The sequence below is a fragment of the Callospermophilus lateralis genome, chromosome 11, assembly GCF_048772815.1.
Source record: "Callospermophilus lateralis isolate mCalLat2 chromosome 11, mCalLat2.hap1, whole genome shotgun sequence".
Taxonomy (NCBI): Eukaryota; Metazoa; Chordata; class Mammalia; order Rodentia; family Sciuridae; genus Callospermophilus; species Callospermophilus lateralis.
In genome coordinates this window covers 96290240-96434418 of record NC_135315.1, presented here as the reverse complement: position 1 = coordinate 96434418, position 144179 = coordinate 96290240, and the positions used below count along the sequence as shown (strand labels likewise).

At 37.9% G+C, this 144179-nt stretch overlaps 1 protein-coding gene across 1 annotated transcript; it reads left to right on the top strand.

Annotated features, from left to right (window-relative positions):
- The first annotated feature begins 62927 nt into the window (after positions 1–62927).
- On the top strand, positions 62928–117933 carry LOC143410709 (contactin-3-like). The gene is made up of 12 exons (XM_076871481.1): positions 62928–63072; positions 65700–65875; positions 90297–90414; positions 91240–91398; positions 91496–91645; positions 93355–93461; positions 94581–94815; positions 96325–96327; positions 96680–96792; positions 107813–107999; positions 117122–117234; positions 117709–117933. Exons 1-12 carry the CDS (start codon positions 62928–62930, stop codon positions 117931–117933), a joined length of 1731 nt encoding a protein of 576 aa, XP_076727596.1.
- The last annotated feature ends 26246 nt before the right edge of the window (positions 117934–144179 follow it).

Sequence of the window (144179 nt, the reverse complement as noted above, 5' to 3'; positions counted from 1 at the left end):
CCCCTTTGCTCCTGTTCATGGAGTCATGTGTACAGAAATTATACCTGGTTCTATTGAACTCTACTTAAATCTTTCTCACCTCTGTGCTCCTTTTGCCAAGTCACTCCTCAACACTTACTGTAACCCTTTCAATTTTTTGTCCATTTTAATTTAAAACACTCTTTCAAAAATTGAACCATTTCACATGCAGATACAGTCTTCTTGATCTGCTATTAATCCCCCACTACGGATATTGTAAGTTATTGAAATGTACACTTCCAGACTGTTTTCATATTTTTGATTTCTGCATATCTATCTGTCTATCTATTTACAAACATAACATGGTATTCTGAGAGTATCGATCTGCTTTTGGAGCTCTACATTGTGTTTTTCAGAAGCAGGCCTATTACACAGAGATGAATCCATGTTACCTAGATTGAGTTCAAACCGAAATGTGCACTCAGATTCCCATTATATTGTTCTACCTACTAATGAACAGTTCAGTTATATCCAGACCTCACCACTTCCCCCATTAAGTAAAACCCTTGTGAAGAGACATGTAGATGCCATTATGAACATATTCATAATTTTTCATGGCAGTGTTTTCCAAAAACCAGTTAGCAAAATCAATTTATTCCTTTGCAGCCTGAAATTACCTTCATTCCAGTTTACTAGTATAAGAACCGCAGTATATCAGCAACAATTCTCCAATAGTAGTTCAAGCAGAAGTCATTCTAGATACCAATCAGTGCCGGATCCTCCATGTATTTTACACAGCCCATGACAGGGGACATCCGACCACTCGTTTAGAACAACTGATGTTTTACGCTGGCCATTTAGGTTTATTTAAAGGAGTGGTTAGAAAACAGGTGAGACAGACTGATTAGATTCAGTATGTATGTTGGCTTTGTTTTTCTAGGCCTGAATTTTTCACATTTCAATAAATTGTAGGTTAAGTAGCAGGCAGATTCTTCACTGGGCTTCAAATGTGATAAAGTTGCTTCTTATTTTTAAGAAGGCCGTTGCAATCCTGCATTTATTTTACACCTCAGTGCTTGTTTTACACACAAGCACACACGCCCACACACCACACACACCAACAAACACACAAACACATTATTAGAGCACATTTAACACTCAAATAAAGCTTTACCTACTAATTCACAACTAGGGTACTTTTTTATGAAGTATTGTGTCTTGGTCTCTACTGGGGAAACATTGTTCAATGTGAGTTCTCTGGTTTGTTGTAGGGCAGTGAATGTTCACTTGTTGGCAATGATATAGAAATGGGGAGTAAGAGTTTAAAAGTTTTTACAGTACGTAGGCAGAGTCAGAGTATGGAAAATAAGGATAAGAAATTGGGGAATTTCCTCTTTGTTTCTTCATTTCAATCTCCTAATAATTCATGTATATTTTCCAAAAGTCTCCCAGAAAACAAGGACTAGGTCAATCCACATATCAGTGAACCATAGCAGAATGCGATTCTGAATTTCATATAAACAGTCATAAAATCAAAAAGACAGGTGCTGGGGTTTTGGCTCAGCACTAGAGTGCTGGCTTCACACTTTCAAAGGTCCTGAGTTGGATCCCCAACACCATGTGTGAAAGGAATGAATGAACCAATGCCTGAGTGAATGATGAATGAATTAAAGGTATAAGGAGGAGGAGGAAGAGGAGGAGGAGGAGGAGAAATAGAAGAAGATGATGAGTAATTTGACAGAAGGGGAAAAGGGGAGGAGAGTGAGTTTAAAGTGTGGTTTCCAATTCCCAAACGTTCAATTACAGCAGATGGGATAGAGAGAGAAGATGGGAGGGCAGGAGAGGGGGGATAGTAGTGGCCAGAAAATGTAGCAGAATACAACAGTTACTAATATGGCATTTTGTAAAAACGTGGATGTGTAAAAAATGTGATTGTGCGATCTGAATATGGGGTCAAAATGGGAGTTCAAAACTCACTTGAGTCTAATGTAGGAAATATGGTATCTCAAGAGCTATGTAAGGTTTTAAGCAACCAACATAAAAAAGAGGTCTTCATTTTTCTTTGTAGTTGAGATCTCCTGTTTCCGTGACATGTTTAGTTGTGTTCTCTCCTTTAGTCCTCCCATGCTCTAGTTATTCTGATATGGAAAAACTAGCTGAAATGCCCAACCAGTCTCTAAATCAGTGACACTTTTTCATTAAGCCTAAAGTCACTTTACATTTGCTACAGTCATACTAAATACACTTCTTTGTTGGGAGTTTAAAAGATATTTCCATCAGCTAGATTACAAGTACCTAGAACTCCCATTCTTGTTTATGTAAGAGTGGCTTCATCAGATTAAATGCTGTTCTCGGGAATGACATAAAATAGGAATAATTTACTCGTAAGATTCCTACGTAAACCATCTTTATTTACAAAATAGTATCTTAAGGATTATTGTTTCATTCAGCTTCAATTGGAGCCAAAGTATAGTCAATTACTGAAGTAAAAGCAGTTACGTAGAAACTAAAAATGAGAGATAAGTCAAATTACATTTGAAGAGAGAGCAACAGCATGAGGTTTCTTGTTTGGTTCTGGATGTTGAGTAACAGGCTCATTTGCAGGTGGAAGGAACCCTTCAGGGAACTCACTTGTACTTTCAGAATGGGGGTGTAGAGGGCTGAATTCCAGCTCTTGGGGAAAGATTGTGAGGAAAACCCCCTCCCTGCATAGACACTTCGCTTTGGAAATGGAGTGGGTGGCGGGTCAGGTGGAACATAATCTCCAGGTTCCCAGACAAGTTTCCTGGGAGAGGTGGAGGAAAAAAAGGTCCTCTTCTCATGAACTGACACCATGGGTCCACTGTAAACAAGGCACCTCTGACTGGAGGGAAAGGTGCCAACACAGAGCCAGAGCCAGTTGCTTGGTTTTCAGCATGGAGAGGTGAATCAGGCACATCAGAGTCCACAGGAGGCATATTAGGAATTCTGTGTTCTGCTGGTCCCGATGCTCTACCACTATTTGAGTAAAACCTATCTTGCCTTTGTAGAGGAAGACGTGCATCAGAAGAATATGGTTGGCCTGGCGGAGGGATCATCAGCCTGCTGGCCTGTTCCCCTGGAGGAGAGAGGGGCCCAGTCTGAGAAGGTGCTCTCTGAAAATCAGTGAACTTATGACAGCTGGATTCTCTTCCTTTACTGCTAGTCGCATGGTCCAGAGGATTCTCCAGGGCCCCTAGACCCTCTTCCTCCTCCCACTGGAGTGAAAGGTGAGAGTGTGAGTGGACCACTCTTTTCCAAATGAGGAGGTCTCCTTTCAGATGAAGGGTGACCTATTGGTGAGGGCCCATTTGGAGAAGGCTTTCTGCCCATTGCTGAGTTGGAAACATCCAGTGCATCATAGGGATATTTTTCTACAAGTTCAAATCTAAGCTCCTTCTCAGTTAATTTTTGTCTGTTGCGTGCATTTTGTTTCCTGAAATAACTGAGGTTTCTTTCAGCAATCCGAGCTGCCAACTCAGTAGCATGTGCTTCTTTCTCAGAGGAAATAATCTTCCCCAGACAGGAATGAATGGTACTCTGCAATTGTTCTTTAAGATATCGGGCTGTCTTTCTGTAGGTCTCCAGCTCTTTTATTTTATGGCTCATCCTTTCTTCGACTTTGGAAAGTTTCTCCTCTTGTTCCACAAGGTAGTTTTCCTACACTCTTAATTTCCTGTGCAGTTTCATCATATTTTCTTGATAGCGTTCCATGATGACTTTAAAGTTCTTCTGTAGCGTCTCATTCTCACTTTGCAGCTGTGCATTTTCTGTCTGCAAGAATGCCTGTTCAGTCTGCAGACTTAAGGTGTTCTGTAAGGTCTTCCGTGGTTTTCTCCACTGCAGATGAGAAAGTACATTTTTGAATTCTTCCTCCTTCCAAGATTTCTAAGGAGGCCTTTAGCTTCTCACCATAAACCAGGTTCCTCAAAGCTCCTTTGGACTCATCCTTCAACTGAGCACCAATTTCGGGTTCACTCGTCTTTCCCAGTTCCATGGGACCACCATCCCTTTGGGCTCCCAGGCTTGGAGAAGACCTATCCATCATCTTCAGCAAGCATTCACTCAGAGACTCCATGTGATTTTCTGTGTCCCCTAGAACTTGTTCTCCAGCTACTTTAGAGTCCTCTAATATGATTTTTGCTTTATATTGGACACCTCCTTGTTCCCTCTGTGCTTCAGCTTCTCCTTGTATTGTTGGTCTCTGCGTTTGCGGAAGCAGGGATCCTTCATTCAAAACCTCTTTGATTGCCAGCTTCAGTTCTTTCTCATTCACTTGAAGGAGTCTCCAGTTTTTTAGATTCAGCTATTTGTGATCTAAGGGATTCAGATTCACCTTGGAGGGACTGTATCCTTTTTGATAGATGCGCCATCGTTTCATCCTGTTGACCATGTTGAGCCTTCTGTGCTTTGAGCTCTTCTTCTAGAAAGAGTATTTCAACGCCATGGCTGGATTCGGACCTATGCAGCTATTCGTCGGTTGCCTCCAGGTGTTGTGCTGCTCTTGAACCCTTCTCAAACCTGCAATCCTTTAAAGATTATTCTAAGCCTTCATGTTCTTTTTAAACAAGGCTCACTTTTTCAAGAAGTCCACATTTTGCCTCAATAAGTCCAGGAAGATTTAGAGCCAGCCTTTTTTCTCTTCCCAGGTAAAGCCTGCTACGAACCGACTGAAAACCTCTCCAGAAAAGTGAGAGAACAGCAAAAAATCCAAGAGCTGTACACATCATCAACTCCCAAAGAAAGCCATAAGAAAGATTGCCTGGCTTCATGTCTTCGGACAATGCTGCCACAACCCTGGGTGCTTCTTCCAGGACCACCCACTAATATGGCTGAGAGGCAGCCCTCGGCTCCTCCATCACGCCAAGACAGCTTTGGCTCTTGCCACCACAACCACAGCCTGCCCAGGCAGGCCAACACAGGCTCTGGACACTCAGGTGTTTGGTCAGGAACTCCAACCTGCACCAGGCAACGGAGCAGACCAATGTGATCCCCTTCAGGGTCTGAGCGTATGGTGGGTGGTGGGCGTATGGCGGTGGGAGCCATGATCAAAGTCTAGCAGGAGCCTTGTTGTGCTCAACTGCATATCAGGGAAGTCTTGTCCCCTTCCCTACCCAGTGCATCCTCAAGTGCCACAGGTTTAGGTCCCTCCCACTCCAGCCAGAGAGAATTCCTCTCCATGCCACCCACCCCTTGATTTGGTTTAGGCCAGGCCAAGGCAGGGTTAGTAGGAAGATTCCATCCAGTCATAATAACATTCAGTTTGATGTCACTCAAATTCTAATGCTGTCTAAACTGTTCAAACAGCTTTTATGGCCTATATTGTTCTTTGTGTCCCTTGCCTTTTGTTTGAGTGACTCAGTCCTTTCCCTGCCCTTGTGCACTCCCTATTTCCTACCTTCCTTGCTTCCTTCCTCCCTTCCTGGTTTTTCTCCTTTTCTTCTTCCTTCTTTTCTATCTCCCTCCATCCCTCCAACTTTGCCTTCCTCCTTTCAAACTTTCTCTCTCCCTTCCCTCCCTTTTCTTTTCTTGCAAGTGTTTTAGGTGAAAGTCCATGGCAGGCCAGCCCAAAGATAGGCAATGTCACTGCCACTGAGCTACAACATCCCCAGAAATGCTGCCACTTCCTATGCAAGTAATTTGAATTATCTCTAAAGAGAAACTCTCACATTAGTCTACTTTCAAAGTAATTTCAGAAGAGTTGCTAACATGGGCATAAATCGGTTATTATGACAAGTCAGTTTTGAAAACCACGGAACTGCTAATGTTCCTCAAAAGAAGGAGTTGAAAACTTTAGTTGGTTTTCAGTTCAGCATTTCTAGACTAGTACAAACCCTTCTAATCCTGATCTCTCCTTAGTTCTATGATTTCTTTAAGTGTCCCCTTTGCTCCTGTTCATGGAGTCATGTGTACAGAAATTATACCTGGTTCTATTGAACTCTTCTTAATTCTTTCTCACCTCTGTGCTCCTTTTGCCAAGTCACTCCTCAACACTTACTGTAACCCTTTCAATTTTTTGTCCATTTTCACTTAAAAAACTCTTCCAAAAATTGAACCATCTTGCATGCTGATACAGTCTTCTTGATCTGCTATTAATCCCCCATTACTGACATTGTAAGTTATTGAAATGTACGCTTCCAGACCATTTTCAGATTTTTGATTTCTTTATATCTATCTGTCTATCCATTTACAAACATAACATGATATTCTGAAAGTATCGTTCTGTTTTGGAGCTCTACATTGTGTTTTTCAGAAGCAGGCCTATTACACAGAGATGAGTCCATGTTACCTAGATTGAGTTCAATCGGGAATGAGCAATCTGATTCCCATTGTATTGTTCTACCAACTAATTGACAGTTCAGTTGTATCCAGACCTCACCACCTCCCCCATTAAGTAAAACCCTTGTGAAGAGATATGTAGATGCCTTTATGAACATATTGATCATTTTTCATGGCAGTGTTTTCCAAAAACCAGTTAGAAAAATCAATTTATTCTTTTGCAGCCTGAAATTACCTTCATTCCAGTTTACTGGTATAAGAACCGCAGTATATCAGCAACAATTCTCCAATAGTAGTTCAGGCAGAAGACATTCTAGATAACAATCAGTGCCGGATCCTCCGTGTATATTACACAGCCCATGACAGGGGACATCCGTCCACTCGTTTAGAACAACTGATGTTTTATGCTGGCAATTGAGGTTTATTTCAAGGAGTGATAAGAAAACTGGTGAGACAGACTGATTAGATTCAGTATGTATGTTGGCTTTGTTTTTCTAGGCCTGAAGTTTTCACATTTCAATTAATTGTAGGTTAAGTATCAGGCATATTCTTCAGTGGGCTTCAAATGTGATAAAGTTGCTTCATAATTTTAAGAAGGCCCGTTGCAATCCTGCATTTATTTTACACCTCCGTGCTTGTTTTACACACAAGCACAAACCCACACACCACACACATCAACAAACACACAAACACATAATTAGAGCACATTTAACACTCAAATAAAGCTTTACCTACTAATTCATAACTAGGGTATTTTTTTAATAAGTATTGTGTCTTGGTCTCTACTGGGGAAACATTGTTCAATGTCAGTTCTCTGGTTTGTTGTAGGGCAGTGAATGTTCACTTGTTGGCAATGATATAGAAATGGGGAGTAAGAGTTTAAAAGTTTTTACAGTAGGTAGGCAGAGTCAGAGTATGGAATCTTAGAATAAGAAATTGGTGAATTTCCTCTTTGTTTCTTCATTTCAATGTCCTAATAATTAATGTATATTTTCCAAAAGTCTCCCAGAAAACAAGGACTAGATCAATCCACATATCAGTGAACCATAGCAGAATGCGATTCTGAATTTCATATAAAGAGTCATAAAATCAAAAAGACAGGTGCTGGGGTTTTGGCTCAGCACTAGAGTGCTGGCTTCACACTTTCAAAGGTCCTGAGTTGGATCCTTAACACCATGTGTGAAAGGAATGAATGAACCAATGCATGAGTGTATGATGAATGAATTAAAGGTATAAGGAGGAGGAGGAAGAGGAGGAGGAGGAGGAGAAATAGAAGAAGATGATGAGTAATTTGACAGAAGGGAAAAAGGGGAGGAGAGTGAGTTTAAAGTGTGGTTTTCAATTCCCAAACGTTCAATTAAAGCAGACGGGATAGAGAGAGAAGATGGGAAGCCAGGAGAGGGGGGATAGTAGAGGCTAGAAAAGGTAGTAGAATACAACAATTACTAATATGGCATTTTCTAAAAACGTGGATGTGCAAACAATGTGATTGTGCAATCTGAATATGGGGTCAAAATGGGAGTTCATAACTCACTTGATTCTAATGTAGGAAACATGGTATCTCAAGAGCTATGTAAGGTTTTAAGCAACCAATATAAAAAAGAGGTCTTCATTTTTCTTTGTAGTAGAGATGTCCTGTTTCCATGACATGTTTAGTTGTGTTATCTCCTTTAGTCCTCCCATGCTCTAGTTATTCTGATATGGAAAAACTACCTGAAATGCCCAAAGAGTCTCTAAATCAGTGACACTTTTTCATTAAGCCTAAAGTCACTTTACATTTGCTATAGTCATAATAAATACACTTCTTTGTTGGGATGTTAAAAGATATTTCCATCAGCTAGATTACAATTACCTAGAACTCCCATTCTTGTTTATGTAATAGTGGCTTCATCAGATTAAATGCTGTTCTCCGGAATAAAATAAAAGAGGAATAATTTACTCATTAGATTCCTACGTAAACCATCTTCATTTACAAAATATTATCTTAAGAATTTTTGTTTCGTTGAGCTTCAATTGGAGAAAAAGTATAGTCAATTACTGAAGTAAAAGCAGTTACTTAAAAACTAAAAATGAGAGATAAGTCAAATTACATTTGAAGAGAGAGCAACAGCATGAGGTTTCTTGTTTGGTTCTGGATGTTGAGTAACAGGCTCATTTGCAGGTGGAAGGAACCCTTCAGGGAACTCTCTTTTACTTTCAGAATGGGGTTGTAGGGGGCCGAATTCCAGCTCTTGGGGGAAGATTGTGAGGAAAACCCCCTCCCTGCATAGACACTTCGCATTTGAAATGGAGTGGGTGGCGGGTCAGGTGGAAAATAATCTCCAGGATCCCAGAGAATTTTCCTGAGAGAGGTGGCGGAAAAAAAAGGTACTCTTCTCATGAACTGACTCCTTGGGTCAACTGGAAACAAGGCACATCTGACTGGAGGGAAAGATGCCAACACAGAGCCAGAGCCAGTTGCTTGGTTTTCAGCATGGAGAGGTGAATCAGGCACATCAGAGTCCAAAGGAGGCATATTAGGAATTCTGTGTTCTGCTGGTCCCCATGCTCTACCACAATTTGAGTAATCCCTATCTTGCCTTTGTAGAGGAAGACGTTCATCAGAAGAATATGGTTGGCCTGGTGCAGGGATCATCAGCCTGCTGGCCTGTTCCCCAGGAAGAGAGAGGCATCCAGTGAGAAGGTGCTCTCTGAAAATCAGTGAACTTATGACAGCTGGATTCTCTTCCTTTACTGCTAGTCGCATGGTCCAGAGGATTCTCCAGGGCCCCTTGACCCTAATCCTCCTCCCACTGGAGTGAAAGGTGAGAGTGTGAGTGGACCACTCTTTTCCAAATGAGGAGGTCTCCTTTCAGATGAAGGGTGACCTATTGGTGAGGGCCCATTTGGAGAAGGCTTTCTGCCCATTTCTGAGTTGGAAACATCCAGTGCATCATAGGGATCTTTTCCTACATGTTCAAATCTAAGCTCATTCTCAGTTAATTTTTGTCTGTTGCGTGCATTTTGTTTCCTGAAATAACTGAGGTTTCTTTCAGCAATCCGATCTGCGAACTCACTAGCATGTGCTTCTTTCTCAGAGGAAATAATCTTCCCAGACAGGAATGAATGGTACTCTGCAATTGTTCTTTAAGATATTGGGCTCTCTTTCTATACGTCTCCAGCTCTTTTATTGTATGGCTCATCCATTCTTCGACTTTGGAAAGTTTCTCCTCTTGATCCACACGGTAGTTTTCCTCCACTCTTAATTTCCTGTGCAGTTTCGTCATATTTTCTTGATAGCATTCCATCATGACTTTAATGTTCTTCTGTAGGGTCTCATTCTCACTTTGCAGCTGTGCATTTTCTGACTGCAAGGATGCCTGTTCTGTCTGTAGACTTTTAAGGTGTTCTGTAAGGTCTTCCGTGGTTTTCTCCACTTCAGATGAGAAAGTACATTTTTGAATTCTTCCTCCTTCCAAGATTTCTAAGGAGGCCTTTAGCTTATCACCATAAACCAGGTTCCTCAAAGCTCCTTTGGACTCATCCTCCAAGCGAGCACCAATTTCGGGTTCACTCGTCTTTCTCAGTTCCAGGGGACTACCATCCCTTTGGGCTCCCAGGCTTGGAGAAGACCTATGCCTCATCTTCAACAAGCATTCACTCAGAGACTGCATGTGATTTTCTGTGTCCCTTAGAACTTGTTCTCCAGCTACTTTAGAGTCCTCTAATATGATTTTTGCTTTATATTGGACACCTCCTTGTTGCCTCTGTGCTTCAGCTTCTTTTTGTATTGTTGGTCTCTGCGTATGTGGAAATAGGGATCCTTCATTCAAAACCTCTTTCATTGCCAGCGTCAGTTCTTCCTCATTCACTTGAAAGAGTCTCCAGTTTGTTTTAGCTTCAGCTATTTGTGTTGTGCGGGATTCAGATTCACCTTGGAGGGACTGTATTCTTCTTGATAGATGCGCCATCGTTTCATACTGTTGACCATGTTGAGCCTTCTGTGCTTTGAGCTCTTCTTCTAGAAAGAGCACTTCAACCCCATGGCTGGATTCGGACCTATGCGGCTTTTCGTCGGTTGCCTCCAGCTGTTGTGCTTCTCTTGATCCCTTCTCAGACCTGCAATTTTTTAAAATGATTCTAAGCCTTCATGTTCTTTTTCAACAAGGCTCACTTTTTCAAGAAGTCCACATTTTGCCTCAATAAGTCCAGCAAGATTTAGAGGCAGCCTTTTTCCTCTTCCCACGTAAACCTGCTATGAACCGACTGAAAACCTCTCCAGAAAAGTGAGAGAACAGCAAAAAATCCCAGAGCTGTACACATCACCAACTCCCAAGGAAAGCCATAAGGAAGATGGCCTGGCTTCATGTCTTCCGACAATGCTGCCACAACCCTGGGTGCTTCTTCCAGAACCACCCACTAATATGGCTGAGAGGCAGCCCTCAGCTCCTCCATCACGCCAAGACAGCTTTGGCTCTTGTCACCACAACCACCGCCTGCCCAGGCAGGCCAACACAGGCTCTGGACACTCAGGTGTTTGGTCTGGAACTCCAACCTACACCAGGCAACGGAGCAGACCACTGTGACCCCCTTCACTGTCTGAGCGTATGGTGGGTGGTGGGCATATGGCGGTGGGAGCCATGATCAAAGGCTCCCAGGAGCCTTGTTGTGCTCAACTGCCCATCAGGAAAGTCTTGTCCCCTTCCCTACCCAGTGCATCCTCAAGTGCCACAGGTTTAGGTCCCTCCCACTCCAGCCAGAGAGAATTCCTCTCCATGCCACCCACCCCTTGATTTGGTTTAGGCCAGGCCAAGGCGTGGTTAGTAGGAAGATTCCATCCAGTCATAATAACATTCAGTTTGATGTCACTCAAATTCTAAAGCTGACTAAACTGTTCAAACATCTTTTATGGCCTATATTGGTCTTTGTGTCCCTTGCCTTTTGTTTGAGTGACTCAGTCCTTTCCCAGCCCTTGTGCTCTCCCTATTTCCTACCTTCCTTGCTTCCTTCCTCCCTTCCAGGTTTATCTCTTTTTCTTCTTCCTTCTTTTCTACCTCCCTCCATCCCTCCAACTTTGCCTTCCCCCCTTCCAACTTTCTCTCTCCCTTCCCTCTCTTTTCTTTTCTTGCAAGTGTTTGGGGTGAAAGTCCATGGCAGGCCAGCCCCAAGCTAGGCAATGTCACTGCCACTGAGCTACAACATCCCCAGACCTGCTGCCACGTCCTATGCAAGTAATTTGAATTATCTATAAAGAGAAACTCTCACATTAGTCTACTTTCAAAATAATTTCAGAAGAGTTGCTAACATGGGCATAAATCGGTTATTATGACAAGTTATTTTTGAAAAGCACGGCACTGCTAATGTTCCTCAAAAGAAGGAGTTGAAAACTTTAGTTGGTTTTCAGGTCAGCATTTCTAGACTAGTACAAACCCTCCTAATCCTGATCTCTTCTTAGTCCTATGATTTCTTTAAGTGTCCCGTTTGCTCCTGTTCATGGAATCATGTGTACAGAAATTATACCTGGTTCTATTGAACTCTAATTAATTCTTTCTCACATCTGTGCTCCTTTTGCCAAGTCACTCCTCAACACTTACTGCAACCATTTAAATTTTTTTGTCCACTTTCATTTAAAAAAACTCTTTCAAAAATTAAACCATTTCGCATTCAGATACAGTCTTCTTGATCTGCTATTAATCCCCCACTACTGACATTGTAAGTTATTGAAATGTACACTTCCAGACCGTTTTCAGATTTTTGATTTCTGTATGTCTATCTGTCTATCTATTTACAAACATAACATGGTATTCTGAAAGTATCGTTCTGCTTTTGGAGCACTACATTGTGTTTTTCAGAAGCAGGCCTATTACACAGAGATGAATCCATGGTACCTAGATTGAGTTCAATCCGGAATGTGCACTCTGATTCCCATTATATTGCTCTACCTACTAATGGACAGTTCAGTTATATCCAGACCTCACCACCTCCCCCATTAAGTAAAACCCTTGTGAAGAAATATGTAGATGCTTTTATGAACATATTGATAATTTTTCATGGCAGTGTTTTCCAAAAACCAGTTAGTAAAATCAATTTATTCCTTTGCAGCCTGAAATTACCTTCATTCCAGTTTACTGGTATAAGAACCACAGTATATCAGCAACAATTCTCTAATAGTAGTTCAGGCAGAAGTCATTCTAGATAACAATCAGTGCCGGATCCTCCATGTATTTTACACAGCCCATGACAGGGGACATCCGTCCACTCGTTTAGAAGAACTGATGTTTTATGCTGGCAATTTAGGTTTATTTTAAGGAGTGATAAGAAAACAGGTGAGACAGACTGATTAGATTCAGTATGTATGTTGGCTTTGTTTTACTAGGCCTGACTTTTTCACATTTCTATTAATTGTAGGTTAAGTATCAGGCAGATTCTTCACTGGGCTTCAAATGTGATAAAGTTGCTTCTTATTTTTAAGAAGGCCGTTGCAATCCTGCATTTATTTTACACCTCAGTGCTTGTTTTACACACAAGCACACACACCCACACACCACACACATCAACAAACACACAAACACATAATTAGAGCACATTTAACACTCAAATAAAGCTTTACCTACTAATTCAAAACTACGGTATTTTTTTAATAAGTATTGTGTCTTGGTCTATACTGGGGAAACATTGTTCAATGTGAGTTCTCTGGTTTGTTGTAGGGCAGTGAATGTTCACTTGTTGGCAATGATATAGAAATGGGGAGTAAGAGTTTAAAAGTTTTTAGAGTAGGTAGGCAGAGTCAGAGTATGGAATCTAGGAATAAGAAATTGGGGAATTTCCTCTTTGTTTCTTCATTTCAATCTCCTAATAATTCATGTATATTTTCCAAAAGTCTCCCAGAAAACAAGGACTAGGTCAATCCACATATCAGTGAACCATAGCAGAATGCGATTCTGAATTTCACATAAACAGTCATAAAATCAAAAAGACAAGTGCTGGGGTTTTGGCTCAGCACTAGAGTGCTGGCTTCACACTTTCAAAGGTCCTGAGTTGGATCCCCAACACCATATGTGAAAGGAATGAATGAACCAATGCATTAGCGTATGATGAATGAATTAAAGGTATAAGGAGGAGGAGGAAGAGGAGGAGGAGGAGGAGAAATAGAAGAAGATGATGAGTAATTTGACAAAAGGGAAAAAGGGGAGGAGAGTGAGTTTAAAGTGTGGTTTCCAATTCCCAAACGTTAAATTACAGCAGACGGCATAGAGAGAGAAGATGGGAGGGCAGGAGAGGGGGGATAGTAGAGGCTACAAAAGGTAGCAGAATACAACAGTCACTAATATGGCATTTTGAAAAACTGTAGATGTGTAAACAATGTGATTGTGCAATCTGTGTATGGGGTCAAAATGGGAGTTCATAACTCACTTGAATCTAATGTAGGAAATATGGTATCTCAAGAGCTATGTAAGGTTTAAGCAACCAATATAAAAAAGAGGTCTTCATTTTTCTTTGTAGTTGAGATCTCCTGTTTCCGTGACATGTTTAGTTGTGTTCTCTCCTTTAGTCCTCCCATGTTCTAGTTATTCTGATATGGAAAAACTAGTTGAAATGCCCAACCAGTCTCTAAATCAGTGACACTTTTTCATTAAGCCTAAAGTCACTTTACATTTGCTACAGTCATACTAAATACACTTCTTTTTGGGAGTTTAAAAGATATTTCCATCGGCTAGATTACTATTACCTAGAACTCCCATTCTTTTTTATGTAAGAGTGGCTTCATCAGATTAAATGCTGTTCTCTGGAATAAAATAAAATAGGAAGAATTTACTCATAAGATTCCTACGTAAACCATCTTTATTTACAAAATACTATCTTAAGAATTATTGTTTCATTGAGCTTCAATTGGAGCCAAAGTATAGTCAATTACTGAAATAAAAGCAGTTACTAAAAAACTAAAAATGAGAGATAAGTCAAATTACATTTGAAGAGAGAGCAACAGCATGAGGATTCTTGTTTGGTTCTGGATGTTGAGTAACATGCTCATTTGCAGGTGGAAGGAACCCTTCAGGGAACTCACTTGTACTTTCAGAATGGGGGTGTAGAGGGCTGAATTCCAGCTCTTGGGGGAAGATTGTGAGGAAAACCCCCTCCCTGCATAGACACTTCGCATTGGAAATGGAGTGGGTGGCGGGTCAGGTGGAAAATAATCTCCAGGTTCCCAGACAAGTTTCCTGGAGAGGTGGAGGGAAAAAAGGTCCTCTTCTCATGAACTGACACCTTGGGTCAACTGGAAACAAGGCACCTCTGACCGGAGGGAAAGGTGCCAACACAGAGCCAGAGCCAGTTGCTTGGTTTTCAGCAATGAGAGGTGAATCAGGCACATCAGAGTCCAAAGGAGGCATATTAGGAATTCTGTGTTCTGCTGGTCCCGATGCTCTACCACAATTTGAGTAAAACCTATCTTGCCTTTGTAGAGGAAGACGTGCATCAGAAGAATATGGTTGGCCTGGCGGAGGGATCATCAGCCTGCTGGCCTGTTCCCCTGGAGGAGAGAGGGGCCCAGTCTGAGAAGGTGCTCTCTGAAAATCAGTGAACTTATGACAGCTGGATTCTCTTCCTTTACTGCTAGTCGCATGGCCCAGAGGATTCTCCAGTGCCCCTTGACACTCTTCCTCCTCCCACTGGAGTGAAAGGTGAGAGTGTGAGTGGACCACTCTTTTCAAAATGAGGAGGTCTCCTTTCCGATGAAGGGTGACCTATTGGTGAGGGCCCATTTGGAGAAGGCTTTCTGCCCATTGCTGAGTTGGAAACATCCAGTGCATCATAGGGATCTTTTTCTACAAGTTCAAATCTAAGCTCCTTCTCAGTTAATTTTTGTCTGTTGCATGCATTTTGTTTCCTGAAATAACTGAGGTTTCTTTCAGCAATCGGAGCTGCCAACTCACTAGCATGTGCTTCTTTCTCAGAGGAAACAATCTTCCCCAGACAGGAATGAATGGTACTCTGCAATTGTTCTTCAAGATATTGGGCTCTCTTTCTGTAGGTCTCCAGCTCTTTTATTGTATGGCTCATCTTTTCTTCGACTTTGGAAAGTTTCTCCTCTTGCTCCACAAGGTAGTTTTCCTCCACTCTTAATTTCCTGTGCAGTTTCATCATATTTTCTTGATAGCGTTCCATCATGACTTTAAAGTTCTCCTGTAGGGTCTCATTCTCATTTTGCAGCTGTGCATTTTCTGACTGCAAGGATGCCTGTTCAGTCTGCAGACTTTTAAGGTGTTCTGTAAGGTCTTCCGTGGTTTTCTCCACTTCAGATGATAAAGTACATTTTTGATTTCTTCCTCCTTCCAAGAATTCTAAGGAGGCCTTTACCTTATCACCATAAACCAGGTTCCTCAAAGCTACTTTGGACTCATCCTCCAAGTGAGCACCAATTTCGGGTTCACTGGTCTTTCCCAGTTCCAGGTGACCACCATCCCTTTGGGCTCCCAGGCTTGGAGAAGATCTATCCTTCATCTTCAGCAAGCATTCACTCAGATACTCCATGTGATTTTCTGTGTCCCTTAGAACTTGTTCTCCAGCTACTTTAGAGTCCTCTAATATGATTTTTGCTTTATATTGGACACCTCCTTGTTCCCTCTGTGCTTCAGCTTCTTCTTGTATTGTTGGTCTCTGCGTTTGCGGAAGTAGGGATCCTTCATTCAAAACCTCTTTGATTGCCAGCTTCAGTTCTTTCTCATTCACTTGAAAGAGTCTGAAGTTTTTTAGATTCAGCTATTTGTGATCTGAGGGATTCAGATTCACCTTGGAGGGAGTGTATCCTTCTTGATAGATGCACCATCGTTTCATCCTGTTGACCATGTTGAGCCTTCTGTGCTTTGAGCTCTTCTTCTAGAAAGAGCATTTCAACGCCATGGCTGGATTCGGACCTATGCAGCTTTTCGTAGGTTGCCTTCAGCTGTTGTGCTTTCCTTGAACCCTTCTCAAACCTGCAATCCTTTGGAGATGAGTCTAAGCCTTCATGTTCTTTTTCATCAAGGCTTACTTTTTCAAGAAGTCCACATTTTGCTCAATAAGTCCAGCAAGATTTAGAGCCAGCCTTTTTTCTCTTTCCACCTAAAGCCTGCTACTAACCGACTGAAAACCTCTCCAGAAAAGTGAGAGAACCGCAAAAAATCCCAGAGCTGTCCACATCACCATCTCCCAAGGAAAGCCATAAGGAAGATGGCCTGGCCTCATGTCTTCGGACAATGCTGCCACAACCCTGGGTACTTCTTCCAGAACCACCCACTAGTATGGCTGAGAGGCATCCCTTGGCTCCTCCATCACGCCAAGACAGCTTTGGCTCTTGCCACCACAACCACAGCCTGTCAAGGCAGGCCAACACAGGCTGTGGACACTCAGGTGTTTCGTCAGGGACTCCAACCTGCACCAGGCAACGGAGCAGACCACTGTGATCCCCTTCAGGGTCTGAGCGTATGGTGGGTGGTGGGCGTATGGCGGTGGGAGCCATGATCAAGGGCTCCCAGGAGCCTTGTTGTGCTCAACTGCCCATCAGGGGAGTCTTGTCTCCTTCCCTACCCAGTGCATCCTCAAGTGCCCCAGGTTTAGGTCCCTCCCACTCCAGCCAGAGAGAATTCCTCTCCATGCCACCCACCCCTTGATTTGGTTTAGGCCAGGCCAAGGCGGGGTTTGTAGGAAGATTCCATCCAGTCATAATAACATTCAGTTTGATGTCACTCAAATTCCAAAGCTGACTAAACTGTTCAAACAGCTTTTATGGCCTATATTGGTCTTTGTGTCCTTTGCCTTTTGTTTGAGTGACTCAGTCCTTTCCCTGCCCTTGTGCTCTCCCTATTTCCTACTTTCTTTGCTTCCTTCCTCCCTTCCTGGTTTTTCTCCTTTTCTTCTTCCTGTTTTCTACCTCCCTCCATCCCTCCAACTTTGCCTTCCTCTCTTCCAACTTTCTCTCTCCCTTCCCTCCCTTTTCTTTTCTTGCAAGTGTTTGGGGTTAAAGTCCATGGCAGGCCAGCCCCAAGCTAGGGAAGGTCACTGCCACTGAGCTACAACATCCCCAGACCTGCTGCCACTTCCTATGCAAGTAATTTGAATTATCTCTAAACAGAAACTCTCACATTAGTATACTTTCAAAGTAATTTCAGAAGAGTTGCTAACATGGGCATAAATCAGTTATGACAAGTCATTTTTGAAAAGCCCGGCACAGCTAATGTTCCTCAAAAGAAGGATTTAAAAACTTTAGTTGGTTTTCCGGTCAGCATTTCTAGACTAGTATTGTTGAAAATTCTTCAAACTCTTCTTTCAGATTTTTTTTTGGACTTTTCTTGGGCTTGAAAACATCTAAGGAAGCTGGCTGGTACTTATAAATATATAGCCAAGAGAAGGATGGATATGACTCTCTGAAATGGATGTAAATCCTGAACGTGAATTATATTGTTGATGTTAAGAGAAAGAGTTCATGGCTTGATGTACAAAAAGGACATCCCAACTTATTGTTTTCCTCCCAAGTTAACACTTGACTTGTTGATGAGTCACATATGAGGTTCGAAGGAGAATATGCACAAGTAATCACTGGTTTTGTAAACATGCAAGTTTCAAGCCCATAGGCCACCATGCATGATTAGACCTGTTGTTATTTACACTTACATGGCCAGAGCTGCATCACTGTCTAAAAGTTGCCAAATGAGAGTAGCCTTTTTTCCTCTCCAGCACATGTATCGAATGACCAGCTTTCAAGTGGACTTCCCTGAGTCTTTTCAGTATCCGAACATGCGAGTCCAAAACACTTTAGTCCTACTACTAAGAAGGATACTCACTGTAACACTGTTTTTCTGACCATTACATGAACAATAAGATGACCCTGGTGTGCAAAGAACAGGACTCAGTAAAGATGTACTGCCTGTTGGTGCATGACACTTTTCTAGGTTTCACGGGCCATGTGGAGGAATCAGCCCAAACACCTTGAGATAGCACTCAATTCATAGTTTACTTAGGGACACATGTGGCTTAGGGAGAACTTCTTACCTCGGAACGTGTTTCTTCAAATGAGATGAGAGTCAAAAACAAGGTATTGAGTACACTAATTAAAATGGCTGTGCTTTTTGGAAGCAGCAGGATTCATCAATACATGTAACAGTGCTTTGTCACTGCCTTTGGACCTAACACGTATCAGTGTAGATGAACAGAGGCACAGTAAGAAAGATAGCTGGCATAAAACACCAAGGAGAAGGGGCTAAGCTGCCTTACTGGGTTGACTTTTTTCACTCTGGTGGCACTTTCTGTTGTCTGTATGAACAGAGTTTCCAAGTACTTACCCACTTAGCCGGCCTCTCTTTTATTCAAAAGTTGAACTACAGGGAGAGATGGATCAGTTTACCACCTGGGAGGCCTTTTCTTCCACATTTTCTGCCCATTGCATGCTTTTGTTTTTTTCAGCTCTTCCTACAAGCCCCCCTAATCCTGATCTCTCCTTAGTCCTTATGATATCTTTAGGTGTCCCCTTTGCTCCTGTTCATGGAGTCATGTGTACAGAAATTATACCTGGTTCCATTGAACTCTACTTAATTCTTTGTCACCTCTGTGCTCCTTTTGACAAGTCACCCCTCAACACTTACTGTAACCCTTTAAATTTTTTGTCCATTTTCATTTAAAAAACTCTTTCAAAAATTGAACCATTTCGCATGCAGATACAGTCTTCTTGATCTGCTATTAATCCCCCACTACTAACATTGTACGTTATTGAAATGTACATTTCCAGACCGTTTTCAGAATTTTGATTTTGGTATATCTATCTGTCTATCTATTTACAAACATAACATGGTATTCTGAAAGTATCATTCTGCTTTTGGAGCTCTACATTGTGTTTTTCAGGAGCAGGCTTATTAAACAGAGATGAATCCGTGTTACCTAGATTGAGTTCAAACCGGAATGTGCACTCTGATTCCCATTATATTGTTCTACCTACTAATGGACAGTTCAGTTATATCCAAACCTCACCCCCTCCCCCATTAAGTAAAACCCCTGTGGAGAGACATGTAGATGCCTTTATGAACATATTGATAATTTTTCATGGCACTGTTTTCCAAAAACCAGTTAGTAAAATCAATTTATTCCTTTGCAGCCTGAAATTACCTTCATTCCAGTTTACTGGTATAAGAACCGCAGTATATCAGCAACTATTCTCCAATAGTAGTTCAGGCAGAAGTTATTCTAGATAACAATCAGTGCGGGATCCTCCATGTATTTTACACAGCCCATGGCAGGGGACATCCGTCCACCCGTTTAGAACAACTGATGTTTTATGCTGGCAATTTAGATATATTGAAAGGACTTATTTGAAAACAGTTGAGACATTATGTATGATGGCTTTGTTTTTCTAGGCCTGAATTTTTCACATTTCAATTAATTGTAGGTTAAGTATCAGGCAGATTCTTCACTGGGCTTCAAATGTGATAAAGTTGCTTCTTATTTTTAAGAAGGCCGTTGCAATCCTGCATTTATTTTGCACCTCAGTGCTTGTTTTACACACAAGCACACACACCCACACACCACACACATCAACAAACACACAAACACATAATTAGAGCACATTTAACACTCAAATAATGCTTTACCTACTAAATCATAACTACGGTATTTTTTTAATAAGTATTGTGTCTTGGTCTCTACTGGGGAAACATTGTTCAATGTGAGTTCTCTGGTTTGTTGTAGGACAGTGAATGTTCACTTGTTGGCAATGATATAGAAATGGGGAGTAAGAGTTTAAAAGTTTTTACAGTAGGTAGGCAGAGTCAGAGTATGGAATCTAAGAATAAGAAATTGGGAAATTTCCTCTATGTTTCTTCATTTCAATCTCCTAATAATTCATGTATATTTTCTAAAAGTCTCCCAGAAAACAAGGACTAGGTCAATCCACATATCAGTGAACCATAACAAAATGCGAATCTTAGTTTCAAATAAACAGTCATAAAATCAAAAAGACAGGTGCTGGGGTTTTGGCTCAGCACTAGAGTGCTGGCTTCACACTTTCAAAGGTCCTGAGTTGGATCCCCAACACCATATGTGAAAGGAATGAATGAACCAATGCATGAGTGTATGATGAATTAATGAAAGGTATAAGGAGGAGGAGGAAGAGGAGGAGGAGGAGGAGAAATAGAAGATGATGAGTAATTTGACAGAAGGGAAAAAGCGGAGGAGAGTGAGTTTAAAGTGTGGTTTCCAATTCCCAAACGTTAAATTACAGCAGACGTGATAGAGAGAGAAGATGGGAGGGCAGGAGAGGGGGGATAGTAGAGGCTAGAAAAGGTAGCAGAATACAATTGTTACTAATATGGCATTTTGTAAAAATGTGGATGTGTAAACCTTTTATTTGTGCAATCTGTATATGGGGTCAAAATGGGAGTTCATAACTCACTTGAATCTAATGTAGGCAATATGATATCTCAAGAGCTATGTAATGTTTTCAGCAACCAATATAAGAAAGAGGTCTTCATTTTTATTTGTAGTTGAGATCTCCTGTTTTCGTTACATGTTTAGTTGTGTTCTCTCCTTTAGTCCTCGCATGCTCTAGTTATTCTGATATGGAAAAACTAGCTGAAAAGCCCAACCAGTCTCTAAATCAGTGACAATTTTTCATGAAGCCTTAAGTCACATTACATTTGCTACAGTCATACTAAATTCACTTCTTTGTTGGGAGTTTAAAAGATATTTCCATCAGCTAGATTACAAGTACCTAGAACTCCCATTCTTGTTTATGTAAGAGTGGCTTCATCAGATTAAATGCTGTTCTCTGGAATGACATAAAATAGGAATAATTTACTCGTAAGATTCCTATGTAAACCATCTTTATTTACAAAATAGTATCTTAAGGATTATTGTTTCATTGAGCTTCAATTGGAGCCAAAGTGTAGTCAATTACTGAAGTAAAAGCAGTTACTGAAAAACTAAAAATGAGAGATAAGTCAAATTACATTTGAAGAGAGAGCAACAGCATGAGGTTTCTTGTTTGGTTCTGGATGTTGAGTAACAGGCTCATTTGCAGGTGGAAGGAACCCTTCAGGGAACTCACTTGTACTTTCAGAATCGGGGTGTAGAGGGCTGAATTCCTGCTCTTGGGGGAAGATTGTGAGGAAAACGCCCTCCCTGCATAGACACTTCACATTGGAAATGGAGTGGGTTGGGGGCCAGGTGGAGAATAATCTCCAGGTTCCCAGACAAGTTTCCTGGGAGAGGTGGAGGAAAAAAAAGTTCTCTTCTCATGAACTGACTCTTTGGGTCAACTGGAAACAAGGCACCTCTGACTGGAGCGAAAGGTGCCAACACAGAGCCAGAGCCAGTTGCTTGGTTTTCAGCATGGAGAGGTGAATCAGGCACATCAGAGTCCAAAGGAGGCATATTAGGAATTCTGTGTTCTGCTGGTCCCGATGCTCTACCACAATTTGAGTAAAACCTATCTTGCCTTTGTAGAGGAAGACGTGCATCAGAAGAATATGGTTGGCCTGGCGGAGTTATCATCAGCCTGCTGGCCTGTTCCCTTGGAGGAGAGAGGGGCCCAGTCTGAGAAGGTGCTCTCTGAATATCAGTGAACTTATGACAGCTGGATTCTCTTCCTTTACTGCTAGTCGCATGGTCCAGAGGATTCTCCAGGGCCCCTTGACCCTCTTCCTCCTCCCTCTGGAGTAAAAGATGAGAGTGTGAGTGGACCACTCTTTTCAAAATGAGGAGGTCTCCTTTCAGATGAAGGGTGACCTATTGGTGAGGGCCCATTTGGAGAAGGCTTTCTGCCCATTGCTGAGTTGGAAACATCCAGTGCATCATAGGGATCTTTTTCTACAAGTTCAAATCTAAGCTCCTTCTCAGTTAATTTTTGTCTGTTGCGTGCATTTTGTTTCCTGAAATAACTGAGGTTTCTTTCAGCAATCTGAGCTGCCAACTCACTAGCATGTGCTTCTTTCTCAGAGGAAATAATCTTCCCCAGACAGGAATGAATGGTTCTCTGCAATTCTTCTTCAAGATATTGGGCTCTCTTTCTGTAGGTCTCCAGGTGTTTTATTGTATGGCTCATCTTTTCTTCGACTTTGGAATGTTTCTCCTCTTGCTCCACCCGGTAGTTTTCCTCCACTGTTAATTTCCTGTGCAGTTTCATCATGTTTTCTTGATAGCGTTGAATCATGACTTTAAAGTTCTTCTGTAGGGTCTCATTCTCACTTTGCAGCTGTGCATTTTCACATTAATGTTTATAGCGGTTCCATTCATAATAGGAACCAACTTAGATGCCCTTCAATAGAAGAATGCATAAAGAAACTGTAGTATTTTACACAATGGAATATTACTCAGCAATAAGAGAAGTGAAATGATGAAATTTGCAGGTAAATGGATGACGTTGGAAAATATCCTGCTAAGCAATGTAAGCAAATCAAAAAAAAAAAAAAAGGCTGAAGTGTTGTCTCTGATAATTGGATGCTGATCCTTAATGTGGCGAGTGTCACGGGGAGAATGGAGAAACTTTAATTGGGCAATGGGCAGGGAGGAATTTGTAGGGGGTATGGGGGCAAGAAAGATGGTGGAATGAGATGAACATCATTACCTTAGGTACATGTGTGACTGCATATATGGTGAGGTTCTACATCCTGTACAACCAGAGAAAAGAAAAGTTGTGCTCCATTATATATTTGGAACCAGGCACTATGGCATACTCTTGCAATCCCAGTGGCTCAGAATACTAAGCCATAAAGTTGTTGACATCCTTAAAGCCAGCCTCAGCAACTTAGACCCTAAGCAACTTAGTGAGATCTTCTCTCAAAATAAAAAAGGCTTGGGGATGTGGCTCTGTAGTTGAGAGTATCCCCAGATTCATTTCTAGGTACAAAAATAAATAAATAAAGTATATATCATATACATACTTAATGTTATAATGAAAAGAGTTAACTAGAATTAAAAAATGGAGGTGAAAGAGGAAATTTAAAATAATAGAAGTATTTACATATACATATATCTAGTATGCATATATATATAAATATAAAACTTCATCAGTGGGAGGAAAAGTTATAATTATTTCTAATACTTCAGCATTGCTTGACATATTACAATAAACATGCATTGCTTAAAAATATGAAAACAACTTATGACATAAAATATACATGGTATTATGAAATTGAAAACGTTTTCAGTATAACAAGTATTGGCACGTATGAGAAACAGAAAGCTATTTCATTCTGATCTTTTAGTTTATGCATTTGGTACTGAGTGATTTTTTTTGCTTGTTTCAGAAGAAAAGGGAGAGAGAATAGAGCAGAAGAAACTAGATAACCTTCAAACACTTTGGAGCTGCAATGAGAACATACTCTAAAATATTCACTCATTGTGGAATTGAATAACATCCATTTCACAATCCACAGACTTTTCCTAGCTCACAAATCAATTTCATTCTATTATATTGGTGAATTAGTTTCTTTTAGTGAATTGGTTGTTCCATTTTAACTGTTGGCCTTCTAATAAAAGGGAAAGACATGTATTAGAAGTATAGAAAATAGTCAAGATAATAGCCCAGCAATACTTCTTACTTGTCATCTAACCTCTTCTTTACAGATTTCCCCATGCTTCAGTGACCACGAGCTGTTACCATGACAAGCCTCTCCAGGGCCCCTATTCTTTTAAAGAGTGGTTTGTTGGGGGTACAGTTATGAACAATGGTAATGAAACTTTCACCATTTGTTTGAAATCTCATGTAGAGATTTTGAAATTCAAATCAGATATCACTATTCTTCTTATATTTAAGTCATATGAAAATTAAATTTGATGCATCCTTTAAATTTGTTTTTGCTCTTATGAATCTATGATCGTTATACAGCTTTGAAGTGAAAATAAATCATGAAGTTGAAAAAAGTTGCCCTCTATCAATATTGTTATTGTTCCTATAAATAAGATGGAATACAATTGTATACTTTCTTGTTGGAGAACACACCCATACACTCACATACATATGGTATACACATGTATGTAGTCATGAATATATGAAAATATACATCCAGAGAGAGAGAGAGAGAGAGAGAGAGAGAGAGAGAGAGAAGCCTTGTAAGCATGAAATTAATTCTCTTTTTTTCAAAGATCTAATGTTATCATTTCATACGTAATTTGTGAATTATAACTTATATAAATTTTGGCATCAAGGAGGTCTTAGATTTGATTTCATTTTTTTAAAATTTTTTTTTAATATTTATTTTTTAGTTACTGGCGGACACAACATGTTTGTTTTGTATGTGGTGCTGAGGATCAAACCCGGGTCGCACGCATGCCAGGCAAGCGCGCTACCACTTGAGCCACATCCCCAGCCCCTTGGATTTGATTTCTGATACTAGTATATTATATATACATTATATCCCCTGCACAATAAGAAATGAAGCAATGTTAGACTAATATTCCAAACTAGATGGAATTTATTTATAAACAAAAGGTTAAAAATGGAAAATACACTTGTCAATTTAACTTATGTCTGTGAAGGAATTTTTTTTAAGTTTATGTGAAATAAATGTCAACATGAAATAAGTATGAGTTTAATTTAGATCATAGATCCAATCTATAATGAAATGACAGATTCACAATGAATGAAAATTGTGAAACAAAGAATGTTCTTAGAGCAATAATATTTTCTGTCAAACTATTAATAATCTAGAATACAATATCATATACACACATTTATTCTTATCCACATATAATCTTATGGTTGGGATTTGGAAAGTCTCCCAAAGTTTCTTTTGTCTGTTAAGAGCTTGTTCCCCAAATAAAGGTAAGTTGGGAGGTTTGGCCCTTGGGAAGTGATTGTATAATGAGGGCTCTGACCTCATTACTGGATTAATCCATTGAAGGAAACATAATTTGATTGGACTATTGGGAGCTAGTAGAAACTCTATGCAGTGGGTATGGTTGAAAGTAGATTATTGGAAGCATGCCCTAGGAGAGGATTTCTTTCCTTGTCTGCTTATTCTATCTCTCTCATTATCTCTCCCTCCCTTTCTCCTTCCTTCTTGGCTGCCTTGTGCTGAAGTGTTTTCCTCCACCTGGACTTTCCACCATGATGCTCTGCCCAAAGCAATGCAGCCAACTGAATATGGCCTGAAACCTTGAATAAATAAAATAAATTGCACCAAAATAAATCTTTCCTCCTCCACCTTGTTTGTGCCACGTATTTTGGTCACAGTGATGAAAATCTGACTAACACATATAGGTATTAAAGAACGCATGTATCTCTGTGTCAGAACAATAACATCCTTTGAAACTAGTTGACAGTTGGTGAAATGCTTTTACTTCATCTCACTTTACTATGAAGATGTGAGAAGACGTGGTTGACTTGTTTATTTTATATGACTTTGCTTATGAAATAGGTCATAGGTACATTATACAATATACCTCTTTCACAAAAATTCAATAAAACTATCAAAAAGACAGATGCAGATTTTTTTCTTTTCTCTGCCTTTGTCCCAATCATTTCACTTATCTCTAGTTTGTTATCTCAGCCTTAGTTTAACAACAAGTACTGTCAGTGCCTTAAGCAAATCTTCCTCCTGAAAATTACCCTGTGGAAAGGTTCAAATTAAAGCAAATATTAAACTTTGCTCTTACCAGTATCTTAAATACTTTCTTAGCCTCAAGGATCAGTCCAAGACTTTGTACTTTCAATGGCTCCTCTCCTCTCTCTATTAAAGTTCTCTATCAACTCTCTCTTTATTGTGCAGTGTTCTGGTCACAGACATACACACATATTTATTTCAAATTATCTGTTTTTTGTTGTGTGTGTGTGTGTGTGTGTGTGTGTGTGTGTGTGTGTGTTTGCGTCTGTGTGTGTGTGAACCCTTCTTTATTTCAAACTTCCATAGCAGTCATTGTTAATGTCAGTCATTTGGACATTTAATCACATACAACATGATAGAGTAGAAATAATGCTGGAATTTAGTTTCAAAGTACAAGTCCAAAAATTTACAGTGATAATAACAACATGTAGGAGGAGACGGAAATGAGATATAATAAAAATATAGTCTTGAGATGGATGCTGAGAGGAGAAAAGAATGAGTTTGGGTTCTAGTCATTGGTAACTGGCAAATAATGGTGGTGTCATCTAAGACTGAGCTGAATGAACAAAAGCAATGTTTTATATGACCCTATTGCTATAAAATCTTAGTTTACAGAGTTTTAGTGTTTACTTATCATTATTTCTAGATTCTTTAATGGCTCTGTACACATTTCCAATCTCCCTAACTCCTCAATGTATTAATGCATGAATACCAAGAATGAACAGGAGCTTGGTCATTAATACTGTGCTCATCTAACAACTGAAATTATATAGATTCACATTTTATAACGTATAGATTTAAAATAGCAATGTGAATTTCCACTTATCCTTCAGATACTTGACATTGGCATTGTTTTTTTCTAACAAAAAATTATTTCTAATGTTAATATATTAGATGTATAAATTGAGTACATCTGTGAAAACTCACCTATTCTGACAGAATCCCAGGAGCATTCCTTCACTCTACCTTTAAGAACCCAACTAAAGACTGAAATTTCAACAGGTGTGTAACTATACAAAATACTATTTCAAGATGTTGATTTTGATAATATATTAGTTCCTTTTGAAACTGCACACTCAGTTCCAAATTTCATATGTCTTTATAATTTCTCATCCTTGTAACGTGGTATTTCTTAACATATTGCAATGAAAGAAGCTGCATTTTAATGGCATGCTTTATGCATGTGAATACTTTGAGTAATTCTCACTTGCCTTGATTCCTTTTTAAAAAAGTGAGATTCTACACTTAAAAGAAAATTTTTTATTTAAATAATCAATTTTCTGGTAGAACTTAAAGTTACTTATGTATAATATGGTCTATGAAATGGAATTTTTAAGCAACTGAGGATTGTGATATTTTTAAAGTTATATTTAAGTAAAAGTTTCATATATGCTTGTAGATAAAAAGTGGACATATGTGTACTGTATTAATTATATGAATGATATATATATATATATATATATATATATATATATATAAAGTTTATATGTGTTTTTGAATAAAATATGGATGTATGCATGTGTTGAGTAATCTCAAAATAAAAAAATGCTATCTCTAGAGAATGTTCTGTGCACCAGTATAAGGAATTACTTTGATTCTTTCTTTATATTTCACATATCACCAATGTTTTATTGTTATCAATAAGTTTACCCCAGTATGGAGAATCACCAATATATCTAAGAATCTTAGAATAGGCTTCAAATTTTTAAAAGCATCCCTTTTCTAAAAGCCACTCATCAAGTGTAAATAAAATGATTAAAATTGCTTTAATTTACTGGTGAACATAAATATTTCTTACTTTTGAAAGATCACGTAATTCCACAGAAGTAAATATCCCATCCAAAACTATTGGTTTATTAAGAATCACTCCAGTTCAATAACCTAAATCTAGTTATTATAGAAAAACGAAGAAATTTGGAACTCAAGAGTTTAGAATAGTGAAATATACACATTAATTTTTGAGGGGATACCAAGGATTGAACTCAGGAGCCCTCAACCACTAAGCCACATCTACAGCCCTATTTTGCATTTTATTTAAAGACAGGGAATCACTGAGTTGCTTAGCACCTCACTTTTGCTGAGGTTGGCTTTAAACTTGAGATCCTCCTGACTCAGTCTCCCGAGCCTCTGGGATTACAGGCATGTGCCACCAGCTCATATTATTTTTATACTTTATTCATTTCTGGATTTATGAGGCCTTAAAACCATAACACTTTCTAAAGAAACTGGCATCCATTCTTTCCCTGTTGTTTTTGAAACTAGATGGTACTTAAACATTGGTCCAAATGGAATAAAATTCCCATTTGTGGAATTCCAGCTCCTTAAATCAAGAGGTGTAGAGGCAGGGAAATGTACTCTGAAGTCACATATATTTAGTGTGAAGCCCAGCACTTTTATCTGTGCCTCAGTTTCCTTAGCTGTAAAATAGGAATAACACACATAGTACCTTCACCGTGTCTTGAGAACTAAAGGAAATAATGTACATTAAGCATTTTTTGGTTCCTCCCAGAGACAGTGATCACTTGACTACTTCCCGCCAATGGGCATTAGTGCTCTTTGATTATTAACTAGAATTTTACTTCTATAGTTTATCTGTTTCTGTCTTCTACATATTTTAGAGGTTTTGAAACAGAAAATAAGCCAGAACAAAATAAGGTCAGAAGGAGAATATTATAACAGCTTTATAAAAAAATCCAAAAGGTGCAATGACTTGCCATCTCTACAGTAGGCCTAATGTAATATGCCATAAAAATAGTTTTAAAATAACAAGATGAGAGAGTTATTTATAGAAAAATAGATAAAGCTTATAATGGTAAGTTGGTACTCTGAATTTCTAAGAAAATGATTGTTATCTCTTTGTCATTATATGTAATATATGCAGTGCATCTATGTATTTTTCAGGCTTTTCCTATGAAAGAAATGTAGTTTCCCATCGTTGTGATTTAACCCTGAACTTACAGAGATTTAAGAGCATGCACTATCATAAGTTATACAATATCTGTAATGGTTCATACTCAGAGGTCAAGATCATACTTGATGATAATGGTGAATAACATTTTTCAAAAAATCGTGAACGACCACATGGTTGGTATTTTTTCAAGCTAAGTAAAAAATATCAATTAGGCATTTTGTTGTTTAAACTGTCAGTTTTTTCCTTTGACCTACTTTTTAGCACTGGCAATAACACCAATTTAGGAAAAGGAGTGTTTCATCAGCAAAGGGTCAAGTTAAAGGAGTAAATTATGGCATCCCTCCCAAATATGTTTCAGTTTGCCAGAGTGGATGATTGCCTATTCATGGGGAAAGAACGCTATGTGAGAATTCCAGGGCTCTTTGTGTTTTGGCAGCTTTTTTTCACTGTAAGACAAGGAATCACAGGCTTTAATGTACAGACCTGTGGAGATGGGTGGAAGGAGAGAGGGAACTGGATAAATGGCTTTGAAATGAGATTTATTTACTCTTTTCTTCTTCAAAGAACAAGAAGTATAGTTATATTAATTGTTTGGTGTCTATTTTATAGCTTTTAAAAACAGAGAATAATTCATCTTGATTCTGTGATAACCAGCTATACAAACAGCATATGACAAGTCTTGACAAGTAGGCTTTTTTAACATGGAATAGCTATTACAATGGCCAAAGTGTTAGATTAAAATATCAAGGTTGTGCCATTTGATAAATTCTTTCCTTTCTTAATAGGAGGTGTTATGTACGTTTGTATGCTAATTCTAAAATGTCTGTACTGTGTATGAAACTAAATATCAAACAGATCACTAAATTCAATGAACCAATAAACAGTAGTTTTCCAAAACATTCTGAAGGAACTGGTCACATATTTTCTTCTGGATAAGAAGTTGGTTTTGTTCTTGGAATACAATCGATTTTTTATTGATTATTTTTTTTATTGGTTGTTCAAAATATTACAAAGCTCTTGACATCTCGTATTACATATATTTGATTCAAGTGAATTTTGAACTCCCATTTTTACCCCAAATACAGATTGCAGAATCACATCGGTTACACCTCCACATTTTTACATAATGCCATATTAGTAAGTGTTGTATTCTGCTACCTTTCCTATCCTCTGCTATCCCCCTCCCCTCCCATCTTCTCTCTCTTCCCCATCTACTGTAATTCATTTCCCTCCTTGTTTATTTTCCCCTTCCCCTCACAACTTCTTATATGTAATTTTGTATAACATTGAGGGTCTCCCTCCATTTCCATGCAATTTCCCTTTTCTCTCCCTTTCCCTCCCACCTCATGTCTCTGATTGATGTTGATCTTTTCTTCTTGCTCTTCCTCCCTGCTCTGTTCTTAGTTGCTCTCATTATATCAAAGAAGACATTATTGATTATAAGTCTATAAAATTATAAATCAAGAGTTTTATCGATCGCAAGAAGGTCATGCCTCCATGACAACATTGTTGTAGACTGAAGTCTGGGTTAAAAAGCATCTGCTTAACTCCCATGAGGCACTGACAAAGATAAAGTAAAGGAATTCATAAACCTATTTATGCCACATACATGGATCAAAGAAATTATTACAACCTTATATCTGAGTTTCACTCTCTGGGTGAGACAATGTCTTGGAAATGACCCCAGTTGAAACTGGCAGGAGATGTTCCTCCCTTGGTGTTATGATTTGAAGACAGAGGTGGGGCTTTTAGTAAGTGAATGTGTCTTGAGGTTCTGACCTCATCAGTGGTTAAATCTTTGACTGCTGAATGGACTATAGGGAGGCTGGGAAACTGTAGATGACGGGGCATCATTGGAAGAAGTGTATACCTGAGGAGGTCTCTCATCTACCTGGCTGCCATGAACTGAGCAGCTTTCCTCCATCCTGCATTTCCATGACGATATTCCGCCTTATGTCAGGTCCAAAGCAATGGAACCAGTCAAGAAAGAAATACCTGAAACCAGGAGCTAAAATATATCTTTTCACCTCCAACATATAAAAGCTGACAAACTGTCTTATCAAAATTATCAAATATATAAGTTAATATATTTTATGTGAAAAATGTATATCAAAGAAAATTTTCACAAAAACTATAGCATTTTTAACATTTCCTAATGAATATGACCATTAGTTATTCATTGATAACATAGTTTTTTTTGTTGTTTTGATCCTATTGTGTGGCATGCAAACTTCATCTTTTATGTCCTGATTATTTATGTAACTATGAATTCACCATTATGTTTCCATTCCTTCATTGAAAGTAGACTTCAAAAATTACACTGAAAAAAAGAGCATTCTAGCACAAAATTCAGTATTTTAACAGTATATCTTTTCATATCAATGTAAAATATGGGCTACTTCCAACATTTTACCTAAAATAGTTTCAAATGGGAATTCCAGATAATTATTTCATTGTCTTCCTGACTAGGTAGAATATTACATTTGAGTATTTGAAAAATGAAAAGAACATTGAAACCGTTAGTTATGACATTGGAGCTCATTTATTTGGAAAAACATAACCCTTTTTTTTTCTAATTTGGTATAATACAAATAGAACTACAGCTTTGAAAAACATCACCCAACTTTTTTTTTTTAATCACAGGTGGTAAGAAACCAAGAAATACTGTGAGGTCAAAGATTAAGTAAATGCAAGAAACGGAGAATTAAAGAGAACACTATATCATGCTTACATCTGGTGGATATTTGCTGACACAAGGTGAGATTGGCTTCTGTTTCAAAGGCCTTCTGGGAGTAGACCTCAAGAGAGAAAATCATAGGCCTGCATAAGGAGACTACTTAACCCCCATATAGTGACAGTACCAAAGGACCACATTGTGAGCATCAAGTATGAACAAAACATAAATCCCAATTGCACAGAGATCGAGAGGGATAATGGCTCTTGAAAAAACTGACAACCAATACCTAACCTGATATGATGTTTTGTCCTGTATATTTAATAGTGTGGACAAAATGTAAGTTTTAAAAAGGGCAACAAGGGTTGAGGTTGTAGCTCAGTGGTAGAGTGCTTGCCTAGCATGTGTGAGGCACTAGGTTTAATTCTCAGCACCACATATAAATAAATAAATAAAATAAAGGTTCATCAACATCTTAAAACAAAACAAAACAAAAACAAAATACTCAAGCTAACAATGTAATTTAACATATCTCTAAGTTGTAATTGCCATGTTACAAGGTCTGCAAATCTGCCCTGGTTTTACCCTAGATTCCAAGTCTTAAAGAATTCCACAGATAAATTTATAAATAACATGATCTTATACATAAAAAAATCAATCAGTAATTGCATAATAAATCAAGTTGTCATGAGTAAGAGCCGACAGAAATAAGAACTATGAGAATAAGAGCTATAAATATAAAAACTTCAGATAGTGAAATTATCTGGCATAAAATAAAAACTGATATTTTGTATATTGAGATAAATAGAAGGGAATTGGAATGTCAAAAAAGGCAATTAATTACAAAATAGCCCATAATGCTTGAAAAAAAATGTTATTTTCTAGAAGTAAAAAAAATGTTCCTGTTAATATAATAAACCTAATGTCAGGTTAGCATTGAATAGAAGTAGTAGCTGGAGAATAAATCTAAGTGAATAATACAGAATATAGGGAGAAAAGAGAAAAATATAGAAAATATGAAAGAAACCTAAGAGCAATAAAGGCTAGACTGATGACAAAAAAATTAATTAAATTAAGGATAAATAGTAGATATACCAGAAGCAATGTTTATACATAATGATTGAATACTCCATACCTGCCAAAATATACCAAACTATAGAATTAATATGATAAAGCAAATCTGAGGAGGACAAAAATATTTTAAAAATCATACTTATGCACATATAATGTAACTGTACAACCAATTAAAATATTGTTTCAAAATTTTTGAAACATTTGAGCAGAAAAATATCCAGAATACCACTTATGGAAAGAAAGCCTAATTTATTATAAAAAAGCATGAACTTGAGGAGAGAAAATGAGAATATTCTGCCTTCAAGACAACTGACATAAAATGGGACTGTCCTAGGAAAAGAGGGTTCTGTGATGATTCCATATATAAAATAAATGAAAATAAGACAAATTCTGTACTATGAAAATGGAAGCAAAAGAGAATGGAATCCCATCCTTAGGGTATAGTGAAAATAAAACTATTATTCTAAAAGATTGAATTATTGTAATCCCTGGGACTAAGGAAACTGAGGGATAAGGACCACAAGGTGAAGGCCAACCTGGACAATTCAGTGAGAGCAGAGTCCCAAAATTAAAAAAGTGGGCCAGGGGTCAGATGGTAGCTCAGAGGTAAAGAGCCCTTTTATTCAACCTCCAGTAACTCTCTCTCTCTCTCTCTCTCTCTCTCTCTCTCTCTCTCTCTCTCACACACACACACACACACACACACACACACACACACACACAAATATATATATATATATATATATATATATATATATATATATATATATATATAAACAAACATAAAGTGTTAAAAATACTTAAAAGTTCATATGGAGAAAGGAAAAATAAAGACATTTTAGGACAAAGAAAACTAAACATCAGTGTATCCTTACTAAAAAAAGTGATAACTGATGATTTCACAAATAATAATAAGTTATAAGGTTATTAAAAATGAAAACTAAAATGTGTGATCAAACAATATAAAAGATAAAGTAGAGCTGCTGTAGTTACTGTTCTAAATACTTCATTATTTAGAAGGAAATTAAGAATATATTTAAATTTTGACATTTAAAAATTTCTAAGAGAAGCATTAAAGTTACAAAATTGTATAATTTTCAATACATGAGAAATAAAAAAAATATTAAATCAAGGCATATAAAAGGTGAAATTCATAAAGTACAAAATAAGATGGAACAACAAAACAGGATTTATAAGTATTTAAAATCAAAGTACAAATAAAAAATAATGATACACTTACATAACAAAGAAAATCAGAATAGACTTTATAAAAGCTAGATACCTCCTCTTATTCAAAAAGAAATATCCAAAACTGTAGGATGAAAAATGTTGAAAGTGGGCTGGGGTTGTGACTCAGCAGTAGAGTGCTCACCTAGCACACTTGAGGCCCTGGGTTCTATCCTCAGTATCACATAAAAATAAATAAAAAAGTAAAGTTTTTGTGTCTAACTACAAATAAAAAACATAAATCTTAAAAAAATGCTGAAAGATAAATTATGAAAAATGATCTACCAGTCAGAAAATATAAAAATGTTAGAGTTTTTGAATTATTTGCTGGTAAAATAAGCTTTACATCCAAAAGGCATTTTTATGAAAGATAAATACATTAACTACAAAATGCTGATAGTTTCATCAGAAACATGTATGTCAAAATTTACTTGTATCAATCAACATGACAGTCTTTTTATACAAGGTAAAATAAGTGGAAAAAATAAAAAGAAGAAATCTACTCTTATAGTATTATTATTTAAATAAAAGATCTTTCAAAAATTAATAGGCTATATGGATTTAAAAAAAATCAGTAAAGATAAAGAAGATTTGAATAACAGCATTACCCTTATGTAATGTATACCTAATCAACAGTGGACCCAATAACTAAAAAATTATACTTTATATTTTGACACAATTATAATTATTGTGTGGATCTGAAAATATTATCTGATCAAATTAATAAATGTCTAAAACTATCATATGATGCCCAAAGTGGTATATCCAAGGAATAAACGACATTTGAGGATTAAAAAAACAACTGATAGCCAGGTGCAGTGTGACATGCCTGTAATCCCAGTGGCTTGGGAGCCTGAGGCAGGAGGATCTCAAGTTTAAAGACAGCCTCAGCAACTTCAAGGCTCCAAGTAACTCAATGAGACCCTGTCTCTAAATAAAATAAAAAATAGGGCTGCTGATGTGACTCAGTGGTCAAGTACCCCTGAGTTCAATCCTAGGTACCCCTCCCCAAAAAAGAAAAAAATTCAAGTAATGTATTTTAGTATAGTAATTAACCAAATTAGAAAAATCACTATCTTTTAAAATTATGCCCAAAATTACTAGATACAATTCCACATTCATCTTGGATTTAATAAAATTTTATAAAGAAAGAAATCTCTCTAAAAGGATAAAAATAGCTGCAAGAAATTATAATAGTCATCATCTTCAATGAGGAACTTTTAAAAAGTCTTTCCTATGAGATTACAAATAAGACGTGGCTATTCCTTCTACCAAATCCATTTAAGTTCTGTTCTGAATATCTTACCCATAACAATAAGGCAAGAAAATTATTTAAGAATATTTGAATGGAATGAGAGAAACAAGCCAGTCATTACTTTCAAACATATGATTATGTAGAGAATATGAAAGAAATTACACTTCGATGATCACAATAAACACAATAGTTCAACAAGATTACTGGGTTTAAAAATTTGCATACAGAAATTATACATAATATAATTCTATAGACAAGTAGCAAAGTTTATAAAATATAATAATGCTAAAACTTCAAAATTTTCAAGACTATAAGATCCCACCCCCAAGATGTGCACAGATGATTACGTGAAGACATCATGAAAAGTTATTAAATCCCAAATCAAGAAAAGAGACCTTAGGAGAAATCAGATCTGTTCATGGATTTTTCAACCTCCTGAATAGTGAGATAAGAAATTTCAAAATTCCCTTTGCAGTGACTTTTTGTTGTAGAAGCACTAATCAAGCTAATACTTATGGAATTTCTATGTTTAATGCTCTTTGGGGAACTGCCAAACACTCTTGCACAAAGGTTGCTTCATTTTAAACTGCCAAAGAACCTCACTGAAGAGCATTTGCCTAATTGTCACTATCCCTACCCAGGTGGATATTTATTTTCAGGTCTTAACATCATTATTTAAGATTACCTAAACACATACGTTGTGTTATGATATATATGTGATATATATTATGATATACATATTATTGTTGCTTAATATATATATAGTGACAGAGTCAATAGTGCACATTATATACTTCGTTAGTTTTTTAATGAAATATATTTCAGCATTTACTTAGGCTTTAAAAAATATATGTAATAATTCATCTATATCCTGCACAATGTTCTAAGTGTTTTCCATGTATAAACCAACTCAGTTAGTTTAAAAAGTTCATAAGAGGTGCTCAAAACATTAAAAGGGCCTTGTAATAAATTTGTAAAAGATATAAAAGACCTTTATTCAAAAAATATACAATGTAATGAAGAAAATTAAGGTTTTCCAAAAATAATACCCTGAATATCAAGGTCAAAAGACTCTGCATAAAAATGCAAAAAAAAATATTATTTTCAATAGTAATAGAAACCTCAAAAGATGTTTGCATGTTTATGCATGTGTTTGTGTCTGAGTTTAATTTGTAAAATTGATCTCAATATTAATGTATAATTGCCATGGTCAAAAATTACCACAGCACATGGAAATTTGGAGAAGAGACTTTCAGTTCAATATGGTCCGCATTGAGCATTGTTGTCTTGTTGCATGAGCTTCTGGTGTGACACTGGAAAAGTCGGTGTCAAGGCTCAAGTCAAGGAGCTTTACTCCTCCATTTTCTCCTGGATTTTACTAGTTTGGGTTCTACATTTATGTTTTGAAACAATTTCAAATAGATGTTTTACAGGTTTTATAAAGTAAGGGTCTAGTTCCTTTCTCTTGCATGGAGATATTCAGTTCTGCTAACACAATTTATTAGTTACCATTCTCTTCCACTGTGTATTTTTGGTGTTCTTGTCAAAAATTTATTGACAGTGTGTTTAGGTTTATTTCTGTTCCACTGCTCTATGTATCTACTTATATCAGTAACATAGTACAGCTATAGCTTTATAATACAATTTGAATTAAGGAAAACCTTCTGCACAGAAAAGAAAATAACCAAAGGAAATATAATGAATTAAAGGATATATAGTTTTAAAATATTTTTCCAATTTATAGGTTGTCTTTATTTCATAGATTATTTTCTTGGCTGTGCAGAAGATTTTCCTACAAATAAAAACTACGATATTATCTCACACCTATTAGGATGACTTTTTCCAAAAGAAAAGAAATAACAAGTGTTAGCTAGGATATGGAAAAGGAATTCTTGTGTACTCTTGGTTGGAATGTGAATTGATATGGCCATATGGAAGGCACTATTGAGATTTCTCAAAAAGCTACAATAGAACTACTGTACAATCATCAACCCATTTTGTGTACAAAGTCAAAGGAAGTTAAATCAATATCTTGGAAGGTATCTGTACTCTCATGCTTGTGACAGCAGTATTCACAAAAACCAAGATAGGGAAACAAGATAAATCTTGTTAATTAATAGATGAATCTCTCCATCCCCTCTTTCACACAAACACACACACACACACACGGAAAGAGAGAGAGAGAGACAGAGACAGAGATAGAGGCAGAGGAATAAAGAGAACTATTACTTAGCATCAAAAAAGAACATTCTGCAATTTGTGACAACAAATTTGTAGAGATATTATGCTAAGTGAAATCACGGAAATAAGCTAGACACAGCAGGGAAATACTGTATGATCTTATTTACATGTGGAAGCTAAAAGAGTTAAATACATATAAATGGAATATAAAACTAGGGTCCACTAGGGAATTCAATGAAAAAGGGCAGTGTACAGGTTGAAATGTTGATCAGAGTATGAAGTTGGTGGGTGTGGTGGTGCACACCTCTAACACCAGTGACTTGGGAGAATACTGGAGGAAAATAGCAAGTTTGAGGTCAGTCTCAACTTAATGAGGTCACAACTTAATGAAATCCTGTCTCAAAGTATGTTTAAGAAGGGTTGGATATGTAGTTCGGTTGTAGAATACTCCTGGGTTCAATTCCTAGTTTAAAAAAAAAAGGAAGAAAGATAAAATGCTAAGAAGTTGCAGTTGTGTGTGTGTTAAGTCAAGAGATCTAATGTACATTGTGATGATGGTATTTAAACCTGTATTGTATATTGGAAATATGATAAGAGCTGATTTCAGGTGCTCCTACCACAAATTTAAAAAGTAAGTGAGCACATTAATATGTTAATATGCTCAACAGTAATATACCTTAATATAATACAAATATACACCATGATATACACTTTAAGTATGTACTTTAATATGTAGATATGTACTTTAAATATGTATTATAAAAATAATAAGATTTGGATTCAGTCTAGGTGCCTGTCAACAGAGGAATGGATAAAGAATATATGTGATATATAAGTAATAGAGCCATAAAGAAGAAGGAATTCTTGTCATTTACAACAAAATGAATGGAACTCTTGGACATCAAGTTAAGTGAAATAAGTCAGACACAGAAAGACAAGTTTCTCACATTTCCTCTCATATATGAAAACTAGAAAAAGAAGTAGAAAGTAGAAGAGGGACCATAACAGAAGGTGATCAAGAGGATGGGAGAGAAAGGGGAAGGTATGAGAGGGTAGAAAAGGGTAGATGGATATGACCAATGCACAATAGATGCAAGTGTGAAAATAGAATAATGCATTCCATTAATTTGTGTGATTGAAAATGTGTTAATAATAAAAAAGAAAGGAAAAGATGACTTACAATACAAAAACATCACACATCTATAGCAATTAACAGTCTGTAATAAAGGCAATGAGACACATGGGAAAATACAAAATAATAGAGAACTCAAACAATTCTATGCATAGAATATACAGATACTTGATAAAAATACAGGTGTCATTTCAGAAGTATTGAAAAAAGACACATTCAATGGTGCACACAGATTTATGTCCTCTGACTTGTGATTATTAAATTTCATAAGTTAGTTATTAAATATGCTCACTCTTGAAATTAAACTATAAACTAGCAATTAAATTATACTAAAAATAAATGTAATAAATAATTAAAACCTAAACCATTTAATTATTTGACTGTATTTTATTATTTCTTTGCTCTTGTTGACATTTTTATTTCCCGTGTGTCTGGATGATAGCTTGTAGATCAACTATCATTGCCCAAATTTGTATTCACTAATGTCATATTAATATCTGGAAATCATCAAAGTTGGGAATATTTAGACGATTGAAATAGGCAAATACTAGTCCTAAGCATTTGTTGCCTGGTGTTTATCAGCACACAACTGGACAGACATTTTAGTAAATGGCACCAAGACAATTAGATAAAAATATGGAGAAACTTTAAATTTACTCACTGTCTCATTATATGTATTATTACATATAATGTAGGTGGCATAAAAACTTAAATGTGAACGATAAAACATCAAGTTTTTTTAAAAATCTCATGTCATCAATTTAAGAATGGATGACTTAAAATAGACAGCACTGACCATAATGAGTTGTAAAGTAAGAAAAGATATTTTTAAAAATTTACATGAGCTAATAAAATGACAGAAGATGAAATAGGAGAGGGTGACAAAGGTAACTTATTTTCCATAATAGTTTGAATAGAATTCAAGTGTTTTCTGTGTAATCTGTCACTTCACAAAGATATATGATCACTTAAAGTTTAGAATTATTGTTATGAATCTATTCTGCAGGTACATGCTAATGAACGAATAAGAAAGCCTAAACTCAAAAGTCTTCATACACATCCTATAAAGAAGGAAAGAACCCTAAAATGCTAAAATACTGATATGGATTATGTAACTTACAATGTACTTTTTACAAATTAGAGAAGAATTTCTGTGGCTTCTGTGGAAATGTTAACTGTTTTAAGAATTGAACACAGAGAGTTGGGGAGAAGGAGCTATGGGTATAGGTTGAATACATGTATTCTAATTTCTATTCATATTTCAACTAAATCCCATTTCCTTAGGAGGAGAATTTGAATGTGTGTGTGTATGTATATGTGTGTGTGTATGTATATGTGTGTGTGTGTGTGTGTGTACATATATATACATATATGTGTGTATGTGTGTGTGTGTGTGTGTGTGTATATATATATATGTTAGAGTAAAAGGATTTAGGGGAAAATAAATACAAGTATGTATGCAGATTCAGTTCATCACTGGGAATTGAAAATATTTCTTTTGCAAAGTGTAGGATGTGAAATGGCAGCAGTTTTCAGAGTTAAAATTCCTTAGAGAGGAACTAAAAGATAAAGAATGTAAAAACTGAAAAAGACCTTAGGGATGATCTCTTCCAATCCCTCATATTACCAATGCAGGAAACTTGTCTATAAAGATGAAGTTACTTATCCAAAGTCACCCACCTAGCCAATGACAAAGAAATAGGCTTTGATATGAATCAGTGTATTTCAGTGTTCGAATTACAAAGAAATTACTTGAATTCATGTCAAAATCTGATTTCCTAATGTACTTTTTACATGGCTGATTTCTGTAAATATGTTTTAGAATGATAATATTGTGGGTACAGTTTAGAAACAGATAACAGCAATAGCCTGAAAGAAGTGAGACTGTATTCCAGCTAAGCCAGATAAAAGGATTCAGCATTTTAGGACTACCAAAAATAAACAGAATTCAGTTTACTCTGCTTTGAAATACTATTCCATCATGAAATATAAGCTTAAAATCAGACAGCAAAATTCATTTAAAAAGTATTTACAAACCCTAGTAGTAAGTATTGTTTATCATGTTTGTCTATGAACACTTTGGCTTGATGGTGCATTTGCTAATTCAAATGCAGACCTCATTACTTCCCTCAGGGAGCTCAGTCTACTGTGGGACAGCAGTCAATCAACTGTAATATATGCTTACAGCAGAAGTTCCTTCTGCTGGGAAAGCTTAAACCAGAGGTCTTTCACCTGTTCCTCATTGAGGCCTTCCCTGGGGAAAAGGGGAGGAGTTGAGCTCTGAAAGTAAATTGGTATTAGCAGCAGGATTAGGATGGGGTCTGAGGATTCAGCCCCAGGTAAAAGGAGGTTGAGTATGGTTTCAGTTCAGAGAACTTTGGAAAGTTTGTAACAATATGAATCTGGCACAAAAGGTACAGGATAAACATTAAAGGACTTTGGAGAGCATTTGAGAGAATTTTACTTTTTATTTTTAGCCCAAGACAAAACATCGGGTGTTTTAAATAATGGGATTCTATTACAGATATGCTTAGATACTTGTGGATTTGGAAATACTAGGATCTATTGCCTTACTAATAAAATGAAGAGTATAAGTAAACGCAGAGTATAGAATATTACATAATGCTGAGTTAACAAATGTTAGTGCCTTCTGGAATATTCTTAAATTGGAATTTCTGCAAAGTATTTTAAAGATGATTAAAACAGAGCACTTAGCCCCCTCCCTATCCCTATCTATCTCTTGGCCTGAGTGCCTAGCATAAAAATGTGTTCCTGGTGAACACTCCAAAGATGCACTAATAGTGAGTCAAACAATTAGTTCCCCTGAGTTAAACTTCTTTAATTAAGATATACAGACAAGTGTGTTTTTTTATGTGCATCATGCTATGCCCCCATATGCATATACTTTTTGTATTTTTAAACAGGATTGACAAGCTCATTAGGCAGTGCTCTGTTCAGTGAAAAGACATAGAGCTTGGAGGTAACCTTTTCTGTTGGAAAATTGTGCATTTACTAGATGTCTTTAAAATTGGGTTGTTCCTGGATGCCAATAAATTCACTTCCTTTCTAGGAATTTTGTATATACTCTTTCCCTGAAAACTCACTGCTAATCTGACAAGATGTGTTTTTAAAAGAACATATCCTGTGCATGCGTTTTGTTGTTGTTGTTGTTGTTTTGTTTTGTCTTTAACCCTGCCACCTTGTGAAAGAAACCTGAAACTACAATTTGATCAATTCCAATTCCAACTGATTCTGAACAACATGTCAGATTCTCCACACTATTTGAAAGTACTTTGTACAGCAGGTTACAACACAAGTGCTCCTGGTTACTGTATTTATGAAGAAGCAGTTTTTAGGGGACTTTATATATACTTTGTGTTTTTCTATGTGTGTGTGTGTGTGTGTGTGTGTGTGTGTGTGTATCTATGTGTATGTACATACACATATGTGTATTTTTTCATTCATTTATTCAGTGGTACTAGGGATTGAACCCAGGGGTGTTCTACCAGAGCTACTTCGCTAGAAGTTTTCATTTTTTTTTTTAAATTTGACACAGGGTCTAGGCTGGATTCAAACTTCTGATCCTCCTCCCTCAGTCTTGAGTAGGTTGGATTACAGGTGTGTGTCACTGCACCCAGTCTTTATATTTTACAATGAACAGACATCTCTTTTATTGGACTAGGAACTGTAAGCAAAAAGGGGGACCATGAATTTAGTATGAGGAATGCCACATCTATGGATCCAGGACATAGGCAGAATGCCTTTCAAACATAGACAATGAGGTTTAAAAATTTAGGGGTTTTAGTGCAGTTCTACTGAGGGATATCTTAGAATTGCTTTCTTAATCAAGAATACATTATATTTTATCTGAATTTAACAATTTTTCCCCTGAAGGTATTCAGAATTAGATGCAGAAACTAATGTCACGTAATAAACACAGATTCAGGGTAATTTTGCATAGGCATTAGATTTTAAAAGTGAGAAGTCTCATAGATTTGTAATGAAAATAGGTAGCTAAGAAAGTTCAGAAGCATAAATATCACATTAAATTTGAATCCCATTCATTACCTTTACTTGTTTTGGAGGCAATCATTTCAAAAGTAGACTTTTAAACTTTGAGGCTGTGGAGTTTCCATTATCCACCCACAATGTGACCAGATAAAAAGGCAGAACAATCTGGACTGCAAAGAGAGAAAATAATAAAGTAGATATTTGAAAAGAAGTTGAGAAGTAGGCAGAGGATTAGTGGAATATTTTTCTTTTTAAATTCTAGAGAGATCTACCATGTGCTTCACTTGTCTGTAACACACACACACAAACATGTACTTGCACACACAGATGTACAAGTGTAAACTATGTCGTGTCTTTAGAGTCCACTTGCTTTAACTTTTTTCTGTAACTTGTCAACAATAAGTTTAAATCTTTGAAAGATGCTTGTATCATTTCTCAAAGATATTCAAAATAACATACTCAATTTTAAGTTCTTTACATCTAGGTATGGCTTTTCAGGTACTCCATGTGACAATCATATTTGTGTTTTCCTCAATTCCACATTTAGCTAGTTAGATAAAAACATCAGATTTCCAAGTGGGTAATAATCCCTTTACATTTTACCTTCATATGTATATTTTTCTTTTTTGGTTATCAAAATTTTATGATTTTATGTCTTAAAATTTATCATTGCTATATTATTAATTTTTTATCATCCTCGGCCTCTACTGTATTTCAATGAGCAAGAATATAAAGTCCTTGTAGATAATGCACTGAAGTAGCAGTTTGTTACACAGAATCCTAGGGGTCCCAGGAGATACCCTTGCAAACATTTTGTACATGCTGAATGATCTATTAAGCACTAAAATGGAAAAGTTACCTGTAAACAGTCCCACTCAAATTTTACCTCTCATAAGTAACAGTACCATTAATGTACATCTGAATGTAATGTTATTTACAGATAATTAAAACTCTGTAAATCTTATTAAAACTGATTTTTAGTTCCATTCATAATCTATATGAAAAATTTATCTACATAACAGAAATTCATTGGAAGAAAAACAAAAGGCAGAGTTTAAAATATTAACTATCTTTAATAATGACATCTAGCTAACTTTACTCATTACTTAATTCAATTATTAGGCTTTTACTCCCCATTCTCTGCTTCATTTATCCCTAAGTTGAACAGAAATTAATGAACTTCATCAAACTCAAAAATATTTTTTATGAGAAATTGAACCCCTGAGGGCTTAACCACTGAACCATATCCCAGTTTATTTATTTATTTTGCTACAGGATCTCACCAATTTGCTTAGATGCTGGCTAAACTGCTGAGACTGGCTTAAACTATAGATCTTTTTGCCTCAGCCTCTGTAGTCACTGGGAAAATGGGTGTATGCTACTGCACCCAACTCTGACACATAAATCTTATTAATAGCAAATCAAAGGGCTTGGCCCAGAGTGGAACTATAAACTATATTTTAGAAGTGAATAAAACCCCCAAATATTGTCTTAATCAGTTTCCCCCACTCCCAGGCAACTGAATCATTGTTGAGGGATAATGCACTGACTTTTCACGTAATTATTGTTATCACTTGTAGCAGGCAGGACTTATCACAGCACTCAAGATCATGGGAAAGACCCTTTCCTTAGAACTCCTACTCAAAGATTGAGTAAAAAATGGGTGTTTATGCTTAACAATGGTCTGGCCAACTTTCTTACAATAACATTGCATCCCTTTCCTATGAGATCACCCTTACTCCCTCTGCTTTCACTGGAGTCTAACCTGCACTGGGATCAGAAGCCTTTCTGCATACTCCTGACTCAATTTGCTTTATCCTTCTGTGTATTTCCTCACTATTTTGGCATAATCAATCACCTGCAATAATTTAATGAAAACCTAAGTGACTAAAGATGGAGTGCATTCAAAAGAAAATATGCCCCTGATGTTATTCTGAAGGTGCTGAGTCTTGGAATGGAACATTAGATATGAATAAGATTAGATGAGAAATTGTACCCTGAAGAAAATCTATGGAATAGCAGCAACAGAGGAAAAATACTGAAGAGATCTCTGTTGCCAAAAATATTGACTATGAGGATGTGATGTACTGTAAAGTTTGACAGACAAGGTGTGTACCAGATTAAGAGGATCCTTAAATAGTAGACAATTTAGAATTCAAGGAGTAGATGCAGATTCAATAGTTTTGCTGATTGTACTACATAATTTGTCAAAAGTAACAATTAAGCAGAGATGATTTGGATAGAAAATGAAAAATGATATTTTATTCATATCATGTATTTATTTACATTTGTATGACATAATATTATTTCTTAATATAAATTTAGATTTTTTAAAGCAAATTAACAAAAGATACCACCTCAGTGGTATCTTTGTTTTAAGAACAGAACATTATTTATGATAGGAAGACATTTAAAACTGAGAAACACAATGTTTCTTGTGCTGATAAGTCACCTATAAAACTAAAATTAAAAGGTAAGAATTTTGTTCTGGATTTGTAGAGGATTGCAGTGTCAATGACATTGGAAGGATATTTAGAGGCTGGACAAAGATCCAAGGATTAGTGGGAAATGGATGAGACAGTCATTGTGGAATCAGTGTGTGTGTGTGTGTGTGTGTGTGTGTGTGTGTGTGTGTGTGTGTGTGTGTTTAAAGATAAAGGATAATGATCTATTTTCAGGGTACATATAGCATTATTGCCTAAGGGAAAAGAAATCACATTGACAGGCCAAAGTGAAATCACTAGCAAATGATTGTGTTCATGACACTGTGGACTCAAATATATATATGACATACACACACACACACACACACTTAGTTCTTTATGATGATTAGAGTCCCTTCCCATTCAAAGAAAAAAAAGTGAATGAAATTATAGTAATACATAGAGGCAGTCTGGGAAAATTTTTCTCATAAACATTTGAATTAATTGTATTTATAAAATTCGAAATCATCTAGGCAGGGAAATAAAAGGTCAACTAGAAAATAAATATTAAGAAGATTACCTCAGAGGTACATGCACAGTTAAAATTCACATCTACTGAGCTGCAATTTTGAAGGGTACAAAGTACTGGTGATTGGGAGACTCAACTCTTTCGTTTACTTATGTGTGATTCCCTGTCAAGAGACTTGGCTGCACCAAGATTCAATGTTCTCACCTATAAAAATAGGAAGAGTAAATGTCTTCCACCTGGTAGAATGGTTGTTATGGTATGCAGAAAACAAGTAGAAATGATGAGAATAATTCATGCTACATATATGTTAGCTATCATTATACTATAAAGAGTTTTGACCACAAAACTTTATTTCCTTATCTGTAAAATAACCTTCTGTTTTCAAGAGCTTGTAAAGCATGCAGATCCTTCACACTTCTTATGAAACAGTATGAAGAAATATGCATCCAGTTAATATACTCATTAAAGAGCAAAAAAATGGTAAAAATATAAAAGATGATCTGGTGATGAAAATTGAAGCCAATTCATCATAATAGTAAGTATAAAGTACTAGTTATAAGTGTGGTTAAGATTTGAAATTTACTAAGCAAACCATTTCTAAAAATTATATGTATAATATAAAAATAATTTAAACAGTCGGGTCAAAAACTTTACTAATATTGGAACATCATAAGAAAGATAAGAATTAACACAGAGATTTTATATTAACAGAAAAATAGAAGATCTCTTTCAATCTTTGATATTAATAATTGGAGAAATTAAAGTATAAACTACACACACATTAAAACACATACATTTCATCATGTCCAATATAATAAAAAAATAAAAAAAAACCCTCTGCTAAATGATTTATTGTATATTGCAGGCAAAACCTACAAAGACACTTTCATAAATCAGAAGCCTAGTACCCACAGTAATACTGGTGAAAATCACAGATTGTTTGATAATATGAAAGTAAAAGCCTTTCTTGTTCTCCTTGTCTATCCTCCTACCTCTGAATCCTGCTGGTTTTAAATCGACATCCATTTTGATATTCAGAAATTTACCAGGATTCATTGTGAAATGATTTGTACAAACATTAGTTTTAAATTGATTCATAGTGTCAGCTGCAAATAGCAACAACAAAAATCTGCTCCACCACCTGATCCAAAAAACAAAAACAAAAAAACTTACTTAGCAATTCCTGAATTGCTTTGGAGAAACAAGGGTTATTGCTCTCAAGTATGGACAGGATGTGAGTTCTGTTGCAACAAGTGTTCCTGCCCATCAGGTCCTGGAAATGCTGTTCTGAGTAGACACCAGGGCATATAGTGCAAACAGTGAGTCCTGAGCTCTTGGAATTATGTTTCTGTGCATTCATTTGGAAATTCTTTGAGTACCTACTTCATGGACCAGGCACTAGGTATTTACTTTCTGTCAGAGAAAGCCACACCATCGTTTGCAGCTTTTCAATGTACAGCCAGGTAGCACAGGACGGTTACAGTAAAATTCAGTTTGCAAGGTTCTGGATATGCAAGGCGGAGATCTGCACAAGCACTCTGGAGAAGACTGGAAAGATCCTGGGGTTCTTGGAAGAAGAATTATCCAGGCCAAAGAAATAGCATGTGCAAAGCACAAAGGCCAGGCACAGGATAAAGTCAACAAAATAAAATAAAGGTAGCAGCAGGATTATCAAATCAAATTTATGTTGGAGAACGGGGACCAGGGCAGCAGTGGGTATATTGGAGTAGGTGGAACCCCAGTTAGCAGCCCTCCACCAGCCTGCACACGAGAGCAGAACAGACAGAGCTAACCAATGGAGGTGGGATTGGAAAGAAGTTTTTAGAAGTCTGAGAAGAGCTTAATGCTATAGGACCTACTCACTGATTAGACTTGAGAGACAGTTAGGCATGGGGGTGAATCCTGAATTTCTGACTTGGGCATCATACATTGTGGTGGACCCATTCATTGTGACAGGGAACCTCCCCAGAGATGAGGGAGTAGGGCTAAATATGCTGAGCTCCATTTGGGATTGGTTGATTTTTAAATTGCATGTTGAAAAGTGAACTGTGTGCGTCTCCATCCATCCATACACACACCTACCATATTATCACCTTTGTGCAGGGTGGGGTCTTAGTGAATGTGGAACTTGGGAGTTAGGGCTGCAGGCATCACAAACATGGAGATGGCAGTCAGTGCATGGTTGTGTTGGAAGGTAGATGTCACTAAGTGGCTTAAAGTATGCATTGTACCCCTGAAGCACTGCACACTCAGGTTTTAACTAGAGAGACCTGTTTTTTTGCAAGCTCAGTTAGTAATTGATTATTAAATAATCTGAAATTTCTAGCATTCAGGATTGAGCAAAGATCATTTTTGGATTTTTTTCCTTTGTGTTTGCATCTTCCATTATTGAGTTACATTGCTGCATTTTTTTCTTCCCTGCAGGAAGCATCTTTCTGAATAAACAAAAACGTCTGGCCTCCTGAACATCTGATAATATTTCACCAGGTGTTGCTGTTTTAATGCAACTCCATTCACTTATTCACTTGAATTCATGTGTTTCAAATAAAAAAAAGAGTCAAATTAAAATTGGATATTTTGTCTCCTTTAAGGAAACGAAAATTGAAAATGACTCTTGGGAATATGAATAGGCCTGGCTTGGGAGAAGAAATAGCCAGTTGGCATATTTTAGAGAATGATTAGCTTGTCTCTGTCATTCACTGGTACTTAAAACACATTAGCCAATTATTTTTAAAAATGAGGGCTTTCATTTCAATGTTATTGCTTATAATAGTAAATATTTTATTGCAATAGCCTCAGTTCAAATGAAAGTCAAAGAATGGCCCATTACATCTAATTAAACACATTAAAATTGTTTTAGATATTCTATGCAGCATTTAATACTATAGAAATTTATGTGCTTTTTAAAGAAGTAGGAAAGATTTTTTCCCAAAAATTTGAGTAGCCATAATCTAGGTAGCATTTTCAAAATGCATTAATCAATTCTTGATGCATGTGTCTAGTTGGGAACTGGCTTTAAAATGCAGTTAGTATTTTATGCTGTTGATTCCATTTATATGAAGGTCCCAGAGAAAGCTCAGATTTCGTGACAGAGAAGAGTAATTACTTCTTGGTGGAGGCTGGGTGTGGGTGAGGAGGGAGAGTCGGGGGCAGGGGAAGCTTCCAGGGAGAGAAAGCTGTTCTAACCCTTGATTGTGATGGTATTTATGTTCGTGACTGCTTGTATTTGTAAGAACTCACAGAACTGTACCTAAAGAGTGACTTGAACATTGTATATAAATTATGCTTAACATGCATGAAATTTTACATTCATTTCATTCGGCTTCCATGAGTAAGTCCATCTAGCAGTTTAGAAGATCAAGAGATGCTCTCCCAGATGGCCACTTGTTCATCCGAGATACCTTGAATGATTCACCAATGGAGAATCTAAACATTTTCCAGGAACCAGGATAATTGTGACAGAGCTGGGACCACTTGGCATCTCTGTCATGACCTTAAAGCTTTGGTGACGATGTGCCTGGGAGATCTGTGACTCTCCAGCAGGTAGTCAGCTGGTACCACCCCTCGACCACCATCTTGGCCAGATAGTTTCTGTATCCATCTTTCCTCTTCTTTCTGGCTCCCTGGCTCCTCTAATCACAATGGAGTCCCTTTTCCTTCCTGCTCTTCAATTTGCTGGTGCCTTCCGAGGAGACTTCCAGGGCCTCTTCATCCAAGAGCCTGACTCTGTCCCCTTCCCCTTCACCCATGTGTACCCATCTAGAGGGCATTTCTCCAGCCCACGTGGGTGCTCAGTGAGCTTCAGTTTTTTCACTTGGCTACACCTGAGGTCCCTGTTAAGCCTGTACTCCTGAATGCTTGCCTCCAAGTTCATTTCTAACTCTTGAACTTTGAAGCACAGGGGAGGATTTTCTTTCATATGAACCATGCTGTTGCTTTAAGATACTGTACATTAGCTGATTAGTCATTGACGTTCCTGTCCTCTACTTGGAGGGAGAGTCCTCCATCTGTCCACTAGTTTGTGATATCATTATGCAGTGCTGGGGACTGTGGACCGACCCCACTGGTAATGTATAGATGAATGAGAAATACCAGGATCCCTCAAGGAGTCTACAGTGGGTGTGGAATGTGGAAAACTAAGCCAATGACCAGGATGGATAGATTTTATGATTAAGGTGACCATATAATTTGTTCTACAAATTGGGACATTTTCAAAGGGAAGATGGTACTGTTAGTACTGCCTTCAGGACAGCATGAATGAACTAGGACAGGTAGAGGACACTGGACACTGCTGTCTTGTCCATGAAGCAGCTGCTTATCCACCAGTAAGAAGCACAGAGAAGAGATTCTGTCTCAGCCCTGGGTCCTGGGAAAGCATTTCTCCAGGAGGGACCCCTCACAGGAAGTGACATGAAAGGGAGCACAGCAAAAGAGAAGGGGAAGTAGCATCTACACAGAAAGCATTGCTTAGTTAAGAAGCGAGGCCTCTTATCTATGCCCGTATTCCAGTTGTGTCAGTGGCCAAGATCATCTCTCCTGATCACAAAATCTGGAGAGCCTGACTTGAGATCTTTCCCCATAGACACCCATCCCTCTCCTTCCAAGGAGGTGAATGCTGGAGGAAGTTTAAAGGGACAATGGAGATTCCAGGGTAAATGTGTTCAAGAGTCTCAGAGTGGGGAGAAGAACCTCCTTCCCGATCTGGTTTCCCAACCTGCACCTCCACGTCACCAATGCTTTTTGTGGGGCTGCACATTAGCCTCATAACTCCCATTCCCCATGAGAAGACTAGGAGCATGTGCAAGTGAAGTCATTGCTATCCAAGGGTTTGGAAGTGGGCTGGGACTCACAGAAGGCATTCTGTGAAATCACGTTCTCTCCACTGTGCCCATCCACCACCCCAGCATGTTCCTACACAGCTTCTGCATTAACTGCAGGGTAGCTAAAGTTTCAGTGCATTTGAATCATTATTTACATGAATCAGTCATACCTAACTGGTATGCATTATACTTTGTGTTAATCATCTGTGTGACATGAAGTTAAATATTAAGTTTCAATGGTTTCTTTATTTAACTTTAACAGGTACAAGGAGCAATATATCAAATGGGTCATATCTTGGGTCTGTTGCCTATCAACCTGTGTGTTTTAGACAAGTTACATAGGCCCTGAGTTTTGGTTTCCTTATGTAAAAATCCTTGACTTACAGGGTTAGTAAGCCTGTTGGTACCAGTTGCTTAGTATATGCTCTTGGCAATAGGTGGGCAAATGAAATTGGTTGTATCTGACAAGCGGAGAAACACATGGGTTCCTTTGGACAAATTAGGTAGTACTACCCCTGCCCCATTTCTTCCACTCAGTGGAAAGATAATAATAGTGGTTTTAAAGTCCCTAGCTTCTACATAGGTACTCAAAAATAAGTACCTGATGCCTTTGATACTATTTTTAACCTGACTTGATTTTTTTTTCGTAGTGTCAGACACCTTCAGAGTACCTGAATGGAAAGGAAAGCTTGTACCTTTCTTTATGGTGCAATAATCTCTTTTATATTATTCAAACTTTCTTCAGTAAATGAATTCCACATAAATATCATGGTAAAGACATCAGCGACAAATGGTCTCTGAAAGTGTATCAACTAAACTTTGCAGATGACCAAGTGTTTCTTAAATTGAGCTTCCAGATTTGTTTTTGATGGATTATGAAAGTTGGGAACTTTGTCAATGTTATAATTTCGGTGAGGGAAAGCTGATTAATGAATCTGAATGAGCCTGTCAGAATACACTTCAATCCAGTTTGTTGCAAGAACTGGGTAAATTAATTGATATCCATGCCCAACTCAAATGTTTTATTTGCCTGTCAGAATACACTTGAATCCAGTTTGTTGCAAGAACTGGGTAAATTAACTGGTATCCATGCCCAACTCAAATGTTTTATTTATTTGGAGGATCTTCCCATGCACATTCCTTTAGTCATACTGCATGTCTCACCCAAACCCTAAAGCCAGTGTACACTTGTCCACAGCCCAATCCATTTTCCTTATTTCTGCTCTCACTCAAAATTACATATATAATTATATGTGTGTGTATACAATTAATTAAAACAAACAAATATATTATGTTTTAATTAATTGTATAAAACCAAAATATCATTGCATACCACTTTTGCATATTTTTTCTGCTAAAAAGTTTGCAATAGGAAGAAACAGGAGCTTTCCCTTAAACTAAGCATACTGACTCTTTGGTACCATCAGTATAGAAGTGGTAGAGCATACACCATTGCCTTTTCAATAACTCTTAAAGAACAAAGGAGGAGACTTCCCTTTACATTCTTCACGTATGCTCTTACAATTTCCTCTGGCTTGAGTTTATTTTCTTCTCAACCTAGGAAACTCCAACTCATGTCTCAAGGTCTGGCTTGGTCTTACCTGCCAATAGCACTCTTCCTGAAGCACAGTGGGCAGCCATAACTGCTCTTTCTGTTTTGCTATTGTGACTCCCTCATGTCTGTCATATCAGTTATCCCACCAGGGAATTGGCAGTTCCTGCAGAATGCAGTGCACTTGAATTCTGGCACAACCCTTGCCTTATCCATCCTGTGTTCCCAGCTTCTCCGACATACATCTTTGTTCATGTCAACCTTCATTCACTCCTCAAATATTCATTTAGCATCTACTGTTCCCACTAATGATTGCTGCATAACAAATAACCCCGAGGCTTAATGGTGTAATAGAACAGCCATTTTATCATCTCTCAGGGTTTCCATGGGTCACAAGTCCAGGAACACTGCAATTGGCTGGATGGTGCATGCTCAGGCTATCTCAGTCGGGGCTAGAGCAAGAGAAACCAGAATACGCTTCTCAGAGAGACCTTTCTCCTCCTGCTGTCCCAAGACCTCTCATTGTGGTCTCTATACACAGCTATTAGGGGTTTCCTCCCAAAGGGATGCCCTTTCAGGAGTCAGAATAATTCCTTGAGCATCCACAGGCATGAAAAGTGAGGATTCACAGTAGCAAGATGGAAGCCCAATCATCTAGGCCCCTGAGTTGATTTCCTGTTCTATAGCAAATGCCTGAGAGATCAACTTATAAAGGGAAAAGATTCATTGTGTCCCACAATTTTAGAAGTTTCTGTCAATCATCACCCATTGTTTAGGGCCTTTGGTGAGGCAGCACTTTATAATGGCAGCATGTTTGAAGCAAAACCACTCTCCTTAGAGTTAGGAAGGCAAAGAGGGGAGGAAAGCTGGGTCCTCCTATCCCCTTTGAAGACCATCCTCATCTACCAAAAGACCTCCCCCAAGGCTCCCCATCCTACTGCTTCTACCAGCTCCCAATACGTGGGGACCAAGCTGATTCCACATGCCCTTTTGATAAACAATTACAATCCAAACTCCCAAGACCCAGTGCCATTTCTCTGCATTCCATTGGTTCCAAAGATCAAAGGAAGGGGAGCTGGACTCCCTTTTTTTATTCCTTCCCTGGACTTTCTTGAGTTATGCTTGACAAGTAAAGGTTGTGTATATTTAAAGAATACAAGGTAATGTTTTGACACACAGTGGGAAATGACTGCTGCCATCAAGCTAATTAATATATCCATCACCCCACATAAGTAACATTTTAATGCATATGAAAGCAGTTAAGATCAACTCTCTTTCAAGATTTCAAGTGTACAGCAGAAAGTTATTAGCTATAATCACCATGTTGCACATTAGACTTTCAGAATTTATTCATACTACATAACTGAGCCTTTATATTCTTCAACCAACATCTCCCCAGTTTTCTTACTCTCCAACCCCTGGCAAACACTGTGCTGCTCTCTGCTATTATGAGTCTGACTTTTTAAAATTCTACATGTAAGCAATGTCATGCGATATTTGTCTTTCTGTGTCAGGACTATTTCTTTCAGCAGGTCCTGCAGATTCATCCATGTTGTTGCAAATGAATGGATTTTCTTCTTTTCTAAGGCTAATGTGTTTATCTGCTGATGGACTTTCTTATGTACTGGAGATTTAACCCAGGGTCTCATGCATGCTAGGCAAGCATACCTCACTGAGTTATATCACCAGTAACCCATTTTTTAAAAATTCTGTTTTGAGACTGGGTCCCATTAATTTGCCGAGGCTGATCTAGAAATTGTGATTCTCCAGGTTTAGCCTCCCAAGTATCTGTGATTATAAGTGTGGGCTGCTGCACACAGCTACTAGTGGACTTCTTAGAGGAGCAAAAGCAAGATGGCTTGGATATGAGGTAACCCCCAAGGAATCATGGTGAAGGCTTTATCCCCAGTGCAGTGATGTTCATAGTTGAGTGATTAGACCACAAGGATTCTGATTTCATCCATGTTTTAATCCATTAATAGCTACATGCACTATTGGAAAATGGTGGAAAGTGTAGTTAGGTGGGGCACGGTTGGAAGAAGTAGGTCACTGGGAATATGCCCATGGGAACTGTATCTTGTCCCGGGTCCCTTTTCTCTCACCTCTTTCTCTGTGCTTCCTGGCTTAAGTGTGCTAAGCAACTTTCCTCCAACGTGACCAACTGCCATGATGATCTGTCCTATGAGGCCTGCCTACCATAGGCAAAAATCTCTGGAAAATCATGAGCCAAAATAAACGTTTCCCCCCTTTTCCCCCCCTTTTAAGTTGTTCTCAGGTATTTGTCAAATGATGAAAAGCTGACTAACACACCAGAAAATTCCATGGGTTGGAGATCATGGTATCCATGTTTGGGAAGTGCAGTTGGAAACACGGACCATGTGCTTTGCATTGTTCTGAGCTCTGAGGATAGAGGATGAATTAGAAAGACATGCCCTCTTCTTCATGGGTTTTGCATAAGGAAGAGACCAAATATAAGTAAGCTAAAAGAGATCATTTCTTTAGACATAAAAGAAATGAAAAGAATGATTATATAGTGCATTTGAAAAAGGCCTTATTAATGAAGTAATTTTTTAATAGAAAACTAATCAGGAGGAAGGGCAGTGACACTGAAGTGTCATGGGATTGGGGGGAGTAAAAAACATTAAATCCCACAGATGAACGTCGTTGAAGACTTGGCAAAAATGTTAGATTTTATTTTAAATGGAATGTGAAATCATTTAAGCTGTGAAAGCAAGAGTAACATAATCTGATTAAAAATAACTCTGTCTGCAGTGTGGAGAGTGGTTTGAATCGAAAAAGGAGAAAAGCAATGAATCTGATTAGGAGACAACTCAGGGTAACTGGAGAATATTTAGAGTTAGATAGTAGAAATGAAGAAGAGGATATATTAGGGAGGTAGAACTGGATGAATATGTTCCTCAGATGTAAATTTTTATATGTAATAATTACACTTAATTATGCATGAATTACATGGATCCCCTTGGCCATTAGAATAGAAGTCTCTAAAGAATAGGATCTATTTCTTACTCATAGTTTTCAAAAATTTGTAGTGCTTTATAAGTACTCAACAATACTTGTTGAAGGTTTTCATCCTCTCTTGAGCAATGTGCCATGTATTAAACATATCTATAATTTTTTTTTAATTTAATTTGTTCAACTGTTCCTGCAAAATATGTAAAATTGATTTTAAAATAGATTTCTATCCTTGAGATCTCCTATTTAAAATATGGACAGTTCAGTTATAGTATTTTCTCCCCTTCTGGAAGCCTTTCACAGAAGAAGTGAATGGATATGTAGATGGATGATAGATGGATGGATGATGGGTGAATAAATGGTGAATGAATAGATGAGTGGATAGATGGGTGGGTGGATGAAAGTTTGGGTGTGTGGATGGATGGGTGGATAGATGGTGGACAGATGGATGGTAGATGAATGGATGAGTGTATGGGTGGGTATGTGGATGGATGGATAGATGGATGCTCAGATGGTTGTATAAGATACAATTGCCATAGCATTTTTATACAAGGAAGTTATCAGGTAGAGTGGACATGATGATTGCTGCCTTCCATATTCTGATGCTTCCATATTCTGATTTTTCATCTGTTATGAAATTTCTATCAAGTTAGTATACTTAGGTCAACTTTTCACTGCCTACAAAACTTTAAAAAAAATCATTTTGCTCTGTGACCTGTTTTTTACTTTGTGATCTTATTTGTGAATTTTCTAATTCTGTCCTAATGCAGATTTCATTGCTAGGGCAGTTTCTGTGGGAAGATGAGAGTATATGACTCTTTTAAAATCTAAAATCCTGGGGAAAAGTCTATATATTAAGGTAGAATATATAAAAAAATCTGTTTCTAAAAAATGAAGAGCTGATTTTCTGACCTTTTACATTTAAGTGCCAGACAAATAAATACCTTTAATTTTAGTGTGAAGATATGGTTAGGCACTGAATTTTTCACAGTATTTATTAATTGACTTAGTTGGAAAAATCATAGTACTTTCAAGTTTTACTTAAATTTATGTTTTTCTAATTTAGATAATTTGAAATTCTTATACCTCAGTATATTTATTATTTCTTTATTACTTCCCCCTGGTTTTAATCACTCTGTGTCTTCTTATTTATGTTATTACTTGTATCATGTCTCTTTCCAAAGCATTTGAGACCGTTTGTGAAAGTACACACAGACCAAACATTGAGAGGAAAATTTGGAGAGAAATATATTCCAGATTTCTAATTGACTTAAATGTGAGTTACATTAGGGTAGCAAAAATCCTTACCAGGGAATATTTATTGCTTATAGCAGAGCATGTTTCATACCACAGGTTTAGAAATGTGCTACAGAATGAATGTGTGAGGTTCATTTATAGAATATGTGCCACCAGTTGTACTCCTTAGTGGAGGTCCACAATTTGGACCCAGAACTTTGTGCCAACAAATGAATGGAGAAAAATACTGCTTATTAATAAACAGTATCCATAGAATGCAATAAAACCATTTGATGAGGAGATATACAACTCTCAATAGACCAAGAAATGCATACATGTGAACCCAAATCTAATGGATACTCATGAGAACCAAGAAAGGCAAAACATCCTTAAAACAAAATTGAACCAATTAATTTTCTTCTCCCAGTCCAGAGAGAACTATCAGTTTAAAAAAAAACATTCTAGGGACTGGGGACATATCTTTGTGGCAGAGCATTTGCCTAGCTTATGCAAGCTACTGGGTTCAATCACTAATGCTGCAAGAGAAAAGGCAGCTGGGGGGGGGGAGACTCAAGCCTCTGGAAGAGTATATGAGTCATGTTTCTTTTAGCTACTTTTGTGTGATTTTTTTTAATGTGCATATTTTTAATAAGTTCAAGTGTATGTTCAGCATCAAGAATTTGGAGATCATAGGAAGTTCTGCTGTGAAGATATAAAGTCAAATGCCTAAAAGTCAATTAGGTTAGTATTGAAGTTTCTATCCTCTTACTAAGATTGTGGTGACTCCCCAGGACCTGTGACTGAATAGGCTGTTAGTGCTTCTCTGCATGGAAGAGGATCCAGAAAGTTCAGATTGTAATTTTTGAGATTTCTCTGGGAAAACAGATTGGAACCAACTCCATAGGGTGGACAGATGTATGAGTCTAGACCTGTGTATTTGAGTTATGCAACATTAGCACTCTATTTTGGGCAAGATGATTTATAAGGAACAAATTCTCAAATGTGCAACAGTCATCATAGGAAAAAAGTCTCTCTGTAAGGCACTTCTAGAAAGGCTAACACTGGAGGATCTAAGACAAAAATTCCAAACATACTTCTGAATCATTGGGTGAGTTGAATTGCCAGCAAAAGGTCCCAACCTGATGCCTGGAGAATTGTAGAAGATCTTCTCCATCCTCACTTGTATCAGAACTCTTGTCATGTGTGCATTTGTTCTACAGAGAGTGACCTCAAGAATCTTCAAGTGCTAAAACAAGTTTTATACCCTAGAATGGTTAGTAATGCTGAATGAATTTTCAAATGATGACTTGAATATTGATGAATATCTATAAAGGAGGATAACCTTGGAATTGGAGCATTGGGGCACAACTGTTCTGTCTTGCAAGAACTGAACAATAAGATAGGTGCTTGTTGGTTGCCCTTAATTTATAATTAAGCCTTGTCCTTCCTACATAGAAGATTGTTTCAGTACCATTTATTTTTGTTGAGAAAATAAATGTTTATGGAAAAAACAGTGTGTGCAAAATACCAATTCTTGGTAGCATGCTTCCTTTAGAAATTTATGAACTCTTTCAAAGAATTGACTGAAGGATTTTAAACAGAATGATTAGACAAGTTACAGAGCCTGACTTTGACACATAGTTTGAAGATGGATAGTCCAATGACCATAGTGCAGAATACTGCTTCTCAGAGTGTGGTCCCCACTTCAACTCCACCAGATACACTGGGGAATTATTAGAAAAGCAAATCCTTGGGTCATCTCCAGCCTAATCTGACAGTAGACCCAACAACTGCTAATTTAACAAATTCTCCAGGTAACTGGTGCCTAGTAAAGTAACTCACCAGACTTCCCTCAGCTAGGATAAGACAGGCTTCCATGATTTATAGCCCTACTAAGACTTCCCAAAGGAAGATCAGTGTTGCTTCCCCCCAAAAAAATCAATTTGGGTCCACAAAAATAATTCAGCATCCTCTATAACCTTTGAGTTGATGAAATTCCTCCTATGCACATACCATAAGTCTTTTGCACTTCAGTGTTATTGTTGGAATTGACTTCCTTTCTAGGGTTTCTACTTTCTAAAGAGGAGGACACTCATTAGAGTATCATCTGGGTCTTTCTCCAACTTCTTCATAGGGAATTGTCTGGCTCCTGAATTTCTGTGGAAGATCCTAGCATAATGGGTCTCCTCCCTATTCTCTATTTGGTATCTGCCAGTTGGGTGGGGGTGCATGTCCTGCTGTTCTGTTTATTACACAGTTGGGCCTACCTGTAAGGGTAGCACCACTGGTTTTTCACAAGTGCCAATGAAGTCCAGTCTACCACATTCTGAGATGAGGTGTCAGGAGCCCATGGTTGCTCACTGAAGCAGTTTGCATCACTTTATCTGTAATATAAGCAATAAAGTGGATGGTTTTGGTTTTCATTGATTTGAATCAGGGATCAGAGAAGAAGAGAGCCCAGGGTGGGGACCTCTGAGTCTTAATTATTATACTCTTTGAAGTTTTCTTTCAATATATAATCCATCAAACCATCATTTATCTTATTTGTCTGGGATTTTTATTTGTTTGTATTATCATTTAATATTTGAGTATTTGTGATATTTGTGGATATTCTTTTGTTTACAGATGCAAATATTTCAAATGAATTATTGCCTGGGCCTCATGAATGAATTAAGTGCACAGTTGAATATAATCATTTAGACTGGAAATCCTCTTTAAAGGTCCTTTTTTTCCCTACAGATTTGAGTCCTCTAGAGAGAAAATTTTTGTCACTTTCATATAAATTCATTTAGCTCCAGATATATTTGACCTGATAATATACATTTAGAAAGACTGAATTAAAGTGAAGCAAATGACCTTTTATTGTTAGTTCCATCCTTATGAATATGAAGGCATGTCTGTTGGTCTCAATTCAGTGTTTCCCCAGCTGCAGAGTGAAGCCAATCTCCATCTACTCTAGGACTTCAGGTGCCTGCTCCATGGAACATGTGTGTCCGGCAAAACCACAGAGCCACTTCTGATTTCACTGCTACCTTCCTCAAAGATATGATCATTAATAGTTGACTCTTTCCCCTTCCGCTTCTCTTTTCCTAGTAGATTGTCTGACTAATGATCACTAAACAAACACTGTTGGGTTTATAAGATGAAAGACCAGAAAGAATGAAAGTCTAGTATTATTTTTCTAAACACTGTCTGCAGGTGATCTTTGAACTGTAGGAGGGACAGTGCTTCTGCCAAACTTGTAGGTGTGAGAGTAGCTGTAGGTGAGAAGATACCCTGTCTTTTTCTCTGGTGTTTATTTTGTCTCCGTTTCATCAATACATAGTTCCTTTCCTTGACTGTCATTATCTAGCATATGCATGGTGAGTGCTTTTCTCTTGGAACTAATTGTATGCAAACAGCCCTTAGAATACATGCTCAGAAGGCACTACCCAAAATAGCATTGTCAATTTTCTGTACAGCAGTAATCAGTTCGACTTTATGTGGTCTCATCTCTGCTGAGGTGCACTTCCTGAGTAAAGGAGGAGTGGCAGTGTGTTTGTTAAATCCAAGTTGAATAAGTTGCCATCATATTCAGAACACAGGCAAAGGGAAAGCAGTATCTTCAACACCCTGCTTTATATATGGAGCACCCCACACTTTCCATGTTCTGGAACACACTGTTATTACGGATGCTTAAATGCCATCCTAAAGCACAGGTCAGCGTTGCCTAGACAACATTATACTTTCTGAGCAAACAGTGTTTTTTAAAAGTCATAAATTCAATGCCATCACTGAATTATATCATGGATCATTAGAGCAGCTCAGAGTAATTACGTTGACTTATCCCAAACCATCCGCAGACTGCATAAAGTTAAGGGAAACAATTAACCTCTTGCTACAACAGAAAAGGCCAATAAAAATTACACATAAAGGTATATTATGAAACTGATCAAGAAGTTAAAATGCCACAGTGATTTAAATTGCCCATTACTCAAAGCAAACTGGAATACCATGTTTCTGAATGTTAATCTCAGAAATCTTTATTTAACCTTCTGTGCCAAGACTAGAGTCTCTCATTGTTATCTATATTTTCAGCTCTGTTTGCAGAAAAACCTGTTCCCAGAAAGCTTAGAAAGCAATTTCATTTATAGTGAAGTGGTATAAAATTTTCACTTCAAATCTCTGTAGGGAAGCTTGGCTTATTGAAGGTTTTCTGTTGAGAAACAATTACTTCATCCATTTACTGAATATTGTTTATTTTTATGTTGTGCAAAATGCCCTGTGGGCCTTTTAGAACTTACTGGAAGAACCAATTTAGGAAGAAAATAACCAATTAGCTCAATTTTTATGATACACACAGAGTTTACATTCTTTGAGAGTCATTATGTTTGTTTTCAAGTCCTCCAGTGATTCCTAAGATGTTAGTCCTGGCCTGTGAAGTTGTGCCTCATGTCAACATGGCCATGAAGACAGATTTACCCAATTTTAACTTGAGTTAATACGATGAAGGACTTCTTGTTCTCCCAATATTCCAAATAATTTCTTATTTTTAGTGGAAATTTACTAATTCATAACATGAAGAGATAACTGGAATTACCTATCTTACTTTTGTGATATCAAGATCAGAAGCTATAAATGAAAGCTCAACATCTGATCAGTCAACAGGAGGCATTTTTTTTGTCTTTGTTTGAAAGCTTACTAATTCATCGAGTTTCCAGTTCTGTCCCCTTCCTGTCATTCAAACCAGATGAGTTTGCCTCTGCCATTTAAATGTCTTCCTAACCTTCTGATATCATTGGCCAGCTTCCTTTCTTTACATAGTTAAAGTCTCCAGAAAATCTTCATTTTCTTTTCATGGGTGACATTTGGAGAGCAGTGTTTTGGATCAAGTGATATTCTCTTTGTGTGTCATGGCCCCCAGATTTTACTGATGGGATCAGCAACTAGAATGTGCTGGGAGCAGTGTCCTTGATTACAGTTTCTCTTTCTTCCAAGGAGTTTCTCGATCGGATATCCCATCACTCTCTTTTCCTCAATTAGATTCTCAATTTATCCTTTACCTCTCCCTCTATGTTGGCCTTTTCTTTAATAGTAATAGTAATTAGGAATTTTATCTTTGCTTTAGGTAAGTGATTTCTAGGTTTTCATATTGAGGATATAGTCTTCTTCCTACAGTCAATGAGGTACTTGAGAGGAAAGTCTCAGCAAGGATTGGGCAGGTGGAGCGAGAGAGGCATGATTTATACTTAAGTTTACTCCCCACGGTTCTCAAAATTCCTGATCTATACTTTCATATCTTAAATTTTCATACATCTTTCTACTCTTCAGGGAATTCAGTTATTATTGCATACTAATTAAAAAAAAGTCTTTGCTCTCTGGGAGACTAAGATATAAAGATATTTTTTGTAAAGTTCTTTGATTACCTTTTTGAGACAAAAATGGGCTTTTATTTTATACTAAACAAATAGTCACAGTTCATGAAGGAAATCAAATACAGTGTGCTTTTCTATTGATTCCTAGAAAAATTCTTGGAATTTTTAAATATTTTTAATGAAATTTCCCCAATTTGAAATACAATATTCTTGTTTTTTGATTTTCTTAGTAGGCCAAATATCCCAAACTCTTGTTTTTAACCTACCTTGATATAGTTAAGAAAAATAACACATGACTAGCAAACATTCATGGATAGCTCTCCTCAGGATCCAGGATCATGAACAGCTCCTTTGTACTGGTGCTAATTTTCTCTGGACCTCTTTACTTGAGAAAAGGTAGGAGGATGCAAATGAAAGTAAATCACCAGGCTATTAAAAAACCATACAAAATCAATGCTGCCCATATTATTTGATACATAAACTCTACTCACAGTGACTTTTTTGTGACTCTGTAGTTATAAAGATGTTACACATCTAAAAATCTTGCAACAAATAAGATAATATTTAAATCCTGAGTTGATATCCTCCATTCTATTCTAATATCCTTGTCATCTTACCTAGCTCTTCTATGGGTGGCCCAAAAAGTGGAAACATGTATTAACCATTCTGACACTGGGGCTCCAAAGCTTTTAAGAAGTTTGCCATACATTTGCATAAATGCAACACTCATGCATTAAGAATAGGAATCACAAAAGATAAAAGCCCTTCTCAGTTGTCAGTAGATAGTATAGATATAATGATTTTAGGAATTCAAAGAGAGAGAATATGATCATGAGTAGACAACTTGGGCAACAAAGGTACAAGGATCAGACGGATGAGAGATGATAATCCTATCTTGTTCTTTCTTGGTGCAAGTGACTCCCCTTCTAAGAGGACTTCTGAAACCCCCTACCTTGGAAGTGCACATCAAGTAATTCTTTTTCACCCTCTCTCTCTCCTTCAGAATACTTCTCAAATCTCTGAAATTTTCACATTTACTTAGTGGCTTAATGTCTGCGATTCTAGTAGACTGTTATTTCCACAAAGATGGAGACTTTTTATCTATAGGTAAAAAACCCCAGGGACTTTCCGAGTGCCTGTTGCATATAAGACACTTATAATATTTCCTTGATCAATTAGTAAGATGCTAAAGCTTTAAGTATTTCAAATGGATGCTCAAAAACTTAAAAGTAATATTAATCAAAGTTTTCAGAATCTTTACAATAGCTCATAGGTGACCACACAATTTTTATTTTTTACAAAACTTGAATTTTTATTAAGTCAACTGTGACTTTCCTAATTCATAATGAAAGACAAGCAGGTTTCTTGGTTTCCATATATTTTTTTTCAAATTTAAGGGAAATGATGACATGTCTGCTTTTTATTTTCTGAAAACTTACAAGGTTACCCCATGAGTAATCTACAACAATATATATTTTTGGAAAACATTTCACACTTATTTGATAAAGGCATTTACAAATTAGGTGCAATGTTAAGTAATGCTGTTTAGTAGTGCTGCATAAAAACATCATGCAAAGTTCAATTTGGTAGAGCATCTTTTCTTATTCAACTCTGTGTATCTATGCATGTTTTCTTTTCATTTTCTTTATTCCTAAAAGGCCATGGCTTAGTTTATCAGACCTTAACAGTATTAGCATAAGATAATAAATTCTGAAAAAAAATTGTTATTTATTTTTTGAAAAAAAAAGTTATTATTACACATTTATTGATCAAATGTACTTTTCCTTTAGATTTTCTTTTTTAAAAGATGGAGGACTCAAAATAGACAATGTGACAAAGGCTGACTCAGGAACCTATACCTGCACAGCAGAAAACCAGTTTGGGAAAGCCAATGGGACAACACACTTGGTAGTCACAGGTGCGTGTGTTTCGTCAAGATGGGTTTATCAGAGATGCGTTTCATGACATATATTATTATTATGGTTAAAGAAACTGGGCATGTGTTTTCCACAAAATGTGGTACATTGTGAAGGTAAAAAATGTGTTTGCGCTTGTGTTTCTAACAAGTGATGGTCAAGAACATGACACTGTATACTTCTATAGCACAGCACAGTGGACATGGTGAGGTACTTGGCTACTACTGTGCTGGGATGATGGGAAAATGGCATATGCTGATAATCTTTTATTTTATGTTCTCCTATTGGGTCAGATCTTCTAAGTGTGTTCTCTTTTTCATTTAAATTGGTCTTTTCTGGAGATGTTCAAGCTCATCAAATAACTGTTGATATCGATAAGATTTAAGTTTTGGGTTAATTTTGTTCATTTATCCATTCAGGGGAAAAAAAACGAGCACCTATTATGTACCCATTGTTTGAGCTGGATCAGTGAAAACATTGAAACAGAATCTTTAGTCATTCTTTTTACATTCTGCCCAAGATAGAGAAATGAAAATTAGGAAGAAGAAATAAGGAGATCATTAGAAGGAAGTATATTGCAAACACTTGAGAAAGTAAAGAGACTATATGAAGAAATATGAGTTAGAGTATGAATCAAGATAAGTGAGATGGAAATTTTGGTACAAAGACTCCAGGGAGATAAAGGAGATTACCAGGAGATTTCTAGGGTGCAGTTATGTGGACCAATTGTAGATCTTGCTAAGACTTCAGTTTTCACTTGAATTGAAAAGTGGAACTACTGCAAGGTTTTCAGCAGAGAAATAAGATGATGTGAAAGGGTGACTCTAGCTGTTTTTCAAAGTCTCAGGAGCCCATGACTGTTAACCAACAGGAAGTGATGATGATCCAAGTGAGATTGGCAGCTGAGGAGCTAATGGGATGGGATAAGATTCTGCATATATTCTGAAGGATAAGGTGTTTACAAATTGGATTTCAGGTCTCAGAAAGGAGTCAGGAGGGACTGCAGGGTGTGTGGTGAGCAAATGAAAAAAATGGCAGAACAGCTGAGATTGCTCAGGCTGTGGGTTTCAAAGCTTTGGGGTGAAAGAAGAGCATGAGCATAGTTTGGATGTTTAGAATATCGTTAGGATCTTTCCCTGTAAAGCAGATCAGAGATTTGCCAAAATCTTAGTGGATTAAAATAGCCTGGCTTCACTTTTCATGCATACTGCAAGTCCTCAGTGAGTCAGCTTTGCTTCCTCATTCAGGAACAAAGACCCCCAGTGTCTCCACCATCTGGGACAGTGCACGTCACCACAGAACAGGAAGGAGACACATCACATTACCTATTAGTTCCTGCAGAATTTTGCCTGTCGCTGCTACATGTAACTCTTACATACATTTCATCAGCCAAAGCATTGTACTCTGCTCTGCCTTAATTCAAAAGAGTTAAGAATTTAATCCTACAATGTACTTTATGGGAACTAATGGTGACTAACACCTAAGTGGAGACAGTGAGTAGGTGGTTGGATAGATGACCTTGGACTTGTGTAAATCAAAGATGAAGAGATAATTTCACAGTTGTTGGCATATAGATGAGGACTTGAAGCCAAGACACCATCTTAGATCACTTTAAAAAGAATTTTAAAAAGGACTGAGCTTGACACATTCATTGTACATTAAGAAATATAGTAGCAGAAGTGAGACCTTAAAGAGAGATAGAGAAAAGGAATGACCAGGACAGTAAATAATACTGCAGGAGCATGATGTCCCAAAAACCAGTTGAGGAAAGAGTACGAGGGAGAACCAGTGATCAAGTGTGACAGAGCTTAGAGGCTCAAAGAATGAGACCAAGACTTTATCATTGGGTCTCATAGCAGGGGACCTTGATGAGAACAGGTTAGTCAGGGAGACCTATGCCCAACTACTGGGTTAAAGAGGCTATTTAATCAAGAAAGTACAGACCACATATGCAAGTGACTTTTGAAGACATTTTCTGCCACATGGTGTAACATCAAGGGGAATGGCACTGGGAAAATTGGAGCAAGGAAATTTAATTCAGAAAAGATAGAAGGTTCATGGTAAGGGCAGGCAGAATGTGCCACAGACATTTCCACTAGGGAAAAAAACGACATCAGTTAACATTTTAGCAGAGTGCCCTCCCATTGCGCTTATTCTAAGCATCTCTAAGCTTATTCTGAGCTTTTCAAATCCACGTACACATCAAAGGTTTGAGTCTATTTGAATTTTGATGTTAATGTGTTTTTTAGTCATTGAAAGTTGGTGAAAACACAGTAGTTTCTGTTTCTCCCACTATATTTCACAAAACCATAAAACTAAGTTGAAATGGATTTTTCAGTCTTATTATAACTCTTGCTTACTGGTGACTTTCATCTTAAACTTTTGTAATCTGTTGACTCAGATATGCTAATTATTTTCAAAAAATTTGGTGGATCCCATGAAATGTATTATAGGACTGCATTAAAACATCTATTTTAACCATGGAGGCTTTTCATTGCATAGATGTGTGTGTATACCTAAGCATATAAAAGCTCACACACTATAGGGTGGATGAAGAATTTGCCTGTACAAATTGCTTTCATCACAACAGAAATGCTAAAGTTTTACTTATGAATTATCTCCCTAATAGAACCAACTAGGATAACGCTGGCGCCATCTAACATGGACGTTTCTGTGGGTGAAAGCGTCATTTTGCCCTGCCAGGCACAACACGATCCGCTGTTAGACATTATGTTCACTTGGTATTTCAAAGAGGCCCTCACGGATTTTAAGAAAGATGGATCTCACTTTGAGAAAGTCGGTGGGGTAAGTCATGATATTTTTGTCATCCTTTTTCCTATTGCTCAAGTCTGTAACACCTGGCCTTTAAAAAAAAAAAAAAACATCAGGCCCATAGGTGATGCTCTAGAAATGCATATTAAATGAGTGAATCTGGTGTCTCAATTCTGTTTTGATCTAATTTTGTTTGTGTAATTACCAGAAATTGAGCACATTTACTTTAACCTGCAATTTTAATTAAAACTGATGCATGTCGCACTTATACTAAATGCTATTCTTCATGAGAGGTTGTGGTTAGTATCCCAGGACATGGAAATTACTCTCACACAGGTGTTTACTTTGAACAGGTCATATTATGATGAACTGGGGGTAAGTTACATTTGATAAGTATTTTATCTGAATGCCTCACCCCAGTGTTTCTGGTAGCTGTTCTGGACAACAGCATAAGACTCTTCATTGTACAGGTGTACAAATTGAGGACTTGAAAAGTACAAAAACTTTGTTAGAGTCCCTTATCTGGTTACTGGTGGAACTTCAAGCCCAAATCTGTGGGTCTTCTTCAGGGTTCCATTCCATTTTGCCTCCTCACTGGTGAGGGTTCCATGTTAAAAATAAATAAATGAATAAAAGTCACAGATCTCAAGGAAAAATTGACACTTGGATAATGGCTCAGTGTTGGTGAGCCTCCAAGGCTGACCATCGACTGGTTGCATGTGTGTAACTTTAGGATAGCAGGGCCAGCCAACCTGCCATCTTAGTGCCTTGACTCGGAAACTTCCTACTGTATGGAGATGTCAAGCCTGGGTTTGTCCTTATGCATTTACCATGTAGGCATCCCCTGAAGCAGAAAGCCATATCAGGGTCAATTGAAATACATTCATGTGGCAACACCTTATTAAATATATGTATATACCTATACAGGTATATTAACGTATCAGGATCTTACACAGTTTTAACGATGATGCTAGGAATTTGAGGGTGTCCTCTCTCATATGTTTTAAACTCCTAATGCCCAATGCCTCATAATATGACCCTTATTTGGAAATAAGAGATTATTGCAAAAATAATTTAGTAAAATCAATCTGAGGTCTTCCTGAGTAACTGGTGTCCTTATAAAAAGAAGGCTCTGTAGACAGAGGCACAGAGAGATGCAGACACACAGGGGAAAGAAGGTCATAAGAACATGGAGGAGTCAGAAGTGTAGTTATTCTGCACCGACCCAGAAGTACCTGGGGCACCAGAAGCCAGAACAGGCAAGGAAGAAATCAGAATTACAGGTTCTGGAGGGAGCAGGGCCATACCAGCACCCACATTTCAGACCTCTGGCTGCCACGACCATGAGACGACATAATATGTTGCTTTAAGCCATCCACTTTGGGGATTTGCTAAGGCAATTCCTGGATATCAGTATTAAAAAGAGAAAATTTTTAAAAGAAAATGGAAAACTGAGATATTAGACATCTACCTAGAATTATGTACAATTGCAGTACCATTTTTGTTTTCTTTTTCTTTTTTTTTCTTTATTTGGTTTTATAAGTATTAGTTCTCTAATTGTTCTCACTGAATCAAAGCTTTGGAGAACATTCTTAATTGGTATAGTCCCTTAGCCTTTCTTTTACTATAAGTTTAAGTGCCTCCCACTTTTAAAAATTGTGACTGGTTTTTTTTTTATCACAACAGGAAAAGGCTTGTGCCAATATTTTCAGCTGACTTGCTGCTACATAGAGTCTTTTGCAATTTCTCCTTCTTGGATGGAAGGTGTGGGAGGGGTAAAAAGTTCACATGTCACTCCCCTGAGGGTCCTTTACTCAGGGTGGGAAAGGCTTCTTCTCTAGCCCAGCTGTTCTCCTAACTTAATTCTTAAATCAAGAATTCAGTTTGAGGGGCCAAGGGTGTGGCTCAGTGGTGGAGCCCTTGCCTGGCATATGTGAGGCCCTGGGTTTGATCCTCAGCACTGCATAAAAATAAATAAATAAAATAAAGGTATTGTGTCCATCAATAGCTAATTCTTTTTAAAAAATTCAGTTTGAAATATTAATTAATTTTGCCATATAATGTAGATGATTATGCTTTAGATTTATCAGCTGGATTCTAAGCTGTTGGTAATATTCCAACCAATATGGCACTCTCTGTCTTATTTAATGCTGAATAAATGTGTATTGCAAGACTGAATATCCCAAGCAGTTTGTCTGTAACATGCACCCCACAGCCACAAAGAGAGGCTCAAAGGCTGAACTTGATAGTTGCTCTCTAGAAGAGAACTTGTATTTAAGAACATTGGGGTTGATAATGTAATTTAACTCTCCTGATTTACATGGCACTGATGGGCTTTGCAGAAAGCATAAAATCATCTCTGTGAAGAGTCAAGCATCCGAAACGTGGAATTTCATAAATTAGTGCCATTGCTTGCCAATTCTGTTCCTTCTATAACATGCTAGTTCATGGCCTATGAATTTTTTTTATAGACTTGTGCCATTAGTAACTTAATATTCTCCCATCAGTATAAAACAGTAAGCCATGCAAGATGACATTGCCCTTAAGCACAAGCAATTAAGTAAATCTGTTTTCTATTGCATGAGAAGGGAATTATATAACAGCTCTCACCCTCTGATTCTGTATTCATTGCAGCGTGCACATTAATCCCTAGATAGTCTGCTTGCCTTTATTTCCCAGTATGTTCATAGATATATTTCTTGTTTTCCAAAATAGTAAAATGTGATCAAAGAAGCTGTTGAGTGAAGAAGTTACCCAGACAGGTGGATAGTAAGAGCCAAGTTTTTTAAATGGAGGAGTGGTTTAGGTTATAGAAAATCCCCCACTTTGAACCAATTCAGTCAGTTGTCTTTGGGACTATACTAGGTATTCATTACTTATTCATTTTTGGAAGCACATATCTTTTAGGGAAAATAATTCATAAATTCATAAAGCTCCAATAATTTAGACCAGATATATTAGTTAGGCTTGTGCTTTGTGCCAAAGGAGTTTGACAATACTGGTCACAGGTTTCTGCAAGGTCAGAATTATATATTCAGAAAAGCTTATTAAACCAAGTATCTGTAGAAAATTGGCACAAAGGAGAAGTCTATGTCCAAAGAAGTGCTTCAGACTGTGCCCATGGGACATGCTGAAGTCCTTTAATTAAATCAGCAGCCAAAGGCTTCCACTTAAGGGGGACTGTGTGCTAAGCGTGTCTTTAAAGGTGTGGTGTGGCTGATTCAAGAAGTGGGATTCGTGTTCAGAGGCACCAGAGTTCTAGAGCACTGTTGACTACTCAAAGATGCCTGTGGGTGAGCGGATCTCCTGAGTCTATGTTTCTTATTATCTGATCTCTCTTCACATTAGTGTTTGCATTTGCCTTGCTCTCTCCTTTCTGAGATCCGGTACACACTGGTCTCTGGAATGTAACTTTCTCTCCTGTTTATCAATATCTACATATGTCCCTATAGCATTCTCTATGCAGAGAATGTATATATTAGCACATGTGCAGTTGGTCTGCCATTTGCAAAGTGGAATAAGAGACTCAGGTCAAGCAATACGGATTTGGTGATATCCTATATTTAACCAGCCATTGTATGCACTCAGTCTGCAGGGGGTGGGGGGAGAAAAAGAGATTCTGTTATTTACACCTATGTAACATCTTTCTTTTCCTACTTTAAATACAGCTTATTTTCCACAAGTAGGAAAAGGGAAATAATTGTCCAAAGTTTAAGAGAAATAGAAGAGCATCATTGGCTGGTATCTAAACACCTGGGACCTGGCAATTGAAGTCTGAATTCAGGGATATTCAAAGATATTTTTGATGTGCTTAATCAGCTAAATTCAAGGTATAAGAGTCTTTTTGTGATAGGAGCTCACTGTGGGATAAAAGCATTCAAACGCAAACACACGAGGAGTTCACTGTGTATGCTCTGAGAATCCTTGGATTGTGTAGGTGCTTTAGCAATGAAGAATGTCAGAATCCATGCTGTGTGCTTTCCCCAACACTTGTGGGATTGGTTCTGTGATGAATTAAAATGTGTGTGGAAAGTAGTCACTTGAAGTAGTAAGAATTTTAGCAGTGACAATCCGCCGTTCACTTAACTGGCTCACTTCAATTTGATTGATTTCCACAGGCAACACAGTCTCACTCCAGTTATAGCAGCTACCCGCAAGCTTGATGCTTGAAGTATTTCCTAGCTCTCAGTTGTAGAGAGGAATATCTTTGAAGATGATAAATGGTGTGTGATAATACAATGTGGTCACTTTGGCTTGAACTGTTTGTGTGCAAGAGCTTAAATTTTAAAACCAGCCATTCTTTACTATACAAAACCAGGTAAAAGATCAATTATAGATTTTTAAATATGCATCTGTGGCACTTTTGTGTCACTTTGAGTTTTTCAATATATCCCTTAGTCATACTGTAAGTTTTATATCTTGTCCAAGTTAAAGGTGTTAGCTTATCTAGAAAGATCGTTAAGAAAATGTTCGCAGTAATCAGCCCACAAAATTGGATTTACCAGAGATGCTGTTATTATTCATGTTACAGACACTTCCACAAAGCACATTACCTCCCATACTGCTTCTCAGGGTGAAGATCAGGGTTCCCCAATTCCAGGCAGAAACAGCAAATGTAAAAACACTTCCCTATCTCAGCATTTTCTCAACCACATATGCAGAGACTCAGTCCCTGCTTTGAGTTGTTTTCCCAGGACTGTTTCTCATGTATGGTATTTATTAACATGAATGGTCCATATCCACCCCCAGTGGAAACCCTGTAAAACAAATTTGAATTTACAACAAGATAAGCAAGAGACAAACCAAGCACTGTGTAATGTATTATACTAAGACCCATAAAAACAGCAGAGTTACAATAAAAATCAGACTATCAAGAAAAAACTGTAAATGAAGAGATGTGCAAATATTTATCAGGCAAATGCAACAAAAGAGAGAAACGAATGCTAATTTCAAACAAAGAATAATGCATGGCAAACCTAAAGGGCAGAAAGAGAATAAATGTATTTTGAAAATATTTTTCCATACCATGAAGTTATAATAATCAGAAACCACAATGCCATAAATAATATACCATTAAAGTAGATAAGATCAAAGGGAAGAAATAATGAGAGACAATACTCTTGTGTACATTTTGAGAGCTTTTCTTTCAAACACCAGAAGATCAATTGGCCCAATGTTAAAAAAGGACAATTTGATGCTACCATTAATTGAAGCAACAGATACACATGAACAATTTTTCCTTCCAAAGGACAATGTACATTCATTTTCATTTTTTTACACCTTTGTAAAATTTAAGTAACAGAAATTAAGAAACAAATGCATGGAAAGGAGATGGAATTGATATGATCTCAAAAAGCACAAGATAACATCTTGGAAAATCAAGGAAAAATAGTAAAGTTAGGTGTGAGAAAGAGAATATAACAGACAAGAAAGAAACATTAGATCAGAGGATTTTCTGTTTTAAGTTTCATATGTGACAATCCAATTAGTTGGAGAATTTCTGGGAAAATATAAATTATCAAAATATAAATGTTTATTAAAAATTAAAATTATAATCTCCAAATTGTGTTCCAGAGTAGCTGCACCAGTTTGCAATCCCACCAGCAGTGTATAAGTGTACATTTCCCCCCACATCCTCACTAACACTTACTGTTCTTTGTGTTCTTAACAGCTGCCATTTTGACTGGAGTGAGATGAAACCTTAGAGTAGTTTTGATTTGTATTTCTCTAATTGTTAGAGATGATGAGCATTTTTTTTCATATATTTGTTGATTGATTGTATATCATCTTCTGAGAGTTGTATGTTTGGGTCCTTGGCCCATTCATTGATTGAATGATTTCGGGGTGTTTAGCTTTTTGAGTTCTTTATATACCCTAGAGATTAGTGCTCTGTCTGATGTGCAAGGGGTAAAGATTTGCTCCCAAGATGTAGGCTCTCTATTCACTTCACAAATTGTTTGTTTTGCTGAGAAGAAACTTTTTAGTTTGAATCCATCCCATTTATAAAAACTGGTAATGGAACCACCATTTGACCCAGTTATCCCTCTCCTCAGTCTATACCCAAAGGATTTAGAAACAGCATACTACAGGGACACAGCCACATCAATGTTTATAGCAACATGATTCACAATAGCTAAACTGTGGAACCAACTTATATGCCCTTCAGTAGACGAATGGATTTAAAAAAATGTGGCATATATACACTATGGAATATTACTCAGCAATAAAAGAGAATAAAATCATGGCATTTGCAGGTAAATGGATGGACTTAGAGAAGATAATGCTAAGTTAGCTAATCCCCCAAAAATAAATGCTTAATGTTCTCTCTGATATAAAGAGACTGATTCATGGTGGGATAGGGAGGGGTAGCAGAGGAGGAATAGATGAACTCTAGATAGGGCAGAGGGATGAGAGGGGAAGGGAGGAGGCATGGGGTCAAAAATGATGGTGGAATGAGATGGACATCATTATCCAAAGTGCATTTATGAAGATGTGAATTGGTGTGAATATACTTTGTATACAGCCAGAGATATGAACAATTGTGCTCTATATGTGTAATATGAATTGTAATGCATTCCGCTGTCATATGTAAATAAAAAAAATTAAAAAATTAAAAATTAAAATTACATATTCACTAGAGCTAGATAATTTTACTGATTCTTTTTTAACTTTTAAAGAAACAGACAAATGTTTATATTGTGTACTTTTTGACAACATAAAAAAGTTAAAGTTAATTTTTTTTCCATGGACTTTGTAAGGCTAGCATATTCTTGAGAACATATCCTGGGAAGATAGTAAATAAATCAGTAAATGTAAAAAATTCCATGAATATATTATGAAAACCTAAGTGAAATTTTACCGGTTCAGAAAAACATTATATTAAAGGAACAGGGCCTTCATAAGCTACTAGTTGTCCCAGGAAATATACATATGTCTATATTGATATATCTCATAAAATAGTTCATGATTTTCTGATCAGATATTCAGTAAAATTAATAACAATTACTGAGCTTTAAGTTCATGTTAAAATAGGTATAAGAAGATTCTTTTCTCTCTATTTCAAAATTATCTTTAAAGGAAAATACTAGAAATACTTTTACTTAACTCAGCAATAAAACAGGGATTTTTACAATGTCATGAATAAAGTCATTTAGAGATGTCTACATGAATTTAATAAGGTGTAAATATAAATAAAAGGTAGCCTTTGAAATAAGGAAACAAAATTACAATTATTTGAGGACATAATGATATTAGTATCATACCCAATAGTATCAACTATAACATTTAAAAAACTAATCAAAATTCAGTTATCTACCATGTTCAGTACAAAGTAACTATGCAAAATGTAATAGTTTATTTATTTATGTATCAACAGCAACCCATTAGAAAGCATAATAGGGAGGATAAAAACTTCCCTCAAAAGAGAAATAATATGACTGTTAATCATTTACACAAGAAGTTGATGAGGCCTAAATAAACTACAATACTTTCTTAATACAAGTAAATGACTAACGAGAAACAGGAAAGGAAGCATTAAAATTTCAAGATTCTTAAACAAAACAGGTATGTATTGTCAGATTTCAATTTTTCTCTGATTTCTCTGTGGTTTTAAATCTGATCTCAGGTTAAGTAAATGAACCAATCTTATTTCAATTTAAATTATTCTGAGGATTTTTAGAATAAGAAATGAGGATAAAATAGTTAATAGTATTTGAAAGAAGGCTATTGACCCTTGTAGATAGTTCTGGGGTTCTGGAGGTGTCTACTCAGGGAGAGAATTGCTGGGCCAGATTAGAGTTACATGCGAATAGACTCCTTGTTAAAGACCAAAGTGGAGAGCCAGCTTTTGGAAGCTATTTCATTCTCATATATGCTATTGATCATCAATTCTGTTGGCTCAGATTTCTCATCTGTGAAACTGAGGAGATAATACTGTTTTATTCAGAGGTATATAAAAGGTTCTAAGAACAGTGCAGGTTAGCTCCTATTGTTAGGATGGTAGGACTGCTTTGAATTGTTCTCCAGAAAAGCTTCTGCAATTCCTGCTCCCATGAGTGGTGGCTCCCCAGTGTTCTTTTCTGCACAGGGGTTTTTCCTTGATTTTTCTTTTTAAAGTTTTACTAGACAGATGATTGAAAAACAATACCTTATCGCCAACTTCTCATTTCTCAGAGATCAAAAATCTCCCTAGTTGCTTTTTAGTGATTTGGATACTAGGGGAGTATTTAGCATTATAACTGAGTCCTCCAAATGCTACAGTTAATACTACCTCTAAAGAAATGCAAGATTGCTCTTTCAGACAGAAGAAAGAAAAAAATAGCTTTTTCTCCCCAAAGAGAGAGATTCACATATGTACTCTCATGTACACGCACGCACACACACACACATACACACACACAAAATTGCCTGATTGTATAGGTAGCTGATTTTTAAAAATCTAGAAATAGAGAATTACTTTCAAAAGTTACAAAAGCAAAATACCTATTGCATTAAAACAACCTTAGCTACACAGAAATTTATTTTGTTGGGTTTTTTTGGGGGGAGGATAAATTTTTTTGGTATGTTTTTGTTTTTCCTAAAGACCAAGTAATGAATTTTACATTTGCGTAGATCAGATTTCCATCTCATCTGTTTCAGATATCCATTGGACAGCTTTCTTTTCAGAGCACAGCAGGAAATCTTTTATTTACACACCAATTCCAATATGTACTGATCATTTCCTGGCTCACAAAATTGCCTGTTCATCCCTCTAACCCCTGGCAACTACATCATGCAGTTGGAATCATGTACTATCTAGTCTTTTCAGATTGGCATCCTTCACTTAATTACAGGCATTTAAGATTCCTCCATGCCTTGTCCTTCATGGCTTGCCAGCTCATTTCTTCTTAGTGCAAAATAATTTCCCATTCTCCAGGTGTACCCCAGTTATTTATCCACTCATCTGCTGAAGAATATCTTCATTGCTTCTGAGTTTTGGCAAATCTGAATAAAGCAGCTATAAACATCTATGTGTGGGGTTTTTTAAAGATTTATTTTTGTTCTTTAATGTTTGGTAGTGATGCAAAACAGTTGGGTTCATTTGCCATATTCATAAATGTATATAACATAGTTTTCTCCATCTCCATCCCCTGTACTCTTCCTTTACCTTGCAAGGACATAAGTTTTCAATTTATTTGGGTAAATACCAAGAAGTGCAAATGCTGGATCCTATGATAAGAATAGGTTTATAAGGAATAGGTAAAATGCCTTCCGAATGGCTGTTCCATTTTGCATTCCCATTATCAGTGATTGGGGATTCCTGCTACTGCATGCCTTCTCCTGTATTTGGTGTTAATTTTCTGAATTGTAGTGATATTTTGCTGATGTTTCAATTCACAATTCCGTAATGAGGAATGGATATTGCACATATGCTCATATATTTGCTTGCTATTTGCATATATTTAGTGGAATGTCTGTTTAGGTCTTTTGTCCACTTTTTAATTGCATTATTCACTTTCTTATTGTTGAGTTTTCAGGGTTCTTTGTACATTTTGTATAGAGGTCCTTCATTAGACGTGTCTTTGGTGAGACCTTTTTCCCAGTCTGTGACTTGCCTTCTCATTTTTTGACATCATGCAGAGAGCAGAAGTTTTTTTTCATTTTAATGAAGCCTAGCTTGTCGGTTACTTCTTTCATGGATTGGCCTGTGGTATTGTGTCTATAAAACCTTTACCATACCCAGGGTCATCTAGGTTTCTCCCCTGTATGACAGTCTAGGACTTTTATAAAAAGATTTTCATTTTACATTTAAGAGTGCAGCTCCTGTTGATTTCATTTTTGTGCAGAGTACAGAGTCTGTGTCTGGATTCACTGCTTTCATGTGAACATCCAGTTTTTCTAGGACCATATTGTGAAGAGGCTGTCATTTGCTCCTTTGTCAAATATCAGTTGACTGAATTTGTGGGTTATTTCTGGGCTCTCTCATCTGTTGCACCAATTTGTCTGTCCTTTTCACCATGACCATCCTTTCTTGATTTCTGTAGCCTTAATATTAGTATTGAATTTAGGTGTTCCCATGTTCCAGCTTTGTTTCTCTTCAGTATTGACTGGGGTGTTCTGGGTTTTTGTCTTGACATAGGAATTTTAGAACCAGGATTTCAACTATCCACAAATGTGTATATTTTTCAAGTCTTCCTATCCATGAACATAGAATCTCTCTCAGCTTATTAGGTTCTTTTCTTTCTTCCATCAGACTTGCAGTTTCCCACCTAGATTTTGCACATATTTTGTTAGATTTTAACATAAGTATTTCAGTATTTTGGGTGCTGGTGTAAATGGTAGTATGTTTTCATTTCAAATCCCATTTGTACATTGCTGGTATTTGGGAAAACAACTGGACTTTGAATATCAACCTTACCTCCTATGTTACTTGTTAGTTCTGATTTCCTTTTGATTCTTTCAGATCTCATACAGAGATGATCACATAAACAAATTTGCATTTTCTACTTCTCTGTCTGTATATTTTTTAATTTCCATTTCTTCTCTTACTTTATTAGTTAGGGCTTTCAATATGATGTTGAAAAAGAGCCAGTCTTGCTTTGTTCCTGGTCTCAGAACTTGGAGTTTTTTGTCATAAAGCATTTTAAGTTGTGGGTTGTTTGTGGATATTCTTTATCAAGGTGTAGAGATTCTCCTGTATCCCTAATTTATTGATGATTATAATCATGAATAGGTGCCAGATTTTTGTCAAACGCTTTTTCTGTTTACATCTGTTGTTTTCCTCTTCATTTCACTACTGGATGGATTACACATAAATAGATTTTTAAATGTTAAACCAGTCTGGTGTATTTGACACAAAGTCCACTTGGTTATGGTGTACAATCTTTAAATTCATTGTTTAATTCTATTTGCTGATACTAAGGGATTTTGTATCTAAGTTCATAAAGAATATTGGTGTTATGCAGTTTTATTTTAATATGTTTGTCTGGTTGTTATTAGGGTAATTATGACCTCCTAGAATGTGTTAGGAAGTATGTCTTCTTCCTGGATCTTTTGGAAGAGATTGCAGAGAATTGCTACACTTTCTTAATTAAATGTTTGTTAAAATTTGTCAATGAACCTATTTGCACCTGACATTTTCAGTTTGGTAAGATTGTTAATTATTGATTTGATTTTGTAAATAGATGTAGACCTATTCAGATTGTATGATTATTCCTGGGTAAATTTTGGCAGGTCACGTTTTTCAAAGAATTGGTCTATTTCATCTAAAGTATCAAATTGATAGACAAGAATTGTTTGTAATATTATTTTATTATCCTTTTATGTCCATGATGTTTTTAGTGATGGCCTCTCTTTCATACATGATAGTAATAATTTGTGTATTTCCTCTTTTCTTTTTTTTTTCATAGTTAGGCTGACTAGAGGCTTATTGATTTTATTGATCTTTTCCAAGAACCAACTTTTGGTTTTGTTGATTTCTCCACTGACTTCCTGTTTTCAATTTCACTGGTTTTTACTCTTATGTTTGTTTCTTTTATTCTGCTTGCTTTGGATTTAATTTGCTCTTCATTTTCTAGTTTTCTAAGGTGGAAGCTTACATTATTGATCTTAGATCTTTCTTCTTTTCTGACATACGCAGTCAGTGCTATCAATTTCCCTCAAAGCAAGGTACTCACTACATCCCACAAATTTTGATAAGTTCTATTTTTCTTTTGCATTTAGTTCAGAATATTTTTTAATAATTTCTCTTGAGTTTTTTTTTTTAACATTAACCCATTTGTTGAGTAGAAGTGTGTAATTTTATCTACAAGAATTGGGGGATCTTTCCATTATTGCTTTCTAGTTTAATTACATTATAGTCTGAAAGCAAATGTTGTCTGTTTTCTATGCTCTTAACATTAGTGGGGTATGTTTGAAGACCCAGATATGATCTTTCCTGGTGAATATTACATTTGAACTGGAGTAGAAGGTATTATCTGCTGTTGATGGGTGACGTAGCATCTAGATTCCATTATATCCATTCAATTGGTACTGCTTTGTAGTTCAACCACGTTCTTCTGAACTTCTGCCTGCTGGATCCTGTCCATATTTATCTCTTTTGCCCAAATGTTCTCTCAGTTTTTGCTACATATTTTTTGTTAGGCACACATACATTGGGGGTTACTGTATCTGCTTACACTCTGGGCCCTTTATCATTAAGTAGTGGTCCATGTCAGCACTGATAACATTCCCTGGGATTTCTCTTCTGCTCTGACTGAATTTACTGTAGTGACTATTTTATTCTTTCATCACCATTAACACAACATATATTTCATGATTTCCTTTTAATTTCTATGTATCTTTATATTGAAGGTATATTTCCTAGTAGATAATATACAGTTGGGTCTAGATTTTAGCTACTCTGAAAATCTCTGTCTTCTAATGAATGCATTTAGACTATGCTGTTCAAAGTCCTTACTCACATAGCTGAATTAATATCTACCATACTTCTCACTATTTTGTTAGTTGTTGTTCTTCTTTCTTTCTTTTTTTTTTAGTTTTCTAGACATTATAAGAATTTCATGGTCTTAATTGAGCATTCTTTAGGATTCCACTTTCCTTATTTCTTAACATGTTGCTAAAGGGACAAATATTTGTTTTCTCCTCTGAAATTTTTGTGTTGAAACCTCTAACTCCTACAGTGGTGGTCTGGCAGGTGAGGAGGTGGTGAGATTACGGGAACAGAGCCCTCCTGAGTGAGATGAGGTTAATGCCCAAGAGACACCCCTGGTTTCTTCTACCACTGGAGGATATAGAGAGGCACCATCAAAAAATCTGAAAAAAAGTGCTCTCCAGACACCCTGACCTTGAATTTCATAGTCTTCAGATCTTCAGAAATAAACCCAGGCAGACTAGGACCCATAACAACATATCAATTATGCTGCATCTTTTTTCTAAGTGGTAGATCTAAAGTTTGCAATGTACAGACATAACTAATCCAAGTCCATTTCCAGAGTGCTTTGAGATCATTTTCAAGTTCATTTCATAGGTAGTGCTTATAATAAAGGTACCTCATAATAAAATCTAATAACACAAGTACCATATGATTAAAAAAAAAAAACTAGTATTTTCCCTTTCTTTTTCTGTGTCACTGCCATTCATTTTACTTACACAGGAGCACATATAAGCACCACTGTGTGTGTGTGTGTGCGCGCACACACACACACACACACAAACACACACATAGACACACCAAATCTAATACATGGTCTCTGTCAGTTTGTGCAAAGTATTATTTGTTAATAAATTAATAAGAAGAAGAAAATAAGGGTTTGTATTGCCTCCACTGACCCCTTCTCTGGCACTCTTCCTGTCTTTTTGTACATTGAGAATTCTGACTGATATACATTTCTCCTTCCCTGTCAAGAACTTCTAGCCTTTGTTGCAAGGCCAGTCTCCTGAAGCCCTATTCTCCAATTTCTTTTCAGGGGTAGGGGGTACCAGGGATTGAACCCAGGGACACTCAACCATTGAGCCACATCCCTATTTTGTATTTTATTTAGAGACAGGGTATCACTGAGTCGCTTAGTGCCTCACTGAGTTGCTGAGGTTGGCTTTGAATTCTCAATCCTCCTGCCTCAGCTTCCTGAGCCACTGGGATTGCAGGCGTGCGCCACCATGCCCAGGTCTCCTTTTTTTTCTGTCCCAAGAGTCTTTGCTCCTTCATTTCTGAAGAATAATTTCACTAGCTGCAGGAGTCCTTCTGAAGAGCAGTGCTTCTCTCTCAGTGCTTTAGGTAACGAGCTCTTCTCCATTTGTGGTTTCTAATATTGGGATGGGATATGCCCAGTCATACTTTGGTGTGTTTGGGTTTTTGCATTTGTCCTGCTTGGGGCTGGCCTTTACAAAGCATCTGCGATTTGGTGTCTGAAATTTATTTGAGGAAATTCTCATATCAAACACGTATTTTTTTTCTGTTCCTTCACACATTTTTCTCCTTCTGCTGTTTCCATCCCACATACTCTGCACCTGTGGTAATTGTGCCACAGTCTTTGGAAATGGTTCTGTTTCCTTTCAGTCCATTTGTGATTTTAAACTCCTATTGTCATGTCCTCGGACTTAGAGGTTTTTGCTCAGCTTGGTTTCTCCTTGAATGAGCCCATTAAAAGGTTTCTCCACTTCTGTTACAGTGTTTTAGTCTCTGGAGATTCTTTTTTTACATAATATTTATATTAGTGCTTTATAGTTGCACATAATATTGGGGACAATTTCCACATAAACATTCATGTATGGAATATAATTGGCTCCATTTCAGTGCCCAGGGCTTACTCTGCCCCTCTGTTCCTGCCTCCCCATTTCCCTTGCTACACTCTACAGGTCCTTCTAGTTATTTATTTATGTTTTATAATTGGTGCTTTATAGATATACATAGAAGTAGAAATCACTGTGTTGTATTTGTACATGCACACATCATCATTTGGTCAGTTTCATTCCACATTTCCTCCCTTTCCTATCCCTCCTCCTTCTTCCCCCTCAATCTCCTTCCTCTACTCTGCTGATCTTCCCTCTGCTTTTATGAGATCCACCTTCATCTTTTTTCCCCCTTTATTTTGCTCTTGCTTCCACACCTACAGAAAAGTATTCAAACTTTGACTTTCTGAATCTGGTTTATTTCACTTAGCATCATGTTTCTATTTTCATCCATTTACCAGGAAATGCCATAATTTCATTCTTCTTCAAGGCTAAATACAACTTCATTGTGTGTTTGTGTGTATATATATATATATATATATATATATATATATATATATATATATATTATATTTTCTTGACCCATTAATCTGGCTGATTCAATAACTCGGCTACTGTGAATTGTGCCACTGTGAACTTTGAAATGGCAGTATCACTGCAGTGTCTGGTTTGAGATCTTTTGGATAAACACCAAGGAGTGGGGCAGCTGGGTCACACAGTGGTTTCATTCCTCGGCAGTTGGGCCACATGGTGGTCCATTTCTAGTCTTTGGAGGAATCTCCATACTACTTTGCAAAGCGATGGCACTAACTTGCCGTCCCGCCAACAATCTGAGTGTGCTTTTCCCCTCATCCTCGCCAGCTCTTGTTATTGTCTGTGTTCTCAATGATCTCATCTGGCATCTTCTTCTTTCTAATTTTTTCCGGACATCTCTATTGGTTTGCTTGCAGCATTCCTGTGTTCACCTGTGGTTATTTTTTCCCCACTGGAGCACTTAGTATTTATCATGTTTTTCAATTCCTAGTCTGATCATACCATCACTCCTACCCTGATTGTTTTGCCTGTTCAAACCTTGTTTTGTTGTTTGGTTGGATTTTTGCCTTTTTATGTGCCTGTAACTTTGGTGAAAGGCACATATGATGTACTAGGAAATGGCAATGAGATCAATAGGCCTTGAATAAGAGACCGATGGACGAGGTATATGGGAGGGAGGGCTCCATCTTTTAAGTGAGCCCGCACCCCTAGACTCTAAACTTCTCTTGTTCTTTTCCATTTCCCCCCGCCCTCTTAACATGGGACAGGATGGCTGGAGGAGGTGGAGTTTGATATTTCCTCCCCCTAGTAGGTTAGGCTCTGATCAGACCAAGCTGGCTACTTGCTCCTGAAGGCAGACCTTTTAAGGGAGAGTAAAACAATCTGGGATGTTACTTTCCCCTGCTTCTGCCAGAACTGTGTGGAATTTTTCTCCAGTATTTTCTACAAGGACTTAGTAGACTTGGAAGTAACGCTGAGGTTGTGGGGACCCCTCTATGACTGGGTCCCCAGAGCTATCCCCTCAGCCTGTCCTGCAGGTTGTCAGTAACAGCCAGGTTTCCTACTCCAGCAGAGGTTTCCAGGGAGCCTTCTACATGTGGATCTCTGCATCTGCCCAGTTACATCTCCAGTGTTGAGGGACACAGTCTGCCCTGTGACCATATTCCTTGCTGTAGCTAAGAAGAATTAATTTTTTTTAAGTGTGTTTAGATTTTTACCTGTTGTTAAGACAGAGTGGCAACTTCTAAATTCCTTATATGGTGACTGGATACCAGAAGTCAGAGCAACTGGCCAATTTTCTAATCAGGTTGGCTTATATTTTATGTTCTAATTTAGAAAATCATTGTACTGTATAAGATGTGATATTTAATTATACCCATTTAATTGATTAGAACATAGACATGCAAGTAAAGAATGAATAGATCAGTTGGGGTGATTTAAAAATTTAGACTCCAACACCAGAAATTTTAAGTGGTTGGTTTTCAACAACAAAAAAAATTATTATTATAGAAACACTCTGATTTTTCAATCCCTTTTTCTTATACCAACCTTAAAATTTTAGAACATGTTCTTTATCATAAAAAAAGTCTATTGATAGTCACATTTAATATCAAACCTAGTCTTTCCTATTTTATCTTTTTCAATATGACTTGGAGATGAAAAATCTATACTTCTGAAATATCTGGAAAATGGCTGGAATATAATCGACTGCAATTGTAAGGAAAACACTGTGATCTCTTTGGGAGCAACTCTCCTGGGAGAGGGTATAATTTTATACTCTTTGAGCCCTTGGAAGTCCTTTATCTGGTCCATATACAGGCTTCTGACTTAAAAGAAAGGGTGTCTAGTCTAGGGTTTTGCTTTTATTTCTTTGTTGTTTTTTTTTTCTTTTCTTTTTTTTTAACCTATTCTAGGTTCTTGGCACATTCAGTTCAGGCCAGCCCACAAGGGTGACTCTTGGCAAGTACATAGCCACAAGTTACAACTTTCTCTCCTTTAGATCTCCATGTGAGAGACCCCAAAGCTATAGTGGAAGGTATGGAAACCTGTTTCTGTGGTCCCTGTGGGTCATCCGTCCCAAGCACTGGCTGTACGGCAGGTGTGGAAGGAACCTGTGGTGAGGCAGATTGTGTTTTCCAAAGATGGTGGCCACAGCCTGCTTTATACAATGAGTTCTCCTTATTGCATGACTTTGACAAACACCTGTCCACCTGCAATAAAGCCATTCCTCCCCTGTTGAAACCCAGAAGACCTTTGTGACTTCCCTGACTAATAAAGAACCCCAGGAACAGTGCCATCGGATTCCTGAGGCTAACTCCCCAAAACACATGCTCTTCTACCTGGTTCCATTAGCACAATGGCTCTGAAACTGAGCCACTAGACTATGAGGAAGCCAAAGTAGAGTGTGCAGGGATTCACTTTAAGAGGAACCAGGGTGCCCAGCCATCAGTCCCACTGAAGTCCCAGCCAACGGCCAACCCCATGTTGCCCGTCTTGTGGATGAGCTTGCCAGTCCCCAGGTACATCTCCCCAAGAAGCTATGCAGCACTAAGGAGCTGGCTCAACTCCTCTCTGCTGTTTCCTGAGCACAATAAGTGTTTTTTTTTTATTTAAGCTACTAAATTTGGGGGTAAACGATTACATAGCAAAATGAATTGGTGCCAGAAGTAAACCTAAGGAACTCAGCAGAATTTGTTTATGTTTCCATGAGAAAATAGCTTTTTATTCCTTTGCATCAGTGGACCCTTTCTTCCACACAGCCATACCATTCTACAAGGGACAGATCTGCTTTCAGTGCACTTTGTTCATTCACTATAGGGAAAAACAAAACAGTGAGATTTGATCCCTGAGTTAATTTACTCTCCAGGATAAGCTCCTTGACTTGGAATATGCCAGAATCATCACATCCATCAACAGAAATCCTAGAGTGGTACAGGTTGAGTAATAGTAAGTTTCCATGTGCATTTATAGAAATTTATCACTGTTGAGTGACTTGGGTGACTATTTCTAAATTACAATGAGCACAGCAAACAAGGCAACATCAAGGGAGTTGGCCCCAACCTGACACACTCTGCCTGCTTCACGAACGCTAGTTTTCATGCCTCCCTCCCAGGAGGACCCTCTGTATAGGAGTGCTGTTGTCAGCCTGTGTCCAGCAATGTCCAGCCCAGCCTAATAATTATTTCATTAATTTATTTATTATAGCATTTCAGAGTTGGGGGACAGCAGAGTGGTTATTGTAAGCCTTCTGTTTCCAAGAGGAATGAAGATTAGGAACGTCAAATTCCAGGAGGTTTAATGAGCTTTGCACCCTAATGGCTTATTAGAGTCACCTAGAGGGTCTCCTGTCTCCAGTTCATTCTGACTTCATTATCCTGGGATGTGGCCTAGGCTTTTCTGGTACTTTTTAAAGATTCCTCAGGTAAATTTATAGCACAACCAGCATTGAAAATGATAGGATTTAGGTCCTAGATATGCAGCTCTAAATAATAGGACATAGAAACCATCCATTTTCAATTTTTTTTCAATCATGAGTTTAAGTTCAGAATAGTGGCTAACTATAGTGTTGAATTTGTTGATAACAGTGTCTAACACTTGCCAATCTCCTTTTTTAATTAGCAGAGCAAAGGTCTCTGGCTCAGGGACTTTAACACCATTCAGCTGCTGTCCATATGCATTATCTTGGACAGTGTCCATTCATATTTTTTTCTACTCACTGTGTTCATTTCTGCCATTAACTTATTTTGGTGAGCAAACTCCCATTTAGGTCAAAAATATACATTTTCCCTATCTGTTTCCATATTAATTAAAGAAAGCTAACCAGTTTAAGAAAACATCAAGTGAATAGCAGAACTTTCATTCATAGGATGTGTCATATAAAGCTGTAAATGTAACTGTAGTGACCAAAGTGTAGAAAACACTGAGTTGAAGTCTCTGGTAAAAGCATCTTGACATCACCAACTTCTAGTGAGGCACACTAGGACATCCCCTCCCAAAGAAAGTTGAGCAAATTCTTAGCCCAGCTCAGTGGGGCACACCTATAATCCCAGCACTTTGGAGACCCAAGGATTGTGAGTTCAAAGCCAGCCTCAGCAAAATCCCAGGCGTTAAGCAAGTCAGAAAGACCCTGTCTGTAAATAAAATACAAAATAAAGCTGGGGATGTGGCTCAGTGGTCAAGGGCCCCTGAGTTCAATCCCCAGTACCTCCCCCCGCCAAAAAAAAAAAAAGAAAGTCAAGCAAATTCTGATATGAACAGATGACATTTACCTGCCTTAAATATCACCTGTTCAGACAACCAAGTGACTGTAACCACTGTTAGTAAGAAAAATTAGCACAATGTCCCAGCTTGGTCCTGTTTCCATCTTCAGTGGCTGCCTATGTTTCTATTCATTGCCTGAGCAGAGTATGTGTGTAAGGAAGGTGACCCTGAGGAGGCTGTCCAGGGCAAGTGGGGGCAAGGTTTAAATTGCTTGATCATAAATGCAGAGGCGAGTCATGTCACCATCAGTTCTTTTGGGGACCTTCACAAAGGAAAGCACCAACCAGATTCCAGGAGGAACCTATAGGTCGATTGCTTTCAAGGCACCTGTGTGTGATTTACATGCGGTGTCAGGGTTTGGAAAGCAGGCCTGTGAAGGGACCGATGATTAATTTGGGTGGCTCTGCAGTCACAGACTGCATAAAGTGATAAAAAGGAGGAGGCCCGCCTAGTCAACCTTGCCTTCCAAATAGCCATCAAAATGTATTTTTTTCCCTTATACTGGGAAATTATGCTTCTTGGCAGTCCAGTGGCAGCATTTATATCGAGAGTGCTTACTAAGGAATTAGTATTTGTGATAATCTGTTTCACTCAAAGTTGAGGCTCTGTTGGCAACATGGAAGACGCTCCCCGATTCCGAAGTTTGCACTGCACCTCGGTTCTTAGCACATGGCAGACACCACAGTGTGCTTCGAGCCCGCCTGTAATTAGTGATGATCGGCTGTTCATTTACTTTCTCCTGGCATGGGTTATCACATCACATACTGCTTGCCTTTCAGTGCAGAGTGGCTTTTAAATTGCATCCCAAATTTCATTAGTGTCATCACCTCAGAAAATACAGGGGAAAAGTTAATAAGATCCTCTTCTGTTTAATTCAGTACACGCTACATTTTCCCTTAACATTCATGTCAAAGATGATTTGGCTTATAAATCTGTTTGCTGCTTGTACCTGTAGCATGTTTCAAAAATGTGTATTTTTTTTTCCTAAAAGAAATGTGTATGACTAGGTGAACAAATACTTCAATAAGAAAATGATTCTAGGGCTTGGGCATGTGGCCCAGTGGTAGAGTGTGTGCTTAGTGTGTTTAAGGCTCTGGGTTCAATCCCCAGCATGAAAAAAGGGGTAAATGATTCTAGCCAAACTTAGAAATTATAAAATTAGCCCAAAAAGGAAAAAAAATACTGTCATTTTGATGTAACTATGCATTTGATGTTGACTATAGTGAACTTTTAATTTTGGGGGACAGATAAAGAGTTTGTAGATTAACTACATTCCTGACATCCCTATTCCTGAAACCCTTTTAGAAACCCCCCTGTTCCCCCTGGTAATGGGGATTGAACCCAGTGGTCCTGAACCACAGAATTTCATCTGCAATGCTCCACCCCACACACAAACACTTGTTAAATTTTGAGACAAAGTTTCACTAAGTTCCTTAGGTTCTCACTGAGTCACTGAGACTGGCCTCCAATTTATGATCCTCCTGCCTCTGCCTCCTGGGCCGCTGGGATTACAGGTGTGTGCCACTACCCTACCCTTCTTGAGTCAAACAAATTGATTGTGTCCTCAAGTGCTTTGCATGTAGATATGTGCCCGTGTAGACCACTTCATCCTCTTTTTTCAAGACTTCTGATTACATCGCATGCCTGGGCCCGTCGGTTCATTCACTGAAACCCTCGAAAACCATAGACTCTTCTGTGTTTTCTGATCTTAAGTTACATTGTAATTTGACATTGTTTTATGTCATTGTTTGATGACTGCCTCTCTCAGCTGTCAGCTCAGTGAATATAAGGACTGTTTTTTTTCTCCCCTCATCATTGTATACCCAGCAACTGAAGTGTAGTAGTTGCTTAATAAATAGTTTTTGAATGAATTATCTTATTTTTAAAAAGGTAGTGCTTTTAAGAAGGAACTCAAATTTGTATCACTTAGGGATTTTTCTCCTGCTGTAAAAGTTTCTGTATGAATCATTGGAATGGACCTTGTCCACGGCCCAGATCTCCTATTTTGAGTAAACCTGTGGCCTGCAGCTTAGAAAAATGGCTTGCTTTCTAGAAAACTTAGAATTGCATGGCTTGGGGGAGGTTTTTAGAGGGAGGTTTTAAAGAAAATCAGGATGAAAGAAAAAGAAAGTAAAAACTTGACCCCTTGCCCCCCATCTTGCCAATGTGGTCCAATCTATTCAAGGAGGTGGGGAGGGGAAGAATACTTAGGAAAATACTACAGACTAATTTAACAGAGAGGAAACACCAAGCTGTTTTTCACTCAAACAATTATTAGTGTGCCTAACAATTTATTGAAAGTTATTAGTGTTATAATCTCCTTTATTTGAATTGCTGTATACTCTAAAGAAAAATGCTTCTAAATATATCTATTATGCTATCTCATTAATAAATATATCGAGAAACCTATTTAGAGGAGACCTACTGGTTTACTACATTTTGACAAATTTTACTTAGATTTTCCCAGGCAGTCTTGTCCCACCCACTTTATCCCAGCTACCCAATAAACAACTACATTCTCCAAGAGTGACAACCTGATGTGGAAAAGAGTTGGGTTTGCTATCAGTGAATCTTCCTTTGGGAATTTTTTTTAATGTCTGGAAATAGTTGCATCCTGATAAGAAATGATGGGATAATGTGTGCCTGCCAAGTAGCCCAGTGGATTTTCACAGGAGGAACACATGGAGCATGACCTGCACTTTAGAATCCCCCATGATGCTTCAATCCAGAGTACTTATTCCTTCCCAGGTCACCACAGCTCCCTTCTCTTGGGTGGTGAGATGAGACCAATATTCTCTTTTCTCTCTGGTTGTTTAGATGCAGCTACATAGATCTATGTACATAGTTTTGTCATTTTAATGTCCCAATAGTATTTCCGTAAATGATTATACCACTTATTTATTGATGAGTTTTACTGAGACAGACATTGAGTCCTCTGGTTTTCAGCTGTGTAAATCTTGTGGTCGATGCACACACACATTTCTGCAGGATAAGTCCATTCCTAGGGGTGAAATAATGGGTGATAGATGATGCTTATTTTGTGCCTTAGTGGAGACTTCTGGACAGTTCTCCAGAGGGGTTGCACCCATTCACACTCCTCCTTGCAGCAGGTTCCACACTGTCAGCAGAACTTGAAAACATTCATCTCTATTGCTTTACAGCTCTCCACACATGGTGTGCCATGTGATGTCCTTTGACCTGAGTTGAACTTCCCAGGTTTGCAGATGGAATCTGCCTCACATGTACATTCCTTATTACCCTGAGTTGGGTTTACATCCTGGAGAACAAAGGTCATGTGTCAGGCAGGTCTTAGCCCTTGAAGGCTTAAGCAGGATTGGGCAAACCTCTGTTAAGGTGAATCTTGCTTCTATGAAGCGATGCATTAAGACAATAGATGAGTTGGAGATAGAAAGGGCCAGAAAAGTACAATATAAATACATGTTACTGAACTGGCAAAAATTAAATTCTACTTTCCATTTACATATTTATCTACTTTAACAACATTTTGGTGCTTAAAAAAATCAGTGGCTCCCATTTTCTACATAACTTAGTTTATTGCTTCTTTTTCCAACATTTTTTTAGATTTAATTTAATTTTATTATTGGTTCCTTTTTGTTATACATTACAGTAGAATCCATTTTGACATAATTATACAAGCATGGAATATATTTTGTTCTAATTGAGGCACCAGTATCTCTCCTTCCCCTTCCTTCTCCCCAGCCCCTTCTCTCTATTGATCTTTCTGTCATTTACCCATAGTTATTTTATCTTATTTTTAAAAATTAATTTCTTGTGGCATAGATGATGGTGAGGTTCACTGTGGTACACTCATATACTTAGAAATGGTGTGTCCTCTGAACATAAACCTACATTTCTTTAGGAAGATAGTTTGACTTCTGTGACCTGGCTGAGCATTTCTGTCTCTCCCGCTATCTATACCTGAAGTCAATAGAAGCCACATCCTGATACCAAATTCTCCATTACTCCTTCAAGAGACAAGACCAGCAGTGTGCTGAAATGGTACATGCAGATATCTAAAGACTCAGGAGAGCCCTGTTATAATTCTCTTTTACCCAACTGTTTTCAAAGTAAGAAATAAAGGTAGGGAGAATAACAGCCTCATCCCCAATGTCTTGGTGGCATTTAACATCAACAGATTTTTGCTGAAAATTAAGATTTCTATAGAAATGATAATCACCCTCCTGTGACTATATGGAACTCAGAAAACCTGCAATGGTCAGCAAGCATTGAGGGTTTCATCCCTGGAATAAATTTCTAAATAACCCTGAGGAGAAAGAGGGAGGGAGGAAAAGAAGAAAGTTCAGAGTGTGGAAAGTAAAATATGCAAACTTCACAGTTTCAGGATTATCTTTTAATTGTGGCCATCAATCAGCACACATCTGGTCTCTCCCAGTGCTCAAGAAGTTCCATCCAAAGCCATATGATCCAACCAACAGAGAATCTGTGGCCTATTAAGAATCCTCAGGGCAGGGAGCAATATGGAAGGAAGTACCCTGTAGGTAGTTTTAGGAAATTACCTAAAAATAGGATAACAGATCCCCTTTCAACATATTCTAGGAAAACCCAAGAGGAAAGCTACGCTTTTAATTAACAAGATAAATGCTGCTGTGTCCTGTACCAGGTCAGGCATCAACTGCTAATCTTTTTCAAAGGGCTTTGCTTTTCCAAATTATTTTATTTCAATCTATATTTTTACTAATGCATGAAACCGACCTGCAGTTAATCATTTTATGAACATGATTTTATATTCTCTTTAAATGAAGACCGTTTAAAGTTGAGCATTTAGAAATATATTTGCTCCATTAATTGGTGCTGAGGGACACCCACAAATGTCTTTATGGATAGCTGATATTTTTAAGGTTGAAAATGTTTCCATTTCTTCTTATTGAGGGGGTTCATTCTGACTGTTCCTAAAGTTCTGCAGCTGAGGAATTAAATGGCATTAGTCTTTTTGAGCTCCAATGTGTTTAGAACAGTGTTCAACTGTGGTAATCCCTGTGTCGCGCTGCATTTATTTCCCATTAGATATCTAAATGGTTTCTGCTTCTTCTCAGGCAGATAATTGCAGTGGGGTTGGAACCAGAGAAAACAGTTGAGCTGATGCTGAGCGGTGGATATAAAATAAGTGTCACCCTGGTGGAAGTAAATAGACTCTGAGACTATAATCTCTGCCCTCATTTATTTTTGAAACCATAAATGCCCCTGGGGAAAGCTAGTCATTTATTTGTCTGCAGAAATATTTATCTGCAGTCATGTATGGTTTTTTACTTGGTGTTATTTCCGTTCATTCCCTTCTTGCATCCTCTGTCTAGTCCCACTTTAGTTTTTACTCTAAATACAGATTCCGTCGCCATGTGTTTCTGGGCCATAGTCTCCAAAATTCTTTGTGTTTTAAAAATAGCGGTGTGTCCATCACCGGTTTTCCCAACAGAGTTCCTCAGGTGATCTAATGATCAGAAACATCCAGCTGACGCACAGCGGAAAGTACGTCTGCATGGTGCACACGGGAGTGGACAGTGTCTCCTCTGCCGCCGAGCTCATAGTGAGAGGTAACAGGAACGCCTCCTGGATTTCCTACCTTCACATCTTAGCTGATCATTCCTTACTGGAGGGAGAGCCGTGATGAGAGGGAATGTGAACATGCAAATTATAGTGTTGATTTGAGTCCTCCTCTTGCCAGCAAATACGACAATTCAGATGAGTGTCAATTCAGAGAAACAAGATTCTTGACTCTGCCCTTCAAATAGCTCTCACTGTGACGGGGATGGCTGCCAAGCTGATATGTTCTTGAGCATGCCATCAATCATCAATCAGCATATGGATTAAATAGGAGAGAGAATATGGGGTGTGTGTGTGTGTGTGTGTGTGTGTGTGCGTGCGTGAGAGAGAATATGGTGTGTGTGCGCGTGCAAGTGAGTGTATGTCCTTCTAATAGAATCAGGATTATTTATTCAGGATTCCTGAGAAAATTTGCCAACCTAGGCTACTGTCCAGAGTACTGTTGCTATTGGGATGGAAAATGACCAGAGTGAATCATGAATTAAAACATCACTAGATAACAAGCTGAGAACTACAGAGGTAAACCACTGGGTTTAAGGGAAAGTCAGTGTATCCAAAGCCAGGGGCACTGCATTTGGGAGGAACAGGAATCCTACATACAGTCACAAGGAAGCATGGGGGATTATGGCCTTCTATCCAGATTTAAGATCTAACAATGGAAATATGTGTCAGGGGATATTATTACTAGGTACCTGGCCTTTGTCACTAAGCACTTTCTAAACGGGGACCTCATGGAGGTACTGAAGTGGTCACGGGACATACTCTTCACTTTGGTGGAAGTGGGTGACAGTGGTATGTGTACTCACCTTCTTTAGGTTCACCTGTACCACCAGGATATGTGAAGGTAGAAGAAATCACAGACACCACAGCCCAGCTGTCTTGGAAAGAAGACACAGACAACCACAGTCCGGTTATCTCCTACGCTATCCAAGCAAGGACACCTTTCTCTGTGGGCTGGCAAACTGTTACAACAGGTAAGGGGAGAGGCAACCACTGTCCCTGCTTAGGAAAGGATTTCAAGGCCTTGCTGGGCACCACAGACTCTGACAACTCTGAACTGTTCCTTTGTAGTGCCTGAGGTCATCGATGGGAAAACACACACAGCTACCGTAGTGGAGTTAAACCCCTGGGTGGAATATGAATTTCGGGTTGTAGCCAGTAACAAAATCGGAGGTGGAGAACCCAGTTTACCCTCAGAAAAAGTAATAACTGAAGAGGCAGGTTAGTGTTTCTGTTTTCTGAGTAATGGGTGAATAGATGTCCCTGGGTGTGCATCTCCAGTTCCCTTGGCCCTGGTCTCCAGGCCCAGTGGGGACTCCATATCCATAATGCAGTGTCACAATTATCTGACTTTTCTAATGAAATCTGCCATATGGCTTTAGTCAACCCATGTAAGTGACTCTGATGTTGTATGACATTTCCAGGAGTTCAATCCCTCCTAGACCATCATTAGTGCATGTTGAGTGAATACATTTTTGTCATTTAAGGTTATAATTACTATCTGACATCGTTACCCTGTTAGTAGGGAAGAGCTGTTTTCATTTAAAACAAACATTGACAAATTGGCAAAACAATGGCATTTGGAATTTTTGCTGCTAGGAAATCTCATTCTGTCACTGAGCTCAGTGAACACACACGAGCTCAAACAATTGATGGGTATTATATTTTGGCTTCTCAACTGTTCAATTAAGTAAGAATTATTGTTATTAATTTCCATGTAAGGTAACTATTAATATAAATGGCTTTATGATCCTAAAATTATCCTAATTTTAAGACTTAGAAGTGGAATGCATACCCAGCATCACATTATTGAGACAGCTGAGGGGACGTAAACTTTCCTTTTCATAATCTACATATTAATTAATATTAACTAATAGAATATTTGAAACAGCAAGCATGTCACTATAGGAGCTAACTAAGTCAAGATAAAGTCCAAGGATATGTCTCCACATTTTAGTGACGCCGTTTTATTGGCACAGTGCACGTGGTACATGTGGCAGGTACTAGGAGACATGGGGGCCAGTGCCTGCCTACAGCCTGCTCATTTGTTCACACCGCACGTATTCAGGAGTGTCTACTGTGTGCTCAGCACTTTGCAGACTTTGCAGATACAGCTATGGGCATGACAAAGACCCACCTTCAAAGAATTTATATGCTAGCTGTGTCATTGAGTTCACTAAAGGAAAGTTCTCAGCAGAAGTGTGTAAGTCGATGCCTGCCTGAGGTTTATAAATACCTCCTACCAGGATGGGAGGGTCCCAGTCTGTATCCTTCCTCCATAAAGCCACTGTTGTTCTGAAACTCATATCTCTGTTGGAATAGCCACAGTTCAGGGTTCATGCTGGAGTGGTTTCCCAGCGTCCCTGGTGAATCCATTTTCCATATTTTATTAGCCTTCACACCAGTCACAATGTCCCTTTCAAATAAGTTTCATTTTTATTACCTCTTGAGAGGATTTAAATGTTTTACAATTTCAGGTAAAATAAAATCATCTGATGATCTCACCCAAAATATTTCATAATTTCATGCAATATACATTACATTGTTACCTAAGGCATCTGTGAATGTATACATATGGGATATATACACACACGTGTGTGTGTGTGTGTGTGTGTGTGTGTGTGTGTGTGTGCTGGTGGTCCTGCTATGAATGAGATAGCTTTGGCTGCTGCTGGCTCCTACCCTGCTGCTGCTGCTGGTGGGCCTGGCGCTTTTGTTGGTGCTTATGGAGGTGGTGCTGCTAATGCTGCTGAGAGTCGTCGGGTTGGTGACAGTGGTGCTGGGGATGGACTGGTGATGTGTGGGCTGGTGGTGATAGTGGTTGTAGTAGTGGTGCATTTGGTACTGGTTTTTTTGGTGGTGGGTTTTGTGGCACAGGTGCTAGTAGTGGTGCTGGGAACACAGGTATTCATGGTGTCACTGGTGTGCAGATGTAGTTATTCTGGTGTTGGTGCTGATGGTGCTGATGGTGTGTGTGCTCATTTTCATGGTGCTGGTGATACAGCTGGTGGCACAGGTGCCGCTGCTGGAGGTGTTGGTACTGGTGGTGTAGGTCATTGTTTTGGTGGTGGTACTATTGATGGAACAGGTGCTACTGGTTCTCATGTCTCCAGTGCTGGTGACACTGATGCTGGGAATTGTGGTGCCTGTGTTGGTGGGACTGGTGGTACTATCAGTGGTGCTTGTGATGTGGGTTCTGATGCTGGTGTTGCTATTGCTGCTGATAATGGTACCGCTGTTGCCACTGCTGGTAGCACCGGTAGCAAATATTTCAGTGCTAATCACTGTTCCTGTCATTTTGCAAAAGTTTTCTTATTTCATTCTTGGAACATTTATATATTAAAACACTGAGGCACAAAGATAGTAATTTGCACATGGACACCTGGCTGCTAAACAGAGGGTGAGAGTCAACTCCTGGCTGCTGACTCTTGAGGTTCCCTTACTGCTCTCCTTGCATTCCTGGAATGTCCTGCTGATGATGTCACACATTCCCACAGGTGCTTGAGTCTATAATTTCTTTCCTGACCATCTTTTATCCTTTGCTTTTGTCAAGTTAGGGGGAAAATGTAATTAACATATATGAAATAGCGGGGGCTAGCACTAAATTTATTTATATTAATTGAATATGTTAACAAACAAATGAAGCATCATGAGCTTGTGATAAATGCCAATAGAATTTTTGGCATAAGTCCATGCATCCTTGAGTTCAGTAAGCTGTATTTACTTTCTTTTGCTTTTCTTTTCTTTTCTTTTCTTTTTTTGCTCCTTTGTACTTAATCACTGTATCAAGGTATGATTTCTTTCCATAAAACCAACACTAGGGATTTGATAATTTTTATTTGACTTAAAATATCTAGTATGTTAGACTCAGAGTATGGGTTATTAGAAACCCAGACGTGGACTTAAAGACACTCATATGTCAAATAATCACTGAGAAGTCTAGCTCAGTACCTCGGTGCCTGGTAAGAGTATTATATGTCTCTTAAAAATCAGCTGAATTAAATGTGCCCCTGTTGTTCCTCTTCTTTTTAAAATCTCCGACTTGATACGGTGAAGGTTATTATTTGATAATTCATAGGAAACACTAAGGATGAGGACTCATCACTTTGCTATGCCCTTGTCTTTAAGGGTGACACAATGTACCTTTTCTTTACAGCCAGTCCCTGAAGAGCTGCAGAATGGTGAAGGTTTTGGGTATGTGGTTGATTTCCGCCCTCTTGGGGTTACCAACTGGCTCCAGACAGTGGTGACATCCCCTGACACCCCAAGATACGTCTTCAGGAACGAAAGCATCATGCCATTTTCACCCGATGAAGTCAAAGTGGGTGTCTATAATAACAGAGGTGAAGGCCCATTTAGCCCAGTGACAACAGTGTTCTCTGCAGAAGAAGGTGCGGGAAACAAGTTTGTATATCGATAAGCTGGTTGTGCTCAAACCTGACTAGAAAATTCTCTGTGGCTTTAGGGGTATTTTTTTTTCCTCAAGTCAACAGTAATCAAACTTGTGGTTATGTCCCCAGGGCATAACTGACTTGAAGTATAAGACTCGAGGGACAGAGAATCTAACAATTGGTTGCAACCCTGTTCTTCTTGGTTGAAGAATAAAATAGTCCCTGGAAGCTACCCTAGTCCAAAGTTCTGTTGTGGTTTCTGCAACTGAGAAACGGTCACTAGCAAGACAGAAAGCGAGGGCCAAGATGCCATCCAAGAGATGTACAATGTGAACCTTTGAGGGATATGAGTACCTGTCACTCTGGCCTCATTGCATCATTCTGCTGTGTGCACACACACTTCACTAGAAAACCATTGAGTCATTCTCTCCTATTAAATCTGCTCCACATTCTGAGACATCTCAAGATCACTCTAGAAAATGATAGCAAATCACTATTTTATAGATGACTGCAACTCAATATTGGCCACCTCATGTGGTTCCACCTAACAAAGATGTTAGGGGTCAACCTGTATTGCATGGTTGCCATCTGCCAGGAGTTACCTAATTAGAATTTTCAAATGAAAAGTCTCCCATCTACAAATTAGAAAATGAAAGCCTGATGAAAGAGATGAATAAATCTGCCAAAACTCCTGTAGTAAGAGCCAGGATTTTAACCCAGGGCCATTGGCCTTAAGCATTCTGAGCTCATGCAGTATATCCCAGTGTCTCTCCTAACCTCAGAACTGGCAGTAAATTGAAAAAAAAAGGTCCACAGTTATCATTCCTAAAAATAGACTCCATATTTCTGAGGACGGAGGACGGCCACCCTTATTCTTGTCTTCTCATTTCCCATTGAGTTCTGAAAAGGATAAAAACAGGTATTATAGGCATCTTTGCAAAAGAAAGAGTCTTGCATTCATAACCAGACCCCATTTCCAAGAGCTTCCAGGAATTACAAGGGCAGGTTGTGAGTCTGGGAAGTGATGGAAATTAGCCAGCAGGAGGGCATCAGACACTGTCTGCCCTCAGCATCTAGGGCCTGAGAACTGGCTGTGGGAAGTAGGGAACAGACTTAGCCTTTGGCCTATTCCTGTGCCCCTCACCTCCCTTCTCCTGAATCATCCTTATCACTCTGAGGAGTTAGTCAAAGGGCTGTCTGTTCACACATAAGAAGGATATTTAGTTGCCTAAGAAAAAAATGAGGGGCTTGTTGGAAATACACTCAGACATTTCAGTGAATCAGAGGAAGACTTTATCATTGAGCCTTATGAGATTCCCATGAATCCCCAAGAATGTTCATTATAAGGGGGTGTTCTTACTGGAGATCACATGGGCATGTCTACCTACTCCTTCAAAAGAGTCAGTATCCAAATTCACACTGCCCCTTGTGTGAAATTAGGCACTCAGTGCTTGCTGAGTAAATGAACTTTACTTGAACTTGACTTTGACTTTGTTTGACCCAAATAAGAAAGTAGTATAGGAGTTCCCAAGCAGCTGGTGTGGGGTGAAAGAGAGGAGAAAAAGGGGTAGAGAGAACAGAGCGAAGAAGGAAATACTGAGAAAGAGGTGCAAGAGAGGAAGGCACAGGTTGCTCTGGGCGCTGAGCAAGGAAAACCCCTGTGGCACTGTGGCCACCTCGTCCTCAGCAATAGATCAGTGTCTGTGTTTTCAAGACATGGTGCTTGTTTTCAAATATTTTTATGGGATGACTATAAAAGTTTCACTTATGTTAAAATGCTTTCTCAAAAATAAGGATGTCAAAGGATTGTTTTATTCAACTGCAGAAATGATCATTGGTTTTCAATTTCTATTCCTAAACAGAGCCTACAATGCCCCAACTGAAGTTTCTGCCCATAGCCTGTCTTCTTCAGAAATTGAAGTTTTGTGGAACACCATTCCTTGGAAGTTGAGCAATGGACATTTGCTTGGCTATGAGGTAAACTAACTTGTGTTTGTATGTTACCACAGTACTTTGCTTCTTTCACTAAAACTTCTTCTGAACAATGACAACTTATATGAATTCTGTTCTGGGTTGCTCTTTTCTTACCCACACATTGTGCCATCTGATTATTAGTACATACCTAATTTAACCCTGCCAGGGGCATGAGTACCACCTTAGATGGGGTGGAAAAGGAACAAAACAGTGAATATGAAAGGCAGTCATGGGCACTGTCAGCCAGATCTTATGATGGATTGACTGAAAACTGAGGGTGAGATTGAATGGCTGTGGTCCTATCATTGGATGGCTATGTCAGTAGAAAGTCACCTTCCTCCAGCTATGGTCTTATGTCCTTGGTTGTGAGATTCTCTCCTGAATTCTAGAGAATTCAGCTGCCCGTAGTATAATTTGTGTTTCCAGAGACCTTGATGTATGGTGAAATAAGATGAAATATCCAAAAGAGAGGGCATCATAAGACCTAATATAATGAAGTAGGAATAGTTCACCTGAGCAAGAAGTGTTTGAGGAAGAAGGATGACCCAGCTTTACAGACTTCCAGATGGTAGGAAGGTTTAACCAGGACTTTGGAGGGAAAGGAAATGAATGTAGAGGTACTGAGAACATTCCAGATTGAGCACAGCATTTTGGAGGAGTAAAGGAGTAGAGGCTGTGTACAAAACCAAGGTTACACTGAAGATGATGCCCACCGAGGCATAGGAGAGCAGGTCACAGATGAATTTGAATGTAAGAGGAACTACGTGAACTGTACCCCATATTTCATAGGGAACAGTGGAATTAGGAAGTGGTGAGATAAACACATTTTAAGATTTATCTAGCAATGCTGTTATAGAGGTCATGGTTGTGACTTCATCCCCACCACCCACTGCTGGCTTCTTAGGAAACTGCCCTCATGTGTAATTGCTGATTCAGTGACAGACTAACATAGCCATATTAGCATGACACAGCCACGTACCCCTCCACTCCCCAATACAGTCTCCAGTGGTTGTATCCCAGTGACCATGTGACCAAAGTCAACTGGTCTGCACAGTGAGCTAACCCAGTCAGATTCTTGTGTGAGATATTTAAGTAAGGAATACAGAGGTTATAGTTAATGAGGGTCATGTGGTCATATGTCATATTTGTAGCCAAGTTCACACTTCTTAGGCCATTGGCATGTAGGAAAAAGTATGTCTGCAAAGATGAGATAGAGCAGATATCTCCCCACTTCACCCTCACAAGGAGAGAAACAAGGTCCCTACAACCTTACAAGAGTAAAATAGAAGAGCTCTTTGACAACTGCCCAATTCTCAAGTGGACTTCTTACATCCTTTTTCATAGTGCTTTGTCCTTCTTGACAGTGAACCCCCTTTCTATCTGAGCAGCTTCAAGAGAGTTTCTGTTCCCTATAACCACATAGCATTGGCCTGAATAAATATTATCAAATGAAACAGAGACAGCACTGGAGCAGTAGCAGTGAGGCTCTGCATATAGGCCATTCAGGGGCAATACCTGAATTTGTAATTGAAGTTGAGCTCCCAGTTGTTGGTTCTTGGCTTTGTTTCTTGAGCTTTGGGAATCTTATTAACAAAATGAATGCCTGTACACATATTGTAGAGTGTTGACTGTGTGTTTTCTTCTAGAAGTTGCAATGTTCCTGGTCTTATTCCTAAGTCTTTATTCCACTTTGAGTGGATTTTTGTGCAGGATGAGACATAGACTTCTGTATGGCAAAGGAAGTAACTAAAAACATGGAGAGGTGGGAGAAAGTCTTTGCCAGCTACTTCTCTAACATGGGATTAATAACAAGAATATATAAATAACTCAATAAACTTAACACCAGAAAAAAAAGGAATGACCCAATCAATAAATGGGAAAATTGACTAAACAGACATTTCTCAGAAGAAATGCAAATGGCTAACAATATGAAAAATATTAAGAATGTTCAACATCTTAAGAAGCAGAGAAATGAAAATCAAAACTACATTGAGATTTCATCTCACTCCAGTTAGAGTGGCAATCATCAAGAATACAAATAATAAATGCTGGCAAGGATGTGGGGAAAAGGTACACTCATATATCATCAGTAGCACTGCAAATTACTACTAACCAATTTGGAAAGCAGTATGGAGATTTTTCAATAAACTAGGAATAGATCCATCATGTGACCCAGATATCCCACTCCTTGGTATTTATCCAAAAGAACTAAAATCAGTATACTGTAGTGATACAGCCACATTAATGTTTAAAGCAGTTTGATTCATAACAGACAAGAATGGCTAGAGCCCAGGTGTCCATCAGCAAATGAATGGATAAGGAAAATGTGGAATACATATTCAATGGAGTACTCGGCCTTAAAGAAGAATGAAATTATAGCATTTTCTTGTAGATGGATGGAACTGGAGAATATCGTGCGAAGTGAAATCAGCCAGACCTAGAAAGTCAAGGGTCCAATGTGATCTCTCATGTGAAAGAGAAAAGGGAATTTAAAGAAATGAACACATGTGACTCTCCTCAGTGAAGGAGTTGGACTGAGACACAGTCCCACTATGGATAATTGCCCTGTATGAGCCATAATGGCAGAATCATATCCCCAATCTGGTTGTACCTTGTGAAATACTGGAGACAAATGAAGGAGAGGTTACATAGAAGAGAACTGTGGGCTTATAAGCATTGTAGGGGTCTTGAAAGTTGATGGTAGTTAATGGAGAGCATGAGGGCAAGGAGATGCTAATTTTTTTCCATATCAATTTAAACTGACAAGGACTCATCCAGGTAAAATTATTCTATATGAAAATGGAATGGTATCTCTTAGCCATGTCAGTAAAGAGTATTTGGCTGAAGGACATCAAAGAATGCTAGTGGAAACTCATATTTTCTAGTTAAGGCTCTACCATTTTGGAATTAGACAGTTCTGCATTCAAAACTAGTAGGTTACTGTATAAGCTCCACAAGGGACAGGAACTCTGTGTGTTTGTTTAATGATATCTCCCAAGTTCACAGAGCAATATCGGGCACATGGGTGACATGCACAAACTATGTGTTGATGGAAAAAATGCAGTTTGGGCTTTGCTATCTCACTGCTGCATGTTCTTAAGCAAGTCATTAAAGCTCTCCAAGGCTCAGTTAGAATAGAGTAACAGTCCTCCATAACTCATAGCATCATTTGAGAATTGCAGCCATTGTTAAAACCACCCTGAGAGACTTGCAGCTTCTGCTTTTTTTCTGTTTATATATTGGGCTTCAGGGTGAGATTTCATTGAAAGAAAAAGAAAACTGAAAAGCAGCAAAGAGTAGAAGAATACTTTCTACTTTTCACAAGGAAAATACACTCCCCGAGTGACTCTCATGCCTGTTGCCACTAGGGTCAGAGGCAAAAGATGAGAAGGAAATGGAACTTTTCTTGGTATCAATTATGGGTTAAAATGCATTGCATCTTGGGGCTGGGATTGTGGCTCAGCAGTAGAGCGCTCGCCTTGCACATGGGAGACCCTGGGTTCGACCCGCAGCACCACATAAAAATATATAAGTGAAATAAAGTTATTAAGTCCAACTACAACTAAAAAGTAAATGCTTTTTTAAAAAAATGCCTCATATCTTATCTATTTGTATAGAGAGTAGCAGACAAAATATTCAAATGTAACATGTATACTGTATTGAAAGGAAAAACAAGGATTAAAAATTTCTTCCCCAAGTGCTTGGTAGAATATATGAAGAGAAAGACAAGCTAAGAGAAAGATGTACTAATTAGAAAAAAATCTCAAATAATTTATGTAATTCCACCAAGTTAAAAATATGTCTTTTGTTCGTTTCAGTAATGATTTAAAAATTAACCTAGAAAAATAAATGACTTAGCAGAGTATTTAATTATCAGTCCTGTGGCTAACTTTGTGGGTTGCAGTTTCCCCAGTTTGGCTTTAAAATCGTTAATATCTCCTACCTTTCTCTCATCTTGGCGTGAGTTGATCGTGTGCCTCGCAACATGCTGAGCACACATCATCATTAGCATCTAGACTAATTTTCTTTCTGATTTGACCAACCAGTAGTTGAGCTCATTTCCCTAGACTCCAATTTATTTCATCTGCTGTGCCTTTAAACTCAGGCTCAGATCTTTCCTGGTGCCCTTCTGGATAGGAATAAGAGAGGCAGACCCATAAAAGAGGATCCAGAGCCATTAAGTTCATGGAGAGTGGGCACCAAGAGGAGAGCGCGCTAGAGTTCCTGCCTGGAATCTACCATGGCTTTAAAGTCCTTTTGTGCTTAGAAAAAATAAACTCTAGTTCACAATAATCTCTTCGCTGTTTCTCTGAAGAACTCCAAGGTTCCAAACAAAAAGAAATGTTAACAAGATGGAAAAGATAATTACTCTGATTGATCTATGTGAGGTACATGCAGGCATTAGAGTATTACGCTGCACTCCCTAAATATGTACCATTACTACATGTTAATAAAAGTAAACATTAAGAAAGAATAAACCTTGGGAAGAACAAATTTAATAAGCAAATGAAACAAGTCAACATTTGCAAAATAATAAGAGTTGCATATTTGGGGGGAACCGCATAGGATTATTTTTTATGTGTGACAGAGGAACTTAAGAAATGTAATATATCAGAATGCCAAACCAAACTTTCTAGATGCCTTCCTCCAGCCTCCTGTTCCCACAACTGTATGGAATGTGCACAGGGCCTGATATTTTAATCAGAATAGAAAAAGATGTTAAATATTTGAGTACCTTTTTTTTTCTTTTGAGGATATGAAAATTCCACTTGAAGAAAAGCTGTGTGTCTGGGGTCTCATCTCCTGCTGTCTTGCAGTGAATTCAATTCACTGTGGCATGAGTTGAATGTACATAGGAAAATTGGGTACAGACAGCTGAGATATTCTTACATCAATATCAAAAAAGTAAAATGTGTTTAGGTGAATAAAAGGCAGACTTTGGGAGGGACAGAGGCTCGGTGATACAGCAGGAATGGTTTCCAATACCATGGAGACAAGCAGAGAGGAGAGGGTCCAGTATGTAGCAGGCTTCACTCTGTGTGGGGGATTCTGGGAATGACCCTCACTGCCCATGTGCTGCTGTGTTCTTTGTTAGAAGGTCCCTACTAAACCCTGGCACAGCACTATAAATGGTGGGGAGTAAACATCCCAGTCTCTCCTGAGTCCTGCTGATTAAACCCAAAGAGAAGTCAGAGGGCAAGGACATACACAATACCTCTCCCCGGGCTGAGAGCAGAGGAGGACAGACCTGGACTTATCTCCCTAAAAGACATTCAAATGCATTTCCCCCTCTGGCTTCTGCTGATTTAAATGTGTCCAATCTAATAGCTAAGTTAAAGTGTTCATCTCTCTAGAAATCTGTCAATACACATAAAATTATTTTAGTCTATTAAAAGAGTTTTTCCAACTTAACACCTGTTTCCTTCAAGCCTAAAAAAAGGTTCTACTTTTAAATACATTAGTTTTAAAAGCTATATTTCATTTTATGTTTAAATTAAATGAAAGATCTGATGCAGTGATATTAAGGAGTACTTGGAGCAGGAACATTAGTTTTGGGAATAACCAAATTACTCACAGAAACTGAAATTATATTTTTAGTTTTGACATTCTTCAAGTTTGTTTCTGTTTATTTATCCAGATAAAAATATATTGACTTGTGAACTGGTTTTATTTTTCTGAAGGAAAAAAAATACCATATTATCTCATCAGAAAATTGAATTACCAGTGTTTATAGATGCAGAAAATTTGAGAACTTGAATACTAAGTTTGGTAGATCTCCATGGTCAGAGGAAGGAAACATTTTTAAACTGTTAAGAGTGAAGCCGTTTAAGTCATTTAGTAATTCCACAATATGGAGGGTTCTATCCCTAGCCACCATTCATCTATAGGAGACATGGTCCAGGAACCCCAGTGGTTGCCTGAAACCACAAACAGTAAAGTTCAACTTGTAAATTTGGCACAATAAGAGATTAATGGCAATAATTAATAATAAAATAGAACAATTATAACAATATACTATAATAAAGATTTTATGAAAGTAGTCTCTCAAAGTATCTTTGTGTATGTTGTTACCCTTCTTGCCTGTTTTTGAAAGAGGGCAGCTGAGACCACAGAGGGAAAACCCATGGATCAGGGGGACAGCTGTGTGTACAGGTCCGCTGTCAGCAGTAATGACCAGAACCTAGAGGCCCCTGCCCATCACGACCTGCGTTATTGCTGTCTACTCTGTCAGGAAATGAGGTCCTTCTCTCCCAGGCCCCAGCCTCACCTGTAAACCCCAACTCAGGGGCTCAGGAACGGCTCAGAGGAGCAGACTGGATCCCTCAGATTCTTAGGGATGAAGCATGGTTGAGAACCTAAGGCTGTCTTAACCAACCTCTTCTGTGCCTTTTATTGTTCCCTCACTAAATTCAGAGTTTGCACCATGAAAATGCTCATATCTTCAGCTCTGGAAAGATCTCAGCCATTTTTTCCTCTGAGCGTTGCCTTTTCCTTTATCTCTCCTTTGGGAACTCTGTTTGGAACTTTGCATTCTGTTCTCAATGCCACAGCTTTGCTTTGGTAATTTTCATTTCTTTGCTCAGGCTATGTCCTGGGCTCATTAATTCACCCTTCCACTATTAGTCTATAGCTTTACTCTTATTACTGATTTCCTTAATTTTTTAATCATTGCATTTTTTCAGGTCTACAAGTCCTACTTATTGTTTTTCAAATTGGGCTGATCTTTTTTTTTTTTTTATCTCCTATTCTTACATAATAGATTCAATCTCTTGTCAAACAGACTTGGACATTTTAGGTATAGTTATTTTATAATCCATTACTCATCAGTGTATTTAGCTGCCCTGCCTCTAGTCGTATCTACACTGGCTTTTTTATTAACAGGGTGTGTCTTGTGTTTTATTAACAGGGTGTGTCTTGGTAATGTGCGTCTCTCTGATCATCCTTTGTAGATGCCACCTTCATATTCTGTCAACTTTATATTCACCCTTTTCTGCACAATTACATTTTCAAACTTTGTTCCTCGAACATAGACATCTTTCCTTTCCCATCCCTGTATTGTGATTGTGCCCATAAAAATCCAAATTAGCATAGAAATATTCTCTTCTCTCAGTTGGAGTACTTTTATTATTTAAATCCAGAACACAACTGAGAGGAAAATGGGATATTTGTCTTTCTTATTTCTTTCTTAACTATTCCACCTTATTAAAAAAACGATCTAGCCCTATGGAAGCATTTTTGAACAAAATTTCTTGAAACATAATGGAATTCTTTCAGAAAATTGGCAATATTAGTGGCACGTCTCTGTTTCCTTATGTTTTAGTTACATGAATATTTATTCAGCTCTTTAAGGAAAGCTGTTTAAAAATATTATATAATCAGTCTTCACTAACTAGTATCATGTTCAACTTTTTCTCTGTGTCTAAATGTTTCTAATACCTCTCAGCAACTAAGATCTAAAAATAAAGCTCTCCTTCTGATGCGTGGAGATTGGTTATAGTACTTTAAAACAGGCCGCTATCAAGAATTTTCAAGTACTTTCTATAAACGGATTTACAAAAAGAGATTCCACATTACCAATAATAAATTATTTTTATGTCTTCTTTAAATCAGCCTCCTAAGAACATTTTTTTAGGCAACTTGTGTTCAACCAGTTTGATATGTCAGAAAAGGAACAACCCTGACACTGGAACCTGACAGGGGAGGGAAGATTGGGCGGTCCTGATTTTACCACATGAATCCTCCCTGCTGCCGTCTTACAGTCATATTTATATGCTACCCCCGTCTATGCTGTATCCCAAGCTTCAGGTTTTGTGTCTGGTACATTTTATTATAATTATTGATCTGTATCATTCTTAGTTAATAACTAGACAATGCTCTTACGAGCAGGGAAATCTTCTTATCATTTACGGATCATCTAGACCTAACAACACACAGTGTTTTCTCTTGGTGAGTCTACCATATATAAAAGCTTTTAGTATCCATTAACAGGCTATTTGGCTATGGCATTAGAAAAGAAACCATGTATCCTTTTCAATGCCACTTGTTTGGGCTCACATCCTCCCTTTGAGATTCTTATTAAAACTAATAACCCTTCTCTGAGAGAAATTCACATAAAGGCATCCATAGATCAGCATTTTGTGTGAATATAAGGGTACATATCCTTCCATGTGCACATACATAGGGAGATTTTTATCTAGCACAATATATAATTTGCTTTCACTTATCATTTAGGGCCTTAACACTCACCCAGTGGTGTTTTAAGAGAGAATAAATTGTAGTGTGTTTTGTACAGAGGATTGACACTTGTAATCAGCTGTGGCCCATAAGCACATTTTGTTTGATCAACACAGTATTGGTTTTGAGTCAACCCTAAATTTAGGATATTTTACATGAAAATTAGAACTCTGCTTTTTTAAAATTAATTAATTAATTAATTAAATAGAAAGTCTATCCTCCTCCAATCAGGCAAAGCTGAGTAGCTCCATTATTAAAAATCTGCTCTGTCCTATGTCCAGCTTCCCAATCCCTTAAGCCTTCTTTCCTTTCCTTTTTCTTTCTTCTTTTTTTTCCTTTTTGGCCACTGAGCTATGTTCTTAGTCTTTAAGTTTTTGTTTTTGTTTCTTGTGGTCACAAGCCTTTACCATTTCCAACATTCTGTGCACTCAGAAGCAATTATTGCCAGTTTCATTGAGCTCAAATTGCTTTTTAGTTGTATAAGTTATAATAATTATTTCCTATTTTTATATTTTGCCTTCAACAGTAAAACATAAAGGCCAGAACAAGGTGGCCATATACTGCAATGAAGAGAGTAGAGCTGGGCGTCGTGGGCACACCTGTAGTCCCAGCAGCTCGGGAGGCTGAGGCAGGAGGATCGCCAGTTCAGAGCCAGACTTAGGGACCACAAGGAACGTGGCAACTTAGTGAGACCCGGTCTCTAAATAAAATACAAAATAGGGCTTGGGATGTGGCTCACTGGTTGAGTGTCCCTGAGTTCAATTCCCAACACCAAAAAGAAGAAGAAGAAGAAGAAGAAGGAGGAGGAGGAGGAGGAGGAGGAGGAGGAGGAGGAGGTGGAGGAGGAGGAGAAGGAGAAGGAGAAGAAGAAAGAACGAGTGAACAGAGATTGTCTATATTTATAAAAGTAAGAAATATGCTTAAGCCCTTGTGAGAACCTAGTAGATCTGCTGTTGTATTTACTATGTGGCCCCTGCTTTAGATCAGCAGATAGTAATACCAGGTCTTATCTACACAAAGAATATGTAAACTTTCCTAAATCACTTATTTGCATAAATTTTTGTATTTACTTTGTTTACTTATAGACAATCTGTATGTTCAAAAAAAGAAAGCATACAAAATTTTATTGTAAAATACTTTATAATGTGAATTGTAAGTACTTAAGAATGTATTTTTATTTTATTCTCTACCTTTTTCCTCCCTTCAGCAAATATTCTCTTATATTCATATTTTTTCACCATATGTTTATATATCTTTCTCTTAATTAATTAATTTATTTTAATCAGGTATAAATGACAGCAAAAGGCATTTTGATTCATTGTTCACAATTGCAGCACAACTTTTCATTTCTCTGGTTGTACACCATGTAGCATCACATCATATGTGCAGTCGTACATGTACCTAGGTTAATGATGTCCATCTCATTCCACCATCTTTCCTGCCCCCATGCACCATCCCTACCCTCTCTCCCCTTTGCAGGACCAAAGTTCCTCCATTTTTCCCATGCCTCCCCCTCCCTGTTATGGATCAGAATCCACTTATTAGAACATTTACCCTTAGCTTTTGGGGATTGGCTTACCTCACTTAGCATGATATTCTCCAACTCCATCCAGTTACCTGCAAATGCCACAATTTTATTCTCTGTTAATGTTGTGTAATATTCCATTGGGTATATATACCACAGTTTCTTTATTCATTCATATATTGAAGGGAATCTGGTTTGGTTTCACAATTTAGCTATTGTGAATTGTGCTGCTATAAACATTGATATGGCTGTGTCCCTATAGTATGCTGTTTTTAAGTCCTTTGGGTATAAACCAAGGAGTGGGATAGTTGGGTCAAATGGTGGTTTCATTCCACATTTTCTAAGGAATCTCCATACTGCTTTCCAGATGGGTTGCACCAACTTGTAGTCCCACCAGCAATGTATGAGTGTGCCTTTTCCCCCACATCCTTGCCAACACTATTGTTTTCTGTATTCTTAATAGTTGCCATTCTAACTGGAGTAAGATGAAGTCTTAGAGTAGTTTTGATTTGCATTTCTCTAATTACAAGACATGTTGAACATTTTTTCCTATATTTGTTGATTGAATGTATATCTTCTTCTGAGAAGTGTCTATTCAGGTCCTTAGCCCATTTATTGATTGGTTGGTTGGTTGGTGTTAAGTATTTTGAGTTCTTTATATGTCCTGGTATGTCTAAGATCACTTTGCGTGGCCCAGGATAATGAAATATATGAAAAATATTTTAATGCCCATTCCTATTGAAAATCAGCCCTTTTAACTGCTTTTACTCCCTCTGGTGCAGCTCTGTGTGCACTGTTAGTCACCTGACAGTGGCTGGCACTGCAGGACAGTCAATCTAATAATGTTTTCCTCTGACAGTTCACTTTCTTCCAGGAAGGAACCTCAGCTGTCCATAGAATTTGTGCCTTTCTGCCAGTGTTCTGGACTTGACCTTGGGCTCAGTTGGTTAAGAGTTGAGAAGGCAGGCAGATTTCCCCTTCCTTCTCCCACTGTGATATCGTAGTCTGATCATGCTCAACACTCTAAATTTATCTGCTCTGTCTGTGTACATGTTTGTCCTTATTCTCCTCCTAGGGTTCCTTTCCTGTGTGTACACTGCTGTGCCACAGAGCCTAATGCAGCACCTGGCACACAGTAGATCCTCTGGAAGTATTTGTCAAATAAAGAAGAAAGTAAATCGCAGTCTCATTTTAATGAAAACCACAGAATGAGGAAGGTGGTGCTTTGTCCAGCCTTCTCATCTGGTGCATCTTCCTCACCAGGTGCGGTACTGGGTCAGTGTGGAAGAGCAGGAGTCCTCAAGCAAGGTGAGAGTGGCTGGAAACGAGAACTCAGCCAGGCTCCGGGGACTGAAGAGCAACCTTGCCTATTACGCGGCTGTCCGGGCATACAAAAGTGCAGGCACCGGCCCCTTCAGTGCCACAGTTAACGCGACCACCAAGAAAACCCGTATGTATTTTCCCACCTTTTGAATATCTAGGAAAATAGTCTGTATTAAAAATGATGGCATCCTTCAACATTTTCAGTAGACTAGTCAGGTCATTAATCCCACTGAGTGATATAAACCTGGTCCAAACCCTTACTCAAGCCCCACATAGTCTAGTCTTCATGATAGCCCTAAATATTTAAATGGAGGCTCCATATGAAAATGAATAAGCACCTCTTGATAAATCTTATGGTGCACTGTTCTTTTTAAATGGGATGCATTTCAATGGGTTCATTTCCATTAAATTTTAGTTCCCCCAAATCTTGGGTGTTATTGATAAGCAGAAATAAGTTTAATAGCAACGACTTGGAAGTGGTATTTTTTTTCACTCTTTAATTTTCTTTCTCACATTATTCAAAAGATGGCAATATACTTTAACAGGTAATGCTCAGAGATTCTGGTGCACACGTAGATATTGATACTTTGAAAACTGAAGCAGAGATAGCTGTGTCACCTTCAAAGCTGAGTTTCTGTTGACTGTGTGTTCACAGGTAAAACTCACCTGCAGTAATGAGCAGTTATGATTTAAGTAGCCTATGAGAAATCATCAGTTTACATTTTGGAGTGTCCCACAGAAATTTCAGTTGAAATGTTCTCATGATGCCCAGCTGATCGTGGTGTCTCATTGCTGCTCTATCACAGCACACCCATCTGAGTTGTGCTGTTTATTCTTTTATAGCCAAAAATGACTGAGAGCATTCATGAGCCAAGCCATCCATGTTCAGTTCCTTCTTATTTTCGTTCTACAGGTGATAAGAAAGGGGAGCGAAGAAATTAGGGGATTTTAGCACATTAATATTTTTGCTTGCAGAAAACCATTTCCTTAATTTAATTTTCAAAATTTACTCTAGTAAATTTATCTGCTTAACTGATTTTACAAAGGAGTGAGGCAGTGATTATGTTTTGTCACCAATTTCATTAGTCCACTCCTGCGTTCATATGTTATTTCCAAATTTATTTGAAAGCATACATTTACTGGCTAAAATGTCTAACAACTTTAATTACATGAAGTTGGATATAATGGGCCAGCATTGTTATTGATAGTTTAAAATATATATAAACATAATCCTACTGCTTTAGATGTTAATTGATAAGCATCAATTTTATCAGGGAAGTTTGCACATTTATCTTTGCATTATGTATAAGGGGGGAAAGAGCATGGCTGGTAGCTTACCAGCATAATGAATGTCACAGAGCAAAAGTTTAGCAACAAAATATTTTAGTACCTTCACAAGCAGCAGCTCCTATGGCAGTTGAACATTGTCCTTGCCTGATCATGAGGGAAGGCTAACCAATATCATGCATATCATGTGGCTGCTCTTAGAAAAAAGGAGAACATTGGCTTGGAAATACGTACACTGAAAACGTTCTGTATTTACAACTTTTTACTAAATATGTTTGTCTTTCCCAGTAACAGTTCTGAATTAGTAAAACATATAAATACACCATTATATATACATTGAAATTCTGATTGTGAAGATGTATGCAGACAGCTTTGTTAGCTCTTTCTTCAGACTTGATAATCGATGTGATTACTCATTGGGAAATATGGTCACACAAGATGGTTTCATGTCATGATGGAATTGGTGAAAAACAGTGAATTGGGAAGACAGTTCACAAAGGAAGAGGCCGATTATAAGTTAGTGAGAATGTAACAATAACATACAATGAATGAAGTAAAATTGCAAGAAGAAGGAAAAAACCTTTTATAATTTAGATATAGCATATAAATAACCAATTTAAAGTACAAATTTTTCCATAACAGTGATAATGATAATTATACTATGAATGACTAATACTTAGTGAGCAATTTCCAGTCACAGTTCCAAGTACTTTTCCTGTATTGATTCTTAATTCTCACAGCGACTGCATGGCCTGGAAGTGGTGAGGATCCTCACTCTAGAGATGAAAGGGCTGTGGCACATAGGGCTAGATGACTTTACAGAAAAAGCAGAGAACGTGGCAGGACAGCCATACAGACCCAGAAATGCTCTTAAGCACTCCTCTAACCATATGATTAAAATATTCATGACTCATGTGGTGCTAGTATCTATTTTGAGTTTGCTCTGTGCTTAGGAGCTGGGTAAGGTAATCACAGATAGACAGGGTTTCTGTGCTGATAGATCAGTCCTCTGATAGGAATTTCAACAACTGAATAAAATCTCTTCAAAATTATGCCCTCCTGGTGCTTCAATTTGCCTACACTCTACATGGTGACCTGCAGATGTTATTAAGGAAAAGTTTGCTACAATGTGTGGGAAATCCATAAAAGATCATTAAAACCCCTGGGCATATTAAATGGTACATTTAATTTTTAAATTTTATGTTAACAATTGTTCAAACATGTGCCAAAGTAGAAGTAAAACTGACTCTTTTAAAACTATTCCTACTAATCATCCTAACCTTTGACAGGGTCCAGCTCTGAATCCTGTTTAAGAATTATAGTAATGCGCTTGTGAATATTACTAGGAAGAAAATGATCTGTATCCCTGGTGCATAAAGAACTAAGATGGCATTTGTTTTTTACGTGCTCTCTTTCTCCCCCTTCGATATGTCACCCTTGAAGGGAAAGAGTCCTTCCAAACTCACTCACCAGTCCAAACCTAGCACTCATTATCTGTGGAAAGGCTGGCTGAGTGGATGAATCCTCAAAACCTAGGTCAACCTGGAAGTACTACCATTAATCGGATGAGCTTCTTCTTGTCTGCACATTGCAAATTCGGAACATACACTGCAGCCTTTTACCACCTTGCTTCCAAGGCGCGACTATCACCTACTCAGAATCCTGGAATTCTATATGCAAGGCTTATATCAGCACAGAGCATAGGTGATATTTCTGATTAACGTAAAATAACACAAGGATTCTCAAGGATAGTACTGTAGCTTCCATTAAACACTTAATTTTTTTGATATCCAAATACTTGGGCTTTTTAAAAGCATTTTTAAGTTAACATTGATTAGCCTCTTGAAGTAATCTAAGTTGTGTTTCTGTCACATGCAACCCAGAGAGTGAGCTCTTGACAACATCATCGTCAGTGAGGCTGATGAGGAATAGTGGCAGATGGCTTCAAAATGGAGAAATTTCGTTACTTTCTAAAAGGAGACTTTGTCAGAGTTTTACATCCAGAATTCACAAGAAAGAATCTGTAGGACCAATATTTTGCTTTGCATAACCGAAAATTCAAGAGGTAACTGTGGTTGTCAATGTGGATGGATCCAGGCCCTCAACATCCTCAAGAATTATCTAATAAGAACTCAAATTAAACATTTCTTAAATTGAGCTCTCGATTGCACTCCCAGCCATTACAAACCTGTATCTTCTACAATTTCAGCAAAAGCAACCACCATTATGTCAGTCCCTTGGGCCAGCGGATCCCAGTCGTCATTAACGCTCTTTCTTTCATACCCTACAATGGATGCAGTATCTGACTTTAAATTTGCTGAGAATCTACCACTTACTGCATTCACCCTAGAACACACTACCCCATCTCTCCCATGGATCAGGGTATTGGCCTTTACTGTCGAGATGTTCTGCCCTGGGTCAGAGTGATCCTAAAGGTGTCACACTGTTGCTCAGACCTCTCCACTCCCTTTCCATCCACTCATTTATTTATTTTTTTTATTGGTTATTCAAAACATTACAAAGATTGCCACTCTTTATATAAATCCTTAAAATACCCAAAAAGGTCTTCTACAATCTATCCCCACTTCCTGTTCCTGCTCATTTTCTCCTGAGCTGACTTGCCATTTCACTTTTCCTGTGGGGCCTTGACCTTTGCTGTCCAGATGGCCAGGAGACACTCCTACCTCTCTTAGGCCCTCCCTGCAGTATGTCCTCAGTTCCCCCTGAGTCCATATTTAATCAGCAGCCCTGCGTCTCCTGATATCCCCTTATCCTGCTCTGTTCTGGGGCACCACTTAGAGCCACGTGCATACCACATCTTGCATGTGGTCATCTGATTGCTGCCCCCACTCCTTGCTGGAGTCTCATCTCTTTGAGGCATAGACATTGTCAGGTTTGATCATTATTTAACTCCTGAGTTCTCCCAAGTAATCAGAGCTGCTGCCCAATGAGTATCTGTTCAACAGTGACTCTCTCCAGGTCTGTTTCTCTTCCTGGTGGAATCGGTTTAGTTTAGTTCCCTCTTCAGGGTAGCAGTATTCCTACCAGAATGCTAAGGACTGTTTTCTATCATCCGAACCCTCTGGGGAGAGTGGGCATCTTAGTTTCTGAGTTTTGGATGAGTCATAAAGTAGATGTTTCTGTTTCAAAACATGGTGTCCATTTCCTGTGATCCAAAGATTTAAGTCCATTAATAATACTTTAAGTGATTCTGAAATGAATCTTTCTCCCTGTTGGACAGAAAGTAGCTTTTGATTACTTGATTTCTGCCCAGTGCCACATTTTTGGGCAGCTTGCTTACTAATGTTGATGATCATCTCAAGGGAAGTCTGTGCCGAGTGTATTTTTCAGCTACTGCTGACAGCATTCCCTTTCATGAAAGTCATCTTATTACCATCAGGTGTCCAAGAGAAGGAGCTGAGAAACATACTGAGTTTTGTATAATTAATCTCTGCAAGCATATGTTCTTGAAATCCCATATTTTTAAAGGAAATGCCAGGTACAGTCACCAGTATGGAGACATTATCCCTGAAAACTCCACACAAAAATGTTCTCCAGATGAACAACCTCTATTTTTTATTATATGGAGGAAAACATATTTACTATAGAAAATTTGCGGGGGAGAGGGGGAGAAAATAAAATCACCCACAAATACTATCCTGTCGTGCAGAAATAAGATCATTAAAATAATTTGTCTTTTCCTCCCAGACTTGTGTTCCATGGATTATTTCTCTTACATAAAACATCTCTTGAAGGTTATGCTGTGTATTTAGTTACCTCTGTATCATAGTACTATATTTTATTCTTTTGTGATAACACCCCACAAATTATTTAGTCATTTTCCTATTGTAGGAATGTCTTATATTCCTCACTTTATTTGGTCTTAGAAATATCATAGTGGCCACTTTTTGCATGCTGAGTTTACAGAATAAGTAAATTGATAGGGCTGATATTGAGGAGTGACAGTCAACCCAGAGGGCCTAAGAAAAACCCTCCAAGATAAAACTATTTTGTTATGTAACATTTAAAAGTACCCACATAATCTTATAGCCTGCCACTCAGTGTTATTCTACAAATCTTAGGAGATGCTGCCTTTATACAAAATAAATTCATTTGTTGCCACGTTTTCTGTCTTAGCATACTGCAATAATAGAAATTGAACTGACAGAGGAAAAAATCTATAGGATATGATTGTTGATAAATAATTTCCAAAAATATTTAAAATGCAGACCACACATCAAGTTAGGCCCCAAAACATTTAAAATTGAGTCAGCCTATTCTGGGTTGTGTTTCTGCACAGAACAGTAAAATGAGAAGTCCTAGGAGAGATGCGCTGTCGAGATCCCCTGCCCATTCCCACTTCACACCTGCTCTGTGCCTTTGAAGTTCACAGTGTGCCTTCAAAGCTCTATAGCCTACTGGCCGTATCAGTCACATAGGGCCAGTTCAGTGCAGTTCCACAGGTCCCCACTCCTCAATGGCTTACAACTAAATAGTGTCTCTTTCCTACTAGTCACCAAATGTTGATCATGAGTGAGATTCAGACCTGATCTGTTCCATCTTTACTCCATGGCCCAGACATTAGGAACAGCCACTCTCACTGATGTGCTGGTCTCATGGCAGAAAGAAGAAAGGCCAGTTCAGTTCCCAGCACTAAAAAAAAAAAAAACAGAAAGAAGAAAGGCCAGCCACGCCCTTTCATTTTTTCTTAAAACTCCCTCATTGAAACCACCTGTTTCTTATTTGCTCTTATTTCACTGGTGAAAGCATATCCAGTAATGAAGCCTGAAGTCCCCATGATGCCCAGGAGCAGGGTGGTGCGTCCTCTCCCCAGAGGGGGCAGCAGGAGCCTCACAGCCCCACCTAATGCCAGGTAGAAAAGTATAAGGTCATCAGGGTGCAGAATTAAACAGAGCTGTTTTGAATCCACATAACACCCCTTCCTAGTTAACTATCTTAGGATTGTGTTAAAATTTTTAATTGTACTGAATTATATTCATAAGTTGGAATTTACCATCTTGGCCATTTTTTAATGCACATTTGCAATAGGGTTAAAATAAGGTTAAGGGCACAGATGCAGCTGTGTGAGATGGTCAAGACCTTCTCCACTGCACAAAACTGAAGCTCTCCATCCATGAGACCAGGTCCCATTCCCCTCCCCAGCTCCAGGCAACTGCCATCCTACTTTCCATCTCTGAATTTTACTATTCCATGTTATCATATATAAACAGAATCACACAGTATTTCTTTGTATGATTGGCTTATCTCATCTACCATAATGTCTTCCAGGTCCATCCATGTAATAGAACATGTCATGATGTCATTCCTTTTGTTTTATTTTTGTTTTTTTGGTACCAGGGATTGAACCCTGGGGCATTTAACCACTGAGCAACATCCCCAACCCTTGCTACTTTTTGTTTGTTTGTTTGTTTTTTGAGACTGGTTCTCAATAGGTTGCTTATAGCCTTGTTGAGTTGCTGAGATTGACTTTGAATCTTCTGTCCTCCTTTCTGAGCCTCTAAAACCACTGGGATTACGGGCATGGGCCACCATGCCTAGATCTTCATTCTTTTTAAAGGCATATGCTTATAGCCCCCTTTTGTTTATCCATTCATGTGCTGATAGATTGTGAAAATGATTGTGTTAACCTTTTCATTGTTGTAAATGAACATGAGTGACGAGTATGCATCTTTGTGTATTAACTCTGAGTTTTTCAAATAGGCACCGTGACAATGCAGGGAATTTTTAAAAAGAATATTCTGGAATTTCTCACACTTTATGGACATTTACTATGCATTTGTTACTAGCAACAATAGAACCTTGAAAATGGAAGAAAGTTCATCTGGCCCAGAATCTCCCACATAGTGTCATTCTTCCCTGTCATAATAAGGCAGATGATTATTCATGTGATTGTAAAATTCTAAGTGAAATATTAGTTTAATTTACTTTAAATACTATCAAACAATGTAATTAGCACATCCAGCTCATTATTATGTGAATGTTAATGTTTAGAATGTGGCTGAAATAAATGTTTATGCTTTTAAACAAGTGCATTTTTCAAAAATAGCAAAATGATCAAAATGGAACATGTCTCTCTGGTGCTCAGGAAACACTGATATGATTTGAAAAGAGCTTTGAAACCCTCTGTTTTTCCTCTTTCATTTTTCAGATTTTTTTTTCTTTTTGTCATTTCAAAGAGTATTCATATTCATTTCAGGCTGAACTCATTCAAGTCATCTATTTTGGGACTCACACAAGACAAATCCCAATTTTCAGTCCTATGTTCTGCCAGCCTGCTGTTGGGGGTCAGTGTATTTACCCAAAATTACTCAAACTTTCTATAACTTGTAAGCACCCATATTTTGGTAGGCCAAACCATGCTGAATGAAGGATGTTTTCTGAGCTCCATCAAATCAAGCTGTCTTTTTATGGCGCTGTCAGCCACAGGGAATCACAGGTGCTGGGAAAGTGTTCTAACAAGTGTGGGTTCATAGCATCTGGACTGGGCAACCAAATCTCTAGTATTTCAGTCCTAAGCAATTGCCCATATACATTCTTACAGATGTCTTATCACAGCATTGCAGTGTAGACAATCTGAGCTGATCTGTTAGTATCAAATCACAAAAATTTAAAGGCAACAGAACAGTGTTAAAGAGGACACAATCAACCAAAGAACCCACCAGGAGGACAGTCTTGAACGGTGTTATTAGCCACATAACTGCACATGAGAGCTTTTTCCATCTGTAAGTCCAGCTGTATTTCCATCCTGGCGTGAGTCAATGATGTTTAGAAATTCCTCTGGAGAGGTAATTGTTTATATCACTTTCCCATTACAAATTCAGTTAACCAAATCACATTCTGTGCTTAAATCCACAAGAATAAGATATTTCAGCATGGTTTGGGCAGTTATGATGCTGTTGAAAAATGAGTAATATGTTTGCTGTTTTGCAATTGACAAGGAACTGAATCCCTAATGTCCCATCCATCCATATTAGGGAGTGCTTCTGACCACGTCAACCCAAGTCACCCAGAACCAGTTTCCTCTCCAGGTTGCTAAGCTGTGGCTCCATGTTTATAAACCTATGAGAGTTTCATTAATCCTCTAATGGAATTCTCATTAAATTTTTAGTGTTTTGCCTTATTTTTCTCAAAAATTGATTTGAACTCAGAAAAAAAAGACTTTAAAATATGGATTCTCTGTGGCAATTTTTCACATGTGTAGCTATTACTTCACGAGAATAAATCTAAGTATTCTTATTTTTGATTGCCTCTCATTTTGCCCATCTCATCTTACAACACTGGCTTGAAAATCATCCACACTTCATTTCATGTGACTTTAATCTGCTCCTTTGGCAATTTCTCTCAGCCTCTCTGTGTGTCAAAACAAGTCCAAATGCCTGCTTTTCCTGGTTCACCCTCAAGCATCCCTCTAGTGGTGGATAAAGGAACTTGTGTCTCTGTATTGTCAGTTTGTCTTCTGGGAGACTTGAAGTGCATTAAATCCTTAAAGTATGTGTTGAGCCAAGTGTGGTGGCACAAGCCTGTAGTCCCAGCAGCTTGGGAGGCTGCAGCAGGGGGATTGCAAGTTCAAAGTCTGAGCAACTTAGAGAGGTTCTAAGCAACTAAATGAGACTTTGTCTCAAGATAAAACATAAAATCAAGAGATGGGGATATGGCTCATTGGTGAAGCGCCCCTGGGTTCAACCCCTGGCCCCCAAAAATTAAAGTAAAATAAATTATGTGTTGAATATGATAACATGCAATTTCTCACAGTTTAATTGAAATGCCCCTTTTAAAGGAAGTTTTTCTATTCTGTTATTTTTTCTTTTTCCTGATTCCATCTACATACCATGCCTTACCAGAGAGTCCCTGCAGTCGCCTCGGTGCTCAGCATGTATCTGCTCATGTAAAACAGTACTCCATGCTCAAATCAGTTTTAATTTCTCCTTTTTGCATTGCAAGCTCCCAGTCAGCCTCCTGGGAATGTGGTTTGGAATGCTACAGACACTAAAGTGTTACTTAATTGGGAACAAGTAAAAGCAATGGAGAATGAATCAGAAGTAACAGGCTATAAAGTAAGTTGAATCATTTGCAACACTGTATTTTCCCTTTTTCACTTATACTTTGCAAATCTTTAAAAATTTTGATGATATTATTTCAGTAATCCAATTTTGACATAAACATCAAGTTTTTCATAAAAGGGTATACTACCAAACTCTCTGAATTGTTAAATACAGATTTACATGAAATAATGGTGCTCACATGGGAATTGTGGACACGATGTTTGTGCATTGTGTTAATCAGCTTTCTATATTTCTAACAAGCTCCTCCAGGGCAGAAAGCTGCTCTTCCCCACCTCCTTGATTTTGAGAGCATAATGATCCTAGTGTCTGCTAATCCATAATCCAGGACCTATGCATGGAGCTGGGAATTTGTTTTTGTATTCTGATGTGGACAGAATGACAAAATAATTTCAGAGCAACGAGAGTATGTGAAGAAAGTAAAAGAAGGTAATGTAAGAATGAAGTGTATTTGTTCATGCGTTTTAGGTATTCTATAGGACTAGCAGTCAAAATAGCATGCAAGTGCTGAACACAAACCAAACTTCAGCTGAACTTGTGCTGCCCTTTCAAGAGGACTACATTATTGAAGTCAAGGCTACCACAGATGGAGGGGATGGCACCAGCAGTGAGCAGATCAGGATTCCAAGAATAACCAGTAAGTTGGTTGGACTCAGCTTCCCCTTGACCTGCGTCAGTGTTGTTACCCACTAGGAGCCCATCAGCCACTGCCCCTCCCTCCACCCACCCTTTTCTCCCAGCATGCCCTTCATGTGAACACAAGGTGATTTTGCAACATGAGCAAGTAAAACCAGGAAGAAAACCTCTAGAGTGGTGCAGAACAGGGAAAAATATGAGCACAGAAAGGAAAGACATGGAAAAGTAGTTTAAAACTCCATTCATTTGAATTATTTCCCTTATTTATTGCACCTATAGATTGCCTAGAATAGAATTCCCAAAGCAGTTCTCATGGGCAAGCCTTAACCCATGCCCTGTTTTTAAGACCTCTGATATTCCAGTTGTATGCCTCCTAAAAACTATTTATGGATCTTATCAATTTTTTCAGTAGGAAAATCAGCATTGGCTAAGTCATGAAACTTTTACACGTGGCACACAAAAAAAAGATGACATTTTTAAAGAAATGTGTTCCAAGTTTCAGAGGAATTTCATGCTCTTTCCTCTTAAAATCCTAATGAAAGCTATTTCACCATTGAAAGTACACTTTTAGGGGGCTGGGGTTGTGGTTCAGTGGAAAAGAACTTGCCTGACATGTGTTGAGGCACTGGGTTCCATTCTCAGCACTGTAGATAGATAGATAGATAGATAGATAGATAGATAGATAGATGATAGATATATAGATAGATAGATAGATAGATAGATAGATAGATAGAAAGAATGAATAAAGGTTCATTGACTACTAAAAATATTTTTAAAAAAATAAAGAAAGTAGACTTTTAGAGTGAAGAGGAACAAACCCCAGCATACATATTTTTATCAGTGACCATGGAAGAGAACTTGTATCTTCACTTTGAAATCCTGTGTCTGGAGTTTTCAGGCCTCAATTTAAGTAACATGGAGCCTACCCTGTCTTCATAGTCTATTCTACAATCCTCAGTGACGTAAATAACTTTGTTCCCTGTTTTCATTTATCTACTGTGGTTTAGTCTATATAGTAGCAGGTGACCAAGACTGAAGCAAGTTTCTTTAATCTTGAAAAAGAAAATGACTGAAGAAAATGGGAGAGACCAACCCTTGCAGGAATTCTCTCTTTCTATGAAATCATAACCTGCCACACTTGAACTAAAAGTAATAAGAAAATGGGGGCTACCTGTCTGTAAATAAGTATGTAAACAACTATTTCAGACTGCAGAGATTTGTACATCTGTGTGTGCTTCAGGAGACCCAAACAGGAATCAGGTTGCTAACTGTTATCTGCTGAGGCTTTACAGTAGGGAATGCTCCTTGCTTCTTGCATTGTGCAGGGTGTCAGAGTTAGCATAACAGCGTGGACAGAGGGGCACTGTTCGAAGAAGCAGCTTCTGTGCTTTTGCGGGGACAGATGCCACCGTGGCATTTTCAGGCTGCTGAGTCAAGAGCAGCCTTTTCGTCTGATGTCTGTGGACTTGCTTAGCTTGCACAGACCAGTGCCTGCACAAGGCCATCTCTGAAAATGGAGCTTTCATCGATTGCATTATAAAAGGTGATGTCTTGTATTAAGTACGATAATTCATCTGCATAAAATAGAAACAAGTAGATTTTCCAGACATTCATCCAATGACGTTTTCTTTCATTAAACCATCAAGTTATCTGAAATTGTTTGTGACCAGGTATCATTAATGGCAAAATGACTGACTTGGATTTTTTTCAATTTCAATTAAAGTTAAATAATACTAGATAAACAAAGCTTAGATTCATTTAAGAAATCCTAAACACGTCGGTATTTTTATGGATACCCTTGGTAACACCTATGTGTTACACTGATCGATAAAATAAGGACTTGTAGTCCCAGGTTAGGTTCATGCCATGATTTGATTTTGACAGGAAACCCATCACTTTTGTCTGCGTCTTAGTCCTTCAGAATGCTGTAAGAATACACCCTGGACAGGGTGTCTTATAACTACAGAAATTTAACTTTTCACAGTTCTGGAGACTGGGAACTCTTATATTAAGATGCAGCTAGTTCTGTGTCAGTTGTCAAAAGCTCATTTCCTAATGTCACAACACTGGAGCTAGGATGTCAATGTGTGATTTTCGGGAGACATATGCATGCATTCTCTACCACTCTGACTACCTGTTAATACAGTCCTCCTTTATTTTTTTATTTATTCTAATGAGGTCTATATGACAGCAGAATGCAATTTGATCCATTGTATACAATCGCAGCACAACTTTTCATTTCTCCAGTTGTACAGGATGTAGCATCTCACCATATGTGCAGTAATACATGTACCTAGGGTAATGATGTCCATTTCATTCTGCCATCTTTCCTGCCCCCCTGCACCATCCCTACCCTGCCTCCCCTTGGCCCAATCACAGTTCGACCATTTTTCCCATGCCCCCCCCCACTATGGATCAGCATCTACTAATCAGAGGTATAGTCCTTCTTAATGAGCTGTTTATCATCTTTGACAGATATGGATGCAAGAGGATCCACATCAGCCATCTCGAATGTTCACCCTGTGTCAAGTTATATACCTATGGTACTATTTTTCCTTGTAAATGCCCTATGGTGATATTTATTCTTTTTTATTATTTACTGGAAAGTTCATTGGTTACCATAATAAGTGCTTTCATGAAACACAGTGATTATGCATGTTTTTTTTCCAACTTTGTGTTTTTAACTTTCTACTTCATTATAGGTAAAATAAGAGTATAATAAAACAACAGTAAATCCTTTTAGAGGAATCTGAAATGCCTTAATATTTACTTGATAAACCAAAGGAATTTACATGTTACATACTGCAAACTTTTGATACAAATGTTCTTAAGCTATGAGTTTAAGCACTGCCTATGGAGAAAAACCTCCGCCCCGACAAACACACACACACACACACACACACACACACACACACAGTTTCTTATTTGCATTGGAAAACTCTTCATTTATTCCAAAAACTCTTTTCCAGTTATGAAAGCATTGTTTGAAGAGTTAATAAGTATCATTTTAAAGATTTAAATGATTTAAACCCCACGGGTTGAAAAATACATTTAAACACTTACCCTGCTGGAAGCGGGTGGTGTTTGTGATTCAGGAGTGTTTTTGGAAAATGCTGCTCTGGAGCAGAGGAGGGTGACCTGGTTCAGTGTACTCACTACTAAATGGCTGTGAGACTCTAGAAATCACTCTGCTCTCTGTACCTCTCAATTATTCATCTACAAAATGTGGAGGTAATAATAACCATCTGATCTGCCTCTGCCCCATGAATTAATGGTTAAAAGATAAAGAAGGACCCACGAAAGGGCTTTGTCACCCTAAATGCCATGTCCCTTTGCGAAATACTGGCATGAATTTCCCTGAGCATTTGAAAGTCATTTTCTAAACTTGCATTCCAGTATGCTTTTTCCTTCAATGATAGAAAATGGAAATAAGCACATTTTATCCTTTCTCAAAATTTAAAACAAAACTAGAACAGGAATTGTTTTCTTCACACCTGAGAATAAACTTACAGGCTTTATTAAAATGCAGTTGAGAAAATAAGAAGCACCCTGAATGTCAACCCAAATGTTAAACAAAATCCACACAATTCTTCCTTTCCAATTTCTGATTCCATTAAAGGACCCTCTCTCTTTTGGATGGCGGAGATTTTTTTTTTTTTTTAATGAAATCTCACTGCCTATTGCAGTGAGTCAGGCAGGCATTTTAGTTCCTGAGTTAAATTGGTAATAGAACCACAGCGATGTTGCTGGCTTTGATGTGTATGACTCAGTCTTTCAATATGTGGTTTTCAAAGCATCGTTGGAGACACGGCTTCATAGCAATATGTAAAGAATATATGAAAATCAGCAGATGAGTGTTAGTCATTCAAAATCAGTTTTTTTACCTCTTTCCTACCAATTTCACATTTTGCTGTAACTTGTTCATCTTTCCAGAGATATCAGAATTTGAAACCAACAAACAGTTCATCTCTCAAGAAAGATAACGAATTAGCAAAATTCTAATACCATTTTATATTTAGATTACATTTAAGATAAACTCATTATATACAAAGGAGAAAAGTATGACTTTCTCTGTAGTGTCTGTATATACTGTATATATCTAGAAAAAAATCTGAATGACAAGTAGATTTCATATGACCATTGTTATTTCCAGTCAAAAAGTGGGGAAACATTCTCCAATACTTGTATTTTATTCTACATGTAATGGAGTTGTACCTTTTTATTATCTAGTAATTCCTATAATATGCTCCTATACTTTTCATTTTCAAGATGATGACTCTTGTTCCATGTTATTTCTAGCAGTATATCTCCATGAGATTTGGACATTGTTTCATATTGAAAAGGATGAAATTGATCTTTAAATTCCTGTGTGTGTATCCTCTGGTTATCTGTATGTATTATTTTCTATTATTCTAATAAAATTTATAACCTTCAAGTGCTCCTGCATTATTCATTGTGGTAAAAGAAGAATAACTACCTGAAAAAGCATTTTGTTGCTGTGACCTAAAGATCTGGTAAGAACAACTTAGAGAAGGAAAAGTTTATTTTGGCTCAAGGTTTCAGAGATTTAGTCCAAGGTCGGTGGACTCCATAGGTGTTGACTGAAGTGAGGCAGAACATCATGGCAGAAGACAGTGGAAGAGGCAAGCAGCTCAGAACAACCAGGAAGCTCTATTCAAAAGGGATAAAACATAAACCCTAAGGGCATGCCCCATGACCCATCTCCTCCAGCTGTATTCCACCTATCTACAGTCACCACCCAATTAATCCATTCAAGTGGATTGATGCACTGACAATGTTACAGCTCTCATAGTCTCATCATTTCACCTCTGAACATTCTTGAATTGTCTCACATATGAGTTTTGCGGGGGACATCTTGTATCTAAACCATAACAAACTGTAATAGCTGCACTGATGCTATCCTTTCTTGTATTTTCAACCAGCATTAACTTTTCATCTTTTAACAGGACATCGTTTAATTATTTTATACCCTACTGATTCAGTAAAATGAGCAATTTGTAACAGTGATCTCTACATTAAAGCTATTTCAGCTGTAAGGTGAAGAGAAAGAAAGAATAAAATTTACTTTATATAGTTAAGATATCTAATTTCTTTTTTTTCTTTAATGAACCAGTTTTTTTCTCAAATTGTTATCAATTCATGACACTGTTCACAGACTGTCTCTTTGGTATCAATGTTATAGTACTATAACATTGATATTAGTGCTATAAAAAAGATTTTAGTTTTTAATTAGTAAGCATTCTAAATGTTATTGTTAATATAAGGAGAATGATAACTAAAATTCTAATTCAATCATTTTCTTTCTTGAGGATTGAATTTGTGTAAAATCCAGTGAGGAAACTGTAGGGGTATGTGTGTGTGTGTGTGTGTGTGTGTGTCTGTGTGTGTGTATGTGTGTTTAAATTTAAGGGGAGTTGCAATGGGTACATTTGTCTACCTGTTGAAGGGGAAATAATTAGAAAATATGCAACAGGGTATCTCTAGCAGTCCTGTCCAGGGCTAATGGACATGCAGAATCAAGTTCAGCCTGAGTCATGCTTCCTGGATTGTGGTAACAACTTCACCAGTCCTGATTGTGCAACCTTATTCAAGTTTCCTTGCTTCTCTGAGCTTCACTTTCCCTACATGCAGAATGGGGACCATGGTAATGTTACACTCACGTGGTCATGAGATCTTTAGCCAATGAATTGAAAGCTTCCTCTTACTGGGGCTGGGAGGTAGGAAATGGAATGAGATGAGCAAGTCTGTGCATTAGAGCTCAGCTTCATTTTTCCCACCAATAGGAAATGAGCAACAAGGATGGCAGAACTTGGATTCTCTTTTGAGCTCTCCTTTAATGTCTGTTCACCGTGAAGAGAGCTGTGATTCCAAGAATTTCTAGAGGATGGAGTAAAGCGATTCTGGGATCAGATTATTATTTTTTTTGTTAAGATGCAAGGTTGACAATGTTAAGTAACATAAATGTACTGTGTGTGCCAGACACAGAGCTAAGCCTTTACCTGTGCTAAGTTATCTGCCTCTGATCTCACTGGGGATGTTCTCATAGCCCATTGTACAGAGTAAGAAACAGGCTGAGGAAGATTAAGTGAAGGTCATAGTAAAATGGGGTTCAGGGAAGATTTGGTGCAACCCATAAGCTCTTAACATGGGTAGGCTGTTAGTCCCTCTTGAAATCAAATCCATAAGCTATAGACTCTGAGTAAGAATCTTCAGGATGAATTTGTGGTGTACTTTATCTTCTATTATGGATCACAGTTCAAATTAGGGAACTTGGGTATCCTTAGTTTTCATTATACATTTAAAAAACATTTTGGAGATGGCTTCTGCTGTTTTTCAAAAATTTCTCCATTTCCAATGAAAACCAAACAGTATAACAAACATAAAGAAAATGTTACAATGAGAGGACTGTATCAATTTTTTTTTAAATTTTAAATCCCCCCTGCCATTTTGTACTCTTATAATGCCAGCATTTTTATTAAAATGAATCCTAATTGGGTTCTTTTTTTCTAAAGTATTTTACCCTTTTAAAAACTGAAAATTGCCCTGTTATTATTCATTGTAATTTGGATACATTTCAGCAAATATTGGAGGTAAATCAACTCACAACAGCAATTACAAAATTAGCAATTAGTAAATTGTACCATTCTTTCAAAAGAAAATATGTAAACAGATTGGAACATCGCTCATTTAAACTGTTAGGTTTTTCTGCTGTTCAAATGTAAACCCAGTGCCCTAATTTAACATGTCTTGCTTACATGGAGGAAGTAATTACCTTGTGAACTTGCACAGAATTAATGCACTGTTAAGAGAATTAAACTTGTAAGAGAAGAATGCTTCTCTTATTCGTCAGTGTTCATTCTTTACTCCCACTCTCTGCCTGTTGAAATTATCTTAGAGCCTTGATCATTAGTAAGTGGGAAATAAAAAGAACTAGATACTGTATAATTGGGTATTACCTTGGAAATTTCAAAAGAAAAACAGGGAAATGATAAGGATGGCAAATTAGCAGATGTACTTTGGCATCATACAGTAGAATGTGACAGACGCCAGCTAATAAGGAGTGCATCTCATGGAAACCCCATTGCGATGTCATCGCTGCATTGGCATTTCCAAAGTATCCAGGCAAAAAGGACTTTCCACCCAAGTCGACATTGGAGGATGACACCAAGATGCACTCACTAGGGTCTCTGTCTGAGGTACAGTACTCTCCTTGTACAAAGTTCATCTTCATGGGCTCAGTACCTACTTGTGGAATGAAACCAGTAAATTTCTCACCATTTCTTCTTACCCTCTCCTATTTTCTTCACTTTTTTCTTGTCTCCCTTGCTGACCCTGGAGATTATAAATGTTGATCAATTGGAGAAGAAGACTTATTATATACCATATTGGAAACAGTGGCAAACAGACCATCTGTACTGAGGAAGTTAACAGATTTGTGAAGACAGTCGATCCCAGTGGTTAATAACAATTGTTTCTAGATGTCTAGTTAGAATCTTAATCATGTCCTTCCATAAGTGTGTGACCATAAGCAAGCAGGTGAATCCCTACAAGGAAAGAATCTTCATCTCTGAAATGGCACTAATTGACAGACCTGTCTTGTAGGACTGTCACCTGAGCTGATTCATCATTGTCTCATGGGTAATCAAGAACATACTCTAGTAAGTTAATAACATCATTGTCATTATTATTAAGGCTTAAGTTCTGGATGAGTCTTTAAAGACCAACCATTGCAGTATCTCCCTTAAAGCACGTTCCATTCCATCATTAGGAACTAATGATGGAGCTCCTCTCGGGGAGCTACCTTCAGTAATAAAAGTGAAGAAGGTAATGGTATTTGGGAAGACTGAGGTGGTGTTTCCATAGCTTCTAACACAGGGGTGGGAGCATGCCCAGAACTCAGCCTCTCCAGCTGTTGTCCTTCGTCCCTCAAGGCAGCTCCCAGATGGCCATAGCTCACGATGTGGCCACTGACAAGACCAGCAATGTGACTGATCCAGAAAAATGATGAATAGGAAACTAAAGCTTTACTTGTGCTTTAAGAGTGCCTCTGCTTTTAAGTAAATAGAGCCAACATATAACTGAGCTAAACAAGCGCCGCTAGACCTGGAAGGGCTGGTCTAGTCCACAGAGAAGTCCTGTACATTAGTCCTGAAAGCCTGATGACCTGGGAGCATTAACAGTCTTGGCACAGAGGAATGAGATTGAGGAAAAGGATCTAGTCGCCTGAAGCCATTGGAGAGCACCTCACAGAGGCCCCTTTTCAGAAGAGCTTGCAATTCTAGTGTTCTTACCTGGGACAGGCTCCCTCAAACTGCTGGGACCACCCCCACAAGGGACAGAGAAGCTCCCCCCAGGCATAGAAGCTGGAAAGGCCAATGTCTTTAGCCTCCCCCTTCAGCAATTCAACAGCTGCCTCTGTGCACCTCTGACTAGGCCCTTTTTGTGCAAAAGAAAGCCAGCCTCTCCTTGTAATTCTCCTCTTCTGTAAGGGAAAATGCTACAAAACACATAAAGAATGGGGTTGGTGTGCAAAAATATAATTGCCTCATTCCATACTTTGAAAGATTCAATTCACTGTAATAAAGTAAATCTCAACAAGGAGAGAATAATGGGCATGAGTCAAGATTTGAACCTTCTCAAGTGAAGGATAAGGGGAGAATGAGTGGTAAGTCTACTTTCCGATGTACTAGTGACTGAAAATATGTCACTCATTTTCAACTGACATTTACCTTTTGCAGAAGTCAAAGAGAAATTTTTTTTAATGCACAGCCCCCTATGTCCACCCATGAGATTCATTAGGTACCACAGAAGGAATCCTGTTTGCAACCCCCGTGCTCTTTAAAAGCAGGTAACAGGCTACAGGTGTTGCTCAAGGTGGTGGAGTCTCCTAGGTAAGCATAGACACTGGAACTTAGCATGCTCCCATGAAGCTGCCTGGGACACACCGCAGACAGGAACTTGCCAGGCAAAGATTTTCCAGATCTGAGCAACAGGGTTGGTAGGAAGGAAGTTATGCAGAGCTTTGAGGTCTGCAGTCTCCTCTTGGTATGTTATATATAAAGTGCCCTGTTGAAGTTATGATAGAAGAGAGTCTGAGAAATGATTCTGGGCTTTGGAATCAGCCAGCCAGCAAGTAAGTTCTGGAACTGTCACTCAACTGCCTGGAGCACTTAGAGTAAGTTGCCAAATTTCTTTCTACCTTATTTCTTTCCCGTGATACAAATATTTTAGAGCGTTTTGGACTTGAATGCACAGGTAAGATAATTTGTTTTTAAAACCTACCAAGAGACTGGTGCTCCCTAACAACAAAAGTGAGGGTAATTTTAAAACCCTGTTTTAGGTAAATATATTTTTAACAGATAAAGCCATATATATGAATTGAATGTATTAATGAGGTAGTATGTAATTGTAACAGGTGAATATATTAGGTAGTGTTCAAATCAGGCTAAACATATCCAGCTCTTCAAGCATGCAACTCCTTCTTTCCCGTGAAGATCTTTGTCCAATGCTTCTATTCAGCAGCTTTGTCAAAAGTCAGCCCTCTGTGGATGTGTGGTTGACTTCTGGGCTATTCCATTGCTTCCCGTCTTTGTGTCGTTTGTGCCCGTCCCCAGCTGTTTGGATCATTACATATTTAGACTATGTTTTGAAGTCAGGTATTCTGATACCTCCTGTTTCCTTCTTTGTGCTCAAAACAGCTTTGGCTATTTCACATTTTTGTGTTTTTTTTTTTTCATGCTTCCACATAAATTTAATCACTTTACGTTTCTTTTCCTGGCATATAAAATGGAGCTGAGATGCTCCTGCCTGGGTTGGTGTGATCATAAAAAATAATCTGAGGGCTGGGCTGGGAGGTAGCCCGGGCTGCGAGGTTGCACGCAGCTTGCTCCCAGCCTGGGCTTCGACCCCCCAGCGCACCAGCGCACGCATGCGCGCGCAGCCCCCACGCCACCCCCCACCCCCCACCAAGGAAGAAAGATGCTGGAGCAGCGGGAGGAAGCCGGCTAGGACTCCTCAGCGGCCGCCGCTGGCTGAGGAGAAAACTGCACCTCAGCCAGGTGAGTAGCCAAGGAACCTGACAGAAACGTCCTAAATGGTAAAACAAACAAACAAATAAAAAAACAAAAACAACAACAACAAAAAAAACACCGACGGAGGGGCCGGGGTGTGGCTCGTGGTGAGGGCTCAGTGAACGCTCGCCAGCACGTCCACCTCAGCCCCGAGAAAAATAAATAAGTAAAGGTATCGGGCCCTTTTATGACCAAAACATTAAAAATAATAATAATAAATAAATAAAAATAAGCAGAGAGGCCCAGGGGCCCGCGAGGGGCCCAGAGCCAGCAGAGGAGATAGGGCAGGCAGCGAGAGGGCAGGGGACCAGAGGCCAGCGCGGCCGACACCTCCCTGGAGCAAGGCTGAGGCCGGCCCGGGGCCTCTGGGGAAGGGGCTCAGGAAAGCAGGCTCCAGGGGTCCCAGGGGGTCCCCCGGGGTGGCCCGCGGGAGCCCTCCTCAGCCCGAAAATCCAAGCCCTTCCCAGAAATCGGAGCCCTTCGCAGGTGGGAAGACGCCCTGGGGCTTGGGAGGTAGAATTTACATCTTGAAAAGGCCTCATCAGCAAAAGCACTAGGCAGATTCCTTGCAGTCCCTCCAAATAAGTGACATTCTTCACAAAACTAGGAAAAATAAAAAATAAAAAATCCTTAAGTCCATGCAGAAGTGACCCAGAATAGCCAAAGGAATCCTAACAAGTACAGAGAAGCAGTACCTGGTCTGATATTATATTACAGACCTGTGGTTGAATGAATGAATGAATCAATCAATCAAATTAAAAATTAAAAAAGCAGCATGGTATGGTCACCAAAACAGACATGAAGACCAATGTAACAAAATAGAACACAAAACCTACACCCATCTGATACTTGACAAAGGTGCCAAAAATATATGTGGGAGAAAAGACCTCCTACTCATCAACTGGTGTTGAGAAAAAAATTGAATAGCTATATGTAGAAAAAAATGTGACTAGATCCGTATCTCTTACCCTGCACAAAACTCAAAATGGAACAAAGTTGAGGAATTAGACCCAAAACCTTGCAACTGCTGGAAGAAAATATAGGGTTAACACTCCAACATATAGATGCAGGCACCACTTCCTTAACAAGACCCCCAGAGCACAAGAAATAAAACCAAGAATCAGTAAGTGGGATGCCATCAAACTAAAAACCTTCTGCACAGAATGACTGAGAGTGTGAACAGAGCCTTCTGAACAGGAGAAAATCTGGGTTGGCTACTCCTCTGACAGGGGACTAATATCCAGAATATACAAAGAACTCAAAAAACTGAACACCAAAAAATACATAAGTAACCCAGTCAATAAATAGGCAAAAGAACTAAATACAAACTTCTCAAAGATTAAACACAAATGGCCAATAAAATTTATGAAAAAATAAAAGTCAACATCTCTAGCCCTCAGGGGAATGCAAATCAAACTACACTAAGATTTCACCTCCATTCAGAATGGCAATGATCAAGAATGCAAACAATAGCACATTCTGGGGAGAATGTGGAGGAAAATGTACAATTGTACATTGTTGGTGAGACTGTAAACTAGTATAACCACTAGGAAAGAAGTAGGGAAATTCCTCAAAAAATCGGGGTGGAACTACCATATGACAGATACCCATTCGTTGGTATTTAAAAAGAAACAAAACCCTAAAATCAGTATACGAGAGCCATACAGCCACCTCACAATAGCTAAATTATGGAATCAACCCAGTTGATGTTCAATAGATGAATGTATTAAGCAAATGTGATCGAGATACACAATGGAGTTCTCATTTACCATAAAGAATGAATTTCTGGCATTTGCTTGTAAATGGATGGAAATGGAGACTACCTGGCTAGGTGAAATAACCAAACTCAGAAACTCAAAGGTCGAATGTTTTCTCTCATATAGGGAAGCTGGAGTAAAATGAAGGAAAGGAGGGGGAAGGACAGGATAGCATTAAGATACAGGGAAGATCAGTAATCTAGTAGGAGGCAGAGAGGCAGAGTGGAGGAATGGGAAAGGGGAAGCAACATGGAATGAATTCTTAAACAACCATTTTCTGTGCATATGTAAGTAAACTTCACGTTTATAAGTAAAATGTGCCAACTAAATATAAATAAGCGGAGGAAAAGGAAGTTAACAGAGTAAAGAAAACAGGGGAGGGGAAGAGGACAGGAGGGAGAACCATGAACTGAATTCAAATTCCAGACAGGCATGATTTTGTTGGGATGAACCCAACTACTATTATGTAACTATAAAGCTGTGATTTAAAAAAAAAATTGTCAGTATAAAAATATCACTTAACTTGCAAGACAAATGACTGTCAAATATATTCTGTAGATACACTGGGCATTGGATAGCTGTCTAGTCTAGAATCTAATTTCATCCTTAAAAATTATTGAAAATCATAGATAGTTTAGATAGTTTTCTAGAAAAGGGTAAACGTTTTGGGAATGCAAACTTCAGAACAATCTGTCAGTGGTACTTAGAAATTGATTCTAGACAATCATGGGTGAGGTTTGGGATGACAAAAAAAGCATTAATATGAAAGCTTCATGTCTAAAATAAATAAGAATATGATATGAATTGGGGAAGCGTGAGAGGTTTACATAATGAACCCTTAATAAGATACATTTTCTTCCTTCACAGTATTATGTATTTTCCTATTTCCAAGTTAAAAAAAAATCTTTTCTGTTACGTATCCATATCCTAAGATGGGTAGTGTTTATTTTTTCAATGAAATGTGCCTTTAACATTTTGCTACTGGCTTATAAAAGCATCTGACGCTGGCTTATTTCAGACTACTTTATTTTCTTAGAAATTGGGTATGTGTCTGAATCTTGAAAAGAGTTTCATAAATACCATCACTTACAGGAGTTACGAGAGCTTGTTTATTATTGGTTTACTTGTCTACTCACATAACAGCCAGTGTCTCTAGGGCAGGGAATTCATTTGTTTGCTTTGGGCTTTGTGTTTTTGGCATATTATATGCAGCTTGGTAATTGGTAGGCAATCAATAAATAAAAGCATTATTAAAATGAATGCGAGAATGGGAGTTCCGGATCATTTTCTTCCATCTTTCAATCAGAGGTAATCTCCTTATTCCTATTCCCTTCTAACTGACATCCATGCATGAATCATGGGAAAAGACATGAAATGTCTATTCTCTTAATTAACCAAACACTGCAGAGTTTCTCTTTTCCTCCAGTGAAAGACAGATGCTGAACTCAGAATCACAAGTGATCAGGCACAGTGGGGGTGAAATGTGCCATGCCTTCTCTCATCAGCCCAGACGATTTGCTGAAGTGCTCTTGTGTCTGATGCCTATTGGGATAAAAGACGCTAGATTCCCTAATAGGTAAAAATGAGACTATAACCATCACAGCCACTCAATAAGGTTGTTATGAGAATGAACGGCAGGACTGAGGTCACAAGCCAAGTGCAGTGTGCATACACAGGAGTTCAATAAACAGTCGTGATTCACAGTGACTTGACCTTGTGCTGCAGGGTGCTTCAGAGCAGGCTTCTATTGAATTTGGGGACAGGAAATCAGTTGTGTAAACAAAATCATTCTGTTCTTCAACTCGCCTAGACTTTCTCAACATAAATAATAGTTGTTATTTTTTTCCTTTCCTCTTGGATGATTGCCATATTTTCCTTACCTTGTCCATCTATATGTACTCTCCCACTAAAAATAGTATATTTAAAAGAAATGTTTAATGGGGACATGGGACGTAATGCAACATCTAGTATTTGTGTGTGTGTGCAATTTATGTTATGGTCTTATTCCTCTTGAGTGTGCCTTCTGTGTCCATTATATGGCTCTTCATGCTGGGGCTAGAATGTAGCCCTTAGCCAGGGAAACTATAGCTGTGTCCTCACAGAGCTTCTGTTCTGTGAGGAGTAGGAGGCAGGAGGCCAGTGAGCCAAAGATGAATTGAAAACACCAGACAGGGAAAGAAACAAATGGATGTGTGGGCAATAGGAGAAAAGAAAGACTTATACCTAGCAACTTGAGAGGCTGAGGTAGGAGGATTGCAAGTTCAATGCCAGCTTCAGCAACTTAGTAGGCCCTAAGTAACTTAGCAAGACTTGGTCTCTAAATAAAATATAAAAGAGAGGTGGAGAAGTGGCTTAGTGGTTAAGCACTTCTGGGTTCAATCCCTATTACCAAAAGAGAGAGAGAGAGAGAGAGAGAGAGAGAGAGAGAGAGAGAGAGAGAGAGAGAGTCTCTAAACAGAAGCTGACTTATCAACACAAAGGCTTTGAGGCAAGAATAAAGATTGGATGGGGAAAATAGACCAGATTAAATAGATGAGAATCCAGAGAGTGTCTAGGGCCTTAAAGACTGTGAGAAGGAAGTTGGGTTTTATGGCCCAATAAAATAGGAAGCAATATAACATTTTATGCAGAATTTTTTTTTTGGCACCAGGGATTGAACCCAGGGCATTTAACCATTGAGATACACCCCCAGCCTTTTTAAAAAAATGTTTTTATGTAGAGACAGGGTCTTGCTGTGTTGCTTAGGGCCTTGCTAAATTTGCTGATGCTAGCTTTGAACTCGAAATCCTCCTGCCACAGCCTCCCAAGCTGCTGGGATTATAGGTGTGTGCCACTGTGCCTGACTTAATTGGCTTTTTAAAAACATCCTCCTGGCTGCCTGTCGGCATATGGATTGAGTTGGGGAGACCTGCCAGGGGTTTCTTGTGATAGTTCCAGGGGGAACCTGTTCTGGGCAGGGCTCAAGTGAAGGAACTGTGATGGACAGGAATGAAGTCACTTTCCAGAATGGGGGTTCAGTTTAGTGTTATATTGAAGAATTTGATGGAAGAAATGAGAAGATAGAAATAAAGAGTGACTGTTAAAATTGTTTTCCTCTTGTTTTTGCTTAATCATCCAAAGTAAAACTCAAAGGACAACACATTTTAGATCATTCCAAAAAATTCCCTATAGAATAACCCAATTTTTTTCTTTCCTTGGGTCCTTGGTCTTTTTATTTGTACCACAAGTGATTAGCATATTCTCTTCAGATAAATTTAATTTTTTAAATTTTTTTAAATTGAGTTTATCTTAAAAAGGCAGTATCAAATTATTTTCCAAATCATAGCACCTTAGGAAACCCAGATGAGTTTTTAACTGTATAGTGTTTCTAAGACTGGTAGTATTTTTCAGCATACCAGTGCTTTCTGGTTATATATAAAAGGTGCATGATCCTATTGAATTTTCTAGATTTTTCAAGTTCTTCTAATTTATTAGCAGACTTTTTTTTGTTGTTGTTGTTTTGGGGGGAAAAAAGGCTCAATAAATTTATCCTAATCTTTGTTTTTTTGTTTTTTTTTTTTTGGCAGGGGAGTTCCTGGGGATTGAACTCAGGGGCACTAGACTACTGAGCCACAATCCCCAACCTTAGTTTGCACTTTATTTAGAGACAAGGTCTCACTGAGTTGCTTAGTGCTTCACTAAATGCTAAGGCTGGCTTTGAACTGGAGATCCTCCTGCCTCAGCCTGAGCTGCTGAGATTACAGGTGTGGGCCACTGTGCCTGGCTTATCCTAATCTTTCTAATAATGAAGATCCCACTCCATAGAGATAGGTTAGACATTTGCAGTCACAGAATGAGTAAAACCCAGAGGTGCTGGTTTCTGAAATTCCCTGTGTGTAGGTCCCCAATTTTCGACTAACCATCCATACCAGTTTATTTTGGCAAAGTATTGAACAGTCATTAATGTAGTGATTTAAACTAATCTTAACATTTTAGAAAGCTTACTTGTTAAGATTTCTGTCTGCGACATTGATATTTTATCAAAAGTTTTATCTAATGGTGTCTGGCAAAGAGAAGGGCAGCATAGTATTGAACCACATTCAGTTTTAACTTGACTAAATACCAAAAAAGTTCCACAAGTCAGCATTACATGTAGAAGTAATAGCTTACTGCCCTTTCACTTCTATATAACACTATGTCAAAAACATTATATCTGCCAATATGTGATTCCACAAGCGACCTTTGGCATTTGGAGCATGTATTCTCAAGCATCATTAGAGATTTCATGCCAAACCCAATAACATACTTCTGTGTTGTTTTCAAATGCCTCCCAAAGCAAAAGGTTAATGATCACTAAAACGCACTGAAATGGTTCTTTTTGTTGCCATAGCTCATCTATTTCTCTTTTCACTCAATCTCCACGTGCTTTTAATATTTCCTAAGCAGCTTTTGTTTTTTCACTTAATGAAGAGTAACTAATGTGGCATTTCTCTTTTTATAAAATAATACTCTCTAATAGACCTCAGCCTATGGGGATCAGTTATATCCAAGATGCCTTTCATTTGCCCTACGACAGTGGGTTAACTCATCATTTGACAATTGTGTGCCTTTAAAAATTAAAGGTCATGCATAAAATCTCCCATTTGCATGAGTTTGCACAAAATTGTAAAATTTATTTAAATACTATCTGGCTTTGAAAGCTATAGCTCTAGTTTTGGACGATAAAATGTAATGTAAAGCAAAACTCAGAAAACTGTGGCCCTCACACAATGTGGCCCACCATTTACTTTTTGTAGATAAAGTTTTATTGGCACACATCCATGGCCATTTGTTTACATTTGTGCTTCAATGGCAGAACTAAATAGTTCCAACAGAGGGCTTTAAAGTTGAAAGTATTTATTTTTTTGTCCCTCACAGAAAGAAAAAAAATTGGACAGTTCCTGATCTAAGTAAAAACAGGGCCTCTGTCACTTCTGAGATTATACAGTCACAAAAATGTAGACTAGTTGACATCTATATTTCATGAAAACCAAAATGTTTGAATATAAAAGTCAATTTGCAAAGCAAGTTATGCATTTTCTTTTTTAAAATGTAAATCCCATTAGTCAATGGTTGCATATACCTCAGAAATACACCCAGAACAATACATGTTTTTAGTTGAGGAGAAAGGAAGGAATTTTAGCTTTTAATTAAATAACCTATGATAGTTCTGGAATTACAACAGTAGGCATGTGATATGTTCTAGTGTATGTGGGTATATTTTTTTAAAAAATAGATAGGTAGTTACTAACAACTCTGTCCTTTGGTAGCGCTATTACTATCTGCTGCAATATGACTAGTATTTTGTTCTATACTTCAATTAGGAATTTTCAGCATTAGTATTAAAATATTATAAAATAATTCTACTTTATAATGTGAAACATAAGACTATCACAGACAATGTTACCTTGTGCATTGTTGCTACCCGACAAAATGAAGACAATAATTTATTCCAGACAAAATAATAATAATAATAATAATACTTGGAGTACACTACTTTGCAGGGATGTACAGATGAGGATGGCCATTCACCTCCTCCCTGATGTTAGAACAATTGCATAAAATATCCATCTGAGTTTGGTGCTGTTATACCTGCTTTTTTTTTAAAGGGGGTGGGGGAGATTAGGTTGAGCTATTAGATCCTAGATAAGTAATCAGATATTTGACATTGAACAACAATGTCTGCCCTCCGCCATTACTGTGTGGTGATTCTTAATAGGTTGAGAGCTTACATTTGAGCTAGAATGGCTTGATCAGATGTATTTATTGATGCTGTGTGGATAAGGTGCTGTAACAGTTTCTGAGCCTTTGAAGAATTACACTAATCTTACTGAACACCATCCTAGATTCTATATAAGTTTTTTAAAATTCACAGGAAATTTAAAAACCATCACTTCTCTGTAATCCTAAACATCAAATAACTCTAATAATTTGTCTTGTTCCCCTCCCTATGAGAAGCATTACTTTTGTAAGTGTCCTAGTTAATTTCTGTGCATATCTATAGGCAAATGTTCCAGAATAATGAGATTGCAAGGTCAAAAGGCAAACATCTTTATTTTTATTTATTTATTTTTTGGCAGTGCTGGGGATCAAACTCAAGGGCTCACACATGCTAGGCAAGTGCTTTACAACTGAGCCACATCCCCAGCCCCAACATCTTTATTTTGATAGGAATTGCTACATAGCACTCCAAAATGGTTATAACAGTATATTCTCAGTAACGTTTTACCAGGATAACCATTTCCCCAAGGTGTAGTTTTTATTGCGATATGTCTTTAATGAGAAGCATTAGCATCCTTGGTTATTAATGTTCTCTCAACAGCTGGGTATGGTGACACACTCCTGTAATCCCAGTGGCTCAGGAGGCTGAGGTAGAAGCATTGTGAGTTTGAATACAGCCTCAGAAACTTAGTGAGGGCCTAAGCAATTTAGCAAAACTCTGTCTCAAAAATAATAACAACAATAGAGGGCTGAGGATGTGGCTCAGTGGTTAAGCACCCCTGGGTCCCATCCTTGGTACCAAAAAACAGAAATAAAAACAAAATTAGTACAGACTATGCCTACGTCTTGATTAAGAACTTAACAAATAAAAAAAAAATTTTTCATTGTTAACTCTTAATTTTGATTTTTACAATTGTCCAATAATTTGTATTTAAACCTTTGAGAAGGCAACATACATCATAGACCTGATCTCTCTGTGGTCCCCTGCTTGAGGGAAAACTCCATTGCTATACATATAGTCGTCAACACGCTGATCAGAGCACATACTTCATTTTTGATGGATGAAGGAAATACAGCATGTGACTCTCAGCTTTACTTTGTATGGATGAAAACATGCAAAACAGCAAACAAGGGTATTATTCAAGTTCTGATTTCTAACCTAAATGGAACATCACTGATGTTACAAATACAGAGCGGTTTCACCAAGGTTCTTCATATTTTTCACCATACCCCAGGAAGAGTTAAAAAAATTGTTAACAGTTCAGTTAAAAAATAGCTTCAGAGATTGCTGGATGTAGTCTTTAAGAATATATCCAAATTCTGAGTATACACAATAACTCCAGTATAAAATGTATATAACTTGACATTTTTAGAAGATATTGAATTTATATATTCTTTTCTAAGGTTATTAAGTGTTTATCATGATAGATGACTAAGTTGTTGAACCATAACCAAGAAGTCTACCTCTCGAATTTTACTTTTTTACTTTTTTAATGTTTTCTGGACTTTAAAAAAAAGGCAATGTTCCTTTGAATTTTAGTTCATTCACACAACAAAATTTGACCACCTTCTATATTGGAGGTACAACTCTGAGGAGAAATCTAGGAACTAGGAAAAACAGCTGGTAAGGGAGGCAGAAGAAAGTCTGTTTTGTACTTGGGGAGTTTTGTGAGGTTTTGTTATATTATAAAGTACAGCATTTGAGTATATTAGTACTTCTTTTGCTTTGAGATACTCATACTTGATACTGTCAGAATATCTTTTCTCTTATTGTTCTGGTTAGTAAGACCATCACGTCCAGAGAAATACCTTGATCCAAAATAATAAATCCACTCTTGCTGAAGATGAGTGATATTTAATCTGCATTCGTCTCAGACACTTTAAGGATTTCATGTAAGCAAAATTCCTTACCCAGGAGAGAAAAATACATTTAAGTCTTGTGCACATGGATTGCGCCAGTCTAAAGGCTTTCACTGGAACCAGCATGCTTGATGACTCATTAGAATTAAGGATTATATGCTATTAGATATTTATTAAATATTTGAATATTATCAATCCATTATATAGTATATTCATCCAGTGATTTAATTATTTATTCACCACATAGGTGATTGAATTTTAGTGTTGTTATATAATCAGTACTGTGTTGGACATTGCCATTACTCTAAAAATAATTTTATGTAATTATTTAATGTGAGTTTCATCTTAAACTAATCACTAGACCCTCTAAAATGAGGTTCAGTATTTCTGTGAAATTCAGCATCAAACATTTGTGCATTTGCCACATGTCAATCCCTTCTGATCTTATCAGGACTTAACCAAATAAGAGAAAATTTGTTTCTTACTTTTATCAGGGCTGAAAGAATATTTGATTATGTAATTATTTAGAAACTATATTTCATACAAACAAGGAAAAGTCAAAATACACTGTGGAGTCACTCACATTACCTGCCAATGTATTTTTTCAGTGAGTTGCAAGGTAATTACATAAAAGACTACAACGGAAGCTGTTTTCCACTCACTGATTTTCTAAAACAAGTGACTCAATCCCTCTTACACCTGTCAAGTATCTGTGATAATCTGGAGCACCACATTAAATGAGGCATATTTAAATTAACAGTTTAATTTTTCCAAGTGGCGTCCATAATTTTTAACATAATAAGCATTACCAACTTTGGTTCAGGTCTTGCTGAGACCCAGTGACACCTGAATTACAAGTAGGAGAGGATCTGTTGTGGAACGAGGCACTGATTTAAAATCAGTACACTCAAGAGATGGTTACAAATGAGATTCCAGCCCCGAAACTGCCTTCTGTGTGACTTCATTGTCACATCCGTGGCCTGATCCTGTGCATAATTATGTAGTGATAAGAAACACAGAACTTTCTTTCTTCATGTCACAAATGGGTTGCAACTGTAATCCAGAGAGACTGCAACGTCTCAGAAACTGTCAGTTTCAGAGTCTTTTAGTCTCAAAGCTAGCAGGAAATATATGTCTCCATCTGGACCTGTCAATAAATCATTAGTTCCTAAAAATATGAAAACAAAAGCATTGATCTTCATTCAATAAAAAGGAAATATACATGAAGAATGGGAGGCACCTGTAACCCTAAATTTCTTCTTCAAGGGTAAATTTTAGGATGATCCACATCATCTGTAATCCTTTTCCCTTAAATTAATTTTAGCAATGCCTGCTATCAACTTTAGATTTTAGCTCAACAAACAAATAGGGTAAAATGGATCCTTCTGGGTTCAGTTCTGAGCAATGTGGAAGATAAGCTAGAACCAACCCTTCTGTTGAAAAGAATAAAAAATAAACAGAAGTAAAGAAATGCATATGTAGTCTAGCAAGAAAACACCAAGCTGAGGCCAATAGTAGCGTCATCGCAAGAAACAGAATACACTGAACAGGAAGCCAGCTTTTGCCTGAGGGCATATGCAAATCACAGTTGTCCCAACTATAATTTTTTTGACATTTCTCCATATAGAGGCTAAGTATTGGGGCGGGGCAGGGGGAATTCTAAAACTGAGTCAAATTGGGAAAGTCAAATCAGAGATCCGCTCATCATTGGGACTCCAACATATTATACTATCCATGTAAGGGTGAATTCAAAATAAGTATGACCCAGGAAAAACATGGAAATTCCTCCAAATTTGGTACTGCCCAAAGAAGGAAAATACTTCCCTTAAAATATGTTACCACAAGGTGACATATGAACAGGTTTATAACATGAATTCATACTACATGGTCAGTCTAGAAACTTCCACAGTGAGAAATGGAGATTTAAGTAGCCCTATGTTGAAGACTGCTGCTAGGACCAGTAGCAAATCTCCCTCAGACAATTCTTCCTCATCTGAAGCCTCAGAGGACTTCTGAAGGTAACTTTAACCAGTGAAATGGGCAACAGGTAGCCAAAGCTCAGTGGCCACCTGAGTAATTAAGACATCCCAAACTAAATCCAGAAAAAAATGACAGAACAATGTAAGTCACCTGACATAAAAAATGCATGAATTGTCATCATTAGGAGGAAAGTAGTAGCCCACTCCCTAAGAAAATGCTTGGCTTCCTAAGATGGCACTTATAAATAAGCTTGAGAGTAGAACCATTATCAGAGAGGCTACTATCCTCAGGGGACTATTTTTTATTTTATTTAGGTTTTGGGACTTGAAATTAGACAAAGATATGTAATCTTGCTATATACTTGCCCAAGGTTGCAATAAGTAATGTCTTTAAGCTTTGTATGTTTGTTTGGAATTGGTCTTATGATGTCTGTATATTGAGTTGCTATGTAATTGTAGACCAAAACATGTATTTGTCACAGCTTACCATATAGCTGGGTTCCTGTTGGCTGTAGCACCCGTTCCTCCTTTTTCTGACCTAGCTCCATTAAATGGGGGTAATTTACTCCTCTGTGTTTTAAGGAGGATCCACTACCCCCATCATTGTAAGTTAGTCTGATTTATCTTGTGCATTCACCTTGTATAGGGTGATGAAGAGCCAATCTCCAGGTGGGTATGTTAGGCTTTATACTTGGGCGTTTAAAACTGAGTGTCTACCAGGTGTGAGAGAAATCTAAGGACTCATTTGTCAGAAAACAGAAAACAGAAGACTACCACTAAATAGAGAAGAGAGGTGGGAGGGAAAAAGAGGGAGAAGGGGAGTTGCACAGAAGATGGAAGGGGAACCTCATTGTTATACAGAATACATATATGATGTTGTGATGAAAAAAAGAAAAAAAGTGTGTCACATTAGATTGGATAGAGAGAAAGGATGGGAGAGGAGGGGAGGAGTAGACAGGATTGGAAGGGCATCAGAATAGAATAGACAATATGATCGATGTATGTACATTCCATGTATGTATTATATGTCAAAATTCATTCTACTGTCATGTATGACTAAATAAATAAATAAATAAATAAAAATAAGTACAGAAGATCCAGCAAAAAGAAACTAATCTATTTGGCCAATATTCCATTAGGAGACACCCCCAATGTTTCACTGCTAAATTTGTAACCTTTTATTGGTTAATTTAGTAATAAATATCAGATATACAAGGTAATTAAAGCAGGGGTGAAGATGTAGCTCAGTGGTGGAGTACTTGCCTAGCACACACAAGGCCAGGGTTTGATCCCCAGTATTGCATCTACTGATGACAATGAGTTTGTCCCCAAAAGAACATTTTGCACATACTGTCCCTGTTTCCTTAGAGTCATTCTTCTGGTTCATTACTCCACTATTTCCCTTATTTCTTTTCTGAGTTTTAAAAAGCCTTCAACCCACTACACTTTGCTTATTTAACACCACTTTATTTATAAATTAATGTACAGTAAAAACTCAAAAAAAAAAAAAGAAGAAGAAGACAGTAGAGTGAAGTAGTCACACAGTCCTGCATGTACCCTGCTTAAGCTCAGGTACCCTCAGATGGACTGTCCTCCACATGAATGGCCTGCACACCCTGGTGGGCTCCAATGTGAGTCTTCCACAGTGTGCTTAACTCTGAGATTGCTAGCAGGCCACCCTCCACGCTAACCCAGACTCACTGATGGTCCCTCCTGTGCCTCTGGTCCCCACCTGGATCCCTACCATGCCCACTTGCATTTGAGGACTTTAGGCCTGAACTACTTCTGAAGGGGAGAGGGAGAGCTAGGCCAGGCCGTGTTAAGAGTCATGTAGGAGGTGCTGCCAATCAGTTCATTAATCTCCAGCCAAGTCGAAAGGACCTTAATGTTTGATTTAAACATTAAATTTAGAATTTAAAATTTAAAATCAGCATGCTATAGAGACACAACCACATCAATGTTCATAGCAGCACAATTCATAATAGCTAATCTATGGAACCAATGTAGATGACCTTCAATAGATGAATGGATAAAGAAAATGTGATATATATATATGATATATATATATATATAAATCTGGTGGAGTATTACTAAGCCATAAAGAAGACTAAAATTATGACATTTTTTGATAAATGAATGGAACTGGACAACATAATACTAAGTGAAATAAGCCAGACTTAGAAAACCAAAGTTTGAATGAATTTCCTCCTATGCAGAAGGTAGAGAGAAATAAGAGAGAGAGAGAGAGAGAGAGAGAGAGAGAGAGAGAAAGAGAGAGAGAGAGAGGATCCTATGAAAATAAAGGGCAATCAGTAGAGCAGAGGAAGGAGTTGGAAGGGGAAGGAGGAGGGACTGGAAAAGGGAGGGACAATGGAATTAAAGTGACCAAATTCTATATGTATACATGTGACTATATGTATACATGTGACTATGCCAAAGTGAATTCCATATCTTCGTATAAAAGCAATGAAAAAAAGAGCAATTAATATATAGGAGGACCAGTTGAGTAAAGAAAGGGGACTAGGGGGAGGGAGGGGGAGGGCAAGGAAAAATTCTGGGGACAGGATTGGAGCCAATGATACATTTTAGTCAGCTTCTTTTCTGCTGTGACTAGAGGATCTGACCAGCACAATTTTAAAGGGGGAAAAGTGTACTGGGGTGCTCACAGTTTCAGAGATCTCAGTCCATAGAAGGCCGGCTCCATTTCTTGGGGCTCCAGGTGAGTCAGGACATCATGGCAGGAGAGAGTGGCAGAGGGAAGCATCTCACATGGTGATCAGGAGACAGAAAGAGGAAGAGTCTACCCTCCAGATACAAAATATACCCAAAGCCACACCCCAGTGCCCACCTCCTCCAGCCACACCTACCACTTCAGTTACCACTCAATTAATCCCAATCAGGGGAGTCAATCACTGATTGGGTTAAGACTCTTACAACCCAGTTATTTCTCCTCTGAACCTTCTTGCACTGCCTCACAGGTGAGCTTTGCGGGGACACCTTATCTCCATACTGTAACATGATATTCTGTGCATGTATCCGTACATCAAAATGAACCCCACTATTATTTCAAGTATAATTCACTAATCAAAACATAAAAATAAAAGATTCCAACCATGTTAGCATTTCTGCATGTGTTTTTCTCCCAGCATCTTCTGAGAACAACATTTTAGACTCAGTGAAATTTTCATTCATAGCCAAGGCTCTTGGATCCTGATATAGGAGGTGTTAATATCCAGGTTTCTCACTAAGTTACACCCTTCACCCCTGGATAGATGGGAAACCTTATCCAAGCCCCCTTCATAGCATGACATAACTTCATATGAAATTTCCAGTATAATTCTCCTTTTATGACCCAGCAGTTATCAAGGAAGAGCTGTGCATTAAAATAATATGCACACAGTGAGTGGCAGGATTTCTACCTAGGAACAGGTTAGACTCACACTCTGAGGTCTGTCATGTGTGTGGATAGACTAGACGTTCCTATTGGCTTGCAAATGGAAGCTAGGCTGTTAATCAGCTTTGCGGATGTACAAAGAGACTGTATTTGAATATTTCTTGATTATTCTTGGAAACATAGCTCCAGTGCTTTAATACAAGTTTTCAGCAGCATTACTATATTTTATTTGGACTCAAAAGAGAGAGAAGGTGGTGATTTTTACATTCTCATAAATACAGTGAGAAATAGTCTGTGGGGATTTATTAGAATTGCATGGGTGATGCTTTTCCTGAATAATTTACAGTTGGAAAATGAAATGAAGATCTGGGAGAACCGATCATTTTTAAAGACAAGTATTTCACTGCAAGTAGCTGCTGCGGCTGCTGCTGAACACGTTGATGTATTTCTCAGTAGTTGCCCTCAGTCTGTGAAAATGATTCTATATTGGGAGACCAAGCTACCTAAGTTCCACATACCAAAGGCCAGGCATTAAAGCATTTTTGGAGGTGGCTTTCAGATTTTGATTTTGGATCTTAATTCAAATCTTCAGTTCCTTCAGGGCTAAACAATTGTCATGAATTCTGTGAAATCTTATGAGATTGTGAGATTTTTGTGAAGATAACAATGATTCTGAAAAATATCCACAGTTTTATTATGAGGGACTCTGGTTGGGGTTCATACCTCATATGCTTCAGGTATCTGAAATGATTCTCAGCAGCTGGATTAACCTTCACTTGACAATTTAAATATGCAACTATGTATTCAATATATAATAAAACTTAGCTACTAAATGTATATTTGTTATAATTACATAATATGTATATATGTTATATTTATGAGTTTCTTTATACACACACACACACACACACACACACACACACACACACATATATATATATATATATATATATATATATATATATATATATAATGACTGACTCTGAAAATGATTAAGAATTAAATTATATTGCACTGCAAATAATTTATTATCATAGGTGGTGAATAGTATATCTCGTGTGTGTGTGTGTGTGTGTGTGTGTGTGTGTGTGTGTGTGTGTTTGTGTGTGTGTGTCCAAGCAAAATGAGTTCTTCCAATCAGAGGTTAAGGTATAAGGAAAATTATTTTCCGTAGTGGAGAAACATGTTCTTTAGCTGTGGTCAGTTCAGCAATGTACATTAACATACTCTGTTCCTAACATGATTTTGCTATGAGATTGTCCTCACCCTGAGACAAAGTAGGATCCCTCGCAGACTAGGACATACAAGGGAAAATGAGGTCTGTGTACATATACAGTATATATATATATATATATATATATATACATATATATATATATATATATATATATGGTATGTATATATATACAGATGTAGAATGATTTCTTAGCATGAAATGGATTATTTCTGGTGTTGGGTTGATAGTCTGAGAATTTTGCTTATG

Coding starts and splice junctions, on each gene's coding strand:
- LOC143410709 (XM_076871481.1), top strand. CDS start 62,928: ATGTACTTTTCCTTTAGATTTTCTTTTTTAAAAGATGGAGGACTCAAA. Junction 65,876..90,296: donor ACTTTGAGAAAGTCGGTGGG/GTAAGTCATGAT, acceptor TTTTCCCAACAG/AGTTCCTCAGGTGATCTAAT. Junction 91,646..93,354: donor AGTAATAACTGAAGAGGCAG/GTTAGTGTTTCT, acceptor ACTGGTGTGCAG/ATGTAGTTATTCTGGTGTTG.